Source organism: Xenia sp. Carnegie-2017, unplaced genomic scaffold, assembly GCF_021976095.1.
Source record: "Xenia sp. Carnegie-2017 unplaced genomic scaffold, XeniaSp_v1 HiC_scaffold_24, whole genome shotgun sequence".
In the NCBI taxonomy this organism is placed as follows: domain Eukaryota; kingdom Metazoa; phylum Cnidaria; class Anthozoa; order Malacalcyonacea; family Xeniidae; genus Xenia; species Xenia sp. Carnegie-2017.
In genome coordinates, this window is record NW_025813487.1 from 2,713,329 (window position 1) to 2,824,292 (window position 110,964).

Sequence of the window (110,964 nt, forward strand, 5' to 3'; positions counted from 1 at the left end):
ACATTTTGTCAAACACACAGCGATTAGTCAAAAGTGGAGTCGGCAAAAACGGGAGGTGATGCATGATTGGACATGCTATCCCCCCTAAATAAATTTTCATAGATTTCATTTTTTCCATAGACAAGTATGCTATTTCACCTTCCCCATACCTTTGAACAGGTTTTGCTTTCCTTTAGCATGCAGCTTGTTGCCAATAGTTAGAAAACTGGTTTATCGATTTAGATATGATTTCTCATGCATGTTTAGTCATACTTTATCGAGATGCTGCTTTAGCTAATTTGTTATGTCTGTAATGTAGTTCTAAAATATCGCTTAATTTTTCTAAAATTACTTCCGTTTTAGAAGTAAGACGACCATGTGAACAAAATCATGCTTGCTTTAGTTCTTTACATGTCACATTCTCAACAAACGGATGAGAGATTTAATATAAACAACGCGACCACATACATATCAGCTAAGAAATGGTGATTATAGTTCATGCCTTATTATAACATTATTTTTTTATCCACGTGAGTTTTGTTACATAAACATATTAAAATAACGAGCGAAGATGAAAAATGAGTCAGGATCTACTTCAACAAACAGTATTATGAATCATTAATGACATCTATATCACAGTATAGGAGTGTGAACAGAAATATACAGTAGGTCCAATTCGTGTGCAACTGGCTGCTGTTAGGCATTTCATCCTTCCTATTCGTCAAAAACAAGCAATTGACTGGCTTCCACTTGTGGAAGGTGATCTCCCCCAAAATTAATAGCTATATTTTCAATTACTAATGCGCATTTTGCGCAGTAATAATGAAAACAAAATAAACCAATTGTTTTACGTACAAGTCTACAACCCTAAAACATGGCAGACAGGTTATATTTTGTAAGACTCCTTCGCAACTTTATTTTGGGTTGTATTGCTGACCTCGAAGGAAGTCCAGATCGGGATTCTTGCGTTTTTTGTATTGATTCTCTTTACCATACAACGTTGCGATTTGCTGAAGTATTCGAGCTTGAAGAGGCTGTTCTGCAGTTAATCTCAAACGCAAAAGAACTTTTAAATGTCGATGTTCATCATGATATTAACCTTCTTCTTCATTGAACTGCCCTCAAGTTTTCAGTGGCACACCAGGGCGACCAATGTATGAAGTAAACGAAAATATTCTGCGTTATTTTTTGGATAAGCGTTTTACAATGAAAGATACGGCAAATCTTCTGGGAGTCAGCAAAAGAACCATTGAAAGGAGGATGAACGAGTTTGGTTTATCAGTTTCTAATTGTTTTTCTGACGTTAACGATTCGGATCTCGAGTTGGTCATAAGAAACTTAACGAACGAGTTTCCCAATCTTGGCTACAAACGTATGTCAGGATTGCTGTTAGCAAGAGGTTTGGGAATTCAGCAGGACAGGATTCGTGAAATGATGCGAAGAGTTGATCCACAGTGTACATTGTTTCGTGTTTTGTCTCTTAGAGCAGTGCACAGACGTAAATATCATGTTACTAGCCCTTTATCACTTTGGCATGTTGATGGCAATCACAAATTGATTAGGTGGGCTACTAAAAAATACCTATTTTGGGGCGTTAATAAAACTCAGTTTTGCATACAAATGTGCTAGTAGTTTCATATTTTTAGGTGGAGATTTGTGACTCATGCAGGAATGGACAGCTATTCACGTTTGCTGGTATTTATTCGCTGTAACACAAACAATCGAGCTGATACTGTTCTAAATCTGTTTCTATCGGGTGTATCTCAATATGGACTGCCATCCAGAGTAAGAACAGATAAAGGAAGTGAAAATGTTGGTATTGCTCGATTTATGTTAAACCACCATTTGCAAGGACCCTGTTGTAGCAGTCATTACCGGAAGAAGTGTGCACAACCAACAGATTGAGTGCTTTTGGCGAGATCTTTTTGTTGGTTGTACTAGTCTTTTTTATCATTTATTCTGTCATATGGAAAGTAATGGAATATTGGATCCATCAAATGAAGAACATGTGTTTTCATTGCATTATGTGTTTTGTCCAATTATTAACAGAAATTGGAAATTTTTTAGGAAGGTTACAATAGATCTCCCATAAGAACAGAAAAAATCTATCACCTGAACAGCTATGGATCCAAGGATCATGCTTAGCCAATAATTCAAATGACCATATACACCAGGTATTTTTATGCAATAACTAATGACTTTACTTTTAGACTACACTTTACAATATAATCATCAGACTGGATCCAAAGCTAATTGATGTATGTTAAAGTCAAAATCTAATTTAATGCTCCAATTCACTAAGGTAAACCAAGAATTTCCATCCACCTTTACACAAAATTACGCATGTCATGAAACAGATCAGCAGCAAGTGATTGTTCCAGAAAGCAGCATTCCATTGAATGAAATAGATCTTGATGAGCTGCAAAGAACCATTAATCCTTTAAGGCGTTCTAATCATAATGGTGCTGACATATACATTGAGGTGCTTCAGTTTGTAAATACCAGACTGCACCCGGAAGACGAGTGACATTGTGAACTTACAAAACAAGAAAAGCTACTTGAACTATTGTTGGTTGGTGTCAATTCAGATAATACAAAAGAAGATATAAGTTTGAAAATTTGTAATCCAGGCATTGAATACATAAAAGATAACTGTTTCTCCGGATTTTTAATGATTTTTATTGAGCTTTCGACTCGTTGCTTCGAGCCTTCATCAGAATGAAAAATATTTATTTACACGTGCTTTTTAGCTTGGAGACGTTTAGAGCGTCTAATTGGATGAGTGGGTGGATTAAAAAGAAAAAAAAGAAGATATGTATGGCAAGGAAGGCTATAAATTTTTCATTATGTTGATTATTCAAACTTTTTAGGAGAAAACATTTTTAGCTCATAAATGCTGATGCAATGCCTGAACAAAATTTAATGAAACATTAACATATTCACTTTAAGTCTTCAACTATAAAAATGACATTCAAAACAAAGAATAAAAATATTTTAATTTTGTGCATCATCCATATTAGCTGTAACAAGCTATGTTATTGCTGAAAGAGATGTATAAACTGTTCCAAGATCAAATATTGGTAAATCCTCTTGAACCAAATTGCAAAGCTCTATCCAGTTTAGCTTTCAGTTCATCAAAGTTTTCATAACATGGAAGAACTAACAAATGAAAACAAGTTCTACTTTCTGGGGGCAGATTATGATCTTTTGTTCTGTCAACTTTGAGATGCAGGATTGCGCCATTTGCAGGCAATAAATCACACCCAGTCCAAAAAGACAACAGATCTTTAAGATTTGCCGCTAGGAAAGGACAGGTATTAAAGTATTAATATAACTAGTACCTCAAACATTCCAGTTTTTTTTGAGAAAGCAAAGGTCCAATTTAAAAGCAAGAAAATATTACTGACATTTATATTGTTCAAACAGATAAAGTTACTGCTGCTCCAACATAATATATAATCAGTTGTGGTGCAAATATTAAAAAGCAAACCATATTCACGTAAAAAACATACATAGACTGACTACTACCACTTACAACCTTCCCTGCATCTTTCTACCAAAACACTTACCACTAGTTGTCCCATCAATTAGATCAATGTATTGTTTAGAAAAAAACATCAGTTGATTACAATGAAGGCCTTCTTCTTCTTCAATTTCAATTATTCTTTTTAAGCCGTCTTTATTAATAAGAGAAGCAGTTGATTGTGGAAAAAGTTGTGGTTGAACAACATCTTTGGGTTTCTTCAGGAAATCAACCAGTCCAAACTCATTCATTCCATCAGCCAGATCTTGCAACTCTGATTTTCTACGGGTAATGACAGCATGTAACATGATTTGCTGGGCAATAACATGACGATTTGCACCAGAGAATGATGTATCTAAAATTGAAGCTTCAGCTCTGTACTGAGTTAAAACATCTTTCAAAGCAATTCCAGGAGTTTCATCTTTGCCAAGGCTGTTCAACTATGTCATAAAACACATGATTAGCTCAAACAAAATACTGAAAGGCAATGCTCAGGTGCAATAAAACTTTTCAAACCTCATTCAATGCAATCCTCAGGTCAATGTCAGGTATATCCACAACCTCTATTAAAGAAATCTCATCTTTGTCACATACAAAATAATCAACAACTACTTTAGAAATTCCAAATAGTGGTGATCCAGCATGTAGGAAAGAATGTGCAATCATTCTTCCAATGCACTTATAGCAGCCTGTACTTCTCAAAAGTGAGTTGCCTACAGGAACTTTATGGTCATTTACTCCTTCAAAAACAAGAGTTTTGGCCTTTCTTCACCATCCAGTGGAAAACCATTAAGAATCATTTTCATTACTAGGCTGAAAATTCTCGCATAAGACCACTGTCAACTGAAGTTTCGTTTTCAAACTTTACACTGAACCGAGCACACAGCTTACTACTGTGATTCTTGTAAATTCCCAAAATGTCATTGGCAAAGTCACTTGCTATGCGTTTGACATAAACTTGAAAAACTGGACTGTCACTGACAATTGTAGCATCTCGATACTCTTCAATGACTGTCTTCTTTTGTTCTTAAATAAAAAAACAGTCAAATAATTATTGTAGCAATACAACCCAGCACGTGTTTGCTAGACTAAGCTTACCAATATCACTACTTCTACACCTAAGTACAACATGCAAAAATCACAATAAGCATGTTCAACTTTGTTCATATTGAGACCAAACTGTGCTGCAGGAGCATATTGCCAGTTAAAACAACAAGCTAAAAGTCATGCATGAAGGAAAGCATCATTTTTAACCAATCAAGAAAACTATATCAAATCATTTACAACTCGTTTCTTTTGAAAATAATTAAGATGAATGCTGCAATAATGATGCATTTATGAGTGTGTAGCAGCATGTATGTACCTATTAATTAAAACCTTCAAATGATCAAAGAAACTATACAGAGAAGTTTATAATGAATGAAGCAAGGGAAAAGTTTACTGGTGTGTCCTCAATCTTTATTTATCAGAAAAAACCATGCGTGCAGTATAACCATAAAAGCAAATGTATACTTTCACAAGACTTAGTCTAATGACCTTAGAATTTCCCACCCGTTTTATGTAGATGCAACATTAAGAAAAGGGGAGAGGACAGTTTAAGCTCCTACGACCAAATGTGGTAAAGAAACTTGGTCACGCTGCATGTGGGTGTCTAGGTATACGGACATGCACAGCTTTTGGAGTGAGTGCCCTAATAGGAAGGACAGCCACAAATTTGCCTTTTTGCTTGAACGTTTTGAATGTGATGTTTTTAGTCGTGTATTAATTTTCAATTCAAATAGAAACTGTACAAAAATATGTCGCTCGTGTCAAATGCTACAATATATTAATGAAGCGTTTACCAGCTTTCCAATGGGACGTCCTCAGCTCGTTGTTACAATTGAAGCTTTTAGCAAACTTATACGAGTTCTCCAGCACTTCGCAAAACAAAAACAGCTGGTTAGAGGTAAGATGTGGAAACATTCCGTCGTGTTTTCGTTTAGCGGTTCGTCGAGGAGTGTCGAGACCCTGAAACAATGAAAAACTAAGTCACCAATCATAATGAGACATGTACGATTATTGAAAGTAAACAACTCTGACTACAGTGTATCGTTGCTACTTATAACAATGTCAAGACATGAAATTGTATGAAAGTTGAGCTCTGGGTAAATAAACGTCAAAAACCAAGATGCAAAACTCTCAAAGAGCGCATTTGATTGGATTATAGTTGACAATCACTTCCTGGAAAAATACGGTTGTAGCTACATATGGTATTCAAATGGCTATTTTTTAACTAAATAGTCTGACTTCCATTGTGTATATAATAGTGTAATCATCACGATAGCACTCCAGTGATCACATAGTTCAGTTCTATGATTTCTTTTGGTATTTCGCGAAGGAAAGTAAAATTCGTAAAATTTGCAATTTGGCTATTTTTACACCAATGCCGGCGATTTTGTGAATCAGTTTGACCAATCAGGTGAAAGAGGATTTACTACACCATTATAGGTGATTTAGAGAATCAGTTTGACCAATCAGGTGAAAGACAATTTACTAGATCATTATAGGTGATTTAGAGAATCAGTTTGACCAATCAGGTGAAAGAGGATTCACTACACCATTATAGGTGATTTAGAGAATCAGTTTGACCAATCAGGTGAAAGAGGATCTTACAAGCCTGCATACAACACATAAGGAACTTTCAGGAATTCAACCCAAGGAAATCGTTTATTCTATAAAGTCTCTTGAGGATAGTTATTGAAATTTTTACGTGTCTAAAGAAGGAGGAACCAGTTGTGAACTCGATAAATAGGGAGGTTCACATAGTCATGTTTTGCTGTATTAACTTCCAGTGAAATCAATTGTTCTCTACAGATTAAGAGATGCATACATGACTTTGTGACCACCCCACCCCTACAACCACAGAATAATAATTATACAGAAGGGCAACTCAAGTGTGCACTGCGTCCTCATGGCCGCCATTATTCTAGCAAGATATATTTAGGGTTTTTCATTTGTTTCCAACCACTACAATTACATGACGTCATTTCTTCGTAATGAAAATAAAAATATTTAACATGAGAAATGACGTCGTTTCATTTTAGTGTTTGGAAACAAGTGAAAAGCCCTAAATATCTTGCTGGAATAATGGCAGTCGATATGCGCGGCACAATATGCTTGAGGACAAAAACATCAAAGGTTCCGAAACAAGTGACATTTCTGTATATTACAATTATTATCTGCAATTTATCTAAGTATTACCTACAATGACCGTAATTACAACTGACCTGTAATTCAGCCATAGTATCTTCATCTTCTCGCTTGCTGGTGCTTGGGAAAAAGACGACATTGTCGATCATTTGGATAAGTTCCAATTGAACGACACACTTAATGATCAATGAATTGAACAGCATCCTCTCCGTCTGCACAACTGAAATAATCAGATGATTTTACGACGTTAAAGTAAATACATGAAAAAATTTCAAAATGTCACTCTGGTGTTGGTTGAACATTTCCGTATTCACGCTCAGACGATTTTTTCATTTGTCGGTAAAAATCGAACTTTTGAATATGCCAAACAAAGCAAGGGCTAATTTATCTTATTAGAGGATTTTCAAACGCATATATCAATTATACGTTTTGCTACGCCTTTCCAATAAACCAAAGTAAATTAAACACGTAAATGGCAGCAGGCTGTGACAACAAATTATTAATCTCAATTGATTTCTAATACAGAGTTACCTGGTTCGTGTTCTTCGACAGGTTCAAATCGTAAACTAGGCGTACTGTGTAAACTAATGCTGTCTTGTTCTTTTGTTTCTTCAACTGTTTCTTGAGGCATTTCCTTCTCCGTTTCATTCAAACCTTTTGACGATTGCTGGCCATCTGGTTCGTCCTCGTCTAAAAAATAATACGGAAAATTTTTCACTTGTTACTCAAAGAATGCAAGCTGTTGGTCCATACGAGTTAAAGATTCACACGAGCTATATTGCAATATGCGAACTTTTGCTTCATATGAGCTTTTGGTTCAAATGAGCTTTTTTAATATGCAAGCTTTAGCTTACCATGAAATATTTTCCAATCTTATAATCATGGAGACAATTGAAGCAAAAATTTTCCTTTAAAAGAATTCACAAACTTTTTATTTACCTTCCGGATATTTGGGCACGATATCATCCTCCAGGTCGACAGGTGACATTATCTACAATATACGTCAATTTTAAGGGTAATAAATACATAAAACAAACAGAATAGTTATGAAAGTTTGTGTATAATTTTAGAGTGTCGGGCTTTAAAACTTCATAAAAATACTAAGGGCGGATTACATGATCCCGGTAGCCGGGATTCAGCCAAGCGTTAAATCATTTTGGCAAATGGAAACGATTCAATACTTATTATCAGATAAATTTTCAAGCAATTTCACAATATTCTGATTTAATAACTACGCAAAACATTTAAAATTAAAACAACCAATTTGCCATAATTTGAGAATTACAACCGGAATGACGTGTGGCGCTTCGCAAGCAGTTGTAATTTTTAACCTTGAAGTTTTGACTCTTTTCAATCCCTTGAAATCATCTGGCTAGCTCGCTATCCGGGCCAGCTCGCCTCCATATAATCAGTCTCTAAGTGTAACTTGCCTTGAGTGGTGATGACGCAGGAGTGACATCAGGTGTGGGTAGACTCATTACTTGTTGGTCAGCGGGTCTCCATTTCAATAGTTCGTGAGGTACGGTTGATTCAAATATCGTCTTTACACATTGACATGTCTTTTCCCAGACGTCTTCGGAGAACGTGTTGCCATTGGATATGACGAGATTTTCCAAACAATTGGTACCAGACCTCGCTAACTGCTCGTTATCTAAAGACATGTATTGAATGAACGAGGAAAGCAGGACATGGTGTTACAAAGCATTTACAGTCGAACCTGTAAGAAACTCTGATACTACTTGTATACTAATGTACCTCAAACCAAACCAATCACAAACTCTCATAGTTTAAACCAATTACACACTCTCGTACTTTAAACCAATCACAAACTCTCATAGTTTAAACCAATTACACACTCTCATACTTCAAAACAATCACAAACTCTCATAGTTCAAACCAATCACAAACTCTCATAGTTCAAAACAATCACACTCTCGAACTTCAAACCAATCACAAACTCACATACTTCAAACCAATCACAAACCCTGACACAACGAACCAATCACCAATGCATATGCCAAGCATAAACACGTTGCGTAATGTCAAGCTTACCTTGTTTGACACACCACTCTAGATGGCCATACATATCATCAAGAAGAATTTCAGCAAGAATATCAAAATACTGAGTAAAAACATCGATGATAGCATATAGAGCGTGATTACAAGTTGTTGTCATCCATTCTGATTTCTATAAAAAAACATCACAAATTTCAAAACATCCTCAGCTGATGTCTCATTTTATGACGAGGAAACACACCACCTTATACACGGACTTTATTCTATGTAAAGGAAACAACCTTCTCGCAGATTAACATTAATCCCTCCTTATTTGAAGGCAAAAGCATTCTTTACAGGTGGGTAACTTTCACAAACGAGTGTTTCAAACCTTCCATACTGGTACAAATCGTTTACACAAAATGCAATCGGTGTGTGAATAAGGAATGCAAGAGGATAAGAATGGATAGAGTTTGAGGTAAATACGAGTAGATATACAGAATGAAGTGACTCTACAATAAAAGTGGATAGAAGTGAATAAGAAATAGAAGAGGATATGAGGGGATCATTGAACTAAAATACATGGAACGCTACATGAAGCAAATAATTGAAGCCAAATCTTACACCCAGACACGCGTGTTTAGTGTTTCGAGATTCTCTCGCGGAGTGAAAATTGATTGAACTACACATGCGTGTCTGGGTGTAAAATTTGGCTTCAAAAAATTACTACGGTTTTCTATTACAGGTAGCGTTCCATGTATTTTAGTTCAATGGAGTGGATACACAATTGAAATGGATGAGTGAATGAGGAATGAAGGTGGATAGACGTGAACACATGAAATGAATATTATTCCATGTGGAACTGGATAGTCGTGTATGTAAGTTGACTTTTTGCGATATAATGTGTGTTTCTGGCAATCATAGACAATAAGACTACAATAACGACATATTATAAACTACGCGTTTTGAACCGTGGTCGATTACGGGAGAATAATGGACCGGCAAAATTGTTTCTTAGCCAATCAAAGCGCGCCATTTAGCCGGAAGTGACGCTTGCCATATAATAAGAGCACAATAATAACAGTTTTCTAACCTCCTGCCAATCTATCTGTCTGTCTGGTAGTTTCATGTTGTCGAAAATTCGAAACACGACTTTAAACACATCACGCCACCAATGTTGGAGAAACGTGTTCCCGTATGTTTTCATGATTTCAAACATCACGGTTAGGCCTCTAGTTGATGGATGGAAAATAGCTCATAATCAAATTATACAATACATACTAATCTATACAGTACATAAAACTCAATATTTCCACCATACCTTGTTCGGACATCTAGTTTACATCGGTTGATGATACACGAAAGCTCAAAAAGGACTGGAAACCAGCCTTTCACCCAGATTCTGTCCTGCTCTGATATTCCAGCATCCTCTACTCCGTAGTCTTTAAACATCTGTTTACAAAAGAGAAGAAAACAAACGCGATTAGAAAATGCTACACGAAAAAGCGATTGAAATAGATGATTTGGATTTGATTTGATCCAAAGTGGTTAGCTTTGATGCGATTTTGCAAAATTTTAATTTATTTCAAAGGTGAAAAGAAAGTAGATTTGCAATCGTCGTACCACAGGATTTTCGGAAACAAATTTGGCGCAATTTCGTATCAGTCTTATTGCTTCCATACTCGTGTCCGGGAAACTTGCGTTGCATGCGAATTCCGAGAGACACTTGACGGCATCTTGGAAAGAGTCGATGGTTGCGGAGAAATATTTCTCAAAAATCGTGGCTGAAAGAGAAAATGGGGGATGTGAAATTTATACACTGATAATCTTGTGGGATAAATGAATCTGTGAAAGCTTTGATTTACAAGTGACGTTGAAACAGTAGAGAAACAGGGCTAGAAAAGTTTAAAAAACTCTGCCTTTTGACACGTAATTTGCATCAACTAAAAAATGTTTCATACATTTATTTCATTTCTCCATTAACTCTCGTTTAATTTTCACTCATGCATCATGAGGCGAACATCCATCGACTTCACGGTAAATAAAAGTTTACCTTGAAAACTTATACGAATATGGCTGAATTACCATGGAAAAGAATGAACACATAAAATTCTTGTTGCAAAATAAACGAAGCTCTCTGTCACATCCGAGAAACACATTTACTTAAACGATATTCAAATTCAATTTTAATTTAATTTAATAATATTTTACAGATGTCTAAATAGTCCAAGATTGGAAACGGATTCACCATCATTTTTTCAAACATATGCAACCATTTTTATTTTAAAATTTTAAAATTTGCACAGATACAAGAACCTTACCCAAGAGCACAACAGACAGGTCGGCGGTAAGATTAGAAGAAAAACCTCCTTCCTTAAACTACAAACCTGTTGTTTGAAAAGCGAGTTCCACGATTCCTTCATCATGATCGGACGCAGCCAAATGAAAAACGGAGAAAACATTTTTCCAACCAGATTTAATGTTTGCGGCTTGCGAATGCACCATTTGTGTGACACATCGTACGACCATATCACGAATTGTGGAAGAACTAAAATGCGAAAAATCCAGTTGTTGAATCAAGCAAATCGTAGAATGAAAATTGCAGTCCTTGTTGCCAAGTTCATAAACATATCGAAGAAAGAACTTTAATCAAATCCTTCGAATTATAACAGACAAAACAGAGCGATTGATTGAAAGACTTCCTTTGCATAATTCTTCTAGTCCAGTAGATTTATGGTTGAACCTTGAACTAATTCCCACAAAAGCTCACTCTTCAAAAATATCTTTCCTTTCATGTACAGAACAACATATTAAAAGTCCCACATGATCTGAGGCCGGCAACTTCGTAAAATAATGTTTTCTGTGAAATTATGACATGAAAACGAGGCTATAAACAAGAATTACAAAATAACACTGCTTTGACCTAACGAATATCATATTTTATTATATAAATCTGCAGCGTGGCTATTAAAAATCATGTTAAGTCTTCAACGACCGAAAAAACGGAATCCTTTAGGTTACATAGTAATACAAGAGTGTCACTAAATTTACATATGGTTGATATAGTGTAATTTGATTTACAATGACATTTCTGTCATTTCGAACTTTTGTTAATCATCTTCAACATCAACACCACTGTTAGTGCAACCAGTACCTCTACATTGACCACATGCCATTGTGCAGTGAAGTCCATTTTTACGACAGGTACATCTTGCAGTTGAACAATTTGTGGTACAGTTGCATCGTATCATATTAAGCAAGTTTTCAGGAGCTGCTGGAAGATCAGTTGTTCTAGGTACGATAACATAACCACACATTTTCCAACCAAATGCATCAATCAACAATCCTTCGTCTTGACTCTGCCATTGCTTAACTTGAAGAAAGACTCTCAATGAATGATACTTGGCTGCACTAGATGTTGGGGGAAGACTTTGGGGCTCTACCATTCGGCCTTTAGTGCACACCTTCTCGTAGTACTTCCTGTGGCGCAAACTGTCTAGAGTCTCGCCTTTTTTTCCTCCATACATGCAGACCAAGGCATTTTCACCACTCTGGATAACCGTATTCATGCTGACGTTTGAAACTTCAAATGCTGATGCTTGTTCACGGAAATAGTTTGAATCTGTGAATTTCTTAAGAGGTGCCGATTTTCCAAGGCCAAAGGGCCGGGATGTCGTGTCACAACCAGCAATAGCATGAAGAAACAAAATGTTTTTACACAGAGATTCACCCAGCTCTGATCTCACTATTCTCATGTTCCATACTCTTTCCGTTCTACGTTTAGTTGTTTTCTTTGGTTCTGGACGAAAATAAAGACCACATCCCTCATCCACTTTGACGTAATAGCACATTAAAACAAGAAGATCTGTATCATCTCCAACAAGAACGGTAGGAGATTTCATGGCACTTGAAACAGCTGACTTTACTATGAGAAGATCAGCGTCGCCATCGGCTTGGAGTGTAGTACAGCCATTCAAATCCAGATAATTTTGAAGAGTAGTTATAAGTCGTTTCTTATTGTGTATATTAGCCAGGAATACATCTCTTTTCATTGTTATCTTCATGTCAGCTTCGAATGACACTGTTGCCCCAACCTTTCCGGATGATCTTCGTTGTTGCGCCATGTTCTTAGTAGATGGGTTATCATAACCGTCAAAAACATTACAACTTCCTGCCCCATATTTCTGTTTTACATAGTGGCAGTACTTCTGGCACAATTCTTGAAAGGTTGTTTTCTTTGGCCATGGTACGCGATGAAGAAGAGCTCCTCCATCAATGACGAATTTGGTTTCGCCGACCGGGCCGGCCTTAGCATCAAGTGACAGCATTTCCCACAATGTGTCTGCAAGATTAGACTTCTGAGGCTGTCGCAACGTTAGCGGGGAATCGAAAAAGGCTGCTGGATAACTACAAAGCTCGTATTGAAATACTTCTTCTAAATCATCAACGGTATTACATGCAAAGACTAACCTCTGAAACAGAAGCTGTGGATCGACATGTACTTTTACTCCGTTTATCTTTACTGATGAGCCTGCAGCAAGAGTAATGGCCTGATCTTTACGTGTAAATGTGTAGTCGCATACTTTTGTACCAGCCATCTTTGACAATATGTTTTCTCCTTTACTTCGAGCTTCATCAACATCAACGGAATCATCTGCGTTTACACCTGTCATTATATTCTTGAGAACTGATTCTTGAATAAATGGATTCTTTCCTTCTGATGCAAGCGTTTTAAGTATGAGCATGGTATCATCCATATCTCTTTTCTGTCGACTTTGGGACATAACTTTGGGATATATGTCGTTTGGTGTTTCAATACATTTTATGTCACTACGTAAATGTTTTGCTGCTGCTCTTATAACATTCAGTTTCTCATCTTCAGGATTGGAATTTTCTTTCTGCTGCATGTGGAATTCCTCTAGTATAGACGCAGCAGTTCTTCTGAATGTCACAATACCTGGCATGCCTGGTTGATTTGGGATAATCACATTATCCCCAAAGTGCTCTAGAATCCTTCCTTTCATGTAGCGGTTGCTATATGCGGTACTATCAGTCGCGGACTCCGCCAAATACTCCTCCATCTTTTTTATTAAATCTAATACAGTAACTTGGTCATCAATGTTTTCTAAATATTGAGCTACCTTTAAAAATGCATCGTTGGCAGTGTTGTTAATTGGTCGTCCTGATTTGCGCTTTTTGAGCGGTGGTTGGTCATTAAATGGCGCTGGAATTCTCATTTTTGTCCTAAAGTTTGTACTGCATAGATGATGATACATTGCGTCAGCTGCCGGTAGGTCATGCACACTTTGGATCCTTGATTTTACGGACTCGGCCCAGTCATCGCATCTCACTTTGCAAGCATTCAAGATAGTGTCTTGAATGTCCATAGTCCTAACAGTGCAAACAACACGCCCCCTTTTGCGCTCTTGTTCTTGATTAATTTCATTTACGCAAAACAAGCAATCTCTTCTGAAATCGAACTGAACTGAACTTTGTGAGCGAAGGGTTCTTGGTACGGGATGACGCTCTTCCTTCTGACGTAGCGATTTAGAAATATATGATGGATTTGTGTATCGTTTCCTGCATGCTATGTGAACGCTGTCACCTTCACGGACGTCAAATGTATCGCCTCTTTCTTTACTAGCTCGGTTTATACCATCTATCCCTTTAGATGTTAGAGCCACTCCGTTGTTCACAATTGATTCTTTATATATTGCACAGTACTGACGCAGAATTTGATCCATCCTATAATGCTTCACAAGCAAAATAGTGTTCGACAACACGAAAAAGCCTGGTTTTATTGACTGGTTTATGCGATATTTTACAGCCCTTATGTATCTATGGCTTTGAACGCGGTATTATAATGCAAACATTGTATTTGGTAATTAGGTCGCTAATTATAGCCCCCTCTTGTTAGTTTTAACTTAAATTATTGTGACCCACAATATTGACGTATTCATTCATTGTAAAATGTAATAGCAATTAAATAATACATTCATTAACTCATTGTCTTCAAGTTATCTATTTTGCTTACCATGAGGAGAACAAAGAAACGTCACATTTTGATGCCAATAATGAGCCAAAGCTTCAATTTGAAGTATTGAAAGGGAAGTCACATTAAATATAATAAATATCCATCTAAACACGTGCAAAATATACGTAAACAAACGTACTTCAAACACGCGTTTGTCTAAAAAACTACCAAGTCAGCGAAAATTAGTACCCAAAACAGCAAGATCAGCATTTTTAACGTAAATAAAGGACAAAATATTAATTAATTTACAAAATATCATTATCCACTTGTTTTTAATCTATAATATTTATATTTGTGCTTTACTAAGTGTTCTAAAAGGATAAAATCTAAAACATTAATTTTTGAGCCTCGTTTCCATGTCGCTCAGATTTTCAATCCAAATGCCTCAAATAAAACGTAATTTACACGATGTTGCCGTGCTAGGATTTTGTGGGACTTTCGATATGTTGTAAAGAGATATCAAATATACCAAAATCAGTTGGAATTTCTTTTGTGGTAATTTGTTCAAGCTTAGAGTGTTTTTGGTCGTAGATTGACTGGACTATTCGTAAAATTTCAACTTGGAAAAGAATCTGCAAAGTCTGCCACAAATTTTGTTTATTTCAAAGAAAGATTTTCAAGCTGCAAGAAACTTTACATTTTCTGACAAAATTGACTGCTGCATAAACTTACCTGTTTTTCTTCACTATGTATTAAAAGGGTCGGAGAAAATCCTTTTGAAATCGGAAATTTGGCAATTCCCCTTTTTCCAAGAATTTCATGGATAACTGTCGCAAAGAGTCGACACAGAAGAACGCAACTTCTTCATTAGGGTTACAACCACACTAAAATGGCACATAAATTATCTAAGGTGGAGAAGTACTATAGTTGGTAGAACATTGGAGATGAAGGCATTATCTTGTTTTTATACTTGATATATGAAAGAAACTAGAACTGTGTTTTAAAATATCATCATAGTTCACAGTTGATCTGATAGTTTAGTTGATAGAGCATTGAAGACAACGATTATCTTGTTACTATACCTGAGTACATCATAACAACGTGATGTTATTATCCATAATATCAAGATACAATCTTAGTCGTTAATAATCGCTAACCTTGTTAAAATGACCTCCCAACACAGCGCATATTCGTGACCATTGCAGCCGAATACGACCCATATTGTAATAAGCAATCTCTACAATCTTCTGCAGACTAAACATACGTATCATTGTAGGATTGGAAAGCTCAACTTCCGAGACTTGACGTAAACCTTCGACGAAATCGACTTAGGAGAAAAACGAAAACATTTTGAGATTTGGATACAGGAGATAACGATACTTGAGATTTGAGAAATGGGGATTTTGATACTTGGGATTTGGTGTTTGGGAACAGGGGATTTAAGTACTAGAAATTTGGGTACTTGGATTTTCGGGTATTGGAGATTTGGATACTTGAGATAAAGAATGGTCAGTGAATTATGGTCAAGTTAGATGTATAAAAATCTTATTTAAGATGCAGTTTAATGTATACATGCAAACCTACCGATAGCATCACCATCCAGTTTCACTGATCCCGTGAAAACTCTAAACGTAATAAAACACAATGAAGAAGTTGAGATGAAGATATTCTGCGGAGAGAACATAACGTATGAACAGTGCACGAGTTCTTCAAAATTATATTTTCATGTTTATGTTCAAGGTTCTCTGGTTCACTTGAGCCTGAAGATGACTACCGCTAAGGATGTCAAAACGTCAGTCAACAATAACAATCATTCTCAGAACTATGCTAACATGGACAATGAACATGTCTACATAGAGAATCATCCATCAACATTTCTTGCTGTTATAAGCCCCACTCTAGCTTAAAGACATTTTCGAAGATTCCTGGGACAGGGGGGGGAGGGGCAGGGGTGAAGCCAGAACGCTGGATGGGAGGGGTGAATGTTCATATATTTAGTTTTGCCTGACTGATTTGGTTTAAAAGCTATTTTAATTTGAAAAGAAATTAGTTGGTCACAGCGGAATATATGATCATATATATGAATATTCACCTCTCCCTCTGCATTAACGTTCTAGCTTCGCCTCTGGGGTGGGAGATAGGTCACAAAACACAATCCACATAGCTATCAATAAAGTAAACGTTACCTGTCAACTGCAACGACAACACTTTGTGCAGCGGTCTCCCCAATGGCTTCCTGTGAGCCAGCCGCTTTTTTTGAGTCAGCGGCAACAGGCATCCGACCTTCATAGAAATGCAAGAGAAGAAAAGCACCCAACGTTAGTATTTGACATTTTTCTATGAGCGTCACAACAATGTTATAAGCAACCTGAGGTTATATCATAAGATGTCTTGTTGTTTGCGGTGAATGCTGTGGGTGAATTAGTAACACCGCTGGACGCCGTGTGAAGGTATCGCGTTTTCACACCAGTACCGATAAGTTGAGCCAATTCAAGTTGGGAAATGCATTTCAGTATCTAGAATGAAAACAATGATTTTAGGGAAACGTAAAAGATGCGCCGAGCTGAACAAGCATTTGAGCAACAAAACGAGTGTCCAACAAGACGAACATAAACGTTAAATACATACGTAGAAAATATCTTCAAATAAAAATATCTTGAGAAAAATTCCTTTTCTTATGCATATTTATTACAGATGTACATTTGTGATACGATTCTCTGATGAAGGGTATGAAATACGGTCAACAAAGCACTTGGAAAATGAAAGTTAAAGACTGTAGCAATATCGTGAAGTTTCCACTACAGACAAGACCTAGACTTTTTCCTTTGATGAAAAAAACAATCGATCATATTTTCAGTCGTAGACACCAACCATAATATATAGCAAGATGATTCTCTCTACCTCGAGCCAAGACTTCCCGATGTAATTACCATCCGTTTGAGCGATGGTAAGAAGTGTCTTGATCGTCTCGATGTTCTTCGTTTTCATTTCATGAATATGCGTGCCACTGGTCGCAGTAAGTAAAGTGAACCTGGATAGCGCTTGTACGAAAGCATCTCTTTCCAACTACAATGTGAAAAGAGTTATTAGGAGTATCGAAAAATGAACTTAATGATAAAGAATCTCCATTCATATTCCATAACATCAATATAACTAACTGTAATCATTGAAAAACTTTTAAGTAAAGATTATTTCAAAATCACATGCATCCTGATATATCCATATATGTACACAAACAGACAACTAATTCAAAGGTAAACAAACATCTGTTTTTATTGTATACACATGAGTATCATCTTAACCTTAAACATATAACACGCAAAGAACACGACGTGTATGTAACTACGTAAATATATTCATAAATTTCAACAATTCAACATTCAACATATTTTTGAATATATATTTATGTCCGGGAAAGGGTCACCAGGGGATGGAAAGGTATGCAGAGACATTAATGTCGTTATTTCATACCCAAATATATTAAAATGAACAGAATGTTGTGTGTTTATCAACTTACAGGCATGCTGAATATGCAAGATATTCGTATTGCACAGCGGATTCCATCAAGACAAAATGAAGCAACAGAAGGATCGTCGTTGTCTTGTAGATTGACGCTGAACGCGGCAAGAAACGGACTCCATGCAACCTTAAACACAAAAAACAAAATGGTCAACAATGGGGACTGGGGCCGGTTGTAAGAAGCAGATTTAGCTTAAGTAGTGGATTATCTCAATAGAAAATCCAGTCAAATCATTCATTGGTCAGCTAAAATATTAGATTATCAAACAGATTTACTCTTCGTAATCGCAAACATTCATTACATAAAATCTAAGTCTTTTCTTTAACAAGATTAAGATGAATGTCATCATGTTTTAAAATCTACTCCCCCGTACTTGGCATTGTCCGTATAAGTTGACATCACAATTAACGCTTCGTTAATCAATCCTTACATACACCACAAGCATTAACCTTCAGACTCCACCGCCCCCCGTACCTTAATTATTGTCTTCACGTGACTAATCTGTGTCGCCGATACAAAATCCGTCTGAATATGACTCACGTCTTCCATTTGTGCTTTGGCGTTTTCCGCCATCTGCTCCATTTCCATAGAATACAACATACGACGATGTTTCTCACTTTGTAAATCTGTAAAGTGGAAGCACAATAAAAAATCTCTTTACTTTCATGAAATGCATTGAAGCTCTCTTAAGACCAACACTGAACATCACAATATCCATTATAAGCCCCTTTCTTACACCCATCTCAAGACCAACACCTCCATCTCAAGACCTTCACCTTCATCTCAGAGCTAGGACTCAACACTTCGCAGTCAAGAACTTTATCTAGCATCTGTACAATTTTTTCAGTTAAGCCTTGATTCTCGTATTAATGTTCCAATACATACATGTAGCATCGTATCTACTGTTCACTTTTGGTGTATGTTTCATCTTGATTTCATTCTGTGCAATATCATCATAAATTGCTTCAAGATATTCAGATGGAAGATCTTTACTGTCATTTATACCACGATTCATTTGAATGTACTGCTCTTTCGTTATCTTCCGTTTAACCTGAAAGAGAATTTCACGTGATTACGATGTCGCATCTAAAGGCTAAATTTTCACGTGATTCCAATGAAGGCTCCATATCAACGCCATGAAAATCTCGCGTGACCACAATGGAGTCACGTGATCTTAGACATAAAGTCACTTTTATAGAAAACCATTGCAAATAAAGTAAGTCTGTGTAACCTGTGAACTATGTAGATCAGTAGTCAACATGATGATAGAATAAGCCAGAACGTAGGCAGCATCTGCACTAGCAAACACGTCACTAAAATACAAATGATAAATATAAAATGAACGGACCAGCATTCAATGCGAGATGTAAAACAACAGATAACAAGACACAAATCATGTCCTTACTTTGGGTTCGTTTCACAGAACCTACTCGCAAACTTCTCCATGAGTCGATCGATCTTTTGCGCTTCACCGGGAAGCCGGAAGTTATGTAAGAACAATCGCAGAGCTTGCACAAGATTGGTACCAGTGAAATCCAACTGATCTATATAGGCGTACATTATCTCCCGTTCATATCTAAAAAGTATAGGAAGACACGAGGAACAGTTGAGGATATGAAGAACAGTTGAGGACATGACGAATAATAGATCAAAGTCTACTATTGTTTGATTATTTTGAACAGTAGCAAATCTTACTGAATTCTGTCAATATTATCCACTGGATAGAGAAATTTTGAGCATTTAAAAATTGTTTTGCTTTTTATGGACAAAATAACCAAGAGATTTGAAGATAATGCTTAGTTTCAAACAGGTTTTGTCCTTTTACATGTAGTTTAATACAATCTTAAACATATTTTAAACATTCTTGATTTTACGATTAAATTTTCTGATTTACTATTTCATGTATCATGAGCAAACCATCCATGGGCTTCATGGCAAATTAACATAATCAACTTTTCTTCACTCAATTAATGTTGAAATAAATACTTAAGATGAGAATCAAACGTCTAAACGTGATTTTCACGTGATTGTCACGCGAGGGAGATGTGTAAAAACATACTTACTGTCCTGGATCACCAATCAGCTCACCAATCATAGTCTAAAACAATAAAACGCAACACTGGGTCAAAATCCAAAGCAACATTAAATGTTTCTACAAATTCCTCAAAGATAGCGTGCAAATGTGACAAAATGAAAACTTTAGTGAAAGAAGACAACATCATGTGAAATGAAACATAAGGATTGCAAGGGATATAGATGGTCTAAAACTATCATCATTTTGTCTAGTGTATCATAAACTAAACGATTGCAAGGGATGTAAATGGAGTAAAATGATCATCGCCTTGTCTAATGTATCATAAACAAAAGGATTGCATGGGATATAAATGGACTAAAATGATCATCACCTTGTCTAGTGTATCATCAGTGTGTAAGAACTGAGCGACTTCCGTTGCTGTCTCACCAAGGAGACCTTCAGATTGAAGGAATTTTATACCTTTTGATGGATTCTTGTTAAATCTTAAAGTAAATCGTAAAATTGAATAAAAATACAGAAGAGAAGCAAAATTGTTGACCAAACTTACAATTGAATTCCCTTTTCTTTCGTCTCCTTCTTCTGTTTAAGACTTTCAAATTCTTCAGCATTATCGATGGCTTTTGTACTATTAAGAGACGACTGACTACCCCCCGTTTTTTGAGATTGTAAATCACCGGGTTCCCCTCCGTTTTCATTCTCCTCGGTGCTTCCTTTTCGAGAAATTGTTGGTGCACCATCAACCAGATCTGTCAGGAAATTTATATGGAAGAGATTAAACAGAAGTATTGAGGAATAACTATGATGATTTGGAGATCAATAAGGGATCGCGTGGATCATTAAGAGGTTAGCATAGATCATCGGGAAGATAGTATAGATTATTGAGAGATAGACTAAAACATTGAGGGCAGCATGGGTCAATAATGAGTAACTATAAACATCAAGGTATAGCCTTGATCCACCGCGAGACCACCAAGGGTAAGTAAGATAACTAAGGGATAACTTAGATCCTGAGAGGTTAACTACAATTGTCGAACAACTAGTTACGATTAAGAACATTAACGTGTGTATAAGAAATGAATGGAGTACCTTCGATAAATAGGGGATACAGAGTATAGAAAGATGGAATCTTGATGGAGACAAAAATCGTCAGTGTAGCCGATATCAAAAGAGGCGTACAAGGGATCATAAAGCGATAACTTATCGAAATGTAGAACAATATTAAGTTTATATTCGCTACATGCGAGTTTCTTCAGTTTCATAAAGATGTTAAAACTCACCAAAATTATCGTCCACCTGAGAATCAGGTTTAAAGTAAAGATCCCTGCTCCATTCTACCATACATTTAAGAATAGAAACGAGACATTCCAGACCTTTGATACGAATACTGCGTTCTTGAACCTGGAAAAACATATAAAAATAAGACGACATTGATACTATTCATATAAAACGTGATAAAAGATGTATTATAATCAACATTGTCAGCACAAAATATTAGAGACATGTTCTAGTCCTTTTCATATTGATAGACTATGCTCCAGTTTTTTCATGTTGATAGACTATGTCCCAGTCCTTTTCATAATAATAGACTACGTTCCAGTCCTTTTCGAGTGGCATAGATATGAACAAGAGAATGTACAGAAGTAAACATTATGAAACATATTCATGAACTTACTGGTGTCGCTCCTAATTCAATAGCTTGACGTCCTTGGGCAACTTTAGACAAATCATTGATCAATCTTTGAAAGATATTCGACAAAGCCAATTCACAGTCGTAATTTAAATATATATCAACGACCGTCTGTGCGTCTGCAATAAAGGACACAAATGGACATTAATGGCTAATATGAATGGATATTAATGGATGACAGGAAGATAAAATCAAAAATTTGATTGTTTGGTATATTGATAATTAGTAAGGGAAAGGTTACACCTCACCTCTTGCACACCCACGAAGAAAATTCGAACGAGAAAATTGTGAATATTGTGAAGACTGAATATAGGATGGGATTTGGAAATAAAAGATGCTTAATTGTTGTACAGGGTTAAGCAAACGGAGGAGACATTTGGTAGAACTGGAGACAATGTCAGTGCAAGCTTTACACCGAAAGTTGACGGTTTGCACCAGTAAGAGAGTTCTCACAAAAGTCTCAAGGTTTGCATAAGCCAGTACAAACACAAAAAAACATCTTTTAGTTCTTTTGTAAATAATAGTAATGCGAAACAGACAACTTCAAGAAAAAAGTTTAAAAATTTTTCTCTAACATGTATTCATGATTCAGTTGCAAATTATCTTTGATTGATATAATTGATGTAGCTCAGATACGCACGTTTGTACAGGCTAATGCAAACACAGCTACAGAGCAATCATTTCACGCGTTATATTATTGTTAGTAAATGGATAAATGTGCAGATGAACGAGATTGGATAGACGAAATGTACAGGTGTACACGTAAGATGAATTGAGGTACAAACGCTAGGCATTCAATAGATGATTGTAACGAATGGATTGAAAGATTGGTGAGTGCTAATGCTAAAGCTAATGCTAAAATCATAGTTTAAAAAAGTACTGATAGAGCTATCTTGTATATGTCAGGTCAATTTAGTTGAGTTCAATTTGTTCATGTAGTACATAAAGTTATATCAATAAGAGATGACCTTTACTGCATGATCTTTAAGAACAGTTATGATCTTAGTTAGAGATATCTAGAGTATAAATAAAGTTTGTTTAATTTAGGTTTCCTTCTGTAGTAATAATGGATCAAGAAGATATAAACAAACAGTTTGATACATGTATCTTAGTATTAAAAATAAGTCGAAGTTTCTGTAGTAAAGATATTCATGATGAAATGAACTGATAGTACAATATAAATTAGCACAAACCACTTTTTTGAAGTGACTTATGATCAATGAGAGTTTTACACATTATCAACATACATCTCAAAAAACTGTAGCTAACTTACTTAGGATCCAACGGTCCTTCCGCAAGCGGTTTCATCGATAGTTTACACAATGACCTAAACACTAAGAATGCATCCTTCTGTGTGATATGAGAAAATCTTTGTTGAGGTGGCTTGCCTTCACTTGACGTCTCGCTGGGCATATCAGACTGAGACTCGGAGACGGAACTTCGTGCAGTTTCATTCCCATCATCCTCCTTGGGCTCTGAAACTTCGCTAGTTGTAGAGTCATTTGTCTTTGCTTCTGAATCAACATCAACGCTATTTGGTGGGATTACTTTGGATTCAGATGGATCACTAACATCTTGTACCTGGGTCATACTTGGGGAATCGCCATTAACGGAATCGTCATTAACATTTGAACTTCCATCGAGATGTTTTTCTTTGGCAATCTTCGCTGATTCTTCACTTTCTTCACCTATATTGTCTTTTGTATTGTCATTTGAAGAAGTCTTAGAAGGCAAGTCATCTACAGCAGCATTGTTCAACTCGTCTGAGTCATTTAAATGCTGTTCTTTACCAACAGACTGCGAGACATTAGTGTCAACTGTTGTTTCGACTAAATCCTGTTTTGTGTCATCGTTCACAACATCACTGACACCATCAACAACATCTTTTACACTATTCTCTTCAACCATTGATTCTTCATTCATGATAACTGTATCAATAACATCTTTATCTTTAACCTCTGTGGAAGGAACGGAGACTTCGCTATCTGTAAATGAAAGCAATCAAAGAATATTGAAAAATAAGGATTGGTCAGCAATATCGTCGTAAAGCCAGTTTTTGAAAACAAAAGAAACACGTATACAAGTTTTTTTTGCACAGGGTGGTTGATTATCTTCTCAGACAATTTCAGGGGGGAGGTTCAAATTTCCAAAAACAAGTAGAAATGCTTCCTTACCGTTCACATCTTCAACTTTATCGTCGCCATGATGGATTTCACCATTTGGTAAAGGATTGATGTCAGTTTTCTCCTCCTTTTTGCTGATTTCTTCTGATTTAAAATTATCGCTATCATCCTTTTCTTCATTTCCATTTTCAGTCTATTGATGTACAAAATGATGCAATATTATCAACATTGACATGTCTATTGATGTACAATATGATACAATATTATCAACATTGACATGTCTATTGATGTACAATATGATAAAATATTATCAACATTGACATGTCTTTTGATGTGCAATATGATACAATATTAACAACATTGACATGTCTATTGATGTACAATATGATAAAATATTATCAACATTGACATGTCTATTGATGTACAATATGATACAATATTATCAACATTGACATGTCTATTGATGTACAATATGATACAATATTATCAACATTGACATGTCTATTGATGTACAATATGATACAATATTATCAACATTGACATCTCTATTGATGTACAATATGATACAATATTATCAACATTGACATGTTTATTGATGTACAATATGATACAAAAATATTTTGTTCATCAGAACAAAACTTACAGCTTGACTTTCCATTCTCTGAAACACAAGACTTATCATTTGCGTCAGTGTTGCCTTTGCTGTTGTTTGACTAACAAGATTTTTACTGGCAAGGTAAATGTTGTAAACTGTTCTAACTGCTTGAAGTAAAGTTCCTTCATGAACTTCACAAGTACTTGATGTAACAGCTGTTAGAAGAGCCTGTAAATATAGATAATAAAAATATACACATTATATAAATCAGATCATTTTCAACTGTCCACAGTTAACACATAGCCTTTTTTAATCTTGTTGGAATTCAATTATTCAATGTGATATTTAAAAAACTCATGGCACAAAAAATGTAAAAAACATGGGGATACATATGTCATTGCCCTCTTTAAATTCCTCAAGGATATATCATTTCTCTCATTAAATACTTTAACAGTTTGACATTACTTTTTATAAATACCTTTATAATTTGTATTTGAACATTTACATCAGTATTTATACCGGTAAAGCAAGTACAAATAGTCTCGATAATTCTGTCAATTAAACGCCTCTCTGGTTCAATGGAGTCTGGTGTATCGCCAACGATATGACCATAAGCAATGAGTTTCTAAGAACAAAGAATGTTTGAAATACTCCAATTTATAGAAGCAAAATACAAGACCTAGATTTGCGAAGGAATGCAAAATGGTGGTGAAAAGACACATGTGAAGTTGTGAGGCTTGGGAATGAGTACTGTTGATACATAAGGATAGCAATATTGACAATTTCTAGAGAAATTTAGGAGGTAACTAACAAAAGAAAATACTGCAGGAACTTATTTTGTGCTATCAAATTGTAATAACTTAATAACAATGCAATGAAAGAGTTTACAATATTAAATCTATTTCTTACAACTAAAGACTCCAAGTGTCCTAACACATCAAACAAAAACAACTTACTTGTATACAGTCAAGTGCAATGGTGACAATCCTGGCACATTTTGTTTGACAAGCCAACTCAAAAGGAAGAAAATATTGATCTGCTGTAATGAATGTTTGCTGACCAGGTAGTGGAGGTAGAGTTGCAGAAGAAACATTCCTGAAGATTTTATCATAAATAAATCAAACCAACATTCTTGTTTATAAATCTAACTTTTGAAAAATACAGCTTAGCAAATTTGTGCGCATGCGTAGTCTGGATACAACTGTGAAATAAATAAGATTCAAGGTCAGTAACTCATTTTGGTCATGTTAAAATTGGAAAATTGGAAAGAAAATTGGACAACTTTACATAATCAAACTTACCCTGTAGATTTTTCATTTCCTTGAACAGCGTTTATTTCCTCTAGAATAGATCAAAATCATAAAGCGATCATTTTGTAAAGCAACATTCCTGAACACAGCAGTACATTATATTCATTGCACACGTTGACATAGATTTCTCCATAAACATATATACATATAACTCAAGCAGAAGGACATGAACAAGCGATTGACACTAAAAAATAACTGTTTGCCACGTATAAAAAAGTACAAATCATACATTGAGCAATTTTAAAGATACTATCGACAGCGTTCGTTGACATCCTGAATGAGGGATTACTACACTTAATGTTTTGTTGATAGCAAATGCAGAAACTGGTTGAAAATGCATAAAAACATAGAGCAAATAGAATCTAAATATATCAGCAATAGCTACAATCATTACTTATGGATTTATACCTAAAGCCGTTTCGCAAGCTTTCTTTAGTTGTGAATGATGAGACTTTTTTGTTTCTTTATCGAGTAGAATTCTTTGTAAAGCACCAGATAGGAACACGTTCTTTGTTTTCACGTTCTTCTGCATGACTGAATGATTTAAAAGTTCAAAAGGAATGAAAATAAAACCTTACTAAGGCATCTCTATGAATTACTATTCCACTGGAATTCCGCCATCTTTCCATGTTTCATTCCATTTAATCACGTGACTATAAGGAAGTATGCGGAGCAATTGTGAATGGTGGAGGATTGGGTCGAGAAAACCAAAACTTTAAAATTCTGAATAACTAATGTTGTGGTCGTCTTTATTTTGACAACATTTTGACGATGAGAATTGAGAATTGACAACCCAACTCATTCTGGCCATCAGAATCAGACTCATGGTTTGTCCGTTTTCTATGTGCACTCGCTGCGAGTGTTAAAAGAAGTGATTTTTAAACAAGAAAATCGTCTGAAATTCACAATACATTATGCAATACCATAACTAGTAGGATGACTAAGCCATTGATTGATCTTGCTTTAAGCAACAGCCTCGTAGTATGTAAATATAACACAAGATATTAGAATAAAATCAAAAGTGAACATCGTAGGTTTTATACTTAAGTCATTCATTTCAGAATGCAAATTCACAATAAAATGAATGGTTTTTGCAGTTTTCAACTTAATCATAAATGATATACAATTACTCAATTAAATGTATTTTTTGTCTAAATGTTCCAACATGTTTGCTTTATTTAAATGATAAAGTGCATGTAGATATGTTGTATTGTAGTAAGGCATAAAAATAAAATCAATTTTCTTGTTTTTACGAAAATTTCTTAACAATGACATTTAAGTTCTCAAATAACATACTCATAGCGTCAGGAGCAAAACTAGAACGTAATTGGGGGAGGGGGGGTAAATATTCATATATTCAGCTCTGCCCTGCTGACTTCTGTTGAAATTAACATCGCAAACAAAAGAAATCAGCAGGGCAGAGGTGAACATATGAATATATACCCCCCCCCAAATAAACGTTCTAGTTTCGCTCATGGAAGCGTGAATATATAAAAAAACGACGGCACACAGCTATAATAGAAAATTTCTGGTTATTTTTAACACCGACAAATTTGGCAGTTTAAGCATGTAAAAGCACTTTAATTCCATACATTTAGTTAATAAGTTACGGGTGATTTCTGATAAAAACACTTGAAAAATAAATATATTTATATTATATATTATGTAATTCTTTTTAAAAATTTTGATCCAAAGCATGAGAACTGTGCTACATTATTATCCCTAAAATCTTAGTTTGAGTTTGACGTCAAAACAAACATTTACAAACTATCTCGTGCATTGCACGTTGTTAAAAAACGTTTCAATGTTTCAATTAAGAAATAAAAGATGTTTACTGTGTTTGCACAGGATTATGCAAACCGAGGAGACCTTTGGGAGAACATAAGAGATGATCAGTGCAAGCCCGAGACCAAAGGTCGAGGGTTGCACGTGTTCGAGGTTCTCACAAACCTCTCCAAGGTTTGCATAAGGCAGTGCAAACACGAAAACATCTTTATATCTTTATTCATTAACAATAATGTGAAAAGACAAACGTTTCTGTCGATGTACACAGTGTGGTAAACCTATTTACAAATTGACATCTGTCGCATGTACACTGTGGTAAACCTATTTACAAAATTGACATCTGTCGCATGTACACGGTGTGGTAAACCTATTTACAAAATTGACATCTGTCGCATGTACACGGTGTGTAAACCTATATAAAAATTGACATCTGTCGCATGTACACGGTGTGGTAAACCTATATAAAAAATTGACATCTGTCGCATGTACACGGTGTGGTAAACCTATTTACAAAATTGACATCTGTCGCATGTACACGGTGTGGTAAATCTATTTACAAAATTTTATATGTATTTTTCCAAGTGCTTTATTTATTGAATAACCAAAAGACTTTTTACTAATGTCTTTAACTAAGGTTGTTCTTACACTTCCAAACTCCTAAATTTGCAGGTATTATCGCATTAGCTACAGAAAAGGACAAGGGCTAGTTTTACTTTACCATATGACATTGTTCCAGTCATGTAATCATACAATATCATGAGATTATAACATCATCACAAGAAATCATCATGGATGACTAAGATACAACAACATAAAAATATTAATTGATCTCAAACCAAAATTCACATGAATATCGTTTGATTTTCGTGGGATCAATTCTTACTTAAATACGATCTCACAATAAACACTTCATTGCACACGTCACCACAGCCTCAAAGTAGATCGATATAAGAAGAAAACAGAATTATTGCTAATTTATTTTGTTGCATTTTTACTTGTTACAAAAAAGAAGTACAAGAAAAGGTAATTTCAACATTATTGCTACAAAATGTAATATGTAAAAAAAGAAATACATTTGATCATTTTGTTTTAGCTATGAAAAGAGCTTACATACTGTTGTGTTTACTGGTTTTTATTGATTTGGTCAAAATGGAGAGATACAAGCAAATGAAGGAAAGACCGACGAAATCATTATTGGAAAATACGTACAAAGAGGTTGGTCGTCTTAATATTTATCAAATATAAACATTTAATAATAAGGAGTGGGGCAAAGTCCATAACCATGAATTAACCAACGTGAGTCACATGAAAGCAATCAAAATTATTCTATAGAGCAAGAGAAATTTTCTCAGTCGATCACAAAAATTATTTAAGAATTTGATGTTCTGCTTTTTGGTTTTGTTGCACTGACTTCACTCCACTGGCTTAATAATTCTGGTTTCCTAACACAAACACAACTTATAATAAAAAGTAAACGCATTTTGATAATCAGCGTCAGAGAGCTAAACCTTTATATTTTACTTGCTACGTCTTTTTTTCTGTCATATAATCATAAACAAGTCATAAGAAATTTAATGAAAAGTAGACAAACGTTTGGGTTCTGATAAACCTTTGTATTCCCAGGCGGTTCAAAACGGTAAAAGTTGTGATATTTACTAATAATGTTTCCGCTAAAGCGTTATAGACAAAAGTTGTTCTTTTCAACAATGACTTTCTTACAATGATGAGCCCGAACGTTTGATATTCTACTACAAACAACATGTCATTCAGAAATAGAGATGCTAAATCAAGACGTTAACCAATCAGTGTAATAAAGTATAAGGTCAAAGGTTTATCGATCATGGGACTATTGCTGGGGACTTTGGGGTGGGTGTCACTCCCTCTAAGGTTGATAAGTAGGTGCTTTTAGGGCAGGTAAATTAAAGACATTTGAAAAGGTGTTTTCGTGTTATTTTCACTTTGTACAAAAAGCCTTCTATCGATCATTTTCACTTTTTTTACTTTTATTTCTTGTTTTATTAAAAAGTGTACTCAAAATACAGTGAATGACGATTTTCAGGAGATTAAAGTTGCCCCAGGGTTCAACCCCAGACTCCTTGGATTTTCTCAATCTTGTGTCTTTGGTGTTTGCAGCTAAAAAACAAACCACTTTAATATCCTTAGCCACGGACTTGAAAGAATGTAACTTTACTTGACCAATTGTCGTTAGACTTTAAATTTCGACATAAAATACTACTTAAATACGTAACATTTTGGGTAAGTACAACACACCTCTAGCCAGAGATTGAAGCCTCCGTACGCCTCCAATGTAACTAGTTATTTTGAAAATTGTTATATTTGTTACTAATATAGAGCTTGTAAGTTGGAATCAAACCTTTAAACCATGTTCTCGGACACACATTTTAAGAAAAGATAAGTTTTAATGTCAAACAAACAAGTTTTAATTATCACAATGTTAATAGAAGAAAAAATATAGACAGCTAAAATATTTTTCAGTTTGAAATAGAAATCATTAGTAAAGGCAATGGTGTAATTTCTAGAACAAGTTCACATAAACATGCATACGAGAGATATTTTTAAATCCTCTCTTTAAAGAATGTTTTCAAAGCTTTACAGTTCAATTATACATTTTCATATGGTAAATTGGTAATTACCAAAAAACGCACAGCAATCTACCAATCACAGTTGAGAATATCTCAAAGTGTATTATTTTTAAATGTAAAATATGCCACGCATAATAATTGTAAAACGACTTAAATAATGTGCTCAAAACATTTGGAAAAAAAGAAGACTTTAGTATCGAACACACAGTTTTTCATTATTGAAATATCAATAAGAGTAAAAATGTTCTTTTTGAGTATTCTTAGTTCTAAATAGAAATATTTATAAATGTAAGAAATGTCATTATATCAAAAATGACTTAAATAATGTACTCAAATAATTAATCAAATTTCTTCTAGAATGTAAATCGTGTAATTTGTGGAAAAATTCATGGAGTGCCACAATGGTGTCCGGATGGTACAAAGTGTTGTCCAGTTCATAGTTTTGAGATCGATTTTGAAAATTACCGTTGTTGTCCTTGGTTGAATGGAATTTGTTGTTTTGACGGGAGTTGTTGTCCTTCTGGTTCTGGGTGTTTTGGGTTTGGCAAATCGTGTTCTGTCCGATGGAATTCAACACATGTGTGAATAAAATAATGTATAATCTTTTCCATGATTACGAATTTCTATATCTTGACTGGTTGGAATGGATATTTTTTCATTTATTTAGATTTTCATATATAACAAAAAAATTAAGGAAATATATATCTTAAAATATGTTATTGGTTTTATGAAATTTATTGAGCAATTTATGTACCTCTTTAAATGGTATCTTTTCCATTGATTTTTACTTTTCTTTATGGCACTGAGCTGTATATATACTTGGAGTGCGCGTATATAAATTTTGTGGCAAGAAATATACTTCTTATTTTGTCGTCTGACGTTAAAACAAACATTTACTAACTATCTCGTGCATTGCACGTTTTCAATTGACCGTGCTGCGTGCATAAATTAAACGTTTGTTATAGTTTCAAAACTTAACGTGCAATTATACCATGTCATAAGATTATAACGTCATCACAAGAATTCATCATGGATGATTAAGATACAATAACATAAAAGGATTAATTGATCTCAAATCAAAATTCACAAGTTATATCAACTGAGCTTCATATGATGAATTCTTACTTAAATACGATCTTATATATTAATGTAATCAATTGCACAATCCACCAGGGGCCGGTTGCACGAAAGGTGTATAACTCTTATCAATAGGATAAATCTCCGTCAAAAGATAGGGATTGTCACACTCCCCACAGTCACTGTTCAAAGTCTCTGGCTAATAATACATGTCACGTGACTTGCTAACATCTTCACATTTGCGTCATAAATAAGATTTCACAAAAATTTAGAAATGCCATCATCAAAATTTTCACTGAAAACTATTTTTGGTGGAAATACTAAATTGCTAACAGGTTGTCGTCTTTCACAATAATTTTACATTTCTACAAGTCATGCAATCATACCGTGTCAATGATGTCATGAGATTATAAAGTCATCACAGGAATTCATCATAGATGATTAAGATGCAACAACATAAAAGCATTACTTAATCTCAAACCAACATTTACATGAATATCCACTGAGCTTCATATGATCAATTCTTAATTAAATATGATCTTTACACAAACAATTTCACAAGTCACCTGGGGCCGAATGCAAAAAAATTGGATAACTATTATTCAAAAAATAAATCTCCTTTCCAGTTGATAAACATTTTGAGATCTTCATGAGAGGCTGGGGATTGTCACACTACTCACAGCCACTGATCAAGGCTCTGGCTGATAATACATGGCACGTGACTTGCTAACATCGTCACAGTTGCACAATAAATATATGATTTCACACTAGTTTGGAAATACATAATTAAAATATTTACTGAAAACTAATTTAGGTGTAAATACTAAATTGCAAATCACACTAAATACGCATAATCACACTTCCATACTGTATCAGGTATTCCAGATCATTTTTTATTCTCGCTGAGTCGGTTAATGCAGAAGGTTAAAAAATTGTCTTAGAAGATCTGACAGAACAGAAAACTTGCGTACATATTTTTTTTCAAAATGTATGCAATTATATTCATTAAACGCAGTGTTTTGGGAAATATACCCAAAGGCCGAGAAATAAAAAATAAATGTGAATATTCATGATAGCTACAATAAATAATGTTATGACAAATGACTTTGCTTGGCCCCAAATGTGGACACTGTTTTTTTTCCAAAACAAAACGAAATGGGAGGGAAAACCGGTGGATCCGGTAAAAAACCCTCCAATAAATAAAAAGATCAAAATTTAGAAAAATTTAGTAAAATTTTTGTTGTTTTAAGATGTTTTATATTTTTGTTGTTTTCAATGATCCCGATGATCTACTTTAACATGCAGCGTAGTCAGATCGTAGCTTCGTCGTTCGTATCTTAAATTCACAAAGCGACAAAAAAAGCGACGACAAAAAAGGCGACAAAAAAGTGGGCTGACTGTCCTATTTATTGACACCGCAAATATTTTGTGTTTGAACAAAAGAAACGAAAACTTTATTAGAGAACAAAAAATGAAAGAGTGCAGAGTGTTAACAAAAACTTTAATGAATAGACAAAAAATAAAAACTAGTAGCAGCTCATACATAAATCATATGAAAAATTCATTCAGTACGTTCGACCTGATCATTCACCTACCAATAGCAATGAAAAATGAAATGACCAAAGTGACGTCAAGACTTGCATACAAATTATTTTTGATGTCTACTAGATTTCATTCGATCAAAATTTCTATGTTCTTTTTTAAGACCTTCATTAATAGCTGGCTCTCACTCGTGTGTTTTGTGCGAAAATTTGACAATTGTGAAAATTTAGTTTTACGGAAATTTTTAATGGTTGAATTTAAAAATGCGTTATACTGATTAATAGTATGCATAACGAAAGTCGCAAGTGGGAATCTTTCAATAAGGATGCTTGTTTCTTCGTGCTTCTGTCCAACTTGATTGTTTATTCAATGTCTAGTTATTACGTCTACAGACATATCTACTCTATAAACAAAACACATTATAAATGTCATCATAATTAATGAATAAAATCAGAAATTATGTATTTTAAAAAAGAACAAAACTTTAATACCTGATTTTCAAGCATTGTCCTGGTCCGTCTGATCCAGGCGTCTTAGTAGGTCTCTTCCACTTTTTTACAGCGCAGTTTAAAGTGTATATCGTAGAAATTTTATTGTAACATTTTTATCTTAAATATTCAATGAACACTACTTGCAGCATTGCAATTTTGTTTATAAACGCTTAATAAATTATTAAAAAGGAGCGAGTGAAAGCCAGCTATTTTCTCACAGCAATTGACATCTTTTATTGACTTTTTTTAGCTAGTATGGGTGTTTTTCATGATTGAAGTTCAATTTTAAAAAATAGACCATCAGGATCATTTTTGAATATCTCATGCAGTTACTCATAGCTATAAGTTAATTTTAATACTTATCTTCTCAAGTTACAAACCACAAGACATAGATCATGTTTTTGCTCTCGCTTGTGTTCCATCTTCATAGATTATAGTCCAATCATTTCAATGTTAATGTTCACACGTACAAATTCCGTCATGCAATGTCCATTCAATACGTTTATACCATTCCATACACAAAGTAATCGACGTAACCAATAAAGGGGCTACTGGTATAATGAATCGCCATTTCGATAGATTACTGTTTACAATGCACTCTTATGGTAATTTCAAGCGAAGGAAAAGGGATCACTTCAACACCCCAGTTATATCATCACTCAAAGAATGCTTAGTGCAGATTTGATCTTCTATGAATGTCAGCTGACCACCTCTAGGTGAGTTCATATAACAATGGGGCCCATCATCATTATATGAACAAACAACTGACATCCACAAAGAATCCAAACTGCAAATGAACATTTTTGGCCATGAATCACCATGACACATGAGTAATGACAAACTAGTAAGAGTAATTGAAGTGAATGACACAGGTGGTAAAGGGATTTTCACAACTCCATCCATGTGGGATCTAAAATATAAGCTAGAAAATATGAAACACTTTTGCGAAATTTCATGATAAAGAAATCTACATATGACGTTACTTGGCGTTTTTAAATTCATAATTAGATATAATAAGAATGAGCAAATTGTTATATGTTTTCTGTTGGTCTATCCAAATGGTAGAACATTCACCAACATTGCACGAATAGCTTTAGTCGATTAAGTTTGAAAGATGTAACAAGTTTCAAACGATCAAAGGCTTAACATCGTTATCAAAGCATTTTACATTGAAAGCTTTCATATAATGAGGCCTACAATTAAGACTAGTTGATTATTCCATGCAACTCATACTTCAGTAATCTGTCAGGGAAAAGACAGAATTCACCTTTCTTTCTACAACGTTAAAGTGACTAAGTTTCCGTTGTTAACATTTTTTAATCACGTCATGACAAAAATTTTTTCTTGTAATTGGCCCCTTAGGAGCTTTTCACCTTTCACAAAGACAATAAGTAATCCTTCTATGCATTTGAACAAAAAATTCATTAGAATCTACTTCTTTTTGCGTTTTAATGTCGTTATGCAAAGCAAATATGCATGGTGTTGTAGGGTAAAATACATGAGACGATAATGAATTTATAGACTAGACTTTAATTTTGTGCAAATATTCATTGAATCTTGTAATCATATGTTGCTAAGTTAATGTTACGAGAGAATTTAAGGGCGTTCTGTTTTTCCCGAGTTTCTACTACTAAAAATATAGTAGACAGTCGTAGAAAAACGAGCAAAAAAACAGTTACGGCTCTCGTTCATTGCAAGTCTAAACCTTAATCTATGAAAACTGCACTTCTATGCACTCAACCACATAGTGCATTAGAGACAGACAGCAAATTTAGTGTATTTGTATTCATTGCATATATTCAGTTATAACTAGTGTGACATTGAAGAAACAAACAAAAAATCAGTAGCATCAATGAATTGAGATTTTCACAAGATAGTCACTTACATTGGAAGTTTCCAGCCGTAGGATGTATTGTCATAAATGATATCGAAACAAGTCGCTACGTGTGTCACACATTTCATAAGGGTTTTCCTCTTTCAAATTTCTTTTTGCTGCTGCTATCAACATTTACGACGTGGTACTGAGGGTATATATCTGTACATCGTGGCTTTCAAATGTTTAAATATGTGCGGTATGTCCTTGTTCAGTAGCATTCAGATATTGGCGGTCTCGATTTTTTATCAACACGTTTAAATACATCTGCAATTGAATGAGACGTGTTTCGGTAACTTGTCATCAAGGAGAGTTGAAGGCAACAACTTTATTTTGTATAGCACAATCACAAATCTTTATACTTGTCGTTTATGTGTAAAGTCTTGTTCCATCTCATATGAACAACATCTGCCTTCCATGACGCCTCGTGGTTTATATGTGGCTTGAAGTGAATGGTATATTTATAAATAGTGTTAAGCATGTCATTATATGTATTTATTCAACATGATTGTTTTACCCTCTGGGAGCCGTGTCTTTTCAAAAGTTCGTAAACATCTTGTTTGTTGATTGTTGCCTGTGAGCATCAACTGCCTCTAGAGGGTTAAAACTCACAGTTTTTACTTGAACAAATTACGGGATATCTATTAAATCTAATTTTTAAAAACAATACATATTGTTGTCAAACAAAAGAACTATGCTCTCCCTACATTAATATATATGAAATGCTAGTAACAATTGACTATTTTTCTGTGATATTACGCCATTATTTATTAATTAAACATATTCAGCCTATTAAATAACGCTAATATTATAATTTTGGGCTTGAAGATGTTGGTGACGTTAATGAGAAGGCCTTAAACCATTCTCACAGTATATTAGCACAGAATCATGACTATACAGAAGGGTCACTCAGGCAGCCAACGTGTCCTTACAACGGCCATTATTACAGCCAGTTTATTAGGGTTTTTGACTTTTTCCCAACCTTCAAAATGATCCAAAGTCATTTCTAAAGTCAAAATATTCTCGAATTCATTACTAAGTATTGATGTCATGTAATTTTAATGGTTGGAAACCTGTAACAAACCCTAATCAACTGGCTGAAATAATGGCCGTTGTAAGGACACGTTGGCTACCTGAGTGACTCTTCTGTATAGTCATGATTCTGTGCTAATATTGATTTGGGCTTGAAGATGTTGATGGCGTCAGAACGCCTATAAAGCATTCTCTTGACCTTAACTTATCAAGATATAACTGCAAGATTCAATGAAGATTTGGTCAAAATTAAAATCTAGTTTCTAAATTGATTAAGGTCTTATGAATCCTAACTTACTTCACAACATCATGCATCGTTACTTTGCATAACGACATTGTAAGATTCTAACGATTTTTATATTTAAACGCGTTGAACGTGGTCAAGACGTGGTCTCATATATTGACAACTAAAGATTGAAAGATTTGGGCACAGAGTAATGATTATACAGAAGGGTCACTCAGGTGCACCACGCGTTCTCGTGATGACCATTATTCTAGCCAGATGATTAGGATTTCTCACTTGTTTCTAACCATTAAAATTACATAAGTCAATACTGAATAATGAATTCAAGTATATTTTGACTTAAGAAATAACTTCGGATCATGTTAAAGGTTTGGGAAAAGTCAAAAACTTTAATCATCTGGCTGGAATAATGGCGGCCACCATGCGCGGCACGACATGTGCGAGGACAAAATCATCAAAGATTCCGACAAGAGTAACTCATCTGTATATTCCTATACTGTGGTAAGGGTTATAGCATGATCACGTGTGTTCTATGAGATTAAGAGTCCCGAGGATGAGATAAAGTGAATTTTATCTAATGCGAGGGTCTCCTAATCCCATAGGACACAAGTGATTAAGCTCTAACCGTCTTAGAACATGACAAAAGCCACGAGGGATTATTTATGGTAGTGAATTTAAGGCCCCGTCTACACGTATTCTTTAGTACCTGTAAACATTTTTTCCGGATTCAAGACTTTACGCGTCAACACGTATGCAAATTTGATGCGTTTTTGTGTGTCCACACGTAGCTGCGAAAACGATACAAATACCCAATTATTGCTTACAGAGCATGCGCTTTTCCAATTAATAAGCTGGCTATAAAATGTCGAATTATCCGACAAGAACTACTGCTTCAAGGTCATCAAAGGTAAGAATGAAGCTTTTATGTTGACAGATGATGAAATGGATCTTTTTCTGACATCCGTTTTAAAATATGAAATAGCAAAAATGCTTAAGCACATATTTTTGACATTGAAAGGAGCCGTATCAAAAATGATCTCCCTCTTTCCATAATTCTTTTGATAATTTAAGACGGCAAAAATAAATCGCATAAACGCAACATTGCTCGAAAATAGCACAGTTAAAATCAAAAGAATGACTTTAGGCATCATTTAATTCCATAGGATAACGCATGATAAATGTGGATTGGATTAGGGCAGCAAGGGCGTGGGTAGATATTATATTTCATCGATTTACGTCAACGTTTTTAAATCATTCCGGTTACAGTATGTCCTCACGTGTCTGGATTTTTGCCAAGTTAAAACTCAATGTAACATGATTATCAATATACAATGGTGAGGAAGGGGCAGATTGACCTCCTCCCCCAAAAGTTATTACTCTGTCCTTAGTTATCCCTCACAGATACTTTTATCTCACTTTTGTACAATAAGAAAATATTGAAAACTTAAGATTTTAAAACTTTGAATTAAAGAAGCCCTTGAAAAACACAATCACCATTAATTCATGTCAATATTTTACTGTATATAATTTACCTGTATTTAAATGAATTACCACTGCATCACATTACTATCATATATGTTATATCATACTTATAATATTGCCACTATTAATGAAGATGACATCACGAGATTTTAAAACAAGTTTATTTTCAAAAACTACAATGTTAACCTTGACAACAATATGTACGCTATACGTACCTGCTTTTTCATAAGATGCCCCAAACTTAGAACTAGAAAAATCTGTGGAGTGTTTAAAGCACAAGGATCTTTAAGATCATTAGTAAAATGTTTCTTCAGAATAGTGACCAGGGATATACCAGGCGGAAAGCAAATTCTTATTATAAACATTAAAGCTAAAAGGATAAGTGGAATTCACAAGAAAACTCCATGTCTGTATATTTTGTGATTGTGTGTGTTTTTGTTTCTTTCGTGATTTCCACTTATCCCACTTCCTACCATCTTATCCCATTTTTACTTTCACATTTTTCATCCCACCATATAATTTAATATTATGTAAATAGCTATTATATATATAAATCCCTTTATACTTGTAATTCAATACTGTCTGATGACGTCTTGAGAACCAAGACGAAACGTTACGCTACTAATTGAATATTCCTTTTTATACGTCATTTTTGTATTGAATGGCTCTTTTAAATAAACTTTGCTGAGCTTTAATATTTATAAGTAAGTAAAATGTTTATTGTTATGTTTACAATTGTCACAAATTGAAACTGTACATTTAACGTTGTATCAACCCCAACATCAGGATGATAAATTTTATTTTAACCATTGAAGACAGAAAGTGAGAATTAATATTCTTTAATATTTTAATCAAGAAAATATTATCCAAAAAAATTTAATTCCTCAATTCAAATGAACTAATGTCAAAATCGTAAAATTCTAATTGATTTCACCACAGTTATTGCATGACATCATGATGATGTTTTCACAAACGGGAATTGTTGACAGCATATAACATTTAGTTTCTATAAGTTCATTTGTACATATAAACGTACAAAAATGATCTCTCACATTTTTTAACTAATGACCATAAAACTCGAGAGCTATGATCTATAACAGGATAGACACACGGAATTGAGGTCACAGAAAATTCCTTGTTTTTAAATGACAAACGAACGGAGAATTTATTTGAATATTTACCTGAATATATCCCTGAATGGGCAAATAAAAAATTAAGAATGCCCAGTTGAAGCATTGGACGCATTTGAGCAAAAAGAAAAGAAAAAACCCGGTTTTCAAACGTTGATTTGCCCGGCGGCTCGTGGCCACTCAGTTTTTATCACAATGACCTCATACCCGTGTATCTATAACTGTATAAACAACTGTTAAATGTTATCTATTTGTTAAATAAAATAACCAAATTATCTAACCATACATTTTTATTAAAAAGTAAATCATCAACATGAAATTTGTTCAGAGGTACAATACATAATAATAAGTTTGACAGAGCATCTTACAGCAGTAGTCAAATCTTGAGGATGCCCTGTTTAAATGACAATTCATTTATGAAGATTCCAAGTAGAATCTTAGAAAGGAATAAACAAATATTCATGATCAATTAGTATAGAAGCGCTCTTTTTAAATACAAGTCATTTGTGTTATAAAAAGCAATTATACATCGTTTCAGATTATTGTAAAACATAGATAATGTTTTAGATTCTTTAATAGCAGGAGGTAAGACATTCCAAGAAATAGTACCGATAAATTTAAAACATCTTTTGCAAAATTGGTCCAAATTTATTTTTGGCAAATATAGAAAATTTTTTAAAGATTGCCTGGCAGAATAAGTATACTTCTTCTGTAGAAAACTATAGTAGGTGGAAACAAGCAATCATCCTTACGACCATCAACATCTATGTCCAATTTTCTCAAAAGGTTTTTGAATTTACTATTAAAATTTGAGTTGATATATTTATTCAGGAACATTAAGTTTTAAAAATTGAATTCTGTACTTTAAACTCTCAACAATAGCTAAAGTTCCTGTATTGGAATGCATAGTTATACGAGACACTGCAAAACGTCTTTCCTCAAATTTAGCGCATACTTCACCACTCTTTAAATCTCTAGCAACCAATGACATATGACGCACTCCAATGCAATAAGATTTGTGTACGATTAGGTTGGATTCCAATAAATATCCACTCACATCATGCAAAATCTCATTCACATCACCGTTCTCGTGAACATTAATGACATAAATGCCTCTAATTTTGGTGTATTGGCAAAATGCTATGACTGCTTGTTTACTATCACTTATACAGCAGTTCAACTCTAGATCTTTCACAGTTACCTGTTTTGGAACAAATTTTTCAATAAAAGACGTTATGGGTATTTCTGCAGTATACCAAGGTTTCAAGTAAAGTTCATTCTTGTTATTTTCCCATTTCCATATTGTGTATTCTGTTTTGTTTACAGTTAAAATAACAGAATTATCAGGTGATACAGCTGCTGCTTTAACTTTTGAACTATGGACAGGAAGTCTTTTGTTGTATTGTATCTCACCCTTGGTAATTCTAACAACTTGAACAAACTTTTCTTTGTCAGTACAAACTAAGACATCACCAAATGTTAAGATTTTCTTAGGTTTAAATCCAATGTTAACATGCTTTGCTTGAGTAGATTCTACAAAATTTTCAGACGAAGTTGATATCTTCATAAGATGATCAGAACCATCCCATATCCACAGTAAACCATATGACCACCAACATCCTAATGCATTCTTCAGTTGCATTGGTACAGTTTGAATAATAGTGCAACGTTCAATGTTCCAAATATGAATGTTGACGTGGTCACCAACAGCGAAAGCAGCAAAAAAAGATCCATCCGGTGAAAAACAACAACATTTAATTTCAAATTCCTCAAAGATAAATGAAGGTCTCCAAAGATGATCAGTTTTGAAAACTTTAAGCTTGGAAAAATACGGCACAACGTAAAATTCCTTAAACGAGATGGGATGGACTTTTAAGATTCCTATAAACACATGGACACCTAACATGTGGTAAACAAAACACGATTTCTCCTTGATCGTTGTATTTTGTCAACTGAATGATTTCAGAAAGCTTTCCATTCTGGTTTGTATGATAAAAAATACAATCACGATAATGGTGTGTTATCATTAAATGTAAAGGTAAATATTTCTTTCTCTTTGAAAAAATATCGATTGCCTTTGGGAATTGAAAAACATACGAAAGCCGTCCAATGACTATAACAAAGAACTCTGAATATTTATCTGTGTATTGTAGATTTTGGTAATCAACAACGCATCGTTGATCAATTCTTTGCAAAGTTAATGAATTCCATGCAGTGAACACATCTTTAGAAGAAATTCCATCATATCTTGCTGTAATAAACAAACCAGAATCTGAGAAAGAGCAACGATTAACGACATCATCTGACTGTAAACATAATAACAAACGTCCATTGTTAACGTCCCACAACTTTACTTCAGTAGATCCATCACTAGTTACCAGTCTATTTCCGGTAGGTGAAAAGAGCAACAACAGATGTTTCCACGTACAAAACCATAGTTAAATAATGTTGGAAAGTCATACTTGTCATACAGGGACATAAATGTGTCTACATCATCCCACTTATCCAACCTTGAATCATCGAGTGCAGTGCCTAGAGTGCATCGTTGTTTGAATTCTGGAAGCTCAAAATAGATATTTGACCATTTTCATATCCTACAGCAAGAAGTTCTTCATTGGACGACACACAAAGAGATGTAACGTTAGCACGCAAGGAGACAGTCAAATGATGATGGTTTGTTAAATATGTTGAGTCTAAATCCTCAAACCAAAAAACTTTCCTTGTTTCAATAAATCCTTTGCCAATAATCTTCTTTCGTTACTGTTATGAATTCTGTTTGCAATAACTTGTAAATAAGCTAATCCATTAGCTAACGATGAGCTATCACGAAACTTATCCATGTTATTTGTTATTATCATTAACAATTTAAATAGTTGTTCCTCAAGTACATCTTTTCCCAAGAAAGTTTGTAGATCCTTAATAATTTCAAACAATTCAGACCTAATGGTATAAACGTTAATGTCTCCCACAATCATTAACCTCGCAAAAAACACTTTGACATCTACTGCCCAGCTTAAGTCAACATTTTCCCCACATTTTAACATATGATAGATTCCACTCTTCAAAGCATATTTAATGATAGCAGTGTTCATCTGATCTTTAAAAATGTTCATCGACTTGATGTGTTTAAACACTTTCTCACAAGCATGCCATAAGAACTTATGACCATTTGTTGGATCAACTGTAAACTCATGCTGTTCATAACCATCTGATTTCAACCAGTCAATTAGAGATTTGTGATACACGGTTAAACAATCATCGTAAACTGGCAAAATTTGAGATAACAGTTCAATGATTTTACTGCGGACTTCAAACTTGATGTCACCAGAAAAACATAAATAGCTAAAAAGTAAAGTTAATGGTAAAAACTCCCGACAGGCAGCCAACAATTCAAGAAATTGCATGAAAGTAGTTTCTGAGAAAACAGAATTTCTGGGACTTTCCTTCGTTAACAATTCTTTTACTCTTTTAAATTGCTTTGTGTAAACACGGCTTAACCCACTAGGGACCAATTGTTCAATATTCTCGTTTGTAAGTTCAATATTCTCTTCTTTCAAGCTTAGTTGTGCATGATGCGCATAAAGAAATGACCCCTCACATTTTTTAACTAATGACTGAAGAACGTAGTGATATACCTGCATCCGATCATTCAACTGACGTCTCAAATACTTGTGCAGGTCTTTTTCGTTGTTTTCATCACGAGTTGTTATTTCCACAGGATTCATGTCTTTCAACTCCTTTTGAACAGGAAGTTCTGGACGACTGGTGATGAAGATTTTTATCCATTTAGGCAGTCGGTCAAACTCTTCTCCAATCAATTCCAACAATTCACTTTTGCCATCAACTTGGCTTTCATCTAAGGCATCAATAACCAAAAGCATTGGTTCATGATCTTCCAATGAATGCAATGGATTATATAATAAAACAAGGAATTTATCGGTGATAGATTCTTTGGAATGGTTTCTCTGTAATTCTTCATTCAGTTTACTTTTAAAATCTGATATTGTATCACACATGGCGCTAGCCAATGACTCTATCAAAACTCGAGGATTTCTATAATCTGATCTATTATATCTGCAGAAATGAGAAGCAGCAAGTTTCTTCTTTTCAGAATATAGTCGACACACCTCAGCTGCAAACACACTTTTACCAACGCCAGGACCGGCAATTAAAATCATGACATTAGAAGCATTTTCACTTCTATCGTCAAACCAAGTGTCGAGTTTTTCAAATAACCACTGTCTAGTGCCTTCAAGGTATTTCTTGTTAAGATCTTCTATAAGACCATTAAACTTACACTTTCCAAGCTTCTTAACATCAGAGCATATTTTGCGCTGTATTATTTCTCTTACTCCAACAATCAGTTTTGTAGCCATCTTGTTTAATTTCTGCAACCTCATTCTTGTTGACATGCTTTCTTTGATTTCCTCTACTTCACTTTTTATTACTTTCACTTCGTTTATGGTTTTCTATGACTTTGATTAACTGTTGTTCTTCTTCATACCATTCTTTTAACATTTCAATATAGTTTGCCTCATCAGGACTGAGGGAGCTTTCTTTAATTCATCTATTTCAGTTTGTTGAATACCCAGACCAACCAATGCTTTTGAAATTTCCTGCCACAAATACTTAAACTCACTGTCATCTACACTAGTTGTAGTTATGTGGCCATACACTTTGTTTCGATAAAACTTTATTCTTGCAATATTTGCTGAGATTGAAGTATCTGAAGAGGAAGGAAGATTATCCCATCCACCATGTGGCGCTGTTAGACCACATATATTTCTCAATAAGACAGTCAATAACGAAATATCAAAATTTTTAATGTCTGGTGAACCAGTTGATGGATAAAGAAGATCCCATTGCTCTTTATTGATGACTTTTTTCTTTTTTAGTAATGTAAATTTGTTCATTGTAGAAGAATCATTAAGTTCATTGATCAAACTTGATGATAAATTGTTAAAATGTAATTGCAATGTTGTTTTTAAGGCTTGGGTTCCTTTATTTATCAAAAGTTTACTTAAACGAGATCCATTTGCCTCAATCTTCAGTTTTTTAGGTGCTGAAGCCATTTTTAAGCTAGAAATTTATTTAGAATAGAATGCTGTAAATACTCTGACTTACTTTTAATGGAGATTGAATCTTTGGTTTTAATCGTGAAGCCTTTATTTAAACTTCAAACTAAAAACCAAAAAAATAATCGTACAAAAACAAGTTACAAAATTTAAAATTAAACAAATCAACGGCCAACTGAAAAACTTATATCAAAGTTCAAATATAAAACGTTAGTAAAATCTGTGATACAATATAAAGAGTAGCTAAACAATGTTTTAAAATCAATGTTTTATAGAATTTTACTTACCAAATATGACCCAAAACGACTATTTCTACATTTCAACACTTATTCTTTCGTTCCACAACGTAAATTCAAGTTTTATATTGAAATATTTCTTCATTTTTGTCTTTCATTGTATTGCAGTGTAGACGTGTATATTCAAATGTGAAGGATGAGCTCATCACGAGATCATTCTGATTCACTTCCTAGTAACTGGATACAGCTGAAAAGTAGTTAACGATCATGTTCATTGTCCATAGATGGTTCTCACCAGATTTATGTTTTTGACATAGACTTTTATAATAAATTACCAATATGATTCCGAAAAATTATTAGAATAGAAAATAGGCCAAAATGTATCTAAATATCGATCCAAATCGCCATTTTTTATCACAGTTTGAGTTTCCAAACCAAAGATCAGCAGCTATAGTCAGACAATAGTTGGTACTACTTGAGTCAGTCATTTTTAAACGAATAAAAGGATCATTAAAAAAATGCATAAATTATGTTGAATTCTTTGTAGCTTTAGCCATTTTGTGCTCATAAAAATTGGAAAAACTGAAAACAGCAAAAGAAATGAGCAACAAACAGTTTTTCTGGCAACGTGACCTGGCTTGTCGTAAATTTTATCAATTTATCAATAATAATATGGACGATGTAAAATTTATCAGTATAAAATAGTATACGGGAGGAAATTTTCATAAATAATCAAAACAAGTGAAGTATCTTTCTCTTTCTGTAAGCATGAACATTACTAAAGAAGTAAGAGCATTGTAAAATGGGAACTATTTACGTTAAATTACGCACATGCATTTGTCATGGGAAGTTTAAAGCATTGAGTTGCTGAGGAAGACCTTCTTTCCAATCGTGGCAAAGAGGAAACTTTGTAATTTTATCTTGTTGAATGTTTAGTATATATAGAGGCTGCAAACGCTGTTTCTGGTTGTTTCAATACGCATTTTTGATGGTCGCATTTATCGACGCATTTGATTAATGCATGGTAACGCATTGAGTTGAAGTCTTGAAAAGACGAATTGGATACGCATTTTTGATTTTAATACTCGTGGTAATGAACCAACGTTAGTCGTCAAAAGAATCGTTGATTTAGCATCCCCCACAACAGAACGCTTACGTTGTGCGACAATGGCACTATAAATCTATAATTACATATCAATGTGGTAATGTATAATTGATGCAAATCGTTTGTGGTTGATTTAAATATTAAAATATAGTCGTTTTGATAGGTAAACAGATCATTTGTGTTTATATGATGAAACGCAATTTGATATACTAAGCATAAATATATATTATCGTATTGTCCAATACATGCAGCACTATTTATCTTATAGTTTCGTTTCACGTTGATTTTTCTTTTCTCAGAAGTTAGAATCGTCTTATATACGGCATAATATCATCTGTGTATCTACTGAAAATGTGGATGAACAGTCAATGAATCCAAGTGGACGAGTATTCTGCTATTTAGTCAAACCTTTGATACAATACAACGAGTAGCTAAACAATACGTCTTTAAAATCAACGTTTTTTACAATTTTACTCACCAAATATGATCAAAACGACTATTTCTTCATTTCCACACTTATTATTTCGTTCCACAACGTAGAGTCACAGTTTTATATTGAAATATTTCTTCAATTTTGTCTTTAATCGTATTGTAATGTAAACATCCTTCGAATGCAAGGGATGGGCTCATCACGAGATGTTCTGATTCACTTCCGCACTTGTAACTGGTTCAGCTGAAATGTAGACAATAATCATGTTCATTGTCCATATATGGTTCTCACCAGATTTATAATTTTTACAGAAACTTTTACGATAAATTACCAAAGAAGAGATCAGTCACACGAAGGTCGAATAAGGCTATCCATTAAACTGAGTAGCAACGTTTTTGAGCGCTTCAAAAATATCATAAAAAGGAAAAATCAACGATTCCAACTGGACAATAAATAAAATACAATATTTGTTCTAGAACTACAAAGTTTCGTCAAAGATCAAGAGATGTATGATGTAATAGGTACTAAGCACCGATCGGCATAACAGACCATCAATTTCTTATTGTCGTATTGTAAAGAATCTACGAAAATTTGACAAAACTTTTAGATTCAATACATGATTAACTTCATTAAACTCCTTGAAAAATATGGGTATGTACCTCATACGGTTTTGATACATGGTTGGATACTCTTTTCTGTGATGATTTTTGTAAGTAATTTATAATAACTTCATAAAATAGAAAGTTTGATAAAGGCTTTGAAAATTAAATTAATGTCCTGTTTTTATAAAAGATCAAATTGTCTTCCTAGCATATTTCCACCTATATTTATAGAATAGCTCTTTCCCTCGAAAGAGACATCGTTCCTGCAAGTTCAATATATTACGAGAATATTTTTTGTGAACTCTATGTTATACCTGGTGTAGGTGAAGTAATATAAAAAATAGAAAAAAATTCGACAAAAAATGTAAAAACATAGGGATACATATGTCATTACCCTCTTTAAATTCCTCAAAGATACATCATTTCCCTCATTAAATACTATAACAGTTTGAGTATACTTTTATAAACATTTTATAATTTGTATTTGAACGTCTACATCAGTATTTATACCAGTAAAGCAAGTACAAATAGTCTCGATAATTCTGTCAATTAAACGCCTCTCTGGTTCAATGGAGTCTGGTGTATCACCAACATAATGACCATAAGCAATGAGTTTCTAAGAAGAAAGAATATGAAATATAGAACTTTATATAAGATAAATACATGACCTAGATAGACATATGGAGGGATAAAGGATTTTGGTGAAAAGACACATGGGAACTTGGAGGATGGGATATGAGTAAGTACTGTGGATAGATAAGGAAAGCAATAATGACAAAATCTTTGAAGTATGGATCCTCTAGCTTTTCCTGGGAGGAATTTAGGAGTTAACTAACAAAAAATGTTCTGTAGCAACTTTATTTTGTGCTATTCAATTGTAATGGCTTAGAGACAACGCAATGACATTGTTTCCGAGATTAAATCTATTTCTTACAACTAAAGACTCCACTTGTCCTAACACATCAAACAAAAGCAACTTACTTGTATGCAGTCAAGTGCAATGGTGACAATCCTGGCACATTATTTTTCACAAACTTTTTCATTGATTAAATTTATTCCTAACAACTAAAGATGCCAAGTGTCTTTTCTGTATATTACATATTCTGTGCTTCAGCTAAGAACTTTGTTATGTCAAACTCTGGTATAACAACATTACGACAAAGCGATTTATCTCAGTATTGCCTACAACGACTGTTATTACAACTGACCTGTAAGTCAGCCATAGTATCTTCATCTTCTCACTTGCCGGTGCTTAGGAAAAAGACGACATTGTCGATCATTTGGATAAGTTCCAATTGAACGACACACTTAATGATCAATGAATTTAACAGCATCCTCTTAGTCTGCACAACTAAAATAATGAGATGATTTTACAACGTTAAAGTACATACATGAAAAAATTAAAAAATGTCACTCGGGTGTTGGTTGGACATTTCCTTATTCACGCTCAGACGATTTTTTCATTTGTCGGTAAAAATCGAACTTTTGAATAAGCCAAACAAAGGGCTAATTTATCTTATTAGAGGTCCTCTAAAATAAAATAAAATAAGCAACGAATGCAAAAAAATAAAACAAAAATGAGTTTCCTAAGTTAGTGCTATTTTTTATGAAAAATAAATGTTAACAGGAGAACTAATTAGTAACATTATTAGTTCTATTAGTAACAATTAACAACATTATTGTTTCAAACATTGCAAAAATGTAAATTTTAGAACATAAGCAGTTTCAGGAAATGTTACATGACGTCGCTGTTAACTTCAGATTGAGTTTTTCAAACGCATATATCAATTATACGTTTTGTTACGCCTTTCCAATAAACCAAAGTAAATTAAACACGTAAATGGCAGCAGGCTGTGACAACAAATTATTAATCTCAATTGATTTCTAACACATAATTACCTGGTTCGTGTTCTTCGACAGGTTCAAATCGTAAACTAGGCGTACTATGTAAACTAATGCTGTCTTGTTCTTTGGTTTCTTCAACTGTTTCTTGAGGCATTTCCTCCTCCGTTTCATTCCAACCTTTTGACGATTGCTGACCATCTTGTTTGTCCTCGTCTAAAAAATATTACGGAAAATTGTCACTTGTTACTCAAAGAATGCAAGTTGTTGGTCCACACGAGTTAAAGATTCACACGAGCTATATTGCAATATGCGAACTTTTGCTTCATATGAGCTTTTGGTTCAAATGAGCTTTTTTAATATGCGAGCTTTAGCTTACCATGAAATATTTTCCAATCTTATAAATATGGAGACAATTGGAGAAAAAATTTCCTTTTAAAAGAATTCACAAACTTTTTATTTACCTTCCGGATATTTAGGCACGATATCATCCTCCAGGTCGACAGGTGACATTATCTACAATATACGTCAATTTTAAGGGTAATTAATACATAAAACAAAAAGAATAGTTATGAAAGTTTGTCTAAAATTTTAGTGTCGGGCTTTAAAACATAAAAAATACAAAAGGGCGGATACATGATCCCGGTAGCCGGGATTAACCAAATGTTAAATCATTTTGGCAAATGGAAACGATTCAATACTAATTATCAGATAAATCTTCTTAAGCAATTTTACAATATTCTGATTTAATAACTACGCAAAACATATAAAATTAAAACAACCAATTTACCATAATTTGACAATTACAACCAGAATGACGTGTGGCGCTTCGCAAACAGTTGTAATTTTAAACCTTGACGTTTTGGCTCTTTTTAATCCCTTAAAATCATCGGGGCTAGCTCGCTATCCGGGCCAACTCGCCTCCATATAATCAGGCCCTAAGTGTAACTTACCTTGAGTGGTGATGAAGCAGGAGTGACATCAGGTGTGGGTAGACTCATTACTTGTTGGTCAGCGGGTCTCCATTTCAATAGTTCGTGAGGTACGGTTGATTCAAATATCGTCTTTACTCATTGACATGTCTTTTCCCGGACGTCTTCGGAGAACATGTTGCCATTGGATATGACGAGATTTTCCAAAAAATTGGTACCAGACCTCGCTAACTGCTCGTTATCTAAAGACATGTATTGAATGAACGAGCAAAGCAGGACATGGTATTACAAAGCATTTACAGTCGAACCTGTAAGAAACTCTGATACTTCTTGTTTACTAATTTACCTCAAAACAAATCAATCACAAACTCTCATACTTCACAAAATCATTAACTCTGATATTTCAAACCAATCAAGACATCACAAATTTCAAAACATCCTCAGCTGATGTCTCATTTTATAACGAGGAAATACAACACTTTACACACGGACTTTATTCTATGTAAAGGAAACGACTTTCTCGCAGTTTAACATTACTCCCTCCTGATTTAAAGGCAAAAGCATTCTTTACAGGTGGGTAACTTTCACAAACGAGTGTTTCAAACCTTCCATACTTGTACAAATCGTTTACACAAAATGAAATCGGTATGTGAATAGGTAATACAAGAGGATAGGAATGGATAAAGAATGAAGAGCCTACGAGTAGATATACAGGATGAAGTGACTCTAGAATAAAAGTGGATAGAAGTGAATAAGAAATAGAGGAAGATATGAGGGGATCATTGAACTAAAATACATGAAACGCTACATAAAGCAAATAATTGAAGCCAAATCTTACACCCAAACACACGTGTTTAGTGTTTCAAGATTCTCTCACGGAGTGAAAATTGATTGAACTACACACGCGTGTCTGGGTGTAAAATTTGGTTTCAAAAAAATACTACGGTTTTCTATTACAGGTAACGTTCCATGTATTTTAGTTCAATGGAGTGGATACACAATTGAAATGGATGAGTGAATGAGGAATGAAAGTGGATAGACATGAACACATGAAATGAATATCATTCCATGTGGAACTGGATAGTCGTGTATTTAAGTTGACTTTTTGCGATATAATGTGTGTTTATGGCAATCATAGACAATAAGACCACAATAACGACATATTATAAACTACGTGTTTTGAACCGTGGTCGATTACGGGAGAATAATGGACCGGCAAAAATGTTTCTGAGCCAATCAAAGCGCGCCATTTAGCCGGAAGTGACGCTTGCAATATAATAAGAGCACAATAATGACAGTTTTCTAACCTCCTGCCAATCTATCTGTCTGTCTGGTACATTTATGATGTCGAAAATTCGAAACTCGACTTTAAAGACATCACGCCACCAATGTTGGAGAAACGTGTTCCCGTATGTTTTCATGATTTTAAACATCACGGTTAGGCCTCTAGTTGATGGATGGAAAATAGCTCACATTCTAATTATAAAATACATACTAATGTATACAGTACATACAACTCAATATTTCCACCATACATTGTTCTGACGTCTAGTTTACATCTGTTGATGATACACGAAAGATCAAAAAGAACTGGAAACCAGCCTTCACCCAGGTTCTGTCCTGCTCTGATATCCCAGCATTCTCTACTCCGTAGTCCTTAAACATCTGTTTGTAAAAGAAAAGAAAACATATGCCATTGGAAAATGCTACACGAAAAAGCGATTGAAATAGATGATTTGGGTTGGATTTGATCCAAAGTGGTTAGCTTTGATGTGATTTTTCAAAATTTTAAATCATTTCAAAGTTGAAAAGAAAGTAGATTTGCAATCGTCGTACCACAGGATTTTCAGAAACAAATTTGGCGCAATTTCGTATCAGTCTTATTGCTTCCATACTCGTGTCCGGGAAACTTGCATTGCATGCGAATTCCGAGAGACACTTGACAGCATCTTGGAAAGAGTCGATGATCATGGAGAAATATTTCTCAAAAATAGTGGCTAAAAGAGAAAATGGGGGATGTGAAATTTTTACACTGATAATCTTGTGAGATAAATGAATCTGTCAAAGCTTTGATTTACAAGTAAGATTAGAAGAAAAACCTCCTTCCTTAAACTACAAACCTGTTGTTTGAAAAGCGAGTTCCACGATTCCTCATCATGATCGGACACAGCCAAATGAAAAACGGAGAAAACATTTTTTCAAGCAGATTTGATGTTTGTGGCTTGCGAATGCACCATTTGTGTGACACATCGTACGACTATATCACGAATTGTGGAAGAACTAAAATGTGAAAAGTCCAGTTGTTGATTCAAGCAAATCTTAGATTTAAAATTGCAGTCCTTGTTACCAAGTTAATAAACATATCGAAGAAAGAATTTTAATCAAATCCGTCCAATTATAACAGACAAAACAGAGCGATTGATGGAAAGACTTCCTTTGTAAAATATTTCGTAAAATTTCAACATGGAAAAGAATCTACAAAGTTTGCCACAAATTTCGTTTTAGTGAGAGAAATATTTTCAAGCTACAAGAAACTTTACATTTTCTGACAGAATGGACTCCTGCATAAACTTACCTGTTTTTCTTCACTATGTATTCAAAGGGACGGAGAAAATCCTTTTGAAATCAGAAATTTGGAAATTCGCCTTTTTCGAAGAATTTCATGGATAATTGTCGCAAAGAGTCGACACAGAAGAACGCAACTTCTTCATTAGGGTTACAACCACACTAAAATGGCACATCAATTATCTAAGACGGAGAAGTACCATAGTTGGTAGAACATTGGAGATGAAGGCATTGATTATCTTGTTTTTATACTTGAGATATGAAAGAAACTAGAACTGTGTTTTAAAATATCATCATAGTTCACAGTTGATTTGATAGTTTAGTTGATAGAGCATGGAAGACAATGATTATCTTGTTACTATACCTGAGTACATCACAACAACGTGATGTTATTATCTATGATTTTAAGATACAATCTTAGTCGTTAACAATCGCTAACCTTGTTAAAATGATCTCCCAATACACCCACATTCGTGACCATTGCAGCCGAATACGACCCATATTGTAATAAGCAATCTCTACGATCTTCTGCAGACTAAGCATACGTATCATTGTACGATTGGAAAGCTCAACTTCCGAGACTTGACGTAAACCTTCCAGGAAATCGACTTAGGAGAAAAATCGAAACACTTTGAGATTTGTATACAGGAGATAACGATACTTGAGATTTGAAAACTGGGGATTTGGATACTAGAAATTTGGTATTTGGGAACAGGGGATTCGTGTACTAGAAATTTGGGTACTTGGGATATTGAATGGTCAGTGAATTATGGTCAAGTTAGATGTATAAAAATCTTATGTAAGATGCAGTTTAATGTATACATGCAAACCTACTGATAGCATCACCATCCAGTTTCACTAGACACCAACCATAATATATAGCAAGATGATTCTCTTGAGCCAAGACTTCCCGATGGAATTACCATCCGTTTGAGCGATGTTAAGAAGTGTTTTGATCGTCTAGATGTTCTTTGTTTTCATTTCATGAATATGCGTGCCACTGGTCGCAGTAAGTAAATTGAACCTGGACAGCGCTTGTACGAAAGCATCCCTTTCCAACTACAATGTGAAAAGAGTTATTACGAGTATCGAAAAATGAACTTAATAGTAAAGAATCTCCATTCATATTCCCTAACATCATTATAACTAACTGTAATCATTGAAAAACTTTTAAGAAAAGATTATTTCACATTCACATGCATCCTGATATATCCATATATGTACACAAACAGACAATTAATTCAAAGGTAAACAAACATCTGTTTTTATTGTATACATTGAGTATCATCTTAACCTTAAATATATTTATATATATTTATGTCCGGGAAAGGGTCACCAGGGGATGAAAAGGTATGCAGAGACAATAATGTCATTAATTCATACCCAAATATATTAAAATGAACAGAATGTTGTGTGTTTATCAACTTACAGGCATGCTGAATATGCAAGATATTCGTATTGCACAGCGGATTCCATCAAGACAAAATGAAGCGACAGAAGGATCGTCGTTGTCTTGTAGATTGACGCTGAACGCGGCAAGAAACGGACTCCATGCAACCTTAAACACACAAAACAAAATGGTCAACAATGGGGACTGGGGCCGGTTGTAAGAAGCAGATTTAGCTTAAGTAGTGGATTATCTCAATAGAAAATCCAGTCAAATCATTCATTGGTCAGCTAAAATATTAGATTATCAAACAGATTTACTCTTAGTCATCGCAAACATTCATTACATAAAATCTAAGTCTTTTCTTTAACAAGATTAACATGAATGTCATCATGTTTTGGAATCTACGCCCCCCGTACTTGGCACTGTGCGTATAAGTTGACATCACAATTAACGCATGTTAATCAATCCTTACATACACCACAAACATTATCCTCCAGACTCCAGCACCCCTCGTACCTTGAACATTGTCTTCACGTGACCAATCTGTGTCGCCGTGACAAAATCCGTCTGAATATGACTGACGTCTTCCATTTGTGTTTTGGCGTTTTCCGCCATCTGCTCCATTTCCATAGAATACAACATACGACGATGTTTCTCACTTTGCAAATCTGTAAAGTGGAAGCACAATAAAAGATCTCTTTACTTTCATGAAAATGCATTGAAGCTCTCTCAAGACCAACACCTCCATCTCAAGACCTTCACCTTCATCTCAGAACTAGGACTCTACACTTCGCAGTCAAGACCTTTACCTAGCATCTGTACAATTTTTTCAGTTAGACCTTGATTCTCGTATTAATGTTCCAATACATACATGTAGCATCGTATCTACTGTTCACTTTTGGTGTATGTTTCATCTTGATTTCATTCTGTGCAATATCATCATAAATTTCTTCAAGATATTCAGATGGAAGATCTTTACTGTCATTTATACCACGATTCATTTGAATGTACTGCTCTTTCGTTATTTTTCGTTTAACCTGAAGAAAAATTTCACGTGATTACGATGTCGCATCTAAAGGCTAATTTTTCACGTGATTCCAATGAAGGCTCCATATCAACGCCATGGAAATCTCGCGTGACGACAATGGAGTCACGTGATCTTAGACATAAAGTCACTTTTATAGAAAACCATTGCAAATGAAGTAAGTCTGTGTAACCTGTGAACTATGTAGATCGGTAGTCAACATGATGATAGAATAAGCCAGAACGTAGGCAGCGTCTGCACTAGCAAATACATCGTCACTAAAATATAAATGATAAATATAAAAAAAAAGTTTATCATAGACAGTCTAACCTAACTATATCTAGACATGTTTGTACATGAGTAAGGTTGTAGAAACGTCAGTCAACATCAACATTAACAGTCCTTCTCAGGACTCTACAATCCTGGACGATCTACATCTACAAACATGTAACAATACTCCCAGTTCAAACAACTCACTTTACATCTATCTAACAGCAAATTGCAGTCATCAAAACTCGAATAATAAAAGTTCGATGAGAAAATACTTAAAAAAAACAAAAATCGTCAAAAACTAGTCCTAAATTATTGTTGATGTTAAATAAAAAAAAAAATTAACACATGGTTCATAGACAAAAGTCATTACGTAAGTTTCACTAACTAGCATGCAATGCGAGATGTAAAACAACAGATAACAAGACACAAATCATGTCCTTACTTTGGGTTCGTTTCACAGAACCTACTCGCAAACTTCTCCATGAGTCGATCGATCTTTTGCGCTTCACCGGGAAGACGGAAGTTATGTAAGAACAATCGCAGAGCTTGCACAAGATTGGTACCAGTGAAATCCAACTGATCTATATAGGCGTACATTATCTCCCGTTTATATCTAAGAAATATAGGAAGACATGAGGAACAGTTGAGGATATGACGCACAGTTGAGGATATGAGGAACAGTTGAGGACAAAACAATAAGAGATCTAAGTCTATTATTGTTTGCTTATTTTGAACAGTAGCAAATCTTACTGAATTCTGTCAATATTATCCACTGGAAAGAGAAATTTTGAGCATTTAAAAAATTGATTTGTTTTTTATGGACAAAAATAACCAAGAGATTTGAAGATAATGATTAGTTTCAAACAGCTTTTGTCCTTTTACATGGAGTTTCATAAAACCTTGAACATATTTTAAACATTCTTGATTTTACGATTAAATTTTCTGATTTACTATTTCATGTATCATGAGCAAACCATCCATGGGCTTCATGGCAAATTAACATAATCAACTTTTCTTGACTCAATTTATGTTGAAATTAATACTTAAGATGAGAATCAAACGTCTTAACGTGATTTTCACGTGATGTGAAAAATATACGTGATATTCACGTGATTGTCACGCGAGGGAGATGTAAAAAATATACTTACTATCCTGGATCACCAATAAGCTCACCAATCATAGTCTAAAACAATAAAACGCAACACTGGGTCAAAATCCAAAGTATCATTCAATGTTTCTACAAATTCCTCAAAGATAGCGTGCAAATGTGACAAAATGAAAACTTTAGTGAAAGAAGACAACATCATGTGAAATGAAACATAAGGATTACAAGGGATATAGATGGTCTAAAATGATCATCACCTTGTCTAGTGTATCAAAAAAAAAAGGATTAAAGGGATAAAGATGGACTAAAATGATTATTATCTTGTCAAATGTATCATAAACAATAGGATTACAAGGGATATAGATAGATGGTCTACAATGATCATTACTTTGTCTAGTACATCATAAACAAAAGGATTGCAAGGGATATAGATGGTCTAATATGATCATCACCTTGTCGAGTGTAACATAAACAAAAGGATTGCAAGGGGTATAGATGGACTAAAATGATCATCACCTTGTTTAGCGTATCATAAACAAAAGAATTGCAAGGGATAAAAGATAGCCTAGACAATTGGGGGTAGCATGGGTCAATAATGAGTATCTATAACTATTAAGGGATACATTAGATCATTGAGGGTAGTATGGATCATGCAGGACTAACTATAAACATCAAGGTATAGCCTTGATCCACCGCGAGACCACCAAGGGTAAGTAAGATAACTAAGGGATAACTTAGATCCTGAGAGGTTAACTACAATTGTCGAACAACTAGTTACAATTAAGAACATTAACGTGTGTATAAAAAAATAATGGAGGACCTTCGATAAATAGGGGATACAGAGTATAGAAAGATGGAATCTTGATGGAGAAAATCGTCAGTGTAGCCGATATCAAAAGAGGGGTACAATGGATCATAAAGCGATAACTTATCGAAATGTATAACAATATTATGTTTATATTCGCTACATGCGAGTTTCTTCAGTTTCATAAAGATGTTAAAACTCACCAAAATTATCGTCCACCTGAGAATCAGGTTTAAAGTAAAGATCCCTGCTCCATTCTACCATACATTTAAGAATAGAAACGAGACATTCCAGACCTTTGATACGAATACTGCATTCTTGAACCTGGAAAAATCATATAAAAATAAGACGACATTGATACTATTCATATAAAAACGTGATAAAAAGATGTATTATAATAAACATTGTCTGCACAAAATATTAGAGACATGTTATTGTCCTTTTCATGTTGATAAACTATGCTCCAGTTTTTCATGTTGATAGACTAGGTTCCAGTCCTTTTCATCATAATAGACTAAGTTCCAGTCCTTTTCGAGTGGCAAAGATATGAACAAGAGAAGTAAAGAAGTAAACATTATGAAACATATTCATCAACTTACTGGTGTCGCTCCTAATTCAATAGCTTGACGTCCTTGGGCAACTTTAGACAAATCATTGATCAATCTTTGAAAGATATTCGACAAAGCCAATTCACCGTCGTAATTTAAATATATATCAACGACCGTCTTTGCGTCTGCAATAAAGGACACGAATGGACATTAATGGCTAATATGAATGGATATTAATGGATGACAGGAAGATAAAATCAAAAATTTGATTGTTTGGTATATTGATAATTAGTAAGGGAAAGGTCACACCTCACCTCTTGCACACCCACAAGAAAATTCGAACGAGAGGATTGTGAAGACTGAATGTAGGATGGGATTTGGAAATAAAAGATGCTTAATTATTGTACAGGGTTAAGCAAACGGAGGAGACATTTGGTACAACTGGAGACAATGTTAGTGCAAGCTTTACACCGAAAGTTGATGGTTTGCACCAGCTGGAGAGTTCTCACAAAAGTCTCAAGGTTTGCATAAGCCAGTACAAACACAAAAAAACATCTTTTAGTTCTTTTGTAAATAATAGTAATGCGAAACAGACAACTTCAAGAAAAAAGTTTAAAAATTTTTCTCTAACATGTATTCATGATTCAGTTGCAAATTATCTTTGATTGATATAATTGATGTAGCTCAGATACGCACGTTGTGTCTAAAACTCACCTCAATCTGCATTTTCAGATGTGTCTTGAAGTATGACAAAAGTGTGAGAAAGATTGCCAACGATAGTTCAAACACAGCAGGAACAGATGAGACGCCATTCTTTGATAATGCGACGCATAAATATTGTTTTATAGCGTTGATAAACATTGGATGAGTACGGAAAACAGGTCCGGCACTTTGTAGACAAGTTAACAGCAACTCCAGTGAGAGAATTTTAGATCTGAGCTCAAGCGATCTGAAAATAATGAAAGGTTTTTTATCGCGAGTAAATCTTAAAGGCTAATGCTAAAATCATACTTTAAAAAAGTACTGATAGAGCTATCTTGTATATGTCAGGTCAATTTAGTTGAGTTCAATTTCTGCATGTAGTACATAAAGTTATATCAATAAGAGATGACCTTTACTGCATGATCTTTAAGAACAGTTATGATCTTAGTTAGAGATATCTATAGTATAAATAAAGTTTGTTTGATTTAGGTTTCCTTCTGAAGTAAAACTGGATCAAGAAAATATAAACGAACAGTTTGATACATGTATCTTAGAATCAAAAATAAGTCGAAGTTTCTGTAGTAAAGATATTCATGATGACAGGAACTGATAGTACAATATAAATTAGATCAAACCACTTTTTTGAAGTGACTTATGATCAATGAGAGTTTTACACATTATCAACATACATCTCAAAAAATTGTAGCTAACTTACTTAGGATCCAACGGTCCTTCCGCAAGCGGTTTCATCGATAATTTACACAATGACCTAAACACTAAGAATGCATCCTTCTGGGTGATATGAGAAAATCTTTGTTGAGGTGGCTTGCCTTCACTTGACGTCTCGCTGGGCATATCAGACTGAGACTCGGAGACGGAACTTCGTGCAGTTTCATTCCCATCATCCTCCTTGGGCTCTGAAACTTCGCTAGTTGTCGAGTCATTTGTCTTTGCTTCTGAATCAACATCAACGCTATTTGGTGGGATTACGTTGGATTCAGATGGATCACTAACATCTTGTACCTGGCCCACACTTGGGGGAATCGCCATTAACGGACTCGTCATTAACATTTGAACTTATATCGAGATGTTTATCTTTGGCAATCTTCGCTGATTCTTCACTTTCTTCATCTATATTGTCTTTTGTATTGCCACTTGCAGAAGTCTTAGGAGGCAAGTCATCTACAGCAACATTGTTTAACTCGTCTGAGTCATTTAAATGCCGTTCTTTACCAACAGACTCCGAGACATTAGTGTCAACTGTTGTTTCGACTAAATCTTGTTTTGTGTCATCGTTCACAGCATCACTGACACCATCAACAACATCTTTTACACTCTTCTCTTCAACCATTGATTCTTCATTCATGATAACTGTATCAATAACATCCTTATCTTTAACCTCTGTGGAAGGAACGGAGACTTCGCTATCTGTAAATAAAAGCCATCAAAGAATATTGAAAAATAAGGATTGGTCAGCAATATCGTCTGTAAAGCGAGTTTTGAAAACAAAACAAATATGTTTTTGCACAGGGGTTGATTATCTTGTCATAAAATTTCAGGGGAGGGTCAAACTTCCAAAACAAGTAGAAATGCTTCCTTACCGTTCACATCTTCAATTTTATCGTCGCCATGATGGATTTTACCATTTGGTAAAGGATTGATGTCAGTTTTCTCCTCCTTTTGCTGATTTCTTCTGATTTAAAATTATAGCTATCATCCTTTTCTTCATTTCCATTTTCAGTCTATTGATATACAAAATGATGCAATATTATCAACATTGACATCTCTATTGATGTACAATATGATACAATGTTATCAACATTGACATGTCTATTGATGTACAATATGATACAATATTATCAACATTGACATGTCTATTGATGTACAATATGATACAATATTATCAACATTGACATGTCTATTGATGTACAATATGATACAATATTATCAACATTGACATGTCTATTGATGTACAATATGATACAATATTATCAACATTGACATGTCTATTGATGTACAATATGATACAATATTATCAACATTGACATGTCTATTGATGTACAATATGATACAATATTATCAACATTGACATGTCTATTGATGTACAATATGATACAATATTATCAACATTGACATGTCTATTGATGTACAATATGATACAATATTATCAACATTGACATGTCTATTGATGTACAATATGATACAATATTATCAACATTGACATGTCTATTGATGTACAATATGATACAATATTATCAACATTGACATCTCTATTGATGTACAATATGATACAATATTATCAACATTGACATGTCTATTGATGTACAATATGATACAATATTATCAACATTGACATGTCTATTGATGTACAATATGATACAATATTATCAACATTGACATGTCTATTGATGTACAATATGATACAATATTATCAACATTGACATGTCTATTGATGTACAATATGATACAATATTATCAACATTGACATGTCTATTGATGTACAATATGATACAATATTATCAACATTGACATGTCTATTGATGTACAATATGATACAATATTATCAACATTGACATGTCTATTGATGTACAATATGATACAAAAATATTATGTTCATCAGAACAAAACTTACAGCTTGACTTTCCATTCTCTGAAACACAAGACTTATCATTTGCGTCAGTGTTGCCTTTGCTGTTGTTTGACTAATAAGACTTTTACTGGCAAGGTAAATGTTGTAAACTGTTCTAACTGCTTGAAGTAAAGTTCCTTCATGAACTTCACAAGTACTTGATGTAACAGCTGTTAGAAGAGCCTGTAAATATAGATAATAAAAATATACACATTATAAAAATAAGATCATTTTCAACTGTCCACAGTTAACACATAGACTTTTTAAATCTTGTTGGAATCCAATTACTCAATGTGATATTCAAAAAACTCATGGTACAAAAAATGTAAAAAACATAGGGATACATATGTCATTACCCTCTTTAAATTCCTCAAGGATATATTATTTCTCTCATTAAATACTATAACAGTTTGACATTACTTTTTATAAATACCTTTATAATTTGTATTTGAACATTTACATCAGTATTTATACCGGTAAAGCAAGTACAAATAGTCTCGATAATTCTGTCAATTAAACGCCTCTCTGGTTCAATGGAGTCTGGTGTATCACCAACAATATGACCATAAGCAATGAGTTTCTAAGAAAAAAGAATGTTTGAAATACTCCAATTTATAGAAGCAAAATACATGACCTAGATTTGTGAAGGAATACAAAATGGTGGTGAAAAGACACATGTGAAGTTGTGAGGCTTGGGGATGAGTACTGTTGATAGATAAGGATAGCAATATTGACAATTTCTAGGAGAAATTTAGGAGTTAACTAACAAAAGAAAATACATGAACTTATTTTGTGCTACAAATTGCAATAACTTAATAACAATGCAATGAAAGAGTTTACAATATTAAATCTATTTCTTACAACTAAAGACTCCAAGTGTCCTAACACATCAAACAAAAACAACTTACTTGTATACAGTCAAGTGCAATGGTGACAATCCTGGCACATTTTGTTTGACAAGCCAACTCAAAAGGAAGAAAATATTGATCTGCTGTAATGAATGTTTGCTGACCAGGTAGTGGAGGTAGAGTTGCAGAAGAAACATTCCTGAAGATTTTATTATAAATAAATCAAAGCAACATTCTGGTTTATAAATCTAACTTTTGAACAATAAAACTTAGCAAATCTGTGAGCATGCGTAGTCTGGATATAACTGTGAATTTATTAAGATTCAAGGTTAATAACTCATTTTGGTCATGTTAAAATTGGAAAATTGGAAAGAAAATTGGACAACTTTACATAATTAAACTTACCCTGTAGATTTTTCATTTCCTTGAACAGCGTTTATTTCCTCTAGAATAGATCAAAATCATAAAGCGATCATTTTGTAAAGCAACATTCCTGAACACAGCAGTACATTATATTCATTGCACACGTTGACATACATTTCTCCATAAACATATAAACATATAACTCAAGAAGAATATGAACCAGCGATTGACACTAAAAATAACTGTTTGCCACGTATAAAAAAGTACAAATCATACATTGAGCAATTTTAAAGATACTATCGACAGCGTTCGTTGACATCCTGAATGAGGGATTACTACACTTAATGTTTTGTTGATAGCAAATGCAGAAACTGGTTGAAAATGCATAAAAACATAGAGCAAATAGAATCCAAATACATCAGCAATAACTACAATCATTACTTATGGATTTATACCTAAAGCCGTTTCGCAAGCTTTCTTTAGTTGTGAATGATGAGACTTTTTTGTTTCTTTATCGAGTAGAATTCTTTGTAAAGCACCAGATAGGAACACGTTCTTTGTTTTCACGTTCTTCTGCATGACTGAATGATTTAAAAAGTTCAAAAGGAATGAAAATAAAACCTTACTAAGGCATCTCTATGAATTACTATTCCACTGGGATATATGTATCGCATCCATTTTCTGGCATATACAACCACAAATACAACCATCAAAATGAGGGCCTCCACTGACCTAACGACAACTGGACTAATCAGTAGAAAAGACTCCTTGCTAGATATTGCGCATTGGTGACACATGACAAAAGTGGCGTTTTGTGTACTTACTATAAAAATATATAACCATGCTCGTAAAAAAGTTTTATTAGAGAGACATTAATAGTTTAAGTTTAAACGAGTGATAAGAATGCTAACAGTGTTAAAATGTTTAGAAAAATGTGGTAGAAATATTAAGTATGCCAGTTTTCGGCATATATAACCATGGTCGTAAAAACATTTTATTACAGAGATCTTGTTAGTTTGAGTTTAAACGAGTGATGAGATGGCTAATAGTGTTAAAGTGTTTAGAAAAATGTGGTAGAACTATAAACTATGCTAGTTTTCGGCATATATAACCATGGTCGTAAAAACGTTTTATTACAGAGATCTTGTTAGTTTGAGCTTAAACGAGTGATGAGAAGGCTAACAGTGTTAAGGTACTCATTCCCCTTAGAAGTAAATTTTTTTAATTCTGATGATTGGCAGCCAAAAATAACAGTATTAGAAAGTTCATACTCGTACAAATCGCATCACTCTAATTTTTTTGTCATAACTCATTAATTATGCTAATTAACCAACATGGCGGCTAATTAATTACCATTAAATTAGTCTCACGGCAAACATGATAACTCAAGTTCTATTCGTAACTATGAGACATACAATATATATTTGGGAAGCTTATAACCTGGGCTAGTGCATGACACTCTTGGATTTTTGGAAACTATTTTTTAGAAAAAAAAATTTGAGAAAAACTGAAAATATTAGAAATTTTTGACTCTAATTAAGAGATCAACATTCAATTAGTCATCATTAAAGATAAATACAAAAATTTAAAGAGTGTCAGGCACTAAAATAGTTCATTTGCTTTTCACACACAAAATTTTAGCCTAATACTATTAATAATAAAGAAGTTATGGTGTCACAAAGATAGTCCTCTTTGCCCGAAATCATGAAAGTAAGAAATTGTTATTTAAAGTTATAGTTGTGTTTTAATGACCTTAAAACTGCCTCAGAAATGACCAGGTTCATAAGTTACACCTTCTTTGTCTTTAGCATCATCTATATGTTTTTTTTAAATGCCTGCGCACTTTTCTTCTTTTTTCACCTTTTCAGAGCTCATTTTGACTGAGAGGTTGATGCGATCCCGATCGCAATCATGAGCTCCCTTACTGGCAAACAAACCGGGTACTATGTCCAATTCAGTTAGCATCTTTAACAAGGAAATGTCCCCATCATTGAACTTGAGTATAGCCAAGTAAGTGGCTAGAGCAACAGTTTCTTGTTCCACATAAATTGTCTTAGGGCACCGATCCCAGATAAGACCATTCAGACACTTTTACATTCTGGGTCAACCTGTGTGTGCATTTCGACAACAAGCTAGGGTTGCTGAGATTATCTAATATGGGCTCTATTAGCTCTACAATGCAATCAGGAATACCATTCTTATGTACATATGTCTCTTTATCTCTCTGGTAACCACACCAACTGTCACTTCCAATAGGGCAAAGCTGATGGCGGGTTTTCATTTGTTGAGGCTACATGAAAGAGAGCTGCCTTAATCTGCTTAGCCATTTCATTTACATCATTCAGATTGTTTCTCACAGCTAAACCATAATAATTCTGAAGCATATCAATTTTTCCATCAGTAAGTCTCCCTTTTCCACTTATTCCTTTCCCATCACTCAATTTCACCCCTTTCTTCAGATTCTTTAATTTCCTTAGACGACTTCCCACCCTCTTTTGAACATGCCCGATACATTCTAACTTTTAGGAGTGCACTCTTCTCCATATGGTTTTCTTTCAACAATACTATTGTACGTAGCAGAATCTCCATCACCAAGCATACTGGTGTACTTTAAGCCTCTGGTGTTAACCGATCTTTCAAAATCTTCACTGCTCCGATGATTCCATGTTATTTGCACTCCCTTTATGGTTGATCTTACAATTATGTGATGCTTTCCATGAATGGTACCTGGGATCACTTTTTTTCCCCACTTCAAACATTGTTGACACTTGTCTGACAGCACCTCAACATCTATGCACTTCTTGGTGTCCAAGGAAATAGCTGTTACGATTCCATTGTGCGAAGCATGCCCCTTTCTGCCAAGTACCATCCATTGAAATACCACATTCTCCATTGCTGTTGACTTCTCTCACCTTCAAAGCACTGGTTAGCATACTATCATTTGCCAACTGTTTGACAGCAGGCAATAGCTTCTTATTTTGAATCTTTGTAAACACACGACGAGTAGGTGGAGCTGGCATATTCATTATTTTGCAGAAGGTGACCATTGCTGCATGTCCTCGTCCAATTTCTCTGAATGCCAACACAGTTCTAACATTCATTTCGTGGGAATAACCTTGCTTCTTCGATGTAGTGAAACAGTATTTCCAGCCACATTTTTCTGCATTACATTGCAAAACAATGTAATGTGAGAAGCCATTCTTTTTCTTGATGTCGACATGAGAACTTACATTGCCATCACATTCTGGGCATTTTAGCAACTCGTCAAATACCCCAAACAGCAAGGACAAGTCCATAAATATTGTACCTTCTCTCAATATACCAATAGGCGAAGAAAATGATCCATAATTTGCACTAGGCGTGCCGATTTTAACTCCAGAAGGCCCCTCACTAACATCATCTTCACCGCCGGCGCAGCCATGTTTGGGCATCTTGGCATTTTTTGATGGGGGAGTTCGAACCGCTTTTCTCTTTCTATTTCGCAAATTTCCCATTTTTAAACAAAATATAATCCAAATACAACAGGGTTAGTTATAGAACACTAAGAAACCAAGTTTTCGCAGTAAAAATACAAAATTTCAACCGTTTAAACCAGACTTCGAATCAGAGGACAATCACTCGTGTGCTCGCTTTGGACAAAGATTGTCCGTTACTATGGTGTCCAAATTGGACCAATCAAAAGCAGCTAGGAGAAAAGGCTTTGAAAATACATCCACCAAAAGAAGAATTCAAAAAAATTATTTACGGAGGCTTTTATCATAAGAAAAAGTTGCTAGAAAGTGGTTGCTAAGGCGTTGTCAAGGGGAAAAATTATGGAAGGATGATTTCAAAAGTCTTTTCCACATAAAAATATACCTCCTAGATAAAAACAAACTATGTAATCTTAAAATACAGTATCCCAACTACCTAGAACATCAAAAAGGCTAACAGTGTTAAAGTGTTTAGAAAAATGTGGTAGAAATAAAAGTATGCCAGTTTTCGGCATATATAACCATGGTCGTAAAAACATTTTATTACAGAGATCTTGTTAGTTTGAGTTTAAACGAGTGATGAGAAGGCTAACAGTGTTAAAGTGTTTAGAAGAATGTGGTAGAAATATAAACTATGCCAGTTTTCGGCATATATAACCATGGTCGTAAAAAAGTTTTATTAGAGAGACAATGTTAGTTTGAGTTTAAACAAGTGATGAGAAGGCTAACAGTGTTAAAGTGTTTAGAAAAATGTGGTAGAAATATAAAGTATGCCAGTTTTCGGCATATATAACCATGGTCGTAAAAACGTTTTATTACAGAGATCTTGTTAGTTTGAGTTTAAACGAGTGATGAGAATGCTAACAGTGTTAAAGTGTTTAGAAAAATGTGGTAGAAATATAAAGTATGCCAGTTTTCGGCATATATAACCATGGTCGTAAAACGTTTTATTACAGAGATCTTGTTAGTTTGAGTTTAAACGAGTGATGAGAAGGCTAACAGTGTTAAAGTGTTTAGAAAAATGTGGTAGAAATATAAAGTATGCCAGTTTTCGGCATATATAACCATGGTCGTAAAACGTTTTATTACAGAGATCTTGTTAGTTTGAGTTTAAACGAGTGATGAGAATGCTAACAGTGTTAAAGTGTTTAGAAAAATGTGGTAGAAATATAAAGTATGCCAGTTTTCGGCATATATAACCATGGTCGTAAAACGTTTTATTACAGAGATCTTGTTAGTTTGAGTTTAAACGAGTGATGAGAAGGCTAACAGTGTTAAAGTGTTTAGAAAAATGTGGTAGAAATAAAAGTATGCCAGTTTTCGGCATATATAACCATGGTCGTAAAACATTTTATTACAGAGATCTTGTTAGTTTGAGTTTAAACGAGTGATGAGAAGGCTAACAGTGTTAAAGTGTTTAGAAAAATGTGGTAGAAATATAAAGTATGCCAGTTTTCGGCATATATAACCATGGTCGTAAAAACGTTTTATTACAGAGATCTTGTTAGTTTGAGTTTAAACGAGTGATGAGAAGGCTAACAGTGTTAAAGTGTTTAGAAGAATGTGGTAGAAATATAAAGTATGCCAGTTTTCGGCATATATAACCATGGTCGTAAAACTTTTATTACAGAGATCTTTTAGTTTGAGTTTAAACGAGTGATGAGAAGGCTAACAGTGTTAAAGTGTTTAGAAAAATGTGGTAGAAATATAAAGTATGCCAGTTTTCGGCATATATAACCATGGTCGTAAAAAGTTTTATTAGAGAGACAATGTTAGTTTGAGTTTAAACGAGTGATGAGAAGGCTAACAGTGTTAAAGTGTTTAGAAAAATGTGGTAGAAATATAAAGTATGCCAGTTTTCGGCATATATAACCATGGTCGTAAAAAAGTTTTATTAGAGAGACAATGTTAGTTTGAGTTTAAACGAGTGATGAGAATGCTAACAGTGTTAAAGTGTTTAGAAGAATGTGGTAGAAATATAAAGTATGCCAGTTTTCGGCATATATAACCATGGTCGTAAATACATTTCATTACAGAGATCTTGTTAGTTTGAGTTTAAACGAGTGATGAGAAGGCTAGCAGTGTTAAAGTGTTTAGAAGAATGTGGTAGAAATAAAAGTATGCCAGTTTTCGGCATATATAACCATGGTCGTAGGCAGTGTGGCTTTTACTCTTTGTAAAATAAAGAAGGACCTGTTTGCATTCTTGGAGCCAAAATGGGAAAAACGACAAACTCGACACCCAACGCAGCATAAAAGTTTGAATTACAGGTTTTTTTCCCAACATCTCTTGCCAAATAAAAATCTGAGTGATTCTAAACTTTTGTGCCATACGTATATTAAGATGTTTGTATTTTTTTATTTTTTCTCTAGGAGAACTTGGAATGGAGAAAATGAGAGGTTTTTTGTTGTAAAACATATTTTAGACACGTATAAAGAAAATAAGAATGACTCCTTTTATTCTTGACACGTTTTCATTTTGATTCCAGAGTTGCTTGTTTCGATGGTATAAGCATTTACAAAAGAGATTTGAATACACTAAATGATAACAGTTGGGTATGCGACACCATCGTAGACGTCCTGTTAAGGTACTACCCAAAAATCTAGGTGTAGCTGAAATAAAGGACGAAAGTCACTCTAAATGCATGGCTAATGTGTCAAAACATTTACATTCTTATTTATAGGTACTACTGTAAATTAGCAGAAAAAAGAAATGCAAAATATTTCGCATTTAGCAATTTTTTCAACAGAAACTGTTAATAGATGGACCTCTGTACGTATTTTAAGTAGCAAATTTTGGTAAAATATTCACAACTTTCAACATTATCAAACTACTCATAAATCGTGTAAATAAACATCGCTGTATTTCCTACTTTTTAGAGGAGAAAGACCGCTGAGATTATCAGGATGTTTCATTTCAAGAGTGGGGATGTACACACCTGAAGAAATGAATAAATATGAATGTGTGCTAGTGCCAATATGTGACATGTAAGGGTGGAAGCACTAAATTTTACTGTTTCATGATGCAAAGGCCAACATGAGCCAACTCCATGTTCATTTAAAAAATATAGGCTGCATTGGTGGCTCATTGCATACAATATTAGAGCAGGCAAACTCTATGTGTTATGCAGTATGGGGTGGCAAAAAAGTGAAGTTGCATCCAGTATACGAAGGTATATGACGTACATAACAATTTACTTGAAGAATGAAGTGTATCATGTATCTAACATGTTGACAAAGTGAATGTTTCTAGCACGTCTACACAAATCATTTTTCTTGTGAAAAGATATTTTCAGCATGTGAGGCAAGAGCAAAGATGGCCAGAAGACATTGCTCAAATTTCCCAACCTATATATGCCGACGTAAGTACTTATCATTTACAATGGCAACAGATCACGCTTAAATTGTCACAAAGGGATAACTTAACTATTGACGACAGGTGATGCAACAAGCAAATGGTTATGATTGTGGCATATTCGTGACAGAATTTGCGAGAAGAATAACAGAGGGGGTAAAGTTGAGAAAAGATATCATGATTCTTAATCACTTTGTTTACTCTGTTCATATAAAGATAGTGTTCTTTTTGATAGGGAGAAGTTGGTCCTGGATTACTTGATGATATCCATGTAAATAGTAAAGACCATACCTTAAAAACTGATTCGAAGCTTTGCCATTTAGCAAAGCAATTTGTAATGAAGCAGAATTTAAGTTTAAAGCTAGTGCATATGAATAACATTCTTATATTTATAACAAGTGATGTAAATAATTTTTTTACAAGTAACGACGTTACATATAATTGTTACTTTTGCAGAAACTATATGGGTAACTATGAAGTAATATTTTGTACAGATAAAACTATTCATAAAAACAAGTTTAAATTTTTCGAAAAACGAAACTATAACGCGTTACTAATGAATAACGCGACTAAGAGTGAGAAAATAGTCTTTGTAGGCTATTTCTCTCTCAGGATTGTATTTAACAATGCGTAACATATTCCTGTGCCAAATATGGAGTTTTGTGAAAAGAAAAAAGTTATCGTATTCCATGTAAGAAACCATGGAGGCAAGAGGCTTAATACACGAATTGCACTGTTCAGCAGCTTGGCTATTGTACATATTGAGCATGGGGTACAATTTCATGTTATATCCTTCGCAGCATCCTACACATAAAGGACAGTTATAAATCAACAAATTTTGTGAAAACATAAAAACGGCCATTTTTGGATCAATAAGTTCGCTTCAAGTAAAATAGGAAGAGTATGGCAGTTTACCTGAATGATTTTTCCAATGAAACTTATCAACAACAAATTTTGTTTTCTTAAAAAATGCTGGATCTCGGTTCAAACAATACTCGTGCAATCTGCAGGCATTATCGTAAATGACCAACTCTGGCGCTAAAGAAATAAAAATACATAAGCATATCATCAGGCACATTCGGTTATGTTACAACTCTATCAGGCGACTAAACCGTCACGCAATCTGTCCGATTCACTGACAATACTCTGTTTGTAGCACCATAAAAGGTACACACATACGTAACTTACCATCAGGAAAACGTGTTCGTAAAATGGTAAATGGGATATTTGGTGATTCGTGATCCCTCATTATTTCGAATCCATAACATATACCTGGAAACAAAAACGAAGGCGCAATGTCACTGCAATAGTAAAACAAATTTTCGTTGGAGCTGTTCATCATGTAAATACCGTGGGGACAAAGAATACAAAATATTCCAGGGATCAAAGTGCCATGCTTCTTCTTGGGTCTAGTGACTTTGGCACAATCTCCCTGCTGTGTCTTCCTATTGTCAAGAACATAATTCCCTCGTTGAACCAGTTCTGGCAGAGAAGGTAGATATCCATGGGACGAATTTTGAGACACCGCAGGTAAGTTGTGTGGCAAACGCCACTGACCGTCCTTGACCTCGAACGGACTTATCGCCTTTTGTACCAATTCCTTTAGCAGCGGTTGAATAGTAATTGGAATTTCTTCGCTAGTCTCAATGACGTTAAACAGTAAGGCACTTCTTCATGAAGAAGTTTTAAATCAGTCGAAGGATTGTCTTTTGGATTGGCTCCATCAGACATCCTTATCAAGAGGTCCAAAACTTCTTCTTTGGGGCACAATTGCGCATACTGGTTTGTCAGAAGCCAATGCTGCCAATAACCTTCTGCACGAGTTTGGACAACTAGTGATAAATCCTTGTTTCTCTAACCATTCAAGTAGAGTCCTAAGCCCCTTTGAAGATATCTATAAATACGAGAAATTATAGTATAAAATGAGCTCTGGAGTGGTCATACAAAATTTTGTACTCGTGGGGTAATAAATTCTTCTTACTTCAGATTTTAATTCTTGAAATTCGTCCCAACTTAGCTTTGAATCACTGTACTTCTTCAATAAAGCTCGCACATTTCTCCTGTTGATGAAATTGCGCATTTCAAACCTAGTATTGGACAAAAGAAAACAGGTTGTTATTTTTATAACTATAAGCTGTGTACAAAAACAAATTGAGAGAAGTCACCATCATGCATAAAATGCTTTCTGATACGTAGATGAACACTCGTATTTACTAATTAGAAGACCTGTATATACTATACATTACGGATAAACTTCAAAAATACTTATCTTCCATCTAGCAATCCAGTATCAGACTCTCTTAAATTATTTGGTAAGAAAGTTTTCTGTATTCCAAGAGTTGTTCCATCCATCACTATCTTTTGGGGAATTCTTCCACATAATTCACAAAAAAACCCATTGTCAAAATCAATATTAAGCAACCTTAATAAGAGAAAATTCAATAACTTAATAAAACAAGCGATCACTATCTCAATGGAATATTCATATTTTACAGCTGAAAATGAAATGATGCTTACCGTATCATGGCAATGATAGCGAGACGAAACTTGGCGTAAGTTATTTCCTTTGGGAAATTAAAATTACCCGAAGACACTTGCCTTTGTACATACGCAACATAATATTTGTACATAGGTAAACTGAACAAGAATAAAAAAGAAAAAACATTCAAAAGAGATAGGGCGAGAAAATTAAATAATGGACAAACGTAGCTACTAATGCTTCGGCAAATTTTCATTAAAAAGTACCTCGACGTTATGAAAAGCCGAATGTAATCTTTTAGAACGGCATGAGATATTGCATATGATCCAAACCATACAATCCTGTTTTCAATGCCATCATAATGCTTTTTCGTAGCACAAGAGGAGCAAGGTCTACAATACACTAAATAATTTATTTAAGTCAAATAATTATGAAGCAAAGCGTAACCTATAACAAATCAGAACTTACCCTTCACATCATGGATTGAATAAAAGTACGCAACTGAACACACGTCTACGTACAACCATTCATCTTGAATAGAACGTTTATCCCACTCTGCACCACAAAACAAATACCACTTTCAGATGGCGCCAAAATTTTATGACCATTTTTTTCAGGAAGATCAGTAAAATCGCTTGCATCATTCTCATTGCCTAAAATAATTAAATTGTAATATTTACAAAATGCTAGAAAGTGCTAAATACCATACCGATAAAGGAAATAGTATATGTAAAGCAAAAAGGATGTTCACCATTGCAGATTATCTTGCATACCTGTTTCAAATAAAGAAACCTTTTCTTTGCTAAGTGTAGCCAATTCAAAATAGTCTCGCATCTCTGGTGTAATTCCAAAGGAACACTTAAAAAGTGCCAATGGAGAATCCATTTCATCCTCTTCAACGATTTGCATGGCTTTTGCAAGGGTTGTCACATGAATGCAATGATATGACGAACAGCTGCAACATTTTAACTCGGGCTGGGGCGGCGTTACTTTTGAATACACAAAAGTACAAACCCCCCATGGACTATTCACTGGTTTTACAGCAATCCACTGAACCTCCTGCACACTGCACTAAACAAGTCCTAAAATATGTAAAATCATTTATCTTAAGGTTGTAGATTAATAATTATGATTAATTATGACTTCACAAAATCCTTAGAAAGTGCTTAATATATATATCAGGCACGTAAAGCTAATGGTGAATATGACTTTACTATTTTTACCATACATTTAGTTTATACTACTTAATGTATGTACTGTAAGTATGTGGCTATGTATGTATTTGAGTATGAATGTGTATACCTCAATAGTCATAAATTCAATTTGCCCTGTTGGCTATCACCCTAATAGCTTTATAGAAGCTCCTGAACTTAGGCACAGGATGTATGGTAACAAATTGTGGGGTATTAGAAGGTTGAGAAACTATACGTGTATTTGTACAAAAAAGTTATTTTCAGATAACAAAATATACTTCTTCAGGTTGCATCTCATGGTAGGAATGATCACTGAAAACAGACTGCATCATGGATGTGGATTCTGCATTCATAAAAGAAATTGGATGAGATAAATATGTTGTGTAAATAATCATTCACAAATTTTAACAATATTTTGCTTGTAAAGCTATGCTAGTTAACGTCCACATGTAATAAGAACAATGTCTCACAAGGGTCTTGTAAAAACACAGAAGGATGACTTCACAAGGGTTTGAAATGTACAATAAACTGATATTTAAGGATGAAGACATTTCCTCCCATACAACATGAAGAACTTTACATTGAAAAAATAAGCCAAATACAAATTTGAGACATTCACTTCATGCAATGTCAGATTAATATGTAACAAGTTCTCACATCTTTGACAAGGGTCTTCAAACAAATAGTATGTAAGTGTAAGTCTAAATTTGGTGAAGCTGTTCAGACACCTTATATCCTGAAAGAGTAACACACAACACTTACTTTTTTTCAATAAAATCTTTGGCTTCAATACCAAACTTTCTATCATACACAACCAGATATTTTTCCATTGCTAATATGTGTATGCAACTGGGATATGGTATATCTGACAAGTATAAAAATGTTGTTTGGCCTGTTTTAATAATTTCATTTCAGTAACATCTATTTTACATACCTTTTTTTGAGGATCTAATTGTATATTATTAGGTAGGGCTTCAACAAATTGCTTTCTATTTGCATCACATGAGCAGCACAATATCCAACCGTAGCCATCAAGCAATAGGTGGGGATATCGATGAACAAATACAAATGAATTATGCTGAAGAAAAAAATACATGCAGGTTATAGCACCAAAAAAAAAGAGTATTGAGTAATATCATTTAGTTGGGTATATACCCAACATTGAAATTATGGAAATAAAATTTGACATCACCATAATTGTTCTTTTGTTTGCATTATAATCATGAACAACAAAGGATTGCTGACGTGATACATTTGATGCAAAGTCAAACTGTAACAATAGCCCAGTATAGTGGCCAGTGGGTGACAAATGACTCTGAAAGAGCAAGTATACAATAATTATTAATGTTCACTGTTTCAAAAATATCTATTGTAATATATTTTTATGTTTGTTGAGCACATTTCTACGAGATGTTAATAAAGTTTTGCTACACAGTGTCTCATGCATAAGCAATCAACAAGCATATTGTCAATTTATAACACATTAAAAACATGACTAGTGGTAAACAGTATAAAGTATAACTGTATAAGTGAGAACTACTTGACTATGTTGACATGGTTGTTTAGATTCCTCTGTAATCATAGAGATAGATTGCTTGGTAAAAATATCTTCAGAATCCTACAAATAAAGACCATTATTTAATTTAAAATGTGTACAGACTTTTAATAAGTGTTGAAATAATGCATGCCTTCTTTAAATTACTTCAAAATTTTTAGTTTTTCTAGTGAAAGCAGTCCTACATATAACCATTTCCAATGACTTTTCATGAGAAACAATATCAATATGTACATTAAAAACCTGTGTTTTGGTGGTTAACTCTTGGTGCTTGTCATAATTTTCAGCAATATCTTCACTTTGTTCATTCTACATATAAATGAAAAAAACCCATAAATATAGCGTATTTTTATATCTACATAGTTTTACAATATATGTAAACTTACTAAATCCCCAAATTCATTTTCTTGTTCAAAAAATTGAGATTCATATGACACACTGCTATTCTATTAACATATATGACATTGTGATTAAAGGATGTAGAGAATCCAGACTTGAAATTGGAAAATGTGCTCAGAATAATCGTTTTTCCTTACACAACATTGTGGGCATAAATAAATTTGTACACATACTTTTGTTAATATAACTGTCGTAATAAATATAAATTAATATGAACTTGTGCAACCAGAAACAATAAAAAGAACACTTTAAAAATTCCTACCGCATCATCTTTTGTGTGTTTCCTTTCCTCTCCACGTTATTGTAAAAGAAGTCATTTGAGCGTCTGAATTTCTTCCTGAATTGATACATTTTGCAAGTGTACCCAAAAAATAATACCCCGATTTATAAAAACCAGTACTGCACGTGTTCTTGGATTGACAAAGTTAGCCTAGAATTATTCTAAGTACCATTCTCCCAGCCAGACTTCTCCGATAGATATTTAAAAAAGTACTAAGCATAGTACTGAGTGACTGAGCCCTGTTGATCGATTGCCTTGCTTCGAGCTTTGATGTTGCAAACTCCTAAAAAATATGAATACACGAAGAAATATTGTTCTCATACATGAACTTCGAAACATGTAGTAAATGGAAGCCCTGAAATATCTTTTTTAAGCTGCACCAGTCGGATGGTTGTATTTATGGTTGTATATGCCATTTTCCGGCAGCGAAACATACCACCCACTGGAATTCCGCCATCTTTCCATGTTTCATTCCATTTAATCACGTGACTATAAGAAAGTATGCGGAGCAACTGTGAATGGTGGAGGATTGGGTCGAGAAAAACCAAAACTTTAAAATTCTGAATAACTAATGTTGTGGTCGTCTTTATTTTGACAACATTTTGACGATGAGAATTGAGAATTGACAGCCCAACTCATTCTGGCCATCAGAATCAGACTCATGGTTTGTCCGTTTTCTATGTGCACTCGCTGCGAGTGTTAAAAGAAGTGATTTTTTAAACAAGAAAAATCGTCTGAAATTCACAATACATTATGCAATACCATAACTAGTAGGATGACTAAGCCATTGATTGATCTTGCTTTAAGCCACAGACTCGTAGTATGTAAACATAACACAAGATATTAAAATAAAATCAAAAGTGAACATCGTAGGTTATATACTTCAGTCATTCATTTCAGAATGCAAATTCACAATAAAATGAATGGTTTTTGCTGTTTTCAACTTAATCATAAACGATATACAATTACTCAATTAAATGTATTTTTTGTCTAAATATTCCAACATGTTTGCTTTATTTAAATGATAAAGTGCATGCAGATATGTTGTATTGTAGTAAGGCATGAAAATAAAATCAATTTTCTTGTTTTACGAAAATTTCTTAACAACGACATTTAAGTTCTCAAATAACATATTAATAGCGTCAGAGCAAAACTAGAACGTAATTGGAGGCGGGGGGTAAATATTCATATATTCAGCTCTGCCCTGCTGACTTCTGTTGAAATTAACATCGCAAACAAAAGAAATCAGCAGGGCAGAGGTGAACATATGAATATATACCCAAATAAACGTTCTAGTTTCGCTCATGGAAGGGTGAATATATAAAAAAACGACGGCACACAGCTACAATAAAAAATTCCTGGTTATTTTTAACACCGACAATTTTCGCAGCTTAAGCATGTAAAAGCACTTTAATTCCATACATTTAGTAAACAAGTTACGGGTGATTTCTGATAAAAAACACTTGAAAAAATAAATATATTTATATTATATATTATGTAATTCTTTTTAAAAAATTTGATCCAAAGCATGAGAACTGTGCTACATTATTATCCGTAGAATCTTAGTTTGAGTTTGACGTCAAAACAAACATTTACAAACTATCTCGTGCATTGCACGTTGTTAAAAAACTTTTCAATGTTTCAATTAAGAAATAAAAGATGTTTACTGTGTTTGCACAGGATTATGCAAACCGAGGAGACCTTTGGGAGAACATAAGAGATGATCAGTGCAAGCCCGAGACCAAAGGTCAAGGGTTGCACGTGCTCGAGGTTCTCACAAACCTCTCCAAGGTTTGCATAAGGCAGTGCAAACACGAAAACATCTTTTATTTCTTTTATTCATTAACAATAATGTGAAAAAGACATGCGTTTCTGTCGCAAGTACACGGTGTGGTAAATCTATTTACAAAATTTATATGTATTTTTCCAAGTGTTTTATTTATTGAATAAGCAGAAGACTTTTAACTAATTTCTTTAACTAAGGTTGTTCTTACACTTCCAAACTCCTAAACTTGCAGGTATTATCACATTAACTTCAGAAAAGGACAAGAGCTAGTTTTACTTTACTATATGACATTGTTCGAGTCATGTAATCATACCATATCATGAGATTACAACATCATCACAAGAAATCATCATGGATGACTAAGATACAAAAACATAAAAATATTAATTGATCTCAAACCAACATTCACACGAATATCGTTTGATTTTCATGTGATCAATTCTTACTTAAATACGATCTCACAATAAACACTTCATTGCACAAGTCACCACAGCTTCAAAGTAGGTCGATATAAGTAGACAGAATTATTGCTAATTTATTTTGTTGCATTTTTACTTGTTACAAAAAGAAGTACAAGAAAAGGTAATTTCAACATTATTGCTACAAAATGTAATATGTAAAAAAAGAAATACATTTGATCATTTTGTTTTAGCTATGAAAAGAGCTTACATACTGTTGTGTTTACTGGTTTTTATTGATTTGGTCAAAATGGAGCGATACAAGCAAATGAAGGAAAGACCGACGAAATCATTATTGGAAAATACGTACAAAGAGGTTGGTCGTCTTAATATTTATCAAACATAAACATTTAATAATAAGGAGTGGGGCAAAGTCCATAACCATGAATTAATCAACGTGAGTCACATGAAAGCAATCAAAATTATTCTATAGAGCAAGAGAAATTTTCTCAGTCGATCACAAAAATTATTTATGAATTTGATGTTCTGCTTTTGGCTTTGTTGCAATGACTTCACTGCACTGGCTTAATAATTCTGGTTTCCTAACACAAACACAACTTATAATAAAAAGTAAACACATTTTGATAATCAGCGTCAGAGAGCTAAACCTTTATATTTTACTTGCTACGTATTTTTTCTGTCATATAATCATAAACAAATCATAAGAAATTTAATGAAAAGTAGACAAACGTTTGGGTTCTGATAAACCTTTTGTGGGCCCCAGGCCGTTCAAAAACGGTAAAAGTTGTGATATTTACTAATAATGTTTCCGCTAAAGCGTCATATACAAACGTTGTTTTTTTCAACAATGATTTTCTTACAATGATGAGCCCAAACGTTTGATATTCTACTACAAACAACATGTCATTCAAAAATAGAGATGCTAAATCAAGACGTTAACCAGTCAGTGTAATAAAGTACGAGGTGAAAGGCATATCGATCGTGGGACTGCTGATGGGGACTTTGTGGTGGGTGTCACTCCCTCTAAGGTTTAGAAGTAGGTGCTTTTAGGGCAGGTAAATTAAAGACAATTGAAAAGGTGTTTTCTTGTTATTTTCACTTTTTAAAAAAAGCCTTTTATCGATCATTTTCACTTTTTTTACTTTTATTTCTTGTTTTATTAAAAAGTGTATTCAAAATGCAGTGAATGACGATTTTCAGGAGATTAAAGTTGCCCAAGGGTTCAGCCCCAGACTCCTTGGATTTTCTCAATCGTGTGTCTTTGGTGTTTGCAGCTAAAAAACAAACCACTTTAATATCTTTAGCCACGGACTTGAAAGAATGTAACTTAACTTGACCAATTGTCGGTAGACTTTAAATTTCTACATAAAATACTACTTAAATACGTAACATTTTGGGTAAGTACAACACACCTCTAGCCAGAGATTGAAGCCTCCGTACGCCTCCAATGTAACTAGTTATTTTGAAAATTGTTATATTTGTTACTAATATAGAGCTTGTAAGTTGGAATCAAACCTTTAAACCATATTCTCGGACACACATTTTAAGAAAAGATAAGTTTTAATGTCAAACAAACAAGTTTTAATTATCACAATGTTAATAGAAGAAAAAATATAGACAGCTAAAATATTTTTCAGTTTAAAATAGAAATCATTAGTAAAGGCAATTATGTAATTTCTAGAACAAGTTCACATAGACATGCATACGAGAGATAGTTTTAAATCCTCTCTTTAAAGAATGTTTTCAAAGCTTTACAGAGCAATTATACATTTTCATATGGTAAATTGGTAATTACCAAAAAACGCACAGCAATCTACCAATCACAGTTGAGAATATCTCAAAGTGTATTATTTTTAAATGTAAAATATGCCACGCATTATAATTGTAAAACGACTTAAATAATGTGCTCAAAACATTTGGAAAAAACGAAGACTTTATTATCGAACACACAGTTTTTCATTATTGAAATATCAATAAGAGTAAAAATGTTCTTTTTGAGTATTCTTAGTTCTAAATAGAAATATTTATAAATGTAAGAAATGTCATTATATCAAAAATGACTTAAATAATGTACTCAAATCATTACTCAAATTTCTTCTAGAATGTAAATCGTGTAATTTGTGGAAAAATTCATGGAGTGCAACAATGGTGTCCGGATGGTACAAAGTGTTGTCCAGTTCATAGTTTTGAGATCGAATTTGAAAATTACCGTTGTTGTCCTTGGTTGAATGGAATTTGTTGTTTTGACGGGAGTTGTTGTCGTTCTGGTTCTGGGTGTTTTGGGTTTGGCAAATCGTGTTCTGTCCGATGGAATTCAACACATGTGTGAATAAAATAATGTATAATCTTTTCCATGATTACGAATTTCTATATCTTGACTGGTTGGAATGGATATTTTTCATTTATTTAGATTTTCATATACAACAAAAAAATTAAGGAAATATATATCTTAAAATATGTTATTGGTTTTATGAAATTTATTGAGTAATTTATATACCTCTTTAAATGGTATCTTTTCCATTGATTTTTACTTTTCTTTATGACACTGAGCTGTATATATACTTGGAGTGCGCGTATATAAATTTTGTGGCAAGAAATATACTTCTTATTTTTTCGTCTGACGTTAAAACAAACATTTACTAACTATCACGTGCATTGCACGTTTTCAATTGACCGTGCTGCGTGCATAAATTAAACGTTTGTTATAGTTTCAAAACTTGACGTTATTACCTCTACTAAAATCCATCACATTGTTCACGTTCTACGGTCGCTTAATTTATTGCATATAAACTACAGCTTCCATTACTTAACTTGTACGCCTTAGCCATCAATAATTTAAATTTTTAAAACTGTAACAAACATTTCATCTATGCACACTGCACGGTCAATTGCAAATGGATGTAATCAAAGCTTGCACTGATGCGCAAATTGACATCTGTCACCGTTTGGTAAATCTATTTACAAATTTTTTCATGTATTTCTTGAAGTGTTTATTTATAAAATAAGGAAAAGAGTTTTAACTATTATCTTAAAGGTTGCTCTTACACTTTAACACTCCTAAGTCCTAAATTTAAAGGTATTGTAAACAGAAAATGACAAGAGCTTTTTCTATTTCAGTATATGTCTTTCTTCCTGTCCTATAATCTTATACCATGTCATGAGATTATAACGTCATCACAAGAATTCATCATGGATGATTAACGTACAATAACATAAAAGGATTAATTGATCTCAAATCAAAATTCACAAGTTATATCAACTGAGCTTCATATGATAAATTCTTACTTAAATACGATCTTATATATTAATGTAATCAATTGCACAAGCCACCAGAGGCCGGCTGTACGAAAGGTGGATAACTCTTATCAATAGGATAAATCTCTTTTTCACTTGATCAAATTTTTCACATCTTCGTCAAAAGATAGGGATTGTCACACTCCCCACAGTCACTGCTCAAAGTCTCTGTCTAATAATACATGTGACGTGACTAGCTAACATCTTCACATTTGCGTCATATATAAGATTTCGCAAAAATTTAGAAATGCCATCATCAAAATTTTCACTGAAAACTATTTTTGGTGAAAATACTAAATTGCTAAGGGCTTGTCTGTCACAATAATTTTACATTTCTACTAGTCATGCAATCATACCGTGTCAATGACATGTCATGAGATTATAGAATTCATTATAGATGGCCAGAGATTTGCCAGGCGGAATGCGAATTTTCAATATGAACATAATAGCCCAACATAAGACTTTTAAAAAAGCCATCACAGTAATAAAATAGATAAGGATTTATTAATAACGTTTCGTCTTTAACTTAAGACATCTTCAGATTAATTGAGTTAATTTATATACACGAGGTTTTAAATACAAGTATATATTACGGGGTGTTAATTTACATGTGAGGGGAGTAGGAAGTTTAGATGACGGAATTAAGTGAGAATGGCTGTATATTAAAGAAGATGAAGGGGGATTGAGTTGCCTTGGGTGTTAAGAGAGGGTTTAAGTTTGGATATAAGAAGGCTTTCATGAATCATAAGGTCATAATTGTCGGAGGAGGAAGAGAGAATTGAGAAATCATTAAAATCGGCAGAGTGAGATGTATTTCTTATATGAGAAAGAACTGCAGATGGTGGTGGACATAAGGAAGGCTGACCAACATACGATGCAGAGCAGCATCGGCACTTAAATGAGTATACAACACCAGATCTCAGGAGTTTGGGAACCCTATCCTTAAAAGGAAAAAAAGAGGAGAGACGCCTTGAAGAACGAAAAACAAAGCGAACGTAGATATGAGGAAAGGCAGCATTGCAAAGTCGAGTGATTTGAGTGCGAATCTGAAGAAAGTGTAGGCCAGTGAAAGGGAGACAGAAGTACATGATTTTCTTAGGAGCAGTGTGAACAAGATCTTTGGGTTCAAATGTATTGTTGAGGAAGCGGTTAACATGATTGTCAAATATGTATGAAGGGAAGTTGTTTAAGGTGAACAATTTTCTAACAACTTCTAGTTCGATATGAAAGTGTTCATAGCTGGAGCAGAGGTTGAAAATTCTGTGAAGTAAAGAGGAGATCAAGGAGCGTTTGTATTGAATGGGAATGAAACTATGGAAATTGGTGAAGAGACCAGTGAACATGGGTTTACGATACACGGAGGTGGAAAACTTGCCGTTTAAGCGAGTTATTTTTACGTCAAGAAAGGGGAGCGTGTTGTCTTTTTCTAGTTCAGATGTAAAGGAGATGTTAGGATGTTGGTGGTTGAGATAGGTAAGGAAAAGAGGTATGTGATCCAATGATCGGAAGAGTAGAAGTTGAGTTTTCCACCATTGAGTTTCCAGACTTTTGGACACTGTATTCATTGGTGCTTGTCACCAAATTTTGAAGCATATCATCACTAACAAATTGCTTAAAATATTGAAGAGGAGTTTTTTGTTTCCATGTTCACTGGGGCTTCAATGTTTGGACCAGTAAATGTTACACTAGTTTCCGACACAACAAATGAAGTTTTTCTCCAACTCGGCTTACTTGTTCGCATTGAAGCTAGGGGCATGTTATCATCATTGTCATCACTATCATAGATTTCCCTACTCACATTTTCAAACTCACCATCATCATCACTGCTGCCAGAGTATTCTCCCTACAGAAAAAAATATTTTCAAATGAAAAAAGTACTGGTTAGCATGATTGGCTTCTTGAATAATCAGCCTTACTGAAAATTGCTGACAAGTTTATTTGTATTTTGAAATTTTATAACAATCAATCTTCTTTATTGCTATTATAGCATTTCTATTTTGGTTTATTCCAGTGTCAGTTAGCCAAGCTAATAGGAAATCTAAATTTCATTTGTACAAAAACTAATACAATCAGCAAAGCTTTTTACCTGTATCTGTTAACAACATTCATTGTCACTGCTGCTATCTGAATCACCAGCATCACTATTGTCACAATCAAGGATGTCGAGAACATTGTGAGCATCAAAATGTTGTCCTTCCATCACCTAGAGATTTCATTCTAGTGTTAGCAAGTCAGTCTACACTTCCAGTAGTAAATTGACTATCAGGCATTGGGCATTGTGAGCAGATTTTTGACTCCAATGTTATTTACATGGCCTTTATACTCTCTTATTCTTATTCAATACAAAGTAATTAGGTTATCATGTTGCTTTTGAGCGATACTGCATCCTTTATTCCAACATTCTATATTATATGCTATGAGGCAGAAAGCCCAATGTGACACCAATGTACACAAAAGTTTTGTCGAAGTAAAATAACACATACCTTTTGAATCTAGAGCACATTATTGGTTTAATATGAAAATAAACACTAAAAAAGCTCAAATATATAAAAAAAGTAATTTCATATCTTATATACCGTAAATGCTCGAATAAGCGCCCAGCTTCCAATAAGCGCCCCGCTTCGAATTAGCGCCCCCCCTAGGACTCAAATTTTGAAATAAGCGCCCCCCTTCCAATAAGCGCCCCCTCGAGAAAAGACGGGTTTTGCTAAGCGTCCTCTCAAATAAGCGCCCCCACCCCCACCCTTCCCCGATAAAGATGAACTTCGGTACTCAGTTCGATACACAGTATTTTTTTTTTACATCGGTAACGGACATTCGTTAGAACTCAAAATCAATGTTCTTCAGAGGTTTGCTTCTCATTTGCTTGATTTCAATATCCATGTGGGCACATAGGAGCTTTACTTTATCAAGTTCCTCGTTAAACTTTGCTCCCAGTCGCCGGCTTCGTGTTACTGCTTTAAAAGTTCCTGGAACAACTAGGCCGTTTTCAAGTTTTTTTTCCAGTTACTTTTACCTCCACCGCATTATCCTCATGAGCTCGTAAAAATGTAAACACGAGGAAGGAAAGTTCAATGGGCGCATGTCCAACCAGCTTGCCACTGTCTTGAATAAATGTTCCAATCGCATATTCATCGTGCTCTTTAGCCTCCTTTCGATCGTCTTTCCGACACACTAGCCGTTCTCCAAGCTGTGGTGACCATTCAGCTTTATAAACATGGTGTCCTCTTATCACAGACGCAAATTCTATTTCGTAAACCATTTGCCAAGTAAAGGTATAGCTTGAACGCGCCATGTTGTAAACAGCAGATGAATGTCACACACGTGTTTGGTAGCACGTGATACAATGTGATCTTCTCATGGGAGGTCTTTTCCGGCCTTCTCGCATTACAGCATGCTTACCTTTGACATCATGGACGAAAGTATAACTCTAGCATCTACATCGCACGCAGGATTGAAGAACTCTTCTTATTCTAACGAATTTAAACTTAAGGCTGTTCAATTTGCCGAAGAGTGTAACAGTAACCGAAAAGCCGCAGCAAAGTATGGTGTCGACCGCAAGAGAGTAAGAGAATGGCGACAAAAGAAAAGCAAATTGGAAGATACTAGCAGCAAGAGAAAGCGGCTTGAAGGAGGCGGACGAAAGCCATTCGATGAAGACCTAGAAGAAGCATTATTACAGTGGGTACATGAGCGCCGTTCCAATGGCCTTCGTGTTTCCAGAAAAATGATCGCAAGCAAAGCAAAATTTTTCGATAACGAGAAATGCAAAGAGAAGGAAATGCCACCATCGTTTCTTGCCAGTTCCGGTTGGTTACAGCGGTTCATGTCAAGACATGGTTTGGCAATCAGACGCAAAACCACTGAATCACAAAAGGCCCCCGAGAAACTGATAGACAAACTCATAGCGTATGTTTTGCAGATTCGCCGGCAACGTAAAAAAATCGCTTACCAAGACAGGGATATCATTGCAATGGATGAGACAGCAGTATGGCAAGATATGGTATCCAATACCACGGTCGACAACATTGGCGAAAGCACAATTCGATTGAAAACAACTGGCCATGAAAAAACGAAGGTTTCAGTGTGTTTGACTGCAAAGGGAGACGGTACCAAACTAAAGCCGTTCATCGTTTTTCCAGGTGCCAAGAGAGAGTCGAAAGCACTGAATGAGGAATTCAGAACAAAGTGTGTCGTAGCGTCCTCGATTAATGGATGGATGAATGAAGAACTAACCGTTTCTTGGGTTAAAAGTGTCTTGGGCCAGTTTTCGTTCACCAGACGGATGCTGGCTTGGGATTCTTTTAGATGCCACGTCTTAGACAGCGTTAAACAAGAGCTCAATCGCGCAAAGATAGATCCTGTAATTATACCTGGGGGGTGTACGAAATATATCCAAGCGCCTGATGTATCGTGGAACAAACCATTCAAAGCCAAAGTGACTGAGAGATATGACGAGTGGATGGCAAATGGTCAACACACGTTTACTGCAGCAGGGAACATGCGAGCTCCTCCTAGGCGAGAGATTGTCCAGTGGATCATTGAAGCATGGAATGATCTGGATAAGGACATTATTGTTAACTCCTTCAAGTGCTGTGCGCTGACACTTGCTGTCGACGGTTCTCAAGATGAGCTGATACACTGCTTAAAGCCGAGTCAACCTTGTCATTCTGGCCTGGCACAACTGAAGGCAGTTCAGCAGCAACTTCAGCAAACACTGGAGAATGATCCTTTTCAGGATATCACGCTATCAGATGTTGAAGATGCTGCTCCTGTGTCAACATTGCTTGATGACAGCGATACAGAAATTGAGATTGATTAAGGATCAAATGGTTAGCGAAAGACGCGATATAGCATAAACAATGTCAGTACTATTTTCATTGTGTGTTAAATTGAAGACAACCGCTGAACATTAACGGCAGGCTTTCTTTATATATACAAAACATTTCACGATGTTAAACGCATTGTACAATACACATGCCCTTTTAACGGGCACCAGGAAATCGCTTGGAGAACATTTCAAGTTTCACAAAATGTTAATGTTGCTTTCTAGAATGTTAACGTTTTCAAAATTTTCATACTTATGTTACAGTTAAGGTCACAAGAAATAAAAATACCAGTGTCATTTTCACGTCAAAAATCCGAAAATGAAATAAGCGCCCCCCTTCCAATAAGCGCCCCCTTCGAATTAGCGCCCCCCTCTCGCCTCCAAAAATTAAATAAGCGCCCCGGGCGCTTATTCGAGCATTTACGGTAATCAAAAATAGAGTCCTTAAGTGGTGACGTCACGTTTCCATGGTGCTAAAAATCTCAGTTCCAAACAAGCGCCTATTCGATTCAAAATGGCGACATTATCCATCGCTTCGCTTTTTTTTTTCTTCTCAGAAGAAAAGAAATGTATAAAAAGGGGGGAAGACCACTTACGTCAGATCACATTGAAGCATTAACTTATCAGCAGAGTGTTTTACGAGGACAAGTACACGCAAGAATGAAAGAAAAGGTTTATAAAGTGACGGTGAATGCCAAATGTCAAGATTAAGTTTTACACTGTTTTTGTTGCCCAAATGAACACGAGGGCGTGATTTTCTCTTGTAGTGAAATAAAAAAAGGCTTTTTAATGAACGATTTGTTTTAAAAGATAATGATACTCGTCGGTTTTCAGTCCTCAAATTGACCTACCACTACTAGTTTGGTGTGAGGGAGTTGTGGTAACAGGCTATACATATATTTGCATTTTTATTAATAAACACAAGGATAACATGGTATTTAAAAGACATGGAAATATGGTACATCATTTAATGTTGTTTTCCTGGGGAAGGAAAATTCCCATATAAAAATGATGGGATGCTCATGGGAAATGTTCAGAAAGACTTCTTAAGGGCAACTGTGGGCAGTACTTGCTATTATTTTTATCCCCAAAAAGACATCCATTGTAAAACATATGTCAAAACTTCTTTTAACTTCTGTTCTCCTAAACATGATAAAAGAATTCTCGCAGTGATCTAATTTGACACCCTATGTACACCCAGGCTGTACCAGATGATAAATATTGTAATCCCTAGGAGGTAAAATCATCCCTTTACTGTTATATTAGAATGCTCCACAACCCCCACCCTCTAGCTGTATTTTCTTCTAAGTTAGCCTCAGTCTACAAATTATTTTATTTCTATTTGAACAACAATAATTATTAAAAAACTGTCCAATGTAGTCTTCAAGCATAAAACTACTCAAAAACAATATCTTCGCATCCCTCTTTGATGAGAAGAAATTGCAAATTTACAAGTGTTGCACATAACTGAAACAAAATGTCAGCATAGCAGTGCAAATACAAAGGAATGACACCTAAAATTTTGAAGTCTTTCAGCCTAGCATTAGCTCTTTCGACAAGAATCTGTGCTTTAGCTATGGCTTTTGTTTTCTTGACCTCACTCTCTGTGAAAGTTCCATTATTCAGAAAAGGTGGAATATTGACACAGACGCCATGTGGTACAACATCCTGGATAAGGAAACCCTTGTCCGCCAGAATCATATCTCCAGCTGTCAAGTGATTAAGGAGTCCAGGCTGTTGCACAATGGGCTTGTCTGAAATAGAACCTGGATACAGCCGTCTGACATTAGTAATGACTCCATTTGGTGCAACACCAACTATTACCTTAAAGGAATTCATTCCTCTGTATGATAAAAAGGTTGCATTTTGCTGACTCATCAATCCCGGTGCAGCAAGCTCAATATCTGCCCAGACAGGATTCAAATTGCCTGAAAGAGGAGGGTGCAGAGATCTTGTTTTTTTGTTTCTGGGATGGAATCGACGTCATTAGGTCGTCAAACAAAATTTCACGCAAAACATGAGTGAATGCTATAACAATGTTAGAAATTGTGGCCACACTACAATGAAACAATTGGGCTAGGTGAACTGTGTGTTGTTCTGTCATACTTTCATTAAAGTGATAAAAATTTGATCCTCAAAATTGATGGATTATACCTTCCAAAGCACTAAGATTTAAGGTTTTGGCTACGGAAAATACAAAGCGACCGTTAAAAAGACAACTAGCTGAAGCTTCAAACATTCAGTATTCGATGATTCTCCCTCATGTCCTGATGTCAACTCTTCACCTGAATAGAGTCCGTAAATCTCACTTAAAATCACGTAATTCATCAAATTTTCACCGAATAAGGAATTCTTTTTGAATATCCGTTCATACCTTATGAGTCGAACCATTTCTTGTACTCGTCGTTCAGCATTGTAGCGCTTGGAAAAGCAAAGAACTTGCAAGTGTTGCCCTCCGACGAATGGCCACATGTAGGAGCAAAACAGTAAACCATTTTGCCCGTTTGACCCGCGTCTTTTACACTTCTTAAACAAAAGTTGATCCCTTGAATTACCTTTTAACCATTCCTGTTTTTTTATTGTCTTTTGTAGGATTACACTGGATAATTAAAGCTTTAAGCATGTGACACACGACGTGGTCTCCGAGACTTTTGTTTCCGAGACATGGTCTCCGATACAAAACTTTCAGAAACTTAACATGACAAACGAACTAAATGTTTCTGAAACTTTGCGGAGTCATTTTGTTTGTTTTTGAAATATGGCGGGAGACGACCTGACCGCTGCTACTTGTGCTTGCCATTGTTTTATACATAGCAATTAAACAACGACGCAGAAGACAGAAAAAAAGAACTGTTTGGATAAGAGAATGGATGAAAAAAAGACAGCAGTATGGGGCATACCAGCATTTAGTGAAAGAATTGCGCTTGTCAGATTCGAATGGATACAAAAAATTTCTACGAATGGATCCGGAATCGTTTGGTGTCCTAGAAAGCTTGATTACGCCATTAATAACAAAAAGATACAAACATGAGACGTTCTATTCCAGCAGGTGAACGTTTGGCAGTAACCCTACGTTTCTTAGCAACAGGTTTGTAATTGCTAACTTATGTATCAGTATCGATGAAAAGTGAGCGTGGGGACATGTGTGGACTTTAGGCTAAACATGTAATGGCGTTGTTTGAATAGAAGCGAGACATTCATTGTGTTTCTCTAGGTGAATCGTACAGCAGCTTACAATTCTTGTACAGGATAGCTAGACAAACTATGGGGCAAATAATCCCAGAAACATGTGATGCTTTATCAGAAGTCCTCAAGGATTACATTAAGGTAATTGTTTCCTCCAAAAAATACATATATTAACATTATCCTCGCTAATTTAATTGGCAATGCAAATACTTGTTGGTTGCAGTAAAGCAGTATTCTAATTGTTTTACATGTAGGTTCCAACAACTGAAGAGGATTGGAGGAAAGTAGAACAAGCCTTTTCAGAGAGATGGAACTTCCCTAACTGCGTGGGTGCTTTGGATGGGAAGCACATATTATTGAAGGCACCCAACAATAGTGGTTCCTTTTATTTTAACTATAAAACAACTTTAGTATTGTACTTCTAGCATTGGTTGATGCTGACTACAAATTTCTGTATATTGACATTGGTAAAAATGGTAGAGTATCTGATGGTGGAGTGTTCAGAGAATCATCACTAAGCAATGCACTGGAAACAAACAGCCTAAACCTGCCAAGTCCGACATCCTTGCCAGGTGATGTAACTCAAATCCCATATGTAATTGTGGCAGATGATGCTTTTCCACTCAAACCTTATCTGATGAAACCATATGGTCAACGCAGCATGACAATGAAACAACGCATATTCAATTACAGGTTAAGCCGAGCTCGCAGAATAGTAGAAAATGCTTTTGGCATATTAAAAAGACATTCAAAACAAAGGAAGCGTGTCCAAAGCGCTCGCATAAGATATTTTGTTTAGAACTGCATTTTTAAGCTCCATGGTAACGTGACGTCACACTTAAGGACACTATATCAAACATATTTGATGCGTGTTTATGGACTTCTTGTCGATGATGGCCATTTTGTATATTGCATGCTGATCGCCCTATATGGAATAACCAATCAAATTCACTCATTTTGTGTTACAAGAATGTCACGATGAGTATTGGTGCAAAATTTTATCAAAAAAACTAGAATAGCTGGAATACAGAAGTCCTCTGAAAGGAATGTTACACATATGTCATATGGGGCTTTACTGGGTTAAACGAAGTGTTTTGGGAAATATACCCAAAGGCCGAGAAATAAAAAAGAAATGTGAATATTAATGATAGCTAAAATAAATAATGTTATGACAAATGACTTCGCTTGGCCCCATATGTGGACACTGTTTTTTTTCCAAAACAAAACGAAATGGGAGGAAAAACCGGTGGATCCGGTAAAAAACCCTCGAATAAATAAAAACATCAAAATTTAAAAAATTTCCTAAAATTTTGTTGTTTTAAGATGTTTCATATTTTTGTTGTTTTTAATAATACCGATGATCTACTTTAACATGCACCGTAGTCAGATCGTAGCTACGTCGTTCGTATCTTAAATTCGCAAAGCGACAAAAAAAACGGCGACAAAAAAGTTGACTGACTACCCTATTTATTGACACCGCAAATATTTTGTGTTTGAACAAAAGAAACGAAAACTTTAGTAGAGAACAAAAAATGAAAAAGTGCAGAGTGTTAACAAAAATTTTAATAAATAGACAAAAAATACAAACTAATAGCAGCTCATATATAAATCATATGAAAAATTCATTCAGTACGTTCGACCTGATCATTCACCTACCAATAACAATGAAAAATGAAATGACCAAAGTGACGTCGAGACTTGCATACAAATTATTTTTGATATCTACTAGATTTCATTTGATCAAAATTTCTATGTTGCTTTTTTAAGACCTTCATTAATAGCTGGATTTCACTCGTGTGTTTTGTCCGAAAATTTGACAATTGTGAAAATTCAGTTTTACGGAAATTTTTAACGGTTGAATTTTAAAATGCGTTATACTGATTAATAGTATGCATAACGAGAGACGCAAGTGGGAATCTTTCAATAAGGACGCTTGTTTCTTCGTGCTTCTGTCCAACTTGATTGTTCGTTAAATGTCTAGTTATTACCCCTATAGACATAGCTCCTCTATAATAAAACACATCATAAATGTCAACATAATGAATGAATAAAATCAGAAATTATATATTTTGAAAAGAACAAAACTTTAATAACTGATTTTCAAGCATTGTCCTGGTCCGTCTAATCCAGGCGTCTTAGTAGGTCTCTTTCACTTTTTTCACAGCGCAGTTTTTACGTGTATATCGTAGAAATTTTATGTAACATTTTTATCTTATTAATTCAATAAGCCCTACTTGCAGCATTGCAATTTTGTTTCTAAACCTTTAATAAAATTAGTAAAAAGTAGTGAGTGAAAGCCAGCTAATTTCTCACAGCAATTGACATCTTTTACTGACATTTTTTTAGCTAATATGGGTGATTTTCATGATTATGGCTCAACTTATAAAAATAGACCATCAGGATCCTTTTTGAATATCTCATGCAATTACTCATAGCTATAAGTTAATTTTAATACTTATCTACTCAACTTACAAACCACAAGACATAGATATTGTTTTCCACTCGCTTGTTTTCCATTTTCGTAGATTATAGTCCAATCATTTCAATATTAATGTTCACACGTACAAATGCCGTTATGCAATGTCCATTCACTACGTTTATACCATTTCATACACAAAGTAATCGACGTAACCAATAAAGGGGCTACTGGTATTATGAATCACCATCTCGATAGATTACTGTATACAATGCACTCTTATGGTAACTTCAAGTGAAGGAAAAGGGATCACTTCAATACCCCAGTTATATCGTCACTCAAAGAATGCTTAGTGCAGATTTGATTTTCTATGAATATCAGCTGACCACCTTTAGGTGGGCTCATATAACAATGGGGCCCATCATCATTGTATGAACAAACAACTGACATCCACAAAAAATCCAAACTACAAATGAACATTTTTGGCCATGAATCACCATGACACATAAGTAATGACAAACTAGTAAGAGTAAATGAAGTGAATGGCACAGGTGGTAACGGTCTTTCACAACTCTAACCATATTAACAATATAAGAAAATATGAAACATATGTACGACATTTCATGATAAATAACTCCAGGTATGACGTTACTTTGCGTTTTTAAATTCTTAATCAGGTATATTGAGAATGAGCAAATTGTTATATGTTTTCTGTTTGACTATCCAAATGGTAGAACATTCACCAACATTGCACGAATAGCTTTAGCCGGTTAGTTTGAATGAGGAAATTGTTTTCTGTTTTCTGTTTTCTGTTTGACTATCCAAATGGTAGAACATTCACCAACATTGAACGAATAGCTTTAGTCGATCAAACGATCAAAGGCTTTACATCGTTATCAAAGCATTTTACATTGAAAGCTTTCATATTACGAGGCCTACCATTAAGACTAGTTGATTATTCCATGCAACTCATACTTCAGTACTTCGTTAGAAAAGAGACAGAATTCACCTTTCTTTCTACAACGTTAAAGTGACTAAGTTTCTGTTTGTTAACATTTGGTTAATCACGTCATGACTAAAATTTTTTCTTGTAATTGGCCCCTTAGGAACTATTCACATTTCACAAAAGACGATAAGTAATCCTTCTATGTATTTTAACAAAAAATTCATTAGAATCAACTTTTTTTTGCGTTTTAATGTCGTTATGCAAAGCAAATATGCATGATGTAGGGTAAGATACATGAGACGATAATGAATTTATAAACTAGACTTTAATTTTGTCCAAATATTCATTGAATCTTGAAGTCACATGTTGTTAATGTTAGGAGAGAATTTAAGGGCGTTCTGTTTTCCCAAGATTCTACTACTAAAAATATAGTAGAGAGTCGTAGAAAACGAGCAAGAAAACAATTACGGTTCTCGTTCATTGCATGTCTACACCTTAATCTATGAAAACTGCACTTCTATGCACTCAACCACATAGTGCATTGGAGACAGATAGCAAAGTTAGTGTATTTATATTCATTGCATATATTCAGTTATAGCTTATGTGACATTGAAGAAACAAACCAGAAATCAGTAGCATCAATAAAGTAAGATTTTCACAAGATAGTCACTTACATTTGTAGTTTACAGCCGTAGGATCTATTTTCATAAATGATATCGAAACAAGTAGCTACGTGTGTAACACATTTCATAGAGGTTTTCTTTTCTCAAATTTATTTTTGCTGCTGCTATCAACATTTAGGATGTGATACTGATAGCATATATCTGTACATCGTGGCTTTCAAATAACTTGTCATCGAGGAGAGTTGAAGGCAACAATTTTATTTTGATTGCACAATCACAAATGTTTACACTTGTCGTTAATGTGCAAAGTCTTGTTCCATCTCATATGAACAACATCTACTTTCCATGACGCCTCGTGGTTTATATGTGGCTTGAAGTGGATGGTATTTTTATAAATAGTGTTAAGCATGTCATTATATGTATTTGTTCAACAGGATTGTTTAACCCTCTGGGAGCCGTGCCATTTCAAAAGTTCTTACTCATCTCGTTTGGTGATTGTTACCTGTGAGCATCAACTGCCTCTAGAGGGTTAAAACTCATTGTTTGTACTTGAACAAATTACTGGGTATCTATCAAATCCAATTTTTAAAAACGAAACTTATTGTTGTCAAACAAAAGAACTATGCTCTCCTACACTAATATATATGAAATGCTAGTAACAATTGACTATTTTCCTGTGATACTACGTCAATTATTTATTAATTAAACATATTTAGCCTATTAAATAACGCTAATATTATAAATTTGGCTTGAAGATGTTGGTGACGTTAATGAGAACGCAGTTAAACCATTCTCACAGTATATTATCACAGAATAAGAATATACAGGTCACTCGTGTCGGAACCTTTGATGTTTTTATTCTTTGGCATGTTGCGCCGCGCATGGTAGCCGCCATTATTACAGCCAGTTGATTAGGGTTTTTGACTTTTTCCCAACCTTCAAAATGATCCAAAGTCATTTCTAAAGTCAAAATATTCTCGAATTCATTATTAAGTATTGATGTCATGTAATTTTAATGGTTGGAAACCAGTAACAAACTCTAATCAACAGGCTGAAATAATGGCCGTTGTAAGGAGACGTTGGCTACCTGAGTGACCCTTCTGTATAGTCATGATTCTGTGCTAATATTGATTTTGGGCTTGAAGATGTTGGTGACGTCAATCAGAACGCCTATAAACCATTCTCAGAACCTTAACTTATCAAGATATGACTGCAAGATTGTATGAAGATTTGGTCAAAATTAAAGTCTAGTTTCTAAATTGATTAAGGTGTTATGAATCCTAACCTACTCCACAACATCATGCATCGTTACTTTGTATAACGACATTAAAACGCAAAAGAAATCGTAAGATTCAAAACGATTTTATATTTAAACGCATTGAACGTGGTCAAGACGTGGTCTCTTATAGTGACAACTAAAGATTGAAAGATTTGGGCACAGAGTGGCCAAATCTGTTCACAATGCTTACATTCGTGTGACTACTAACAGCACAATGCTACAGAGTAATGATTATACAGAAGGGTCACCCAGGTGTACAACACGTCCTCATGTTGGCCATTATTTTAGCCAGATAATTAGAATTTCTCACTTGTTTCCAACCATTAAAATTAAATGACGTCAATACTGAGTAATGAATTCAAGTATGTTTTGACGTAAGAAATAAGTTCGGATCAATTTAAAGGTTTGGAAAAAGTCAAAAACCTTAATCATCTGGCTGGAATTATGGCGGCCACCATGCGCGGCACGACATGCGCGAGGACAAAAACATCAAAGGTTCCGACACGAGTGACTTTTCTGTATATTCTTACACTGTGGTAAGAGTTAGAGCATGATCACGTGTGTTCTATGAGATTAAGAGTCCCAAGGATTAGATAGAGTGAATTTTATCTAATGTGAGGGTCTCTTAATCCCATAGGACACAAGTGATTAAGCTCTAACCGTCTTAGAACATAGTCAAAGCCACGAGGGATTATTTATGGTAGTGAATTTAAGGCCCTATCTACACGTACCCGGATTCATTTGTACCTGCAAACATTTTTTCTGGATTCAAGACTTTACACGTCCACATGTATGCAAATTTGATGCGTTTTTGTGTGTCCACACGTAGCTGCGAAAACGATACAAATACTCAATTATTGCTTACAGAGCATGCGCTTTTACGAATAATGAACTGGCTATAAAATGTCGAATTATCCGACAAAAGCTAGTGCATCACGATTTTAAAAAAAAAGTAGTAAGAATGAAGCTTTTATGTGGACAGATGATGAAGTGGACCTTTTACTGAGATCCGTTTTAGAATATAAAATAACAAAAATGTTTAAGGACACATTTCTGACAACTGGCATTGAAAGGAGCCGTATCAAAACTGCTTGCCCTCTTTCCATAATACGTTAGATAATTTAAGACGGCAAAAATAAATCGCATAAACACAACATTGCTCGAAAATAGCACAGTTAAAATCAAAAGAATGACTTTAGGTGCCATTTTAATCCATAGGATAACGCATGATAAATGTGGATTGGATTAGGACAGCGGTGCGTAGGTAGATATTACATTTTATCGATATACACTAGGTGCCAAAAAATGAGTCCAGTTCCAATATTGGAAAAATTGTGGGAAAAAATGTGTATTTTGAAATAAATAGTTACAGTAGCCACTTGAAAATGCGCAGTGAGACCTGAAATTGTCTCCCACAATTGTTTCCAAGATATTTTACAATATCTAAGCGCATGGGCAGTACATTGGGAAATGGCTAAAGATCTAAGTGAAGGAGTTAGAGGACAAATTGTTGCTCTCACTAACGAAGGTTACTCACAACGTAATGTTGCTGCAAAGCTGGGAGTGTCCAAAGGAGCTGTGCAGCGAACCGTGGAAAGATTCAAAAAGACGCAATGTTATTCCAGCTTACCAAAACCTGAGAGACCACGTATAACAACAAAAAAAGAAGATCTGTTCATAAAGCTAAGTTCTTTGCGTAACAGACGAGCAACTGCTAGCAACATTCAATCGTCAATTTACGCCACCCGAGAGAAAGCAATCAGCAAAACAACAGTAAGAAGGAGATTGGCTGAAAGTGGTCTGAATGGAAGAGTTGCAGCTTCCAAGCCGTTGCTTCGCCTGATAAATAAGCGGAAGAGATTCTTATGGGCCAAAAAGTACAAGCATTACAGCGTAGACAATTGGAAAAAAGTACTTTTTACTGACGAATCAAAGTTTGAAATACATGGAAATAATCGCCGTGTTTATGTGAGACGAAGATGTGGTTAAAGATTGTCAAGTCAGTGCCTCAAGTCCACCGTGAAGCATGGGGGTGGAAACATTCAAGTCTGGGGCTGTTTCAGCTTTAATGGTGTTGGGAGTCTTTACAGAATAAAAGGCAATCTTGACAAAGGCAATGCCATTCTAATCTCCAAAGGCATGCTGTACCATCTGGCAAAATATTATGGGGAGAGGATTTACATTACTTCAGGATAACGATCCGAAACACAGCTCCAATTTGTGCACAAATCATTTAAGGAAGAAAGAAAATCAGGGTGAATTGAAGCTCATGGCATTTCCGCCTCAATCGCCCGATGTTAATCCAATTGAACACTTATGGGATGAGTTAAAAAGAGAAAAAGTGAAACATGACGTAATAAGCCAGGACAGGCTATGAGATGTAATCTCTACATGTTGGCATAATATTGAACCATCTACACTTCAAAATCTTGTTAAATCAATGCCAAAAAGAGCTGAAGCCATTTTGAAAGCTAAGGGAGGACATACCATGTACTGACTTTGCTTTTTCGAGAACTTAAAACCTAACATTGTTGTGACAGAGTGGTGATATGGTTCAAAACTAAAAATATGCATTCGATATTTAGTGGACTCATTTTTTTGGCACCTAGTGTACGTCAGCATTTTTAAATCATTTCGGTCACAGTGTGTCATCACGTGTCCGGATTTGATGCGTTTTCAAAAGTTTCCAATCTGGAGACCGTTCAAAAGTTTGCAGTTATAGTAGGCGTTTTCGCTGGATACGTGTGGACGATAAGTGTAACCGCAACAAAATATTTGTGGAAACGAACGAATCTGGATACGTGTGAACGGGGCCTATGATGGCTTGTTTTTATTTAAGTGATTATCAGTCAGTAATGATTGTTTCAGTGTAAGAAAAGTAATTAAAATTAAAAAATGAAAAGATATAATATCTTTATGCAGCAATTTTAAAATCGTTTATTTTGAACATCAAACAAAAACAACTTACTTGTATACATTCAACTGCAATGGTGACAATCCTGGCACATTTTGTTTGACAAGCCAACTCAATAGGAAGAAAATATTGATCTGCTGTAATGAATGTCTGCTGACCAGGTATTGGAGGTAGAGTTGCAGAAGAAACATTCCTGAAGATTTTATTATAAATAAATCAAACCAACATTTTCGTTTATAAATCTAACTATTGAACAATAAAACTTAGCAAATTTGTGAGCATGCGTAGTCTGGATATAACTGTGAATTAATTAAGATTCAAGGTTAATAACTCATTTTGGTCATGTTAAAATTGAAAAATTGGAAAAAAAATTGAACAACTTTACATAATAAAACTTACCCTGTAGATTTTCACTTCCTTGAACAGCGTTTATTTCCTCTAGAATAGATCAAAATCATAAAGCGATCATTTTGTAAAGCAACATTCCTGAACACAGCAGTACATTATATTCATTGCATACGTTTGCATTTCTCCATAAACATATATACATATAACTCAAGCAGAAGAACATGAACAAGCGATTGACACTAAAAAATAACTGTTTGCCACGTATAAAAAAGTACAAATCATACATTGAGCATTACGTATGGATTTATACCTAAAGCCGTTTTGCAAGCTTTCTTTAGTTGTGAATGATGAGACTTTTTTGTTTCTTTATCGAGTAGAATTCTTTGTAAAGCACCAGATAGGAACACGTTCTTCGTTTTCACGTTCTTCTGCATGACTGAACGATTTAAAAAGTTCAAAAAGAATGAAAATAAACCCTTACTAAGGCATCTCTATGAATTACTATTCCACTGGAATTCCGCCATCTTTCTATGTTCCATTCCATTTAGTCACATGACTATAAGGAAGTATCAGTGAACTCCATAACGTCACAAGATGTTTTACATACGGGAGTTGTTGACAGTATATAACATTTTCTGTCTTCAAGGTCATATGTACATATTAAACGTACAAAAATTATCTCTCACAATTTTCAACTACTGACCATAAAGCCCATTGACATGCATGACATGACATGATGGTGTTTTATAAATGTGAATCTTTAACATCATACTAAAGTTGTTTCCACGATATTAACATGCGTAAGGTAAATTTTATTTTCAGTTTTTGAAAGAATATTCAAAGAAAGTTACTCTATAATTTGAACAAAAAAATCTTCATCTACAACAACACCATATTGTCGACATTATTTCATTTCTATGTAGTGAACGTTTAATATATAATGAAGATAACCAAATTATCTGACCATAAATTGGATTAAAAAGTAAACCATCAACATAAAGTTCGTTCAGAGATTAAAGGTTTCTCACTTTTGGTAATTTTTACGTGTAAAACAAGCGACCATCCTTACGACAATCAACATCTTCGTGTGTGATATTCTCAATTTCATCACAACTTTGACAATGTTACAGTGTTCAATTCCGAAATATAAATTTGAAAGTTGGCGGGAATCATAGGATGAAAAAGAGCTTTACTTCACATTACAAAACACTAATCTCTCTCTCTGACTGTGATATTTTTACATAGTTAAATACTGACAGTTTTTCCACCGTTAAAACAAAGTATATGGACAATTTTTTCTGCAATCTTTTCGAGTTCGTTGTTGATACCATAAATAACTGTCCTTTTGTGATATGAAGAACTTTTTATGTTCGTTTTAAGTGATATGTAATGTCAGTAAATACAATAGGTTAATATAACTACAAAGGTTGAATTAGTGGATTCATTCAGGTACATTGAGTTTTAAAAATTGAATTTCGTACCCCTCACGTGACACTTGAGCTATAGTATCTGTGTTGGAATACATAGTTATATTAGATACAGAATATAATCTGTAAAATTCAGTTATATTATCATAATCTGATCCGTAAAAATCAGCAAGTTTTTCACCATTCTTTAAATCTACGGCAACCAAACAATTAAGATATTTACCAATGAAATATGATTTATGTACGATCGGGCTGGGCCATAAAAATCCAAAGATACTATGCAAAATCGCACTCACGTCATTGTTTTTATGCACATTAATTACATAAATGCCAGTTCTCTGGTCGAAATCGTCCTTGTAAAAAGAAAATGATATGACTGCTTGTTTACTATCATTTATACAGCAGTTGAAATTCAGATCATTTACAGTTATCTGTCCCAGAACAAATTTTGTAATAAAAGACGTTATGGGTATTTCTGCAGTATGCCAATATTCTAAGTATAGTTCATTGTTGGTATTTCTCCATTTCCATAATGTGTATTTCGTTTTGTTTACAGTTAAAATAACAGAATAATCAGGTGATACAGCTGCTGTTGTAAATTTTGAACCATCGACAGGAAGTCTTTCGTTGTATTGTATCTCACCCTTGGTAATTCTAACAACTTGAACAAAATCTAGTTCGTCAATACAAACTAAGATATCACCAAATGTAAAGATTTTCTTAGGTTTAAATCCAATGTTAACATGCTTTGCTTGAGTAGAATCTACAAAATTTTTAGACGAAGTTGATATCTTCATAAGATGGTCAGAACCATCCCATATCCACAGTAAACCATCTGACCACCAACATCCTAATGCATCCTTCAATTGCATTGGTACAGCTTGAATAATAGTGCAACATTCAATGCTCCAAATATGAATGTTAACGTGGTCACCAACAGCGAAAACAGCAAAAAAAGATCCATCCGGTGAAAAACAACAACATTTAATTTCAAATTTCTCAAAAATAAATGAAGGTCTCCAAAGATGATCAGTTTTGAAAATTTTAAGCTTGGAAAAATACGGCACAACGTAAAATTCCTTAAACGAGATGGGATGGACTTTTTTTAGGATTCCTACGAACACATGGACACCTAACACATGGTAAATAAAACTCGATTTCGCCTTGATCGTTGTATTTTGTCAACTGAGTGATTTCAGAAAGCTTTACAACCTGGTTAGTATGATAACAAATACAATCTCGATAATGATGGGTTGTCTTTGAATTTGAAGATAGTGAATACTTATTTTCTCTTGCAAAAATATCGATTGCCTTTGGGAATTGAAAAACATACGAAGTCCTGTTAATGACTGCACCAAAGAACTCTGAATATTTATCGGTGTATTGCAGTTTTTGGTATTCAACAACGCAGCGTCGATCAATTCTTTGCAAAGTTAATGAATTCCATACTGTGAACACTTCTTTAAAACAAATTCCATCATATCTTGCTGTAATAAACAAACCAGAATCTGAGAAAGAGCAACGATTAACGACAACATCTGATTGTAAACATAACAACAAACGTCCATTATTAACGTCCCACAACTTTACTGCAGTAGATCCATCACTTGTTACCAGTCTATTTCCAGTAGGTGAAAAGGAGCAACAACAGATGATGTTTCCAGGTACAGAATAAAATTCTATTAATAATGGAGCGTGATATATGTCATATAGGGACATAAGTTCGTCTACATCATGCCACTTATCCAACCTTGAATCATCGAGTGCAGTGCCTAGAGTGCATCGTTGTTCGAATTCTGGAAGTTCAAAAATAGATATTTGACCATTTTCATATCCTACAGCAAGAAGTTCTTCATTGGACGACACGCAAAGAGATGTAACGTTAGCACGCAAGGAGACAGACGAATGATGATGGTTTGTTAAATATGTTGAGTCTAAATCCTCAAACCAAACAAAGTTTCCTTGTTTCAATAAATCCCTTGCCAAAATCTTCTTTCGTTTCTGCTATCAATTGTGTTTGCAATAATTTGTAAATAAATTGAGCTATTATCAGACTTATATGACTCATTCTGTACTCTCTTTAACGTAATTAACAAATGATATAGTTGTTCCTCAAGTACATCTTTTTTTAAGAAAGTACGTCGTTTCTCAATGATTTCACGCAATTCAAACCTAATGATATTCAAGTAATCGTCTTCCACACCCATTAACATTGCACAAACCACTTTAACATCCACTGCCCAGCTAAAGTCAACATTTTCGCCACATTTTAACATATGATAGATTCCATTCTTCAAAGCATATTTAATCATAGCAGTGTTCATCGTTTCTTTAAAAATGTTCATCGACTTAATTTGTTCAAACACTTTCTCACAAGCATGCCATAAGAACTTATGACCATTTTTTGGATTAACTGTAAACTCATGCTGTTCGTAACCATCTGATTTCAACCAATCAAGTAGAGATTTGTGATACACGGTTAAACAATCATCGTAAACAGGCAAAATTTGAGATAAAAGTTCAATAACTTTACTGCGGACTTCAAACTTGATGTCACCAGAAAAACCTAAATAGCTAAACAGTAAAGTTAATGGTAAAAACTCCCGACAGGCAGCTAACAACTCAAGAAATTGCATGAAAGTAGTTTCTGAGATAACAGAATTTCTGGGACTTTCCTTCGTCAACAATTCTTTTACTCTTTTGAATTGCTTTGTGTAAACACCACTTAACCCACTAGGGACCAATTCTTGAATGTTTTCGTAAGTAAGCTCAATATTTTCGTCTTTCAAGCTCAGTTGGGCGTTATACGCATAAAGAAATGATCCCTCACATTTTCTAACTAATGACAATAGGACGTGGCGATATCCCTGCACCCGATTATTCAATTGATGTCTCAAATACTTGTACAGGTCTTCTTCGTTGTTTTCATCACGATGACGAGTTGTAATTTCCACAGGATTCATGTCTTTCAACTCCTTTTGAACAGGACGTTCTGGACGACTGGTGAGGAAGATTTTAATCCATTTAGGTAGTCGGGCAAATTCATCAGTAATCAATTCCAATAATTCACTTTTGCCATCAACTTGGCTTTCATCTAAGGCATCAATAACCAAAAGCATTGGTTCATGATCTTCTAATGAATGCAATGGATTATTTAATAAAACACGGAATGCATCGGCGATTGATTCTTTAGAATGGTTTCTCTGTAATTCTTCATTCAGTTTACATTTGAAATCTGATATTGTATCACACATGCTACTAGCTAATGATTCTATCAACACTCGAGGATTTCTATAATCTGATCTATTATATCTGCAGAAATGAGAAGCAGCAAGTTTCTTCTTTTCAGAATATCGTCGACACACCTCAGCAGCAAACACACTTTTACCAACGCCAGGACCAGCAATCAAAATCATGACATTAGAAGCATTTTTTCTTCTATCGTTAAGCCAAGTGTCGAGTTTTTCAAATAACCATTCTCTAGTGCCTTCAAGGTATTTCTTGTTCAGATCATTTATAACACCATTGAAATTGCACTTGCCAAGTTTCTTGAGATCAGAACATATTTTGACTTGCAACATGTCTTTTACTCCAACAACATCAGCTATTGTAGCCATCTTTTCTTTAATTTCTTCTACTTTATTTTTCATAGTTTTTAACATTTCAATATAATTTGCTTCATCGCGACTGAGACGAGCTTCTTTCAATTCATCTATTTCAGTTTGTTGAATACCCAGACCAACCAATGCTTTTGAAATTTCCTGCCACAAGTACTCAAACTCACTGTCCTTTAAACTAGTTGTAGTTATGTGACCGTACACTTCGTTTCGATAAAACTTTATTCTTGCAATGTTTGCTGAGATTGAAGTATCTGAAGAGGAAGGAAGATTATTCCATCCACTATGTGGCGCTGTTAGACAACATATGTTACGCAATAAGACAGTTAATAATGAAATATCAAAGTGTTCAATGTCAGGTGAGCCAGTTGATGGGTAAAGAAGGTTCCATTGCTCCTTGCTGATGACTTTGAATTTTAGTGGTGTCAATTTACTCTTTGTAGACGGATCATTAAGTTTATCTTTTAAGTTTGATGACTGAAGGTTTATAATGATTTGCAATGTTATTTTCAAGGCTTGTGTTCCTTTATTGATCAAAAGTTTACTTAAACGAGATCCGTTTGCCTCAAACTTCAGTTTTTGAGGCGGTGAAGCCATTTTTCAAGCTAGAAATGAAGAACGAGTTTGTTCAAAAAGCATCAATTTGCAATGTACAAAATGAGCACAACGAGATCCATTTTCCTCAATCTTTAATTTATTAGGTGGCGAAACCATTTTTTTATTCTAGAAAGGAGGAATGAGTTTGTGAAAAAAGGTATAATTTAAAGTGTACAAAATGTTTACAAAAGTTAAAAGGATAAAGTAAAAATAGTACTACAAGTCATTTATAAAGACATGTGTGCTTCATTTCTTTTTCTCGATAAAAATTGTGTTCACTGCCTAGTGACATGACCCAGTAACCGATCTTACATCAAGGCATTAAAATAGTACACTTGATACAATGAAAATACACTTAAAGTGATAACAATCGTGTGGTGAAGAGATACGTCGTTCTTTTAACAGGATATATCAAACTGGTTTGCTGCGTTGTACGAATAATTGCTTATTAACATTTTGATAGGACTATATTGCTGATGATTTTGTTTCAACTTAAATTTTTGCTAGACTGCAGTCTAGCGGACACAGGAAGCGCTTCTAATCGCGGGCTCATTTTGGTTAAAGATAACAGGGTAGAGTTTGGGTCAGCGACCAAGGTGTCCGCTAAACTGCAGTAGTCCCCTATAGGATATATTTGACGTCTGTATTAACCAGTAAAGCGTATAAATGAATGATATTTTCAGCTGCAAGGTTTTGACTATAGTCACTAAAACAAAGTGCAGATTATACGCTCTAAATCATAGGTAATTAAAGAATAACATATATGTAATTCACTTCAAGGCTTCACGTGCCGTCCCTGATTTCGACTGATTGCTACAACACGCGCAACACTTCCAAACTTCCAGCCCGAGTTTGGATCGCCCTGGCGCGAAAAGATATGATGATGATGACTCATACTGAAGATTAACTGAAGAATAAAAATAACTTATTCTTCAGTTATTCTTTACTTATTCTTTAGAATAAGAATAAGAATAAGAAGAATAACTGAATAACATATATGTAATTCACTCATACTGAAGATGGCATCATGAGATGTCGAAACATGTCTTTTTTCAAAAAACTTGTCGTTTGTATTAAATGCGCATTAGCAATAGTGCTTTTACGAAATTATGGAAATAACATAAGTATTCACTTTACTTAAAAAAATTCTATTCGTAATCGTTCGCATATGCGACTATCACCGATGACAGCCGAGGATATCACGACTAAGAAACACTGCCTGCCTCACTGCCTCACTCAGACACTTTTTCAGTATGGCATAGTGGTTAGCCGCGCATGCACAGTGGCTACCCACAAAAACTAACTAGTGATAAATTATATTCTTGTTATAATACAGTTTAACTTGACGTCTACGACTGCTCTCCCCCCCCCCAAAAATGTTGTTACTCCCCCAAATTTTACATCCTAGCCACATGCCTGCTCATATTGATAACTTTTTAAGCGTGATTCCGTTTGAAGATGCTACGAGAAATTCTAAAAACTTTACAATTGATGAATGTCTTCTACATAGTGAGATAACGTAAGAAAACCACAAATAATACACAAATCATACATTACTTTTTCTATAAACATCAATTTTGAAATTTTCATGTGTCCAAATGGGAGGCGCCGGCCCTATTATATTACTGGCCCAAGGCAAAATGCCCCCTTGCCTACCACCTCACTGCGGGCCTGGCCTGACAGTCAGTGAAACTTCTCGACTTTGTGTTGTTACACGATTTTCTTCAAGTAACTAAAACAGTTAGGCGCGTTGGAAAACAAAACAAGTATCTTGATTTCAGTTTCTCAGTGTACATGCTAAATCAAAGTTCATCTAAGAATAAATTACGTGCAAAATGAATGATTATGAAATATAAACGTTATCTGGCGTTCATTTTGACAACTTGAACATAATCTTTACATTACATTTATACATTGTATTGCTAACTAAAGTATACTTATATTAAAAATAATGATTGATGATGAAATATATACGTTATCATAAGTTCATTGTGACCCAATCTTTACTTTACATTTGTACATTGTACTGTTTACTTAAGTTTAATTATATTTAAAAAGAAATGTCACATTATGACGTGGCTTCTGTGAATGTCAAGCACATCACTGACTCAGAAATATTTATTATCAAACCTTTTTCTTCGTGTAAGAGCCGCATTTTTTATAGTGAATAATTTGAAACAAAAAATAAAACCTACTTTCCAGTCGTGGTATTAAATATAGCTTTAAAAGTCACTTATAGAATCATTCAAACGATTTTTATTTGGAATGGAAATAAACATTCATTTGTTTATAGTCATACTTCATACTACGCAATGCTTCGGTATCAAATTTGTTAAGTTAGTAATGTAAACACTAAATCTCGGTTAAATTACGTAAAATTACCTTTGTTTTAGAAATAAGACTTCTTATACGACGATCATGTGAACAAAATTATGCTATCTTTAGTTCTTTACATGTCACATACCTAACAAAGATGAGAGATTTAATATAAAGAACGCGACCGCATACATATCAGTTTAAAAACGGTAATCATAATCCATACCTTACTGTTACATCAATCTTTTATCCATGTAAGTTTTGTTACATAAAAAAATTTAAATAGCAAACGAAAATGAAGAGTGAGTCAGGATCTCCTTCAACGAACAGTGAAATAAAACATTAATGACATTTATTTAGAACATTCTAGTTATATAACTAAGTATACATCACTGACTAAAAACAGTTGTTATAGAGATAAAAATGCATAAATAAGAACGTCATGCAGAGTACATAACAACATTGAGATTAGTCAAATTCTAAAGAACTACTGCTAAATCTTATAAATTTCAAAAGTTTTAACTCAGGAATAGATGATCACTGATCTAAGACAGGATTTTAATGTCAATTGTTACGACACGATTTTGCAAACTGTAAACGGATTTTTTAAATTCATTAATCAAAATTTTCATACTTGGATATTCTCACACAAGTCACTTCATATTATAAAGAAACTTTGTTATCAAATAAACCATTTTAACTTACGAATACATTTCAAACATCAACTGCACGCATTATAATTACTTAGCTATCAGAAAAAACACTGTCGATACAACAGTAAAGGATGTAATCAAAATAGTCATGAAGATAATGGTAGTCTCATATGTGCAGTGACTTTAAGAAGCACATTGTAGTTTAAAAATCTCAATCTCAAACTATCTACTATCAAGATTAATCTTTGTTTTTAGTGTTATCATTTCTTTCTATATCATTGGGAATGTATTTGGTATATACATAAAACATCTCATTTCATGGTTGGGGAGAAAATTGTCGAATGGTGTGTGCTAATATTATTGGGCTAAGCGTATTACCGTGAGTAATGTAAAAATTCGTCACATTGCTCATGTTTAATGCAATATTTTAAGTAAAAAGAACTTCTTAGTGAAATGAAAGAATCATGGAATTTTCATTATGTACGAAAATCACACTTCCATACTGTATAAAATCATTTTATATTCTCGCTGAGTCGGTTGATGCAGAAGATTAAAAAAAATTGTTTTAGAAGATCTGACAGAACAGAAAACTTGCGTACATATTTTTTTTCAAAATATATGTCATTGTATTTATTAAACGCAGTGTTTTGGGAAATATACCCAAAGGCCGAGAAATAAAAATAGACATGAATATTCATGATAGATACAATAAATAATGTTATGATAAATGACTTCCTTGGCCCCAAATGTGGACACTGTTTTTTTTCCAAAACAAAACGAAATGGGAGGGAAAACCGGTGGATCCGGTGAAAAACCCTCCAATCAATAAAAAAATCGAAATTTAGAAAAATTTCTTTAAATTTTTGTTGTTTTCAAGATTTTTCATATTTTTGTTGTTTTCAATGATCCCGATGATCTACTTTAACATGCAGCGTAGTCAGATCGTAGCTACGTCGTTCGTATCTTAAATTCGCAAAGCGACAAAAAAAAGCGGCGACAAAAAAGTCGGCTGACTACCCTATTTATTGACACCGCAATATTTTGTGTTTGAACAAAAGAAACGAAAACTTTAGTAGAGAACAAAAAATGAAAGAGTGCAGAGTGTTAACAAAATTTTAATGAATAGACAAAAATATAAACTAATAGCAGCTCATACATAAATCATATGAAAAATTCATTCAGTACGTTCGACCTGATCATTCACCTACCAATAACAATGAAAAATGAAATGACCAAAGTGACGTCGTGACTTGCATACAAACTATTTTTGATGTCTACTAGTCTTCATTCGATCAAAATTTCAATGTTGCTTTATTAAGACCTTCATTAATAACTGGCTTTCACTCGTGTGTTTTGTCCGAAAATTTGACAATTGTAAAAATTTAGTTTTACGGAAATTTTTAACGGTTGAATGAAAAAATGCGTTATACTGATTAATAGTATGTACAACGAAAGTCACAAGTGGGAATCTTTCAATAAGGACGCTTGTTTCTTCGTGCTTCTGTCCAACTTGATTGTTCATTCAATGTCTAGTTATTACAGACATAGCTACTCTATAAAAAAACACATTATAAATGTCAGTATAATGAATGAATAAAATAAAAAATTATGTATTTTGAAAAGAACAAAACTTTAATACCTGATTTTCAAGCATTGTCCTGGTCCGTCAGATCCAGGAGTCTTAGTAGGTCTCTTTCACTTTTTTCACAGCGCAGCTTTTACGTGTATATCGTAACGTGTATATCGTAACATGTATATCGTAACATGTATATCGTAACATGTATATCGTAACATGTATATCGTAACGTGTATATCGTAACGTGTATATCGTAACGTGTATATCGTAACGTGTATATCGTAACATGTATATCGTAACGTATATCGTAACGTGTATATCGTAACATGTATATCGTAACATGTATATCGTAACATGTATATCATAACGTGTATATCGTAACGTGTATATCGTAACGTTTATATCGTAACATGTATATCGTAACGTGTATATCGTAACATGTATATCGTAACATGTATATCGTAACATGGATATCGTAACATGTATATCGTAACATATATATCGTAACGTGTATATCGTAAAGTGGATATCGTAACATGTATATCGTAACATGTATATCGTAACATGTATATCGTAACGTATATCGTAACATATATCGTAACATGTATATCGTAACGTATATCGTAACATGTATATCGTAACGTGTATATCGTAACGTGGTATATCGTAACATATATCGTAACGTGTATATCGTAACGTGTATATCGTAACATGTATATCGTAACGTGTATATCGTAACATGTATATCGTAACATGTATATCGTAACATGTATATCGTAACATGTATATCGTAACGTGTATATCGTAACGTGGATATCGTAACATGTATATCGTAACGTGTATATCGTAACATGTATATCGTAACGTGTATATCGTAACATGTATATCGTAACGTGTATATCGTAACGTGTATATCGTAACGTGTATATCGTAACGTGTATATCGTAACGTGTATATCGTAACGTGTATATCGTAACGTGTATATCGTAACGTGTATATCGTAACATGTATATCGTAACATGTATATCGTAACATGTATATCGTAACGTGTATATCGTAACATGTATATCGTAACGTATATCGTAACGTGTATATCGTAACGTGTATATCGTAACGTGTATATCGTAACGTGTATATCGTAACGTGTATATCGTAACGTGTATATCGTAACGTATATCGTAACGTGTATATCGTAACGTGTATATCGTAACATGTATATCGTAACATGTATATCGTAACATGTATATCGTAACATGTATATCGTAACGTGTATATCGTAACATGTATATCGTAACATGTATATCGTAACATGTATATCGTAACGTGTATATCGTAACGTGTATATCGTAACATGTATATCGTAACGTGTATATCGTAACATGTATATCGTAACGTGTATATCGTAACATGTATATCGTAACGTATATCGTAACATGTATATCGTAACATGTATATCGTAACGTATATCGTAACGTGTATATCGTAACATGTAACATGTATCGTAACATGTATATCGTAACATGTATATCGTAACGTGTATATCGTAACGTGTATATCGTAACGTATCGTAACATGTATATCGTAACGTGTATATCGTAACGGATATCGTAACGTATATCGTAACGTGGATATCGTAACATGTATATCGTAATATGTATATCGTAACATGTATATCGTAACGTGTATATCGTAACGTGTATATCGTAACATGTATATCGTAACGTGTATATCGTAACATGTATATCGTAACGTGTATATCGTAACGTGTATATCGTAACATGTATATCGTAACGTGTATATCGTAACGTGTATATCGTAACATGTATATCGTAACATGTATATCGTAACGTGGATATCGTAACATGTATATCGTAACATGTATATCGTAACGTGGATATCGTAACATGTATATCGTAACATGTATATCGTAACATGTATATCGTAACATATCGTAACATGTATATCGTAACGTGTATATCGTAACGTGTATATCGTAACATCGTAACATGTATATCGTAACATCTATATCGTAACATGTATATCATAACGTGTATATCGTAACGTGTATATCGTAACATGTATATCGTAACATGTATATCGTAACAAGTATATCGTAACATGTATCGTAACATGTATATCATAACGTGTATATCGTAACGTATATCGTAACATGTATATCGTAACATGTATATCGTAACGTGTATATCGTAACGTGTATATCGTAACGTGTATATCGTAACGTGTATATCGTAACATGTATATCGTAACGTGTATATCGTAACGTGTATATCGTAACATGTATATCGTAACGTGTATATCGTAACATGTATATCGTAACATGTATATCATGTATATCGTAACATGTATATCGTAACGTATATCGTAACGTGTATATCGTAACATGTATATCGTAACGTGTATATCGTAACATATCGTAACATGTATATCGTAACGTGTATATCGTAACGTGTATATCGTAACGTATCGTAACATCGTAACATGTATATCGTAACGTGTATATCGTAACATGTATATCGTAACGTGTATATCGTAACATGTATATCGTAACGTGTATATCGTAACATGTATATCGTAACGTGTATATCGTAACATGTATATCGTAACGTGTATATCGTAACGTATATCGTAACGTAACGTATATCGTAACATGTATATCGTAACATGTATATCGTAACATGTATATCGTAACGTGTATATCGTAACGTATATCGTAACGTATATCGTAACATGATATCGTAACGTATATCGTAACGTATATCGTAACGTGTATATCGTAACGTATATCGTAACGTGTATATCGTAACATGTATATCGTAACGTATATCGTAACGTGTATATCGTAACGTGTATATCGTAACATGTATATCGTAACGTATATCGTAACATGTATATCGTAACGTGTATATCGTAACATGTATATCGTAACGTGTATATCGTAACGTGTATATCGTAACGTGTATATCGTAACATGTATATCGTAACATGTATATCGTAACATGTATATCGTAACGTGTATATCGTAACGTATATCGTAACGTGTATATCGTAACGTATATATCGTAACGTGTATATCGTAACGTGTATATCGTAACGTGTATATCGTAACGTATATCGTAACATGTATATCGTAACGTGTATATCGTAACATGTATATCGTAACGTATATCGTAACGTGTATATCGTAACATGTATATCGTAACGTGTATATCGTAACGTGCATATCGTAACATGTATATCGTAACATGTATATCGTAACATGTACATCGTAACTTGTATAATAACGTGTATATCGTAACGTGTATATCGTAACGTGTATATCGTAACGTGTATATCGTAACGTGTATCTCGTAACGTGTATATCGTAACGTGTATATCGTAATATTTTTATCTTAAAAATTCAATGAATCCTACTTGCAGCATTGCAATTTGGTTTATAAACGTTAAATAAAATTAGTAAAAGTAGCGAGTGAAAGCCAGATATTTTCTCACAGCAGTTGACATCTTTTATTGACATTTTTTTAGCTAATATGGGTGTTCGTCATGATTATGTTTCAAATTATAAAAATAGACCATCGGGATCCTTTTTGAATCTCTCATGCAGTTACTCATAGCTATAAGTTAATTTTAATACTTATCTACTCAACTTACAAACCACAAGACATAGATCATGTTTTTCCACTCGCTTGTTTTCCATCTTCGTAGATTATAGTCCAATCACCTCAATGTTAATGTTCACACGTACAAATGCCGTTATGCAATGTCCATTCAATATGTTTATACCATTCCATACACAAATTAATCGACGTAACCAATAAAGGGCTACTGTATTATGAATCGCCATTTCGATAGATTACTGTTTACAATGCACTCTAATGGTAATTTCAAGCGAAGGAAAAGGCTCACTTCAAAACCCCAGTTATATCATCACTCAAAGAATGCTTAGTGCAGATTTGATCTTCTATGAATGTCAGCTGACCACTTCCAGGTGAGTTCATATAACAATGGGGCCCATCATCATTATATAACAAACAACTGACATCCACAAAGAATCCAAACTGCATATGAACATTTTTGGCCATGAATCACCATGACACATGAGTAATGACAAACTAGTAAGAGTAATTGAAGTGAATGACACAGGTGGTAAAGGGATTTTCACAACTCCATCCATGTGGGATCTACAATATAAGCTAGAAAATATGAAACACATGTACGACATTTCATGATAAAGAAATCTACATATGACGTTAATTGGCGTTTTAAATTCACAATCAGATATATTGAGAATGAGCAAATTGTTATATGTTTTCTGTTGGTCTATCCAA

At 34.3% G+C, this 110,964-nt stretch overlaps 9 protein-coding genes, 4 long non-coding RNA genes and 1 pseudogene across 17 annotated transcripts; 3 read left to right on the forward strand and 11 right to left on the reverse strand.

The window, feature by feature from the left end:
* Positions 1-2,873: 2,873 nt before the first annotated feature.
* LOC124451510 lies at positions 2,874-22,017 on the reverse strand (annotated as a pseudogene).
* Positions 22,018-23,191: 1,174 nt separating this feature from the next.
* LOC124451521 (brefeldin A-inhibited guanine nucleotide-exchange protein 1-like) lies at positions 23,192-55,172 on the reverse strand. Its single transcript, XM_047002180.1, has 9 exons — positions 55,106-55,172; positions 26,339-26,464; positions 25,922-25,961; positions 25,577-25,715; positions 25,099-25,245; positions 24,669-24,848; positions 24,077-24,218; positions 23,484-23,887; positions 23,192-23,416 (listed from the first exon to the last, which is right to left on the reverse strand). The coding sequence occupies exons 2-9, from the start codon at positions 26,460-26,462 to the stop codon at positions 23,237-23,239; spliced, it is 1,356 nt and encodes a 451-aa protein (XP_046858136.1). The 5' UTR covers positions 26,463-26,464; positions 55,106-55,172; the 3' UTR covers positions 23,192-23,236.
* LOC124451548 lies at positions 28,625-31,081 on the forward strand. The gene is made up of 3 exons (XR_006950508.1): positions 28,625-28,738; positions 28,809-28,930; positions 30,676-31,081. It is a non-coding gene; the product is annotated as an uncharacterized LOC124451548 (long non-coding RNA).
* On the reverse strand, positions 39,467-46,516 carry LOC124451517. Of its 3 annotated transcripts, none has more exons than XM_047002178.1 (3): positions 46,084-46,516; positions 44,552-44,747; positions 39,467-44,234 (listed from the first exon to the last, which is right to left on the reverse strand). In XM_047002178.1, the coding sequence occupies exon 3, from the start codon at positions 43,599-43,601 to the stop codon at positions 41,883-41,885; it is 1,719 nt and encodes a 572-aa protein (XP_046858134.1). In that variant the 5' UTR covers positions 43,602-44,234; positions 44,552-44,747; positions 46,084-46,516; the 3' UTR covers positions 39,467-41,882. The 3 variants fall into 3 exon arrangements, with proteins under 3 accessions (XP_046858134.1, XP_046858133.1, XP_046858132.1); XM_047002177.1 differs by having other exon boundaries at positions 39,467-44,370; XM_047002176.1 differs by having other exon boundaries at positions 39,467-44,268; positions 46,084-46,515.
* Positions 39,467-50,759, reverse strand: LOC124451528. Its single transcript, XM_047002185.1, has 2 exons — positions 50,749-50,759; positions 39,467-42,803 (listed from the first exon to the last, which is right to left on the reverse strand). Exon 2 carries the CDS (start codon positions 41,093-41,095, stop codon positions 40,013-40,015), a length of 1,083 nt encoding a protein of 360 aa, XP_046858141.1. The 5' UTR covers positions 41,096-42,803; positions 50,749-50,759; the 3' UTR covers positions 39,467-40,012.
* Positions 55,173-56,609: 1,437 nt separating the features above from the next.
* LOC124451534 (brefeldin A-inhibited guanine nucleotide-exchange protein 1-like) lies at positions 56,610-74,911 on the reverse strand. Of its 3 annotated transcripts, none has more exons than XM_047002194.1 (9): positions 74,833-74,911; positions 62,119-62,314; positions 61,706-61,745; positions 61,361-61,499; positions 60,886-61,032; positions 60,456-60,635; positions 59,425-59,565; positions 58,539-59,251; positions 57,867-58,070 (listed from the first exon to the last, which is right to left on the reverse strand). In XM_047002194.1, exons 2-7 carry the CDS (start codon positions 62,240-62,242, stop codon positions 59,428-59,430), a joined length of 768 nt encoding a protein of 255 aa, XP_046858150.1. In that variant the 5' UTR covers positions 62,243-62,314; positions 74,833-74,911; the 3' UTR covers positions 57,867-58,070; positions 58,539-59,251; positions 59,425-59,427. The 3 variants fall into 3 exon arrangements, with proteins under 3 accessions (XP_046858152.1, XP_046858150.1, XP_046858151.1); XM_047002195.1 differs by having other exon boundaries at positions 59,425-59,561; positions 74,833-74,910; XM_047002196.1 differs by lacking the exons at positions 59,425-59,565; positions 60,456-60,635; positions 60,886-61,032; ... (2 more) ...; positions 62,119-62,314; positions 74,833-74,911 and adding exons at positions 56,610-56,628; positions 56,777-56,897; positions 57,173-57,306 and having other exon boundaries at positions 57,836-58,070; positions 58,539-59,246.
* Positions 67,539-68,958, forward strand: LOC124451943 (ubiquitin-like-specific protease 1A). Its single transcript, XM_047002543.1, has 8 exons — positions 67,539-67,720; positions 67,817-67,905; positions 68,013-68,120; positions 68,204-68,305; positions 68,419-68,494; positions 68,572-68,643; positions 68,723-68,758; positions 68,944-68,958. Exons 3-8 carry the CDS (start codon positions 68,062-68,064, stop codon positions 68,956-68,958), a joined length of 360 nt encoding a protein of 119 aa, XP_046858499.1. The 5' UTR covers positions 67,539-67,720; positions 67,817-67,905; positions 68,013-68,061.
* LOC124451538 lies at positions 68,855-70,146 on the reverse strand. Its single transcript, XM_047002200.1, has 4 exons — positions 69,838-70,146; positions 69,676-69,759; positions 69,403-69,525; positions 68,855-69,291 (listed from the first exon to the last, which is right to left on the reverse strand). Exons 2-4 carry the CDS (start codon positions 69,734-69,736, stop codon positions 69,041-69,043), a joined length of 435 nt encoding a protein of 144 aa, XP_046858156.1. The 5' UTR covers positions 69,737-69,759; positions 69,838-70,146; the 3' UTR covers positions 68,855-69,040.
* LOC124451944 lies at positions 70,201-74,850 on the reverse strand. Its single transcript, XM_047002544.1, has 11 exons — positions 74,830-74,850; positions 74,563-74,676; positions 73,958-74,023; positions 73,700-73,777; positions 73,094-73,237; positions 71,435-71,543; positions 71,233-71,368; positions 71,005-71,124; positions 70,757-70,909; positions 70,469-70,577; positions 70,201-70,381 (listed from the first exon to the last, which is right to left on the reverse strand). The coding sequence occupies exons 1-11, from the start codon at positions 74,848-74,850 to the stop codon at positions 70,211-70,213; spliced, it is 1,221 nt and encodes a 406-aa protein (XP_046858500.1). The 3' UTR covers positions 70,201-70,210.
* A 1,633-nt stretch (positions 74,912-76,544) lies between the features above and the next one.
* On the forward strand, positions 76,545-78,991 carry LOC124451545. The gene is made up of 3 exons (XR_006950504.1): positions 76,545-76,761; positions 76,832-76,953; positions 78,700-78,991. It is a non-coding gene; the product is annotated as an uncharacterized LOC124451545 (long non-coding RNA).
* Positions 78,992-86,041: 7,050 nt separating this feature from the next.
* Positions 86,042-86,824, reverse strand: LOC124451945. The gene is given in 2 exon segments (XM_047002545.1): positions 86,042-86,632; positions 86,634-86,824. Coding segments are annotated over 2 exon segments (708 nt in total). The 3' UTR covers positions 86,042-86,115.
* Positions 86,825-89,515: 2,691 nt separating this feature from the next.
* On the reverse strand, positions 89,516-90,702 carry LOC124451586. The gene is made up of 2 exons (XR_006950555.1): positions 90,379-90,702; positions 89,516-89,558 (listed from the first exon to the last, which is right to left on the reverse strand). It is a non-coding gene; the product is annotated as an uncharacterized LOC124451586 (long non-coding RNA).
* A 9,124-nt stretch (positions 90,703-99,826) lies between these two features.
* On the reverse strand, positions 99,827-104,496 carry LOC124451946. Its single transcript, XM_047002546.1, has 2 exons — positions 104,456-104,496; positions 99,827-102,081 (listed from the first exon to the last, which is right to left on the reverse strand). Exon 2 carries the CDS (start codon positions 102,071-102,073, stop codon positions 99,827-99,829), a length of 2,247 nt encoding a protein of 748 aa, XP_046858502.1. The 5' UTR covers positions 102,074-102,081; positions 104,456-104,496.
* A 1,707-nt stretch (positions 104,497-106,203) lies between these two features.
* Positions 106,204-110,438, reverse strand: LOC124451585. Its single transcript, XR_006950554.1, has 2 exons — positions 110,288-110,438; positions 106,204-106,246 (listed from the first exon to the last, which is right to left on the reverse strand). It is a non-coding gene; the product is annotated as an uncharacterized LOC124451585 (long non-coding RNA).
* Between the last annotated feature and the right edge of the window lie 526 nt (positions 110,439-110,964).

Excerpts from the sequence above, each read along its gene's own strand:
- LOC124451534 (XM_047002194.1), bottom strand. The coding sequence starts at position 62,242 with ATGCAGAAGAACGTGAAAACAAAGAACGTGTTCCTATCTGGTGCTTTA. Across the intron at positions 61,500-61,705 it reads GGAAATGAAAAATCTACAGG|GAATGTTTCTTCTGCAACTC; the intron begins GTAAGTTTAATT and ends TAAAATCTTCAG. Across the intron at positions 59,566-60,455 it reads AGAGAATGGAAAGTCAAGCT|ACTGAAAATGGAAATGAAGA; the intron begins GTAAGTTTTGTT and ends GTATATCAATAG.
- LOC124451943 (XM_047002543.1), top strand. The coding sequence starts at position 68,062 with ATGTACACACCTGAAGAAATGAATAAATATGAATGTGTGCTAGTGCCA. Across the intron at positions 68,306-68,418 it reads GTTGCATCCAGTATACGAAG|ATATTTTCAGCATGTGAGGC; the intron begins GTATATGACGTA and ends TCTTGTGAAAAG. Across the intron at positions 68,495-68,571 it reads CCCAACCTATATATGCCGAC|GTGATGCAACAAGCAAATGG; the intron begins GTAAGTACTTAT and ends TATTGACGACAG.
- LOC124451521 (XM_047002180.1), bottom strand. The coding sequence starts at position 26,462 with ATGCAGAAGAACGTGAAAACAAAGAACGTGTTCCTATCTGGTGCTTTA. Across the intron at positions 25,246-25,576 it reads TTGCACTTGACTGTATACAA|AAACTCATTGCTTATGGTCA; the intron begins GTAAGTTGTTTT and ends CTTTGTTCTTAG. Across the intron at positions 24,219-24,668 it reads AGAGAATGGAAAGTCAAGCT|ACTGAAAATGGAAATGAAGA; the intron begins GTAAGTTTTGTT and ends GTACATCAATAG.
- LOC124451944 (XM_047002544.1), bottom strand. The coding sequence starts at position 74,850 with ATGGCGGAATTCCAGTGGGTG. Across the intron at positions 74,677-74,829 it reads TGGCGGAATTCCAGTGGGTG|GAGTTTGCAACATCAAAGCT; the intron begins GTATGTTTCGCT and ends CATATTTTTTAG. Across the intron at positions 74,024-74,562 it reads GAAGTCTGGCTGGGAGAATG|AATGAACAAAGTGAAGATAT; the intron begins GTACTTAGAATA and ends ATTTATATGTAG.
- LOC124451538 (XM_047002200.1), bottom strand. The coding sequence starts at position 69,736 with ATGAGGGATCACGAATCACCAAATATCCCATTTACCATTTTACGAACA. Across the intron at positions 69,526-69,675 it reads ACGAACACGTTTTCCTGATG|CGCCAGAGTTGGTCATTTAC; the intron begins GTAAGTTACGTA and ends TTATTTCTTTAG. Across the intron at positions 69,292-69,402 it reads TCATTGGAAAAATCATTCAG|GATGCTGCGAAGGATATAAC; the intron begins GTAAACTGCCAT and ends CTTTATGTGTAG.
- LOC124451517 (XM_047002178.1), bottom strand. The coding sequence starts at position 43,601 with ATGTCAACAAGAATGAGGTTGCAGAAATTAAACAAGATGGCTACAAAA.
- LOC124451946 (XM_047002546.1), bottom strand. The coding sequence starts at position 102,073 with ATGGCTTCACCGCCTCAAAAACTGAAGTTTGAGGCAAACGGATCTCGT.
- LOC124451528 (XM_047002185.1), bottom strand. The coding sequence starts at position 41,095 with ATGTTAGGTGTCCATGTGTTTATAGGAATCTTAAAAGTCCATCCCATC.